Source organism: Oncorhynchus masou, chromosome 18 (assembly GCF_036934945.1).
Source record: "Oncorhynchus masou masou isolate Uvic2021 chromosome 18, UVic_Omas_1.1, whole genome shotgun sequence".
Classification (NCBI taxonomy): domain Eukaryota; kingdom Metazoa; phylum Chordata; class Actinopteri; order Salmoniformes; family Salmonidae; genus Oncorhynchus; species Oncorhynchus masou.
In genome coordinates, this window is record NC_088229.1 from 57,310,337 (window position 1) to 57,431,449 (window position 121,113).

Consider the following 121,113-nt stretch of genomic DNA (forward strand, 5'->3'; position numbering starts at 1 on the left):
CTCATCTGTCAACTGCCACGCTCTCCCCTTACCAGCAACAGCACCTCAACACATGAGCTTGGATATTTGGCAGGTTTGTGTGGTCCTGTATGGCTGTTAGTAGAGCATGGCACTTGTACCGCCAGGATTGTGGGTTTGATTCCCGGGGCACCCACATGTCAAATGTATGCATGCATGACTGTTAGTTGCTTAAGATAAAAGAGTCTGCTAAACGGCATATATTTTCCCCTTCCCTCTCTCCATATCCTTCGCATAATTCACGCCTTGTTTAAAGTGGGCTAGGCCTCTGTGGACAGAAAAGAGGATTCTGAAGCAGGAATGTAAAGAGTGGACACAGACTATCTTATAGCGTCTGCTGTGCTACAATGTGTGTGTGGTGGATTTAGCCTGTTTGTTATGGACAATTTGTTTGTCGCTAAAACCTTTTGGGACAAAATTGCCTCCAACCAAGCCAATTTGGATTGGTGCCTCCCCCAGTATACTCACAGCTCCATCATCACTCTCAACATTATGATCAAAAACACATTTGTCTTCACATGAGATGTAATGTTATTGTGTTACAGACCAATAGACTTGAAAATGTCACAAATATTGTGTTCATTAAATCTGCACACCCACTGGGTGGTAAATGGTGAGAGGTAAAGGGAAGGGACCACTTTGCATGTTGTGCAAAGGAACTGCTGTGACAAACGTGTCGTAGTCGTACGCTTGGCGGTTTTCCAAAGGTCTCACTGACCGTAGACTGCAGGGACTCAAGATAGGATCTGCAACATGACCGTACATGTTCAATACACTCCTGACCCATTTCTTCAGCACACCAGCAGCAATAAATAGACGCTGGGCTAGGGACCTTTAAATGACATTTTCACATCTTCTGTCACCAGAGACATGTTGGCTTCCTCATTTCCACTTCCTGATGATTTATGCAAATGGAATGGGAGCAAGCGGAATTCTCAAACGGATGTTCTGAAAGAACGCCATGTGACTTAACAGAATGAGTTACAGAATTGGTGTTTCATAATGCATTTGAAATAATTGCGAAAAGGAAGATAACGGGTCAGTCTCAAATTCACCAAGAGCAGCATACTGACATTTCGGGTTCTATCTTTTTATGGTCAATGTGCTCTACTGAATGACAGGCTCCAATTATAAGTTGAATGTACTGTAGGTGAGTTCATGTAATGCATAATATTAAGTTCAGGCTCATCCTCGGTGTTGACATTTTGGCTAAATGTGTCCTTTCTTGGAGTCAAATTCTGCAAAACTAGAGTTAAGCACCTGCAGAAACATCATTAGATGGTTCCATTCAGACTTCACACAGTCAAATGCTAGGCCATTCACAGTGATGGCACAGACTGAATATTCCCCTAATTCCTTAACTGGCGGAAGCTCTCACCCAAACCAACCCGCAGGGTAACTTTTTAAAATGTTTTGGGCATTCACGGCACTAGTTATGAAACTTGTTTGGATTCTAAACTTACAATATGTCATACTCACAGAAAGCCATTACATCCAACATTATGACAAGCCACAGGTGATAGATGGACATTCTAATAGCTGTTTTGAATACGTAGGAAAACTAGGATTTAATTTCTCCCCATACAAGATACCACAATTATGAGGAAACAGGTAATGTTCAGTGGCGTGTATTCATGGATGCCAAGGCTTCCCCAAAATGTTTCCCTATGAAAATGTTTACATTGTAAAGTCATTTCTCTTTCGTCTCGCTCTGTGTTTTCATAATTGGCCTTCAATTCGTAAGTGGCTGAATCTCACCAGAGAAAGCAACCGAGTGAGGGAAACAGTTAGATCCAAATTGCTGTCTCAGTATGTGTAGCCCATGTATCTGATGCTGTCTGAACAAAAAGAGTATAAGACGTTGCCAGTGTAGCATTTGATTGATTGATGCCAGCAAGCATTTGGCCTCCCTTGATAAAAAATAATAATAACAATCAGCTCAACTCTGGGTTGCCCTGGTGCAGCAAAAGGCCGTCCAAGGGAGGCCAGTTTGGATATGGCTTCACACCAATCAAATGACTTCCTAAGCAAAACGTGTCTGTTTCTGTTGATGTCCTGCAGTAGCTAGCTTGCTAAATCGGCCCTTTCCTAAGCCATGGATGGAGATGGGCATTTGGACGTAATTCTCTGTACAGGCCAATGATTATGACAGCGATTTGGATCTAACCATAAAATAATATGTTGTGCCACCGGCCTGAGACGATTGAAGTTCAATATGTAGCCTAGTAGGCTCACATTAATGATCTAACTAGCTAACTAGCAAACTTAGCTGGTTCATTGTTGCCATGCAAGGATGCTTTCTAGCCTATGGCAACAAAACTAAAAGTGTACCGTTTGACAGAGCCATAGGCCATTTTGCCAACATGAAAGAGAGATGGCATTGGCGTTCAACTAGTCTACAAGTAGGGTGACTCAAATTTGTTGTTTTACTTGTGCATGCACACACACACAGATAGAAATCAATACCATGGACAGCCACATGATTTTAGAAACATTGATTGGACTAAATTGTTTTTGATATCTTTTAAGTTTATTTTCAGTGTATTAAACTAAGCATACAGTGCATTCAGAAAGTATTCAGACCCCTTGACCTTTTCCACATTTTGTTACCTTACAACCTTATTATAAAATGTATTAAATATGTGTTTTCCCTCATCAATCTACACACAATATCCCATATTGACAAAGAGAAACCCGTTTTTATTTTTTATTTTGTGGAAATACACAATTTACATAAATATTCAGACTCTGCTATGAGACTCGATATTGAGCTCAGGTGCATCCTGTTTCCACTGATCATCCTTGAGATGTTTCTACAATTTGATTGGAGTCCACCTGTGGTAAATTCAATTGAGTGGACATGATTTGGAAAGGCACACACCTGTCTATATAAGGTCCAACAGTTGACAGTGCATGTCAGAGCAAAAACTAAGCTATGAGGTCGAAGGAATTGTCCGTAGCGCTACGAGACAGGATTGTGTCGAGGCACAGATCTGGGGAAGGGTACCAAAACATTTCTACAGCATTGAAGAATGGCACACCTATATAGAGGAAGACACAAATCAATTAGTTGGCCCAGCTGTGTCCTAAATGTCTTTACACTGAGTAACTATCCTCTGAGGAGGGTGCTGTCATGGGGTCTTCCTCCGGATGGTCACTGAACTCTCGCATGCCTCCCACCCCAAGATCGACCCAGAGGGGCGTGCGCGGGATAGCATGTCTGCATTGCCGTGTGCTCTCCCCGATCAGTGAACCCCCTGGAAATTAAAGGGTTGGAGCAACAGGAACCATCTTGTTATTTGGCTGTTCGTGTCTTGCTTACCCACCATCCACTGGAGGGGGCGCATGATCCGTGACCAGCCGGAATCTCCTCCCCAGGAGATAGTACCTCAGGTATTCCAGGGCCCACTTAAATTGCCAGTGCCTCCCTCTCTGTCGTTGCGCACTTCCGCTCCCTGTCGGACAGCTTGCGGCTTCTGCCCTCTGCCCTCTGCCCCGTCCCCTTGGGACAGAACAACCCCCAAGCCGGTGCTGGATGCGTCGGTGTATACAGTGAAGGGATTCTGGAAATCTGGTACTCTCAACATTGGCTCCAAGCACAGCGTGTCTTTGAGGTGGAGGAACGCTCCCTCGGCTTTCAATGCCCATACCACCCTCACCGGGATCCTCTCTTCTTTGTCATGTTGGTCAGTGGGGTGGCGATGGTGGCATAGCCTGGGATGAACTGCCTGTAGTAACCCATTAGGCTCAGGAACGAGCGGACCCCCTTCTTGTCCCTGGGTCGTGGCCACTCCCGTATGACCCAGGTCTTCTCCACCTGAGCTTTGATCAGACCGCTGTCGGTGGTGTAGCTGAGGTATTCAGCCTCGTTCAGTCCCAGGCGGCACTTCTTCGGGTTGGCTGTCAGGCCGGCAACCTCCAGGCTGGCCAGCACAGAGCGCAGCTGGCGGAGGTGGTCCTCCCAAGTCCTCAGTGTATTACCACATCATCAATATAGGGAGCGGCAAAGGCCTGGTGAGGACGTAACAGCATGTCCATAAGCCTCTGGAAGGTGGCGGCCGCTCCGTGCAAGCCGAAGGGGAGGCGAACGTACTGAAATAGCCCATCCGGGGTGGCAAAGGCGGTTTTGTGGCGGTCTTCAGGGGCCAGAGGCACCTGCTAGTACCCCTTTGTGAGGTTGAGGGTTGATATATAGTGGGCTTTCCCAGCTCATCAAGCCTCGGCATGGGGTAGGCGTTTAAGCTGGAGATGGCGTTGAGGGCTCTGAAATCATTGCAGAAGCATTTACATTTACATTTAAGTCATTTAGCAGACGCTCTTATCCAGAGCGACTTACAAATTGGTGAATTCACCTTCTGACATCAGTGGAACAGCCACTTTACAATAGTGCATCTAAATCATTTAAGGGGGGGGGGGGGGTGAGAAGGATTGCTTTATCCTATCCTAGGTATTTCAGAAGCAAATAGACCCATCGGGTTTTGGTACCAGCATGATAGGGCTAAACCATTTGCTGGTGGACGGCTCAATGACCCCCATCCCCTCTTTCCGTACCATCTGGTACCCTGTAGGGTTGGAGATGGACCTTCTTCCCCGGATCAGTGGCTATGTGATGATGGTTCAAGGAAGTCTGTCCCGGGAAGGGAGGAGAAGACCCATTGGTTCTGGTGGATAACCTTATCAAGGTCTCGCATCTGCTGAGCCGTAAGAGTGGTGCCAAAAGGCACCTTTTCTGGAAGACCTTCCTCTCCGTCTGCCTTAAGTCCCGTCAGCACCTGAGCCTCTCGTTCCACATATACCACATGAACCTGTTGAAAGCCTATCTCCTGAGGGTGCCGTCATCCAGACTGACTCACCCTGTAGTTGACTGGGGCGACTTCCTCGGTCACCATATATGGGCCCTGCCACTGAGCCAGGAGCCTGTGTTCCAGCGTAGGGATGAGAAACAGTAGCTTATCTCCTGGGTGGAACTGTTCTAACTGTGCCATTCTATTGTACGCCCGGGCTTGGGTTTCCTGCGGTTGGCCATGTGTTCCCACACCACCGGCCATATCGCTGTCATTTGGTTCTTCGTTAAGGTGACGTGTTCAATGAAGGAACAGTGCTGGCAGGGTTGGTTCCCCCAGGTCAAGTCAAGGTTGCTGCGACAGGGCCTCCAAAAGAGCAGCTCAAAAGGCGTTAAGCCAGTGGATGCCTGAGGGACCTCCCATCCCAGTCCACCACCCGGTGTAGCATGCTTTTGATGGTTTAATTCAGCCGTTCACACAGCCCATCCGTCTGGGGATGGTACACACTGGTCCTTATTGGTTTGACCCGTATAACTGACAGAGTTCCTTCATCAGTCTGCACATGACAGGCGTGCCCTGGTCGGTCAGGATGGTGGCCGGGAGGCCCACTCGGGTTCCTTTGCCATAGCTTTCGTTGCCATTGACCTCATGGGAATAGCTTCTGGGTACTTCGTTGCATAGTCCACCACCACCAAGATGTACTCATGTCTGTGCACCGAACAAGGAAGGGGTCCCACCAGGTTTATGGCTATGCACTCCAATGGCCCTCTATAATTGGGAGAGGGATAAGAGGGTTACGGTATGTTCGCATGGGAGCAGTGCATTAGCAAGTGTCACAAGATTTGAATGCTTAGCAACATCTTGGGCAATCCTCAGCCAATGGAAACACCCCAGCAACCATTCTGTTGTCTTCTCCCTGGTGAGGTGGTCCCCTAGTACATGTTTATGGGCCATGTGTAACACCACATCTCTGTATGAACAGGGCACCATTAGCAGTTCCTGTTTTACCCCTCTATTTTTGGCCACCCAGTACAAGAGACCCCACTTGATGGTTAACTCACCTTCCAAGTCGATACTCCTCCCATCTATCCTCTTCGACCTTCCACATCGCCTGGCGAAGGTCGGGGTCCCGGTGTTGGGCGGTTCCGAATTGGGCCATTAGCTCTTCTGACAGGGTTAAGTTGTGTGTGTTGGAGCGAGGGAGGGGGCGTTCCTGGTTGGGGTGCTCTCCCTCGATGACTCCTGAAACACCTGGCATATCTGCTCCCTCTGGAGCTCGTTGACTTGACTCAGGATGGGGGTCTGATTAGATCTGGCTCCCACGGGTCGCTCTCTAACCCCCTCCAGGTGTTTTCCTCCGTGGTGTCCTGGAACAAGTGCCTCAGACGGTCATCGGGGGAGTCTTCTGTCTCTCCCTGGACTGACAAGGAATCCCAGTTGCCCTGCCACGCCTCCTTAGCTTCATCTTGTTCCGTTCCCTACAGTGTGCGCCATCGAGTGCGTCTCCAGGTGGGCTCTGAGTGTGCCAGTGCTTGGCGATTAGAGTTGTTCGGACTCCGTGCTCTATCGGCGCCACTCCCTCGCCCCCGACGATCAGGGTGGTCTTCACGACAGGGGTAGGGAATCGAGGCAGGGCGCGTTAACCAGGACCTCCTCCCGTACCAGAGACACCATGCTTCCCGAATCCAGGAAGGCTTCCAAGTCCATCACTCTTACGTGCACTGGCATACTCCGAGCCAGGGCCAGCTCCACATGCCAACATACCTGTGGCGCGGGACATTCCACCTGGTCACGGGGGGTGGCTGATGATTCAGTGGGCATAGGGACGTCTACATTGGGCCAGTGTCTAGCCATATGACCATATGTGTTGCACTTGAAACACTGCATAGGGCTCTGAGCCGTGGCCTTACTTAAAGTCTTGAATATGGGGATAGGTGCTGGCCTTGTCTACCCTCCTGCTAGCCATGGGGCGTACCACTGGAGTTGTCTTCTCGCCCCTACTAATGGCAGCAAAGCTTTTAGTAGACAAGTATAACTCAATGCACTGGACTTTGTGATCAACTGTAAATGGATTTGCCTGACTGACTGTCCTCTGCATGGTGACGGGTAATTCCCTCAAACACTTGTCTATGACCAGGGTTTCTAACATTTTGGTCATAGCCACCCCTTACCAGACGGATAAGTTGATAGAGTTGGCCCGTCTGTGACTCCTCTTCGGCGTACTTCTAGTCATGAAACCTTTGAAACCTTAAAGAAGTACATCACAGCCACCGGAAAGGTTGTGGTTTTCCCTCAAAGTGCTAGCATTCTCCACCAGTTGAGGACGGCTCAGCTTTTCCCGAAGCACCCTTACACAGGTGGGAGGCATAAAATGAACAAATCAGAGGCAGTGGTTGTGGTTCCTTTTCTTTTTTTTTTTGTTAACTTAAACGGGTCTTCTTTTGCCTGATGGAATAACTCCAGCACAGGGAACGTCCAATGCTGAAAAACCAGCGTAACAAAACAAATCAACATATACTAAGCCATTGACCAAAAGGCTGTGGCCAAAAAGGGAAAGCAAAACAAATGGCTACTCCCCATCCTCCCCTAGCTCCTTTCCTGGCACACCTTTATAGAGGAAGGCACAAAGCAATTAGTGGGCACAGCTGTGTACTAATTGGCATTACACTGAGTAACTATTCCCTGAAGACGGTGCTGTCGTGTCGTCTTCCTCCGGTTGGTCACTGAACTCTCACATTATTTACAAACATTTCTAAAAACCTGTTTTTGCTTTGTCCTTATGGGGTATTGTGTGTAGATTGAGGGGGATTTTTTTTCATCCATTTTGAGAATAAGGCTGTATTGTAGCAAAATGTAGAAAAAGTCAAGGAATCTGTAATACTTTCCAAATGCACTGTATGTAGACTTGATTTAATGATGTTTAAATGTTTAAATTGAAATGGTGCTGGATTATCTGAGACAGTGCTCCTGTTGTCTTTGTGCTGACTTGCGGTAACTCTGTGATTCTAAATCAGTAGTTTAGTAAACTGTCAAACAATAACTTGCTTGGTCATGCAGCAGGTGATATAGCTGTTCATGCAATATTTGCTTTGTGGACTTCACCGGATGAAACATCCAGTGGCAAGAAAAGGTATGTGAACCCTTTGGAATTACCTGGATCTCTGCATAAATTGGTAATAAAATGTGAACAGATCTTCATCTAAGTCACACCAATAGACAAACAGTCTGCTTAAACTAATAACACACAAACAATTATACTTTTTCATGTCTTTATTGAACACACAGTATAAACATTCACAGTGTAGGGTGGAAAAGTATGTGAACCCTTGGATTTAATAACTGGTTGACCCTCCTTTGGCAGCAATAACCTCAACCAAACATTTTCTGTAGTTACGGATCAGACCTGCACAACGGTCAGGTGGAATTTTTGGATCATTCATCTTTACAAAACTGTTTCAGTTCAGACACATTCTTGGGATGTCTGGTGTGAATCATTCTCTTGAGGTCATGCCACAGCATCTCAATCGAGTTGAGGTCAGGACTCTGACTGGGCCACTCCAGAAGGCACATTTTCTTCTGTCGAAGCCATTCTGTTGTTGATTTACTTCTGTGTTTTAGGTCGTTGTCCTGTTGCATCACCCAACTTCTATTGAGCTTCAATTGGCAGACAGATAGCCTTAGATTCTCCTGCAAAATGTCTTGATAATCTTGGGAATTCATTTTTCTGTCGATGATAGCAAGCTGTCCAGGCCCTGAGGCAGCAAAGCAGTACCAAACCATGATGCTCCCTCCACCATACTTTACAGTTGGGATAAAGTTTTGATGTTTGTGTGCTGTGCCTTATTTGCCTTCACACATTGTGTTGTGTGTTCCTTCCAAACAACTCAACTATAGTTAAATCTGTCCACCAAATATTTTGCCAGTATCACTGTGGAACATCCAGATGCTCTTTTGTGAACTTCAGACGTGCAGCAATGTTTTTTTTGGACTGCAATGGGTTCTTCCGTGGTGTCCTCCCATGAACATCATTCTTGTTTAGTGTTTTACATATTGTAGACTTGTCATGTTCCAGAGATTTCCGTAAGTCTTTAGCTGACACTCTAGGATTCTTCTTAACCTCATTGAGCATTCTGCTCTGTGCTCTTGCAGTCATCCTTGCAGGACGGCCACTCATAGGGAGAGTAGCAACAGTGCTGAACTTTCTCCATTTACAGACAATTTGTCTTACCGTGGACTGATGAACATCAAGGCTTTTAGAGATATTTTTGTAAACCTTTCCAGCTTTATGTAAGTCAACAATTCTTAATCTTCCTAGTCTTCTGGGATCTCTTTTGTTCTAGGCATGGTTCACATCAGGCAATGCTCCTTGCGAATAGCAAACTCACATTTTGTGTGTGTTTTTTATAGCGCAGGGCATCTAACCAACATCTCCAATCTTGTCTCATTGATTGGACTCCAGGTTAGCTGACTCCTGACTCCAATTAACTTTTGGAGAAGTCATTAGACTAGGGGTTCACATACTTTTTCCAGTCTACACTGTGAATGTTTAAATTATGTAGTCAATATAGACAAGAAAAATACAATAAGTTATTAGTTTAAGCACACTGTGTTTGTCCATTGTTGTGACTTAGATCCAGATCAGATCAAATGTTATGACAAATGTATGAAGAAATCCAGGTCATTCTAAGGGGTTCACATACTTTTTCTTGCCCCTGTATGTTTAGTTGAATTCATTCCGCCACTGTGTGACTGTTGTCTTTTTGTTATTACAGCCTTATTGTGTATCACTGTGGCGTATGAACGAATGGGTTACAGAGCAAACATTGCAATTATCACAACATAGGTTGTAATGGGACTTTTTTTACTGGCTTGGCTTCCTCAGTGATTTTACCCACGCACCACTACTGGTTATGTTAAGGGTGGGCAAACTTCTTGACATCGAGCCAAAAGTATTTTGTTTAACAAGAGATCCAAGCCCTCACTTGAGAGCTTTCCAACAATGTGCAGATAATCTTTTCTGCTGCTTTTCCCATGTGAGTGACGCTGCTAACTCTAACAGCTGATTGCTTTACAAGAAGCAAACTTCACACATCCCTTAAGGACGCATAATCCTCTGTATCTGTCAGCCAAATGACAACAACAATGTTTATAAATACTAATCGCTCTAGCCCCAAAAAAGTTACACTTGTTGACAGAGTCCTAATTGGGATATGACTTTTTGGCAAGCAGACTTGGCAAGTGATCCAGGTCTATAGCCCTTTTATGGCCCACTTTCCACCATATTGTGGATATATTTGTCTGAGTGAAAGTGGGCCAGGCCCTTCCCATGAGCCTCCACACGCAGACAGGAATTAGATTTATTACCCAGCATACCCCCTGGGAGTCCACTGTCCCCTTCCCTGTCATGGCAGAATCGATGAGACAAAGGGGGTGAAAAGAGAAGATGGCGGCTATTTTTGAATGCAGGACACCAAGATAAGAGAGAAAGAGGATGGAGGGGTGAGATCATGTAAAAGTGGTTACAGCTTCTCTTAACACTTGACCTTTGGTCAAGTTTGACTATGCCGTAATGACGCTAGTGAGTGACTTTTCTCTGTGTGTCGATGTGGAGAAGGCACGTATGTTGACACATGAGTTCATGCATCGGTGCTCTTTGACTCCTTTCCTTGTGCCAGTGTATGCATTAGCATGCAAAGTATGTTTCTATAAATTACTCACGGGCCTAGTGCATGCATAGCTTTGTCACATAACTCACACAATAATCATTGCACACAGACTAAGGATGGAGGTCTCACTATTTTGTTTTTTAACTCAAGAGACCCACATTTAGCACAGAGCAGAATTCTTCATGCATGTGATGTTTGTTATACTGTAGCTAAAAGCCATGAAATGGAAAAGCCACTACATCACAATGAAAGAAGTACAATAAAGTCCTAATGGCAATAAATCACAACACCTTAACTTCTGCACTTAGCACCAATCCAAAGCCTCCACTCTCATTCATCAAGGATTGATAATATATCATAAAAACATGCTCTAAGCCTTAATGTGTGTTTATCATGAAATCATTTCAAATGAGAACAGGTTGAGGGAATGGTTAGTCTCTAGTAAACAGTTTACATTATACATGGGGTCTGTCGTTTGTCTTCAAATTGCTCGCAGTCGTCTTGGCAATGCTTCTTCTCTGCAGGTTTCCACCAACCTGCACAGATCTAAAGACGACAACAGAGCCGGTGTGTTTGCACTTGAAGCTCTGATGGCTTTTCAAACGACAGACAGTGAGACTCCCTGCGAGCCCGTGTTGAGCAGCGCTAACAGATGGTTTGCATGTGTTTGTGTACATACGCCACATATGTAGGTCAGGTGCACCATGGTAGCTGGTTACCATGGGAACTGGGTATCAAATATGTCTGAATGCAATCTCCTGTCAAAATCATCTTTCTCTCTCGCTGGCTGAGGCTCTGGATGCACTCGTTCAACCCCACTCTTAGGATTTAACCCTTTCGGATCATGCCATCAGATGTTGGGATTCCAATCCGATATGAAAATAAACACTGGTACCATTAGTTTGTGATGGTATTGCTTTCTACTCTGTTGAGGAAAAGCAATTGGCATTTTGCATTTATTGGATAATATATCAGCAATCCAACAATAAATGTGTATGTGTCAATTCTATGTGCTTACTGACCTTAAATGCCATCTATCCCTTGAATTGAATGCATTGACTGACTTGTAGCTGATCACATTTCCTACAGATGACCTTGGGAATACAGAGGGAGGAACACAAAGGGATTCTCCCTCAGTCTCTCCCTTACACATACACGCACAAGTGTGTGCAAACAATCACCAGTACACATATGCCCACACACACACACACACACACACACACACACACACACACACACACACACAGGGGAAATCTCACGTGATTGGATGGATGGATGAGCTAATGATGCATGTTGAATGCTGATGAGGTGTGCTTGCTGAGATGTGCTGTAAGGGTAGAGTACAGTCTCTCCCTCATTTATCAATGTCAAATACCAGCGTCATCCCTATGCCTCCCCTGGGTAGACCCTAAACACACACGCACACACACACTTGGAAAAGGCATGCAAAATGCACTTATGTATGAGTCTTAGTTTGTCTGTGTGAGGCTTCACTGCGTTATCCTATCACATATCTGTTGTGGTGCAAACCCTTTGTGGTTCCCATCCACTTCACAACACACTCACTACACACTACTCTAGCAAGTTTAATCCATGTTCTCCTCTGGTGGGTACTCAAGCTGCTCTCCTCTGTCCTCAAAATTGAAAATTTCTCCAGTAAGAGCTAATGAGGAGGAAAATTAGGTTGAGGGACACTCGGGGGAAGTCATTGGGGTCATTTGAATGAAAGGGCATACAAACATGCTGGGGGGGGGATTTACAGTATGCACTGACTGACAGACTTCAGTCAAAATCAATGTTTTCCCCCTTGATAGCTATTCCTGGGTGGAGTTAATGGGGGGCTGAGTAGGGTTCTAGTCTCGCGTCTGTTGTTTGATAAATGTTTTCTTGTGGTTGGCTAAATACTCCAGGCTGGCGCATATGCTCTACCCACAGGCCAGACTGGTGCAGCTGAAATCTATCTGATGATTCAGGGATGGCAATCTTTGTCTTTCTGCCACTAGAGTGAGCCAACGCTCTGTTCAGATCCAAAACGCAGTCACACTCACTGTGATCAATTGAGCGACCTGATATCCATCCACCAGACAGAGACCAACAACATTCCCTGTTTGAGTGGCGATAGGTTGAATGCTGTTCTACTGCAATGCAGATTTGAAGGAGACAGAGGACTTTGAGGCTTTTGTGTTCTCTTGCTTTATGGTTTGACAATACTACAAAACCACAGGAAGCCTCTGAGTTAGGATGATAGAACCCTGTGAGTGCAGTCTGAAGGACAAACAACACTGAAAGACTGAATGGAGGGAGGGAGGGAGGGAGGGAAAGGGAGGGAGGGAGGGAGGGAAAGGGAGGAAGGGAAGAAGGAAGGAGAGAGTTATCAGGAAACATACCTTGCAAGTTTGTCTTCGCTTGGACGTTTTGAGGAGTGGAAGTTGTTTTGACAGGAATGAAATTGAGATGCACATGAACCCACATGAACCTCACATGAAAGTCCTAGACTAGAGGAGTTGCATTGCAGTTTGCTGTATTACTCTGATGCCCAAACAAATTTATACAACAAACATTTCTATTGACCTTTTTCCTGTCAACATCAGAGGCTTTCCTACAGATGAGGCACAGAACCTCCTCAAAAACTGGTTGAATCAACATTGTTACCATGCCATTTCCACACAAAAATTAAAATTGGTGATGTTCAGTCTACACTGAACAAAAATATAAATGCAACATGTAACGTGTTGGTCCCATGTTTCATGAGCTGAAATAAAATATTCCAAATTTTTTCTAAAACTTATTTCTCTCAAATGTATTTCTCTGCACACATTTATTTACATCTTTGTTAGTGAGCATTTCTCCTTTGTCAAGATGATCCATCCAACTGACAGGTGTGGCATATCAAAAAGCTGATTAAACAGCATGATCATTACACAGGTGCATCTGGTGCTGGGGACAATAAAAGGCCACTCTAAAATGTTCAGTTTTATCACACAGCACAATGCCACAGATGTTTCAAGTTTTGAGGGAGCATGCAATTCGTATGCTGACTGCAGGAATGTCCCTCAGAGCTGTTGCCAGAGAATGTAATGTTCATTTCTCTGCCGACGTCGTTTCAGAGAATTTGGCATAACTTCCAACCGGCCTTACACCTGCAGACCACGTGTAACCACATGTGGACCTCCACATCCGACTTCTTCACCTGCGGGATCGTCTGAGACCAGCGACCCCGGACAGCTGATGAAACTGAGGTGTATTTCTGTCTGTAATAAAGCCCTTGTGTGAGGAAAAACCCATTCTGATTGGCTAGTCCTGGCTTCCAAGTGGGTGGGCCTGGCCTATGCCCACCCATGGCTGCACTCCTGCCCAGTTATGTGAAATCCATAGATTAGGGCCTAATGAATTTATTTCAATTGACTGGTCAGAGACATGGCCGTGTTGTGCAAGGATGACAACCTCTCCCTCAACATGATCAAGACAAAGGAGATGATTGTGGACTACAGGAAAAGGAGGACCGAGCATGTCCCCATTCTCATCGACGGGGCTGTAGTGGAGCAGGTTGAGAGCTTCAAGTTCCTTGGTGTCCACATCACAAACCAACTGTCATGGTCCAAACACACCAAGACAGTCGTGAAGAGGGCACGACAATGCTTATTCCCCCTCAGGAGACTGAAAAGATTTGGCATGGGTTCTCAGATCCTCAAAAAGTTATACAGCTGTAACATTGAGAGCATCGCATCACTGACTGGTATGGCAACTGCTCGGGCCTCCGACCGCAAGGCACTACAGAGGGTAGTACGTACGGCCCAGTACATCACTGGGGCCAAGTTTCCTGCCATCCAGGACCTCTATACCATGCAGTGTAAGCAACCCTAAAATTGTCAAAAACTCCAGCCAACATGGTCATATACGGTTATCTCTGCTACCACACAGAAAGTTGTACCGGAGTACCAAGTCTAGGTCCAAAAGGCTTCTTAACATCTTCTACCCCCAAGACATAAGACTCCTGAACAGCTAATCAAAAGGCTACCCGGACTAATTGCATTGTCCCCCCCTCGCTACTGTTATTTTACTGCTGCTCTTTAAATATTTGTTATTGTTCTAAGATTTTTTACATTTTTATATATCATTTTTAACTTATCTATTTTTTTTTTACTTAACACTTATTTTTCTAAAAACTGCATTTTTGGTTAAGGGCTTGTAAGCATTTCACTGTTGTATTCAGCCCATGTGACAAATAACATTTGATTTGATTTGATGTTGCATTTATATTTTTGCTCAGTACACATGGGAATCTGACCAGATTTACAAAAAGTCATCAGGGTAAGGGAAATGTCTTTTTTTTCACCCAACTGTTGACCTAAATCCAACGACATGGTGACATTTAATTATTTATTTATTATTTTGTGTTGAATTCACTTCAGTTGACAACTGAACCAAATATAAATCAACTAGACGTTGAAATGACGTCTGAGCCCAGTGGGAAGTGTCATCATCAACAGAGGATATGAATCACTTCCCTCCCAGGAATCTGTCTGCCCACCACAGGAGACAAGTCTTGCTCATTTTCCTTGCTTGACAGTTTAATTTACCTCTTGGCAGGCCCACAATGGAGTCCCAGTCAATGGGTTTGAGACTTCGGCATTTCCATGTAAAGGACCCACGACGACCAACATGTGAAGTTGATAGGAGCATTGAAAAATGGGTGTCAAATGAAAGCTAAGTCTATATTCTATATTCTATATTCTACAGTCTATATTTTTAGGAAATGAAAGCATTTTTTTTTTTCAAATAATTTCCATCTTAAATTTTTTAAATAATTGAAGGCTTTGATTTCTGGTCAAACGGATGGAAAAGGAGTCTAAGAAAACATATCAGAAAAAGTCTTAAGGCATTATAAATACCACACCAGATACTGACTGGTTCTGATCCACACCCTACCTTTTTAAAAATGTATCTGTGACCAACAGATGCATATATATATATATATATATATCACAGATACATTTTTAAAAAGGTAGGGTGTGGATCAGAACCAGTCAGTATCTGGTGTGACCAACATTTGTCTCATGCAGAGCGACACATCTCTTTCGCATAGAGTTGATCAGGCTGTTGATTTTGGCCTGTGGAATGTTGACCCACTCATCTTCAATGGCTGTGCGAAGTTGCTGAATATTGGAGGGGACTGTGAAAATGCTGTCATACACATTGATACAGAGCATCCCAAACATGCTCAACGGGTAACATGCCTCAGTATGCAGGCCATGGAAGAATTGAGACATTTTCAGCATCCAGGAATCATGTACAGATCCTTGTGACATGGGGCTGTGTATTATCATGCTGAAACATGAGGTGATGGCGGCGATGAATGGCAAGACAATGGGCCTCACGATCTCTTCACGGTATCTCTGTGTATTAAAATTGCCATCGATAACATGCAATTGTGTTTGTTGTGAAGAAGCCGGGTGTGGAGGTCCTAGGCTGGTGTGGTTACACGTGGTCTGTGTTTGTGAGGCTGGTTGTACGTACTGCCAAATTCTCTAAAATGACTTTGGAGGTGGCTTATGGTTGAAAAATGAACATTCAAGTATCTCGCAACAGCTCTGGTGGACATTCCTGCAGTCAGCATGCCAATTGGACGCTCCCTCAAAACTTGATACATCTGTGGCATTGTGTTTTGTGACAAAACTGCACATTTTAGTGGCCTTTCATTTTCCCAGCACAAGGTGCACCTGTAGAATGATCATGCTGTTTAGTCAGATTCTTGATATGCCACACCTGTCAGGTGGATTATCTTGGCAAAGCAGAAATGCTCACTAACATGGATGTAAACAAATTAGTGCACAACATTTGAGAGAAATAAGCTTTTTGTGCATAAGGAACATTTCTGGGAAATTTTATTCAGCTCATGAAACACGGTACTGCCACTTTATATTTTTGTTCAGTGTAATATCAACACTTATACTTAGTTTTGGAAAAATAATATGCCTTCTAAACATTGCCTAGTGTCTTGTCATTCCGTTACCAAAAACCCACATATCTTTAAGATCTTTTCTAATTTCTCTCCCCAATGAGGAGGGAGGATAATGAAAGTTCACAGAAGTATCTAGTAAAGGTAGACCTAACAATTAGGTGTAGTGCTTGTACTAATATCAATTTCATTTAAATTAAGTGATAAACAAATGTTGTTACCAAATCGGTAACAGAATTACCTACAAATCAGTAACAGAGTTACTGCAATTAAATGTGCTATAATAGTAAATCATAGTAGCTACAAACCAGGGTTGGGTCACCTGCTACTGTCCTCCCTTGCACTGGCATACTGTTTTTCAGCTCATAATTGTTCTCTTTCTCTTTCTGTCTTCTGGTGGTCAAGGCAAGAGTGTGAAAACAATCTGGACAACCTTTTGCTCTCCCTCTCTCTCTCTGCCTTTCTCCCTCCAATTATTGTCACCCTCTTACTGACACCTACCCATGAGCCCCCTCTTTTGATTTACTGTAACCAGCATCCGCATCTTCTGCTCCAAAAAGTGGAGACTTCACTGTTGTTGAGTGTATTGGGGAAAGCAAAGCCAACAAATCACTCAAATGTAACACATGTAAATACCATTGAGAGTGATGACATAGATGTTGCACAATTCTGCAGAAAGTGATTTGTCTCCATAATTATTATTTTTAAAAGTAGCCTTTATTTAACCAGGCAAGTCAGTTAAGAACACATTCTTATTTACAATGACGTTCTACGCAGGACAAACTCAGACAAAGCTGGGCCAATTGTGCACCGCCCTATGTGACCAATCACAGCCTGGTTGTGATACAGGCTGGATCATTAACAAGCCCACTGATGCTTACAGCTTCCAACACTGGTAGCAGACAATAAATAACATTTTCATTTTGCAGAGGCTATCCCTGAGGTAAACTACGACCAGAATGAGTGTCTGTGTGTCTGGCCTACATGTTTTTTCGTCTGGAAAATGACTCTGAAAACCTTTTCTTTCTTTTTTTTACACCAAAGGGGAAGACTTTGAAATGAACCTTGATATATCAGGCTACAACAGATAATGTTTAAAACCTACCAGGGTTAAGGGGAACACTTATGCCTACAAATGCATATTTAAATGTATGCATAAGATACGTGTAATAAGCCACAAAGAGAACATAAGGAATTAACTGGTAATAAAGTATTATAATCCTGTATAAGGAAATACATTTTTCAGTTGCAATGTTTGAACCCAAAGGCTTTCAAAAATAATTGGTATTTCTTTAACACATTACACATGTCCTGAAAGCCTTGAAACCATGGGGTCTGTGCTACTGCATCAGGACTGTGCATATAGGGCCATCTTGAGGTTTTAAAATGAAATACAATGTAATGACGTGACAAAAACACTGTCATGCACTCCGTTTTCGGTTATTTTATTCTAAACTGCATTAATTGTTCCAGTGAGCTGATTGGTTGTTCCAATTAGAGTAGCTCAGGGGATTCAGGTGATAGTAATCAAAGGCTTAGCCCAAAAACACAAGTGAATGGAGTATGGGCTCATACTGTGTAAATTGAACAACGTGTTAGAAAGTATTTTGTTTTATTCTTGTTTTGAACATAGATTCATACCAAATTTGTTTTAACCCTTTCACATACCAAAGCAGGTTAATTACCCGATCCTTATAGGTGTACACACAACATATTGCAGATCTATATGTTTGAAGTGAATTTAACATGTGGTACATATCTTTACACATCTTGGTATTATGGGAGGGCAACAAACTCTTCTGGTTGTGTTACAGATGTGTTTATTTGAGAAAAGGGCTATACCACAGTCCAGTCCAAAATCATTAACCAAGACCCAGGATGAAGAGACCCAGCTTTGTAGGGAACAGCAAGTACTTAACAGTTGATATACCCTTTGTAAATGGACATCTTGCAACCAAATATCCTAGCTCATATTGGAGAAAGGGTACCTTTATAAAATTGGAAATGTGAATGAATCATTTTTGGGTTTGATGTGTACTAAAGGGTGAGATCATTTAAAACCTCAAAGAAGACGCAATTTGACCACAGGTTCCTCATTTCTCTGGAAACTAGATCATATTTCAACAGCAAATGAAGGCAAACAACTTCTCTTAGAAAATGGCCTATGTGGGATCGATATTAGTCAAACGTTTATTCTAGTGTCAAAATGTACTACAAAGTGTAAATAGGATCATGTTGGTCATAAAGTCAGTCTCATCCAAAATTGAGATTTGCAAGATAATTAGGAAAAAAATATGTATTTTGCTGAATGAAGGGTACCGTAACAGTTTTGATTTTATCTCAAAACCTGTAAAAAAATAAATCAAACCTAGCAAAAACCTAAAACTGACCTTGACCTTCACCAAACCCTTAACCTAACTTTAATCTCCCAAAATTATTCTGAAATTAAATATTGGTTTGGGTGTGAGGCATGCCCTTATAACCTTTTCCCATTCCCTAATGAGAAGTTGAAACCAAGGCTAAATCAGGAATTTCAGTTCCCTTTAAAGGATGACTGCAGTTCCTGATTTGGCTTTGTTTGAGATTTGGTTTATTAAGGAATGCTAGCAGCCATAGTGCCCCACAGCGGAGGTGACATAATACCCATAAAAAAGTTGGTCAAACAGCGAAATGGTTCCAATCATTTTTTCACCATTAATTTTTAAATTAGCATTTCAAAAACCGCTCTGTGCTCACAGGGGGGGGGGGGTGGCTCCATCTATTTGTGTCACTACCTGGATCTACCATTTGGTTTTGAAGTATTGAAACCAAACCATATGATTTGAATGAAAAGTATTTTAATAAACATGAAAAGGTGAATGTAAGCATTGCTCATCATTTCAAATAGACGAAATGTCATATTAAACAGCATATAAACACTGGAGAGCAGTGGAAAATATCCTCTATACACTTGCAGAACCACTGGGGACGCTATACACCCTTTTAGCCACTCTTGCCAGGGTTTTATGAAAAATAACCCATTCAATAAATTACACAATGAAAATGGGACAATATTTTCATGTTGCACGTTTTTTAGTTGTCTCAATATATAGTTGGTTTGAGGTTTTGAGGTCATTGAAATTTGGAGCTATTGACCTTTTAAAAAGTATCCCATGTATATTGTGTAATTTACTGACGGTCCCTAACGAGCCCATAGGGATATCAAATGTCACACCAAATTGACCATGGGTATTATGATCAGAATGGTCATTTGCATCTGTGCACAGAATATATGATTACTTGGGTGCTGCCAGCTGTGGGCATGAGGGAAGAATTCCATAAATCCAAACCACGGGAAAACGTACAATACCCTTCATTCTGTGACACCATGTTTTCGTATTATTTTGCAAATATCCGTTTTGGACGAGAACGACTTTATGACCAAAATTATCATATTTACACTGTAGTCAATTTTGACAGTAGAATACATTCTTACTCATATCAATGCCACATATTACATTTTCAAAACGAGAAGTTGCTTTAATTAAGGTGCATTCACTCTTGAAGACAGCCGTTTTCAAAACCTCAATAGGAAAAATTATTCAGCGCAGATATACGACTAGACGTTGTTGTTTAGACAATATTATACACCTGTTGTATTCAGTGCATGTAACAAATACAACTGATTTGATTTGAATAAAATAAAGTAACTTTAATGTTCAAACTACAATGAAAAATGGCAGATGTGGAAAGTCAGGGGTAGACATGCCCTACATTTAGAGACACTTGTGAATCGTAAAAATATGTGATTCATATTTTTCTTCATGCTCGTTAACCAAGAACATATTAGATGAGGTCACCCAGCTAGGAATAGCCAACTTGTTGGTGCTCCGTGGCCAAGGTGTTTTGCAGTCCTTGTGGATTCTCAGGGGCCTGCAGGCCATATAAATCAAGGTGTAGGTCAACATTCCCCTAAAATATTTGAAAATATTTGAAAATTTAAATATTTGAAAATGTAAAAAGTCCCACCTTGCCTCCTCTTTAATAGAAATGTAAACACGCCAAAATCGAATAAAATCACTTTTCTAAACATAAGGCCAATATATCCTTTTTGTGTAAAACACAGGCAGACCACAGAGCTGAATTTGAATGGCATGGAATGTTACGCAGCACGAGAAGGATACCCGAGGATCATCCCCCCCCCCCCCCCTGAACGCCCACGCACGGGAGAGGGGGGAGAAAGTGCTTTGTCAATGTGGACAGACGACGCTGGGAGCGGCAGAGATTGAAACAAAGTTTACTATTATATCTCTCGGAATAAGAAAGCAGATTTGTTTGGATTGGAAACATTGTTTCAATACTCCCTTCGTCGTGGACGGGTACACTGAAATACAGTAAGTCACGTCGCTACTTTGTAACCCTAACCCTGTGTGGCACTGATGAACTCGAATGACAACCGTTCCGTCGCTGAGATAGCGATAGCCGTGACTTGAATATCGTCTTCTATGCAACAAGTAGTGGTCTTGAATGGGGTTTTAACTGAAGATATTCCGTTCCAGTATTTACACTCTATAGCTACAGAGCACGTATAATAGCAGCCTAGTTAAGCATTTAAAAAATAAATAATTAGCAGGCAACTTTCTTCGTTTTTTATGCGCTATGATGCTCGAGCCAACATTCACTGTCGTTGTGATTCCCTGGTCTACCGTTTGGTAAGAAACGATCGAAAATTTAATTACGCACATTTTTATTTTAACATTGTCTACCGAAGATTACAGCTACTATTTGGTTAAGTCAAGGTCCAGGAAGCTATAAAACATGTTTTTGTCCTAGTACTAGTGAGAAAAAATAAAATACAAATCACAGTTTAACAATTTTTGCATTAATCCGCAGCCACGGCCTAAATTAATTTGGATGAAATAAATGTATCCTAGTCTACGTGTGCTTTCCAAGAAATGCAGGATTTACCCACACTGTAACTCTTAAGAGACATACATTCCCGATCATCTTCCTGTTTTGGGCGACTCAATCATCAGATACTACTAGCCTAGAATGCAACATGCATTTTGTCTATTTTTGTAAAAACCGATAAACAGTAATGTAGTTTTGAGTTTGCCCCTTGTCTGGGTGGTGAAGACCGTTATGATATCATCACATTTCACCTTCTGTGATTTCTAGTCAATATTTGTTGTTTTTGTGCTTCAAAATTTTTTCTTAATTTTCTTCATCTTTCAGACTTTCAACCCTTAATGCATTTTAGCACTGACATTTTTGGGGAAGTAGTTAACCATGATGGTAAGACTGACCCTTTGCCTGGTCGCAACATACGCTGTCTGCCTGTCCGTATGTCTGGTTGCCTCAGTCCGGGGAGATCCCTGCCTCATCATCAGTGAAGTCAACGCAGACAACCCCAAACTGGACACCACTGAGTTTGTTGAGCTCTACCACACCAGTGGCCAGAGGGCCTCACTGGAAGGCTACACCCTGGTGTTCTACAATGGAAACGGAAACATAGCCTACAAAGTATTGGACCTGAAGGGCCACACCACAGACGACCGGGGCTTCTTCCTGGTTGGCTCGGTGGACATGCAGCCAAAACCGGCCATCCCCCTCCCACCCAACACCGTCCAGAATGGCCCGGACGCCATCGCGCTCTACCACACGTCTGCGGCACGCTACGGGGAGAAGATGAACGCCACAGCCGTGGGGCTGGTGGATGCCATCGTGTACATGACGCGGCGGTCCGGGGGCGCAGAGGTCCTGGCTGAGACGTTGACACCTGGGGAGTCGGCCTTCGTGGAGGACGAGGGGGCGCATGAGGGGGACGAGTCCATCGAAAGGTGCCTGATCTCTGGGGAAAGCTGGGGCTTCCAGGTGGACCTGCCATCACCTGGCCAACGCAACCGCTGCATCCCCCCTGATCCCAGCACTGCCACCACGCGTATCAGCGAGCTGAAGCTGGGAGGGGGGCAGGTGGACGGGTTTGTGGAGCTAAGCGAGTCCCAGGCTGCAGGGCCTCTGGTGCTGCTGGTGCTGGACGGGCGGACGGACATGGTCAGCGAGAGTGTCGACGTGCACACCTCCAGGGAAGGCCTGATCTCCATCACCATCGACAAGAACAACATGAAAGGTCAGTGAACCTGTACCTGGAGGAGCTCCTACTGGTCTTCAGGGCTGAGAAAAGCTTCATATCTCTTCATTGGGAGGTCTTGCAGAGATTTCTATGAGTCAAGGAGCTGGACCTGTGTATTTTGTGTGTGAAATTATATCTACGCAAATTGTTTCACGTCCTGTGTATGAAAAGTGCCGTGTTTGTTGGTGTGGAAGCTATGTTGAGTGATTAAGTTCTACTATGTTATACATCAGGAGATGAGTCGGGGGCAGTGGCGTTGTACAGTGGCAAGGCCTCGGACTTCCCTGTAGGCAGCCCCCTGAGCCAGACGCAGCCCCTAGACGCCTTTGTGTTCGCTGGACCAGGAAACCAACCCAGCGCCAACCTCACAGAGACCCTTATACCAGGCAGACAGCCCTATCAGCTCAGCGCCAGGTAATCCACCCACCCATACTCATCCAGCCAGCCACCCATCCATCTATTTATCTTTCTTAGGCTGAAGTACTAACCTTGCTGGTCTTTCTCAGGTTTGGGGAAGGAGGCCTCTACCTCAGTCGCTGTGGTGTGGCCAGTTGGACCAGAGACCCTGGTGTATTCTGGGAAGCGCCACAAACCCCCGGACAGCCCAACCAGTGCCCATGGCCAAAGATCTGCCCTCACGCCACTGGTGAGTGTTACATATTTCGCTATCACACTGACACCTTTACATTGGGGATGCTTTCGATTGGTGATACACATTAGTGCTTATAGGCAAATCGATTAGCTTCTAATCAATCATAGCCAATTAAATTCAATAAATATTTAGGATAATGAACATACATTGAATAGAGTATAATTGCTATCTAACAATATGTGTTTATAAACATGTGTATAAGAGCAATTTAATGTAAATAGTTACCAAATTGAGGAGACAATATAATGTATCCCAATAGTAGTGAGTTTTGACCTGTTGCTATTTGGTAAATCTAATTTTTCCGCTCTTCAGTGGTCCCTGGAGGTACGGAAGTGCCCCCTCACCTCCCTCCCTGGGGTCGGGGAGACTTTCTAATCAGCGAGGTAAATGCTGACAACCCGGGCTCAGCCGAGGATGGCGAGTTCATCGAACTGTGGCACCCGTCGGGCCGCCGCGTCTCTCTGCAGGCCGTGTGGCTCCTCCTGTTCAGCGGACACAACAGCAAGCCCTACCGCGAGATCAGCCTCACAGGCCACTTCACCACTGCCCAGGGCTACTTCCTGGTGGGCAGTGATAGGCTTGTCCCAGCCCCCTCGATCCGCCTGCCACCCAACACCATCCAGAACGGACCGGACGCAGTGGCCCTGTACCGCAGCCCCTTTGGCCCGCCCTCTGCCTTTCAGACAGGGATCCCCACCCAGGGGTTGCTAGACGCGGTGGTGTACCGGCTGAGGGGCTCGGACAAGGACACCCAGGAGCTGAGCGATGCGTTGACCCCAGGACAGCTCCCCCTGCTGGAGGACTCGGACGTGCAGCCCGGAGACGAGGCCTTGAGCCGGTGTAACGGCCTCCTGCCCGCCGACCAGTCTGCTTTCGTGGTGAGGACCCCTTTCTGTATTACATCAGCAGAGGCTATTTTCCAGAGCAGCTTAGCAATGGTACACTGAACAAAAAGATAAACACAACATGTAAAGTGTTGGGCCCATGTTTCATGAGCTGAAAAAGATCCCAAACATTTTCCAAACGCACAAAAAATGTATTCTATCAAATTGTGTGTGCAAATTTGTTTACATCCCTGTTAGTGAGAATTTCTCCTTTGCCAAGATAATCCATCCAGCTGACAGGTGTGGCATATAAAGAAGCTGATTAAACAATATGATCATTACTAGGGTTGCACATTTTGGGGAATATTCAGAGGTGGAAACTTTCTGTGGGAGTACATGGGAATGAATGGGAATATATGCAAATTAATATTAATACCATTTAAATGTAGATGTCAAATGGAGACAGAAACATAAACCTTTTACCATATTTTTTTATTTTTAATTTCACCTTTATTTAACCAGGTAGGCTAGTTGAGAACAAGTTCCCATTTACAACTGCGACCTGGCTAAGATAAAGCATAGCAGTGTGAACAGACAACAACACAGAGTTACACATGGAGTAAACAATAAACAAGTCAATAACACCGTAGAAAGAAAAAAAAGATAGTCTATATACATTGTGTGCCATAGGCATGAGGAGGTAGACGAATAATTACAATTTTGCAGATTAACACTGGAGTGATAAATGAACAGATGGTCATGGGCAAGTAGAGATACTGGTCATAAGTAGACCTAATTGCAAATTATTATATAATTCCAATAGAAATAAAACTATTTAGTTACGAATTGAACTTTTATTAAATTAGTTGACTCTTCACATGGGATGATTTTACTGAACAACAAAAGAAAGGGAATATTGAATGATCCCCAATGATCCATCGCATCTCCCAAAAACATTTTCAACGTAAAATGATAGTCTAGAAACTAAAGCTTTGGTTGTCTTCCTCTCAGGCTTCCATGTCTTCTCCCTGGACCTCCTCAATGTCCACCTCTTGAACATCAGACTCTGAGGTCTCATCTTCACTATCATTTTCCAACCTTGTTGAGGTTAGCTTGTTGTCTAGCTCAATAAGCCTCAAATTTGTCCGGATGGCAACCAGTTGTTCAACCCTTGTATTGGTCAGCCTGTTGCGTGCTTTGGTGTTCGTGTTCCCAAACAAGGACCAGTTGCGCTCTGAGGCGGCTGATGTTTGTGGGATTTGGAGGATGATAGAGGCAACAGAGGAAAGAGTCTCAGATCCACAAAGTCCCTTCCACCAGCTGGCTGATGAGATATCGCCATTCCAAAGCCCTTACTTGGAAGTGTACTTTGCCAGACTGCCAAGAACCTTGCCTTCATTCAGGCCAAGGTGGCGAGACATAGTTGTGATGATACCATAGGCCTTGTTGATCTCTGCACCAGATAGGATGCTCTTGCCAGCATACATGTATATTTATTTTCTTACATTACAAGCCGAGTCTGAACATCAGACAGGATGGCATTGTCTCCCTCAATCCGTGCAATGGCTACTGCTATAGGTTTCAGCAGTTTCAGGCTGCTTACCACTCTCCCCCAAAATACATCATCCGGGAGGATCCTCTTGATTGGGCTGGCCGTATCGGCAGACTGTGATATGGCCATTTCTTGGCGAGATTCCTTCCCCTCCAGGAGGCTGTCAAACATGATGAAAACACCACCCCAACGGTGTTGCTGGGCAGCTTCAATGTTGGTGCTCTTATTCTTTGCTTGGTGAGGTAGATTGCAGCTATAACTTGATGACCCTTCACATACCTAACCATTTCCTTGGCTCTCTAGTAGGGTGTATCCATTGTTTTCAGTGCCATGATGTTCTTGAGCAGATTCAATGCATGAGCAGCACAGCTAATGGGTGTGATGTGAGGGAAGGACTCCTCCACTTTAGACCAAGCAGCCTTCATGTTCGCAGCATTGTCTGTCACCAGTGCAAATACCTTCTGTTGTCAAAGGTCATTTTTGACTGCCTTCAGCTCATCTTCAGTGTAGAGACCGGTGTGTCTGTTGTCCCTTGTGTCTGTGCTCTTGTAGAATACTGATTGAGGGGTGGAGATGATGTAGTTAATTGTTCGTTGCCTACGAACATTCACCACCCATCAATCTACTTTCTCTATGATTTTCTTGATTTTCACTTGAACTCTGCATCCAGCAAATGAGTAGATAAAGCAGGTCTGGTTGGAGGAGTGTATGCTGGGCGAAGAACATTCAGAAATCTCTTCCAATTAGAGGCCGACCGATTATGATTTTTCGATACTGATTATTGGAGGACCAAAAGAAAAAGCCGATACCGATTTATCGGCCAATATAAAATAAAATAACATATTTGTAATAATGACAATTACAACAATACTGAATGAACACCTATTTTAACTTAATATAATACATCAATAAAAATCAATTTAGCCTCAAATAAATAATGAAACATGTTCAATTTGGTTTAAATAATGCAAAAACAAAGTGTTGGAGAAGAAAGTAAAAGTGCAATATGTGTCATGTAAAAAAAGCTAATGTTTAAGTTCCTTGCTCAGAACATGAGAACATATGAAAGCTGGTGGTTCCTTTTAACACGAGTCTTCAATATTCCCAGGTAAGAAGTTTTAGGTTGTAGTTATTATAAGAATTATAGGACTATTTCTCTCTATACCATTTGTATTTCATATACAGTGCCTTGCGAAAGTATTCGGCCCCCTTGAACTTTGCGACCTTTTGCCACATTTCATGCTTCAAACATAAAGATATAAAACTGTATGTTTTTGTGAAGAATCAACCACAAGTGGGACACAATCATGAAGTGGAACGACATTTATTGGATATTTCAAACTTTTTTAACAAATCAAAAACTGAAAAATTGGGCGTGCAAAATTATTCAGCCCCTTTACTTTCAGTGCAGCAAACTCTCTCCAGAAGTTCAGTGAGGATCTCTGAATGATCCAATGTTGACCTAAATGACTAATGATGATGAATACGATCCACCTGTGTGTAATCAACTCTCCGTATAAATGCCCCTGCACTGTGATAGTCTCAGAGGTCCGTTAAAAGCGCAGAGACCATCATGAAGAACAAGGAACACACCAGGCAGGTCCGAGATACTGTTGTGAAGAAGTTTAAAGCCGGATTTGGATACAAAAAGATTTCCCAAGGTTTAAACATCCCAAGGAGCACCGTGCAAGCGATAATATTGAAATGGAAGGAGTATCAGACCACTGCAAATCTACCAAGACCTGGCCGTCCCTCTAAACTTTCAGCTCATACAAGGAGAAGACTGATCAGAGATGCAGCCAAGAGGCCCATGATCACTCTGGATGAACTGCAGAGATCTACAGCTGAGGTGGGAGACTCTGTCCATAGGACAACAATCAGTCGTATATTGCACAAATCTGGCCTTTATGGAAGAGTGGCAAGAAGAAAGCCATTTCTTAAAGATATCCATAGAAAGTGTTGTTTAAAGTTTGCCACAAGCCACCTGGGAGACACACCAAACATGTGGAAGAAGGTGCTCTGGTCAGATGAAACCAAAATTGAACTTTTTGGCAACAATGCAAAACGTTATGTTTGGCGTAAAAGCAACACAGCTCATCACAATGAACACACCATCCCCACTGTCAAACATGGTGGTGGCAGCATCATGGTTTGGGCCTGCTTTTCTTCAGCAGGGACAGGGAAGATGGTTAAAATTGATGGGAAGATGGATGGAGCCAAATACAGGACCATTCTGGAAGAAAACCTGATGGAGTCTGCAAAAGACCTGAGACTGGGACGGAGATTTGTCTTCCAACAAGACAATGATCCAAAACATAAAGCAAAATCTACAATGGAATGGTTCAAAAATAAACATATCCAGGTGTTAGAATGGCCAAGTCAAAGTCCAGACCTGAATCCAATCGAGAATCTGTGGAAAGAACTGAAAACTGCTGTTCACAAATGCTCTCCATCCAACCTCACTGAGCTCGAGCTGTTTTGCAAGGAGGAATGGGAAAAAAATGTCAGTCTCTCGATGTGCAAAACTGATAAAGACATACCCCAAGTGACTTACAGCTGTAATCGCAGCAAAAGGTGGCGCTACAAAGTATTAACTTAAGGGGGCTGAATAATTTTGCACGCCCAATTTTTCAGTTTTTGATTTGTTAAAAAAGTTTGAAATATCCAATAAATGTCGTTCCACTTCATGATTGTGTCCCACTTGTTGTTGATTCTTCACAAAGAAATACAGTTTTATATCTTTATGTTTGAAGCCTGAAATGTGTCAAAAGGTCGCAAAGTTCAAGGGGGCCGAATACTTTCGCAAGGCACTGTACCTTTGGATGTTCTTATAGGCACTTTAGTATTGCCAGTGTAACAGTATAGCTTCCATCCCTCTCCTCGCCCCTACCTGGGCTCGAACCAGGAACACATCGACAACAGCCACCCTCGAATTATCGTTACCCATTGCTCCACAAAATCCGCGGCCCTTGCAGAGCAAGGCGAACAATTACTCCAAGTCTCAGAGCGAGTGACGTTTGAAATGCTATTAGCGCGCACCCCGCTAATTAGCTAGCCATTTCACATCGGTTACACCAGCCTAATCTCGGGAGTTCAAAGGCTTGACGTCATAAACAGCTCATTGCTTGAAGCATTGCGAAGAGCTGCTGGCAAAACGCACAAAAGTGCTGTTTGAATGAATGCTTACGAGCCTGCTGCTGCCTACCATCGTTCAGTCAGACTGCTCTATCAAATATCAAATCATGGACTTAATTATAACATAATAACACACAGAAATACGAGCCTTTGTTCATTAACATGGTCGAATCCGGAAACCCATTTCAAAAACAAAACGTTTATTATTTCAGTGAAATACGGAACCGTTCCGTATTTTATCTAATGGGTGGCATCCCTAAGTCTAAATATTGCTGTTACATTGTACAACCTTCAATGTTATGTCATAATTACGTAAAATTCTGGCAAATTAGTTCGCAACGAGCCAGGCGGCCCAAACTGTTGCATATACCCTGACTCTGCGTGCAATAAACGCAAGAGAAGTGACACCATTTTTACCTGGTTAATATTGCCTGCTAACCTGGATTTCTTTTAGCTAAATATGCAGGTTTAAAAATATATACTTCTGTGTATTGATTTTAAGAAAGACATTGATGTTTATGGTTAGGTACAGTCGTGCAACGATTGTGCTTTTTTCGCAAATGCGCTTTTGTTAAATCATCCCCCGTTTGGCGAAGTTGGCTGTCTTTGTTAGGAAGAAATAGTCTTCACACAGTTCGCAACGAGCCCGGCGACCCAAACTGCTGCATATAAGTGACACAATTTACCTTGTTAAATGAAATGCATGTTAGCAGGCAATATTAACTAAATATGCAGGTTTAAAAAAATATATACTTGTGTATTGATTTTAATGTGTTTATGGTTAGGTACACGGAGTAACGACAGTCCTTTTTCGCGAATGCGCACCGCATCGATTATATGCAACGCAGGACAGGCTAGATAAACTAGTAATATCATCAACCATGTGTAGTTAACTAGTGATTATGATTGATTGTTTTTTATAATATAAGTTTAATGCTAGCTTGCAACTTACTTTTGCTTTTTACTGCATACACGTAACGGGCAGGCTCCTTGTGGAGTGCAATGTAAGGCAGGTGGTTAGAGCGTTGAACTCGTTAACCGGAAGGTTGCAAGATTGAATCCCCGATCTGACAAGGTAAAAATATGTCGTTCTGCCCCTGAACAAGGCAGTTAACCCACCATTCCTAGGCCGTCATTGAAAATAAGAATGTGTTCTTCACTGACTTGCCTAGTTAAATAAAGGTGTAAAAAAATACATGTATATATTGTCCAAATCGGTGTCCAAAAATACACATTTTCAATTGTTATGAAACCTTGAAATCGGCCCTAATTAATCGGCCATTCCGATTAATCGGTTGACCTCTACTTCCAATACACATTGCCTGTGAGCATCAGAGGTGAACCAGTTGAATACACAGCTCGAGCAAGACATTCATCAGCATTTCTCTGACTACGTTTCTCCATTGAGTCAAAAAACTTTGATTCAGGAGGACCATGAGCTTTTGCTATTGGTAAGGTGTCTGATTCATAATTTTCACCTCAAATAGAGGTAGAAGGACTTTTGTCAGAGGTTGCTTGTTGTGAGCGCTGAGGGAACTTTATGCACTTGGCCAGATGATTCTGCATCTTTGTTGCATTCTTCACATATGATTTGGCACAGTATTTGCAAACGTAAACAGCTTTTCCTTCTACATTAGCTGCAGGTCTCCACACATCAGATAGTGCCCGTGGCATTTTTTTTTTAAATACAATGTACATATAAATAGTTAAACAGTTAGATTAAACAACTCCTTTATAAGAAATGTTTTTAAATGAAACATGTATGGAAACAGGTGAATGAACACTCCTTAGTTAGCAGGCTTAAGCAAGCTAAAACCCACATGGTAACAAAAACTAACTAGCTGAAATTGATAACAAGTTAGAAATGATTTAAACACACAATGCTGTAGGCTACTATTTACTAGTTAACAAAAAATCATGTATGTCGTATAAAATATATTCACCCCACCCAGTATTATAATCCAAACTTACCAGAAAGCATGTAGTCCTTGGCTCAGACAGTGTAGTAGTGTGGGCTCAATAATATCTCATTAGTGTGCAAGATCTTGAGAATCAGCTGTACATGTGATGGAAGAGTGCACTGTGCATGCAGAGGGTTGCAATTCCATTGAATTGGGGATAGTTTAACCAAAATATGCCACAAGACCTAGAATTGCCTTGTGTGTATCCCACAAAAAAGGGTCACTGTTATAAGCTACATTTTTTGTTATGCAACATTTCCGGGCTTATCTTCCCATGGAAAACTCCAGGAAATGTATTGAAATTTACCGGAAAGTTTCCGACCCTTTGCAACCCTAATCATTACACAGGTGCACCTTGTGCTAGGGACAATAAAAGGCCACTCTAAATTGTGCAGTTTTGTCTCACGACACAATGCCACAGATGTCTCAACTTTTGAGGGAGAGTGCAATTTGCATGCTGACTGCAGTAATGTCCACCAGAACTGTTGCCAGAGAATAGAATTGGTAAATTTCTCTACAATATGTCGTTTCGGAGAACTTGGCTGTACTTCCAACCGCAGGCCACGTACGTGTATGGCGTAGTAGGGGCGAGTGGTTTGCGGATGTCAACGTTGTGAACAGAGTGCCCCATGGTGGCAGTGGGGTTATGGTATGGGCAGGCATAAGCTATGGACAACCAAGACATTTGCATTTTATCGATGGCAATTTGAATGCAGAGAGATACCGTGACGAGATCCTGAGGCCCATTGTCGGGCCTTTCATTTGACGCCATCACCTCATCTTTCAGCATGATCATGCACAACCCCTTGATGCAAGGATCTCTGCACAATTCATGGAATCTTAAAATGTCCCTGTTCTTCCATGGCCTGCATATTCACCAGACATATCACCCATTGAGCATGTTTGGGATTTTCTGGATCGACGTGTACGACTGTGTGTTCCAGTTCCCGCTAATATCCAGCAACTTTGCACAGCCATTGAAGAGGAGTGGGACAACATTCCACAGACCACAATAAACATGCAAAGGAGATGTGTTGCGCTGCGTGAGGCAAACTGTGGTCACACCAGATAGGGGTGTGGCTCACCAGCTTACCAACCTATGCATATCTGTATTCCCAGTCGTGAAATCAATAGGTTAGGGCCTAAAGAATTCATTTCAATTGTCTGATTTCCTTATATGAACCTTAACTCAGTAAAATATTTGAATTTTATATTTTTGTTCAGTATAATTACATAAATAAGGATGCTAAAACAACCATAATATGCCATTCCCTTTGCCCTGAATGATACTTGCAGTCTTTTCACTATAAAATCTATCTCTCTTCCAATTTTGTTAACTTATTGGAATGGAACCACTCTAAATCAAATGTATTGTTCATATACACATGGTTAGCAGATGTTATTGCGAGTGCAGCAAAATGCTTGTGTCAAGTACTCAGAAAAAAACAAGTTTTGTAACGGATATGGAGAATTTCCCAAATACGAATATGACACGGGTATTTTTGTAATTATCTGTGATTGGGGGAAAACATTTTTTTTGACTTGCCAGCACGCATCTCTCTCTCCCTCAAACAGTGTGAAGTGCTGTGTGCTCCAAACAACTATTGGCTAGTTCTTCTGTCTGTAAAGAAACCGGGCGGTTTCAAGCCACTCTCATTTTCCCCGAACAGACACTCACACAGTCAGTCGTCTTAGGACACAAGTCTCCCCTTCTCCAAACATTGTGTATAAATCAGAATCCGTAGCTAGTCGTTGTTGTTCAATCTAGTTATTTCCTGTTGACTTTGCTCAGGCTATATGGTGGTTTTAGTCTGTCTACTTGGGGTTGTTTAGTAGGTCTACTTTGACTGTCCATTGCTGACGTCGTCTGTCGTGATCCAAGCCACTGCATGCATGCTTGCTTGCTATTATTATTTCTTCTCACCCAGGCATGTTTACCGAGCGTCAGATCATTAGAAAGTAAAATTACAAATGTAGGTTGTTTTTATTGTAATTGATCAAATGTTGTGGCATAAGAAGTGAAAACAATATATGGGTGAAAAGGTGAAACAATATATGGGGCAAGCAAATTAGCCTAGCTTCATCTCTAAATCCTGGAATAAATGCAGGCAGTAGAAGCCAGCCATGCATTAGGCTATTTCTTAGCCGCCTGTTGATAATTGGACTGAGTAAGTAAATCATGTGCATTTTCATATGTCGGGTCGTTTAACAATGTGTGTGAAGGAACATAACGATGTGCTCTGAGATGCACTCTGAGTGATAGTGCAGTAATGTGCACTTGAGGTATCTGCTTTACCGGCATTTAAACCACACTTCTGGGTTTTCCCATCACGAGTAAATCTGATTACGAGTATCAGGTGTGATTTTAAAAATGGATACAATCACGAATACAAGTATGACAACATCGGCACAACCCTGCTCTAACCAGTTGTATTTTGCTCATTGTTTGGCCATTGCTTAACTAGAAAGAAAACATTTACTTATCTGGCATCTTCCCGTGTACTAGAAAGAAGATATTTCAGACGTGGCCCCAGTCTGTCTATTAGATAGCCAGGGCACCTGTTCAATTGGCAAGCTATTGTACCATTGAACGCCTATCAATTATATTGTTCTTCAGGTGGCCCCACCCACACCTCTGAGGGAGAACTCTTGTCCCCGTCCACCCCCTCCCCCTGAGGGTGTGGTCATCAGTGAGGTGGGCGGCGCTCGCTGGACCAACCACAGCCGCCAGAGGGGGTTTGTGGAGCTGCTAGGACCGCCCCTGACCTCCCTACAGGGCCTGGTCCTGACAGTGTTTGAAGAGAATCGAACCGGTACGACCATGGCCCTACCCCTGACCAGTTTCACCGACCACAACGGCTTCTACCTCATTGGGAACGTCACCGGAGCAGGTGAGAGCAGGGTGATGTTCACTAGGCATGAGTCAAAAAGAAACGGGGAGCGACTATTTGCACAACATTTTGAAACGTTTTGTTGCCCTAATAAACAGTAACCTGGAAAGAAATAAATGGAACAAATAGAACAAAAAATGTATATTTCTCTCACACGTTCCCTCCCTCACCTGGTCTATAATCTCTCCGCTATCTCTCTCACAGACCAGGTGTTTCCCGAGGGGGCCACAATTCCGGCCAATGGAGCCGTAGTGCTGTGTTCTGACACAGTCACTGTGTGTAGAGCTGGTACCACCCTAACCAACAGCACTCTCCGAGACACCCTAGTGTTCAGTAATGACCTGAGACTTCTCATTAAACTCTCAGCCACTAGAGGGCAGCAGGTGATGCCTGTACTCAGGTAGGAATGAAATCCACTTGTTTTTACTACTGAGAATAAAACTCTTCATCAAGGTATATAGGTCAAGTGAAGCTAGACAGTCTTTTCTTCGGGCCCGGTTCAGTCCGATCCGCTTTAGCTGACATCCGCATAGCTGATGTTTTTAAAGTGTCAGAGGTGGAAATGCGTTAGAAAGCTGTCAAATCCACAAGCGGCTGCCACAATTATATCTAAACCAGACATTGCCATTGACTGCACCGAGTTGGATTAAGAGAAATAGCATGCAGCCTTGTTTACAAGTTCGAACAATGGAATGTAAGATGTAATCTACACCACAATTAGGCTGATAGAAATTCTCATTATTTTTTTGTTGTTGAATGATTTTCAATTTAAGCATCATTATTTCTATTGGGGCCAAGACAATACCAGTATCGCAATATTCTTTCCATGGCAAAAATGAAAACACAAAGTAGACAACTCTTTGGTCCTTTAGAAACCTGCTGTATGTAAAATATTGTGTGCTATAGTGTGGAAAATAAATTAAAGGTGACTCTGGATGACAACATAATGATGTTTGTTTCCAACGTTAAAGCTGGTTTCCAGTGATACTGGTATCGTCCCGGCCCTATTTCTAAATAGGCTACGGTTTCTCGTTTTGAACTTCTAACACGAGTGGGACAGGTATGGCTTCGTGGAAATGATCACAAGAACAGCTGCTCACCGATTTGACAGCTCAAATGCAGCTCCTCCGACATCTCGAACATCAGCTATGTGGGTGTCTACTATCGCCAGTTAACATCAATCTGATTGAATCTAGGACTTAGTGTCAATAAATATACCTTGCATGTGTGTGCACGCGCATCTCTGTGTACGCTACAGGTCAGTGGAGGAAGGTCCTGTATCTCTCTGCCGTTGCTCCTGCTGTGAGGCGAGAAGCCCTTCCTCCTGGACCAGCTCCTCCCCCACCCCACGCTTGACCAATATCTGCCCCAGCCCCGCCTTCTCCAGCGACATCGACCTATGCTTGGCACCCCTCTCCGGTGATTGGCAGGAGCACCCAGGAAGTAAGCCATGTCATCCATAGTTCTTGGGAAATTGGGCTTTTTATGAGTATTTTAAGAAAAGGGAAGTGTAAATGGAAATTGACGCTAGTAGCACACATTTCCGGAATGATTTGAGGAATAATTCTGCTGCATGACTAGACAGTTTGTCTGATATAGCGTATTCGAGATGTTGCATTTTTAAGTGCGTAATACATAGTATAATGTTCAATCAAGTGGTGTCAACTCATTAGTATCTCTAATGGCTTATGTACTGTCCTTAACCATACTAAAACTCACTCTTTTCTTCTTTCTCTCTATCTGTTGCTTTCTTTCTGTGTCAGACTGCAGTGGGCTGGTGCAGAGTCACAGTGAGATGGATGTGGCTGGCTACCTGGAAGAAAGATGTCACTGTGGTATCTCTGCCCTCTACCTGCAGGGTGAGACACAACACTCTTGCATTACAGAGACAACAAACACACAGGGTTGCAAACAAGGGCACACCAGTGGAGGCTGGTGACTTGAACATGGCAGACCCACGGTATAGGTGCAGAATGCACAGAGAGGACAAAGTGTGTTTTAAAAAAAACATTGTTTTATTTTAACCTAAAACATTTAATAGACATATTATGGGGAATGAGAGGGCTACTTAGTGTGGGGATGGGATCACAGCAGTGATTGAATGAGGCATGAGTTGAGGTGTTCAGCAGCTTCTGTGGAGGACAGGCTCATCATGGATGGATGGTGTTGGAAAAGAGTTCCAACACTTCCACTGAGGGCAGGACAGGATTTGACTGGGAAGACTCTACATACATTAATGAGAGAAAATGGACAGGGCTACTCGGTGCTTGGAGAGACGCCACTGGATGAGACGACAAATGAGACATGGCTTCAGTTCATATCAGGAGGAAATTGACACTGGCAACAGGAGGGGACTTTTTAGGGGGTGGATCACCTTTAATATTGCAGGCAGATTGTAGCTTCTAATGTAATTGTCTGCATCATTTCCAATCCCCTATATATACATACATACATACATACATACATACATACATACATACATACATACATACATACATACATACATACATACATACATACATACATACATACATACATACATACATACATACATACAGTGGGGCAAAAAAGTATTTAGTCTGCCACCAATTGTGCAAGTTCTCCCACTTAAAAAGATGAGAGGCCTGTAATTTTCATCATAGGTACACTTCAACTATGACAGACAAAATGAGAAAAAAAATCACATTGTAGGATTTTTAATGAATTTATTTGCAAATTATGATTGAAAATAAGTATTTGGTCATCTCCTGCGAAAAGTGCAAATCCATCCCAGAACAACAGCAAAGGACCTTGTGAAGATGCTGGAGGACACAGGTAACAAAGAGTCTATATCCAAAGAGTCTATATCTATATCCACAGTAAAACGAGTCCTATATTGATGTAACCTGAAAGTCCGCTCAGCAAGGAAGAAGCCACTGCTCCAAAACCGCCATAAAAAAGCCTGACTACGGTTTGCAACTGCACATGGGGACAAAGATTGTGCTTTTTGGAGAAATGCCCTCTGGTCTGATTAAACAAAAATGTAACTGTTTGGCCATAATGACCATTGTCATATTTGGAGTAAAAAGGGGGAGGCTTGCAAGCCAAAGAACACCATCCCAACCGTGAAACATGGGGGTGGCAGTATCGTGTTGTGGGGGTACTTTGCTGCAGGAGGGACTGGTGCACTTCACAAAATAGATGGCATCATGAGGATGGAGAATTATGTGGATATATTGAAGCAACATCTCAAGACGTTAGTCAGGAAGATGAAGCTTGGTCGCAAATGGGTCTTCCAAATGGACAATGTCCCCAAGCATACTTCCAAAGTTGTGGCAAAATTGGCTTAAGGACAACAAAGTCAAGGTATTGAAGTGGCCATCACAAAGCCCTGACCTCAATCCCATAGAACATTTGTGGGCAGAACTGAAAAAGTGTGTGCGAGCAAGGAGGCCTACAAAACCTGGTTCAGTTACACCAGCTCTGTCAGGAGGAATGGGCCAAAATTCACCCAACTTATTGTGGGAAGCTTGTGGAAGGCTACCTGAAACGTTTGACCCAAGTAAAACAATTTAAAGGCAATCCTACCAAATACGAATTGAGTGTATGCAAACCACTGACTCACTGGGAATGTGATGGAAGAAATAAAAGCTGAGAGAAATATTTCTCTCTACTATTATTCTGACAATTTCACATTCTTAAAATAAAGTGGTGATCCTAACTGACCTAACACAAGGATTTATTTCCTAGGATTAAATGTCAGGAACTGAGTCTAAATGTACTTGGCTAAAGTGTATGTCAACTTCCGACTTCAACTGTATTTTCCTTTCCATGGTAGCAAGATCTTGTCTATTTTTGTTGACTTTCTATTCAAATGTAATGTTGTGAGAGAATGTCTTTCTTTCGGGATATCTATACCAAGTATGTCCACATACCCATCTGACCATTTTATTGGTAATCTAGACGGTAATGTAAAAGTTTTTTTTTGTGATCCATTACTTAATATAGTACACTGATAGTATAGTACACTCGGGGCGGCAGGGTAGCCTAGTGGTTAGAGCGTTGGACTAGTAATCAAAAGGTTGCAAGTTCGAATCCCCGAGTTAACAAGGTACAAATCTGTCGTTCTGCTCCTGAACAGGCAGTTAACCCACTGTTCCTAGGCCGTCATTGAAAATAAGAATTTGTTCTTAACTGACTTGCCTAGTAAAATAAAGGTAAAATTAAATTATCATAATTTGGTTTTAATCCAGAGATGTTAGAAAAAGTATCTAGATCATATATCAAGCTGTGCAGGGATTCTATTTGTGGATTTAAAAGAAAACGACATTAATCATCAGTTTACAATGAAACCTGTGTTTTTAAACCCTGGATTTCTTAATGTTATTGCTGGCTCTGATTTTAACAGCAAACATTTCATTTCGATGGCAATGATGAATAGATATGCCAATGGTGGACAACCTTGTTTTACTCCTCTTTACAGTTTAAATCTTTCTGAAGTGTGGCCATTATTTACTATTTTACACCTACAATATATAACTTTAACCCATTTTATAAGAGATTCTCCAAAATTTTATTGCAGGCATTTGTATATAAACTCCAGTCGTACTTTATCAAAGGCCTTTTCATATTCAGCTATAAATACCAGGCCTGGTATCCCAGATATTTCCTAGTGTTCTATTGTATCCAGTACTTGTCTTATATTATCTCCAATGTATCGTCCATGTAAAAACCAGTCTGATTAATAAGGATAATGTAAAAAAATATATATATTTTTAAAAAAAAAAAGATTTACTGAGTAGGATGGTCCTCCCCTTCCTCCTCTCATGAGCGTCCACTGGGGCACACTCATAATACATTTCCTAATTGATATACCCACACATAACATTGTGCAATAGGATGTGGGATTTGGTTTTATGTTTTCTATAATAGTAGAGTAATTTTTGTGTGTGTATGTGTGTGTCAGTGGCCAACTTCTCCTGTGCTGCCGGGTGGCTGCGTGTGCAGGGAAACATCCAGGCCCTGTCAGACCACCAGAGGGCCCTCATCCTCCAGACCTCCCCCACCCAGGGGGACACCTGTAACGGCCCAGCTACTGACCGACGCATGAGCACTGGTGAGCCCCCGCTTGAACAACATTCACTAAACTGGGTTGTGTTAACGAGGCACAAAGCGAAAGAAAACTATCCGAAATGGGGAGGTTCTCTTTCAATTATTTTATTTGATATTTTGCATGTGGGGATTCGTTAGGTTCTTTCGAAAGTAGGTGATCCTATCAAAAGTGACTGTTGGAGAGTAGAGTGGTAAATGAGGTGAGCCACTCCTTCCCATCCTCTGGTTATTCTTGCTTCTCTTCCTTACTATGTCAGCCCCCCTTACTATGTCAGCCCCCCTGACATAGCTCACAATTTTAGCTTTTCTGAAATCTCTGCTGAGCGAGGAGGAATGGAGCCGACCTGATCCTTGCCTCCCACTTTTACATTGCAACCCCATTGGACATCATTCCACCTGCCAATCAACATGGTCTATCTCTGACTGTAGGCTACATACCTTGTTGCATTGTGTGATTTTTATCATTTTGACAAAATGTGTCTACTAAAATGAAAGGGAAAGACGAGTGAGTGTTAGACTTGGGCGGTATACCAGGTGTTTGTCAATACCATTTGAAACTTTCTTTTGAAGTGTTTTAATACACTTTGTATAATTGTAGCTACTTTTTAAGTAAATGACCTGCAGTCAACTTGTGCAATACGTTAGGTGATGAAGAAGATAGCGTTCTTCATTTCACCTGAATGGAGTTGTGTGAGCGAGCGGTTTGCTGATGTCAACATTGTGAACAGAGTGCCCCATGTGAGGTTATGGTATGGGCAGGCATAAGCTATGGACAATGAACACATTTGCATTTTATCAATGTCAATTTGAATGCACATAGATACCATGACGAGATCCTGAGGCCAACTATTGTGCCATTCATCTGCCGCCATCACCTCATGTATCAGCACAATAATGCACAACCCCATATTCCAAGGATCTGTACATATTTCCTGGAAGTCGAATGTGTCCCAGTTCTTACATGGCCTGCATACTGACCAGACATGTCACCCATTGAGCATGTTTAGTATGCTCTGGGTTGACGTGTACGTCCGCGTGTTCCAGTTACTGACAATATCCAGCAACTTCGCACAGCCATTGAAGAGGAGTGGGACAACATTCCACAGGCCACAATCAACAGCTTGATCAATTCTATGCAAAGGAGATGTGTCGTGCTACATGAGGCAAATGGTCACACCAGATACTGACTGTTTTTCCGATCCACGCCACTACCTTTTTTTAGGTATTTGTCACCAACAGATGCATATCTGTATTCCCAGTCACGTGAAATCCATAGACTAGTCTCCCAGTCCCTGCCGCTGAAAAACATCCCCACAGCATGATGCTTCCACCAACATGCTTCACCGTAGGGATGGTGCCAGGTTTCCTCCAGACGTGATGCTTGTCATTCAGAACAAAGAGTTCAATCTTCGTTTAATTTTAGTCTCCCGAGTGGTGCAGCAGTCTAAGGCACTGTATCTCGGTGTTAGAGGCGTCACTACAGACCCTCGTTCGATTCCAGGCTGTATCACAACTGGCTGCGATTGGTAGTTCCATAGGGCGGCGCACAATTGTCCCAGCGTCGTCCAAGTTATGGTTTGGCCGTCATTGTTAATAAGAATTTGTTGTTAACTGACTTGCCTAGTTAAATCACAGACGACAAAAGGAAAACCAGCCACGTCGTGGACACCGACGTCTTGCTTCCGGATAAGCTAAACACCTTCACTTGCTTTGAGGATAACACAGTGCCACTGACGTGGCTCGCTACCAAAGACTGTGGGTTCTCCGTGGGCGACGTAAGACGTTTAAGCATGTTAACCCTCGAAAGGCTGCCGGCTCAGACGGCATCCCTAGCGCGTCCATGGAGCATGCTCAGACCAGCTAGCTGGTGTGTTTACAGACATATTCAATCTATCCCAGTCTGCTGTCCCCACATGCTTCAAGATGGCCACCATTTATCCTGTACCCAAGAAAGCAAAGGTAACTGAATTACATGACTATAGCCCCGTAGTGCTCCCTTCTGTCATCATTAAGTGCTTTGAGAGACTAGTCAAGGATCATTTCACCTCCAACTTAACTGTCACCCACTTCAATTTGCTTAATGCCCCAATAGATCCACACCTATTTAAGAATGCTGTTCATTGACTAAAGCTCAGCATTCAACACCATAGTACGGTCTGAACCCCGCCCTGTGCAACTGGGTCCTGGACTTCCTGACGGGCCACCCACCGGTGGTGAAGGTAGGAAACAACACCCCCACTTCACTGATCCTCAATGCTGGGACCCCAAAAGGGTGCATGCTCAGGCCCCTCCTGTACTCCCTGTTCACCCATGACTGAGTGGCCAAGCACACCTCCATCTCAATCATCAAGTTTGCAGACAACACAACAGTAGTTGGCTTGATTACCAACATTGATGAGACAGCCTACAGGGAGGAGGTGAGGGCTCTGGGAGTGTGGTGCCAGGAGAATAACCTCTCATTCAACGTCAACAAAACAAAGGAGATGATTGTTGACTTCAGGAAACAGCAGAGGGAGCACGACCCTATTTACATTGACGGAACCGCAGTGGAGAAGGTGGAAAGCTTCAAGTTCCTCGGCTTACTCATCACAGACAAACTGAAATGGCTCACCGACACAGACAGTGTGGTGAAGAAGGCGCAACAGCGCCTCTTCAACCTCAGGAGGCTAAAGAAATGTGGGTTGGCACCTAAAACCCTCACAAACTTTTACAGGTGCACAATTGAGAGCATCCTGTAGTGCTGTATCACCACTTGGTATGGCAACTGCACCACCCGCAACCGCAGGGCTCTCCAGAAGGTAGTGCAGTCTGTCCAACACATCACTGGGGGCAAACCATCTGCCCCCCAGGACACCTACAGCACCTGATGTCACAAGAAGGCCGAAAAGATCATCAAGGACAACAGCCACCCAAGTCACTGCTTGTTCACCCTGCTATCATCCAGAAGGCGAGGTCAGTACAGGTGTATCAAAGCTGGGACCGAGAGACTGAAAAACAGCTTCTATCTCAAGGCCATCAGACTGCTAAATAGTCATCACTAGAACATAGAGGCCGCTGCCTATATACAGTTGAAGTCGGAAGTAAACTTCTTATTTTTTTTAAATAGGGCTATCTTCTGTATAGGATGGCTACTTTGAAGAATCTCATATTAAATAAATGTTCATTTGTTTAACACATTTTCTGGTTACTACATGAGTCCATATGTGTTATTTCATAGTGTTTTCACTATTCTACAATGTAGAAAATAGTGAAAATAAAGAAAAACCCTTAAATGATTAGGTGTGTCGTAACTTTTGAAGTCGGAAGTTCACATACAATTAGGATGGAGTTTTTCAACCACTCCACAAATTTCTTGCTAAAAAGCTATAGTTTTGGGAAGTCGGTTAGGTAATGAGAGAAAATGGACAGGGCTACTCGGTGCTTGGAGAGGTAACATTCATTGCGCCACTGGATTAGACGACAAATGAGACATGGCTTCAGTTCATATCAGGAAGGAATTGACACTGGGAACAGGATGGGACTTTTAGGGTGTGGATCAGTTAGGACATCTATTTTGTGCATGACAAGTGTAATTTGTTTACAGACAGATTATTTAACTTATATTTCACTTATAATTCACTATCACAATTCCAGTGGATCAGAAGTTTACATACACTAAATTGACTGTGCATTTAAACAGCTTGGAAAATTAGAGAAAATGATGGCATGGCTTTAGAAGCTTCTGATAGACTTATTGACATCATTTGAGTCAATTGGAGGTGTACCTGTGGATGTATTTCAAGGCCTACCTTCAATCTCAGTGCCTCTTTGCTTGACATCATGGGAAAATTAAAATAAATCAGCTAAAACCTCAGAAACAAATGGTTAAAAATCCTACAATGTGATTTTCTGGATTTAAAAAAAAATGTGTCTGTCATAGTTGAAGTGTACCTATGATGAAAATTACAGGCCTCATCTTTTTAAGTGGGAGAACTTGCACATATACATATATATATATATATATATACACTGCTCAAAAAAATAAAGGGAACACTAAAATAACACATCCTAGATCTGAATGAATGAAATATTCTTATTAAATACTTTTTTCTTTACATAGTTGAATGTGCTGACAACAAAATCACACAAAAATGATCAATGGAAATCAAATGTATCAACCCATGGAGGTCTGGATTTGGAGTCACACTCGAAATTAAAGTGGAAAACCAGACTACAGGCTGATCCAGCTTTGATATAATGTCAAAATGATGTCAAAATGAGGCTCAGTAGTGTGTGTGGCCTCCACGTGCCTGTATGACCTCCCTACAACGCCTGGGCATGCCCCTGATGAGGTGGCGGATGGTCTCCTGAGGGATCTCCTCCCAGACCTGGACTAAAGCATCCGCCAACTCCTGGACAGTCTGTGGTGCAGCGTGGCGTTGGTGGATGGAGCAAGACATGATGTCCCAGATGTGCTCAATTGGATTCAGGTCTGGGGAACGGGCGGGCCAGTCCATAGCATCAATGCCTTCCTCTTGCAGGAGCTGCTGACACACTCCAGCCACATGAGGTCCAGCATTGTCTTGCATGAGGAGGAACCCAGGGCCAACCGCACCAGCATATGGTCTCACAAGGGGTCTGAGGATAGCATCTCGGTACCTAATGGCAGTCAGGCTACCTCTGGCGAGCACATGGAGGGCTGTGCGGCCCCCCCCAAAGAAATGCCACCCCACACCATGACTGACCCACCGCCAAACCGGTCATGCTGGAGGATGTTGCAGGCAGCAGAACGTTCTCCACTGCGTCTCCTGACTGTCACGTCTGTCACACGTGCTCAGTGTGAACCTGCTTTCATCTGTGAAGAGCACAGGGCGCCAGTGACGAATTTGCCAATCTTGGTGTTCTCTGGCAAATGCCAAACGTCCTGCACGGTGTTGGGCTGTAAAGCACAACCCCCACCTGTGGACGTCAGGCCCTCATACCACCTTCATGGAGTCTGTTTCTGACCATTTGAGCAGACACATACACATTTGTGGCCTGCTGGAGGTAATTTTGCAGGGCTCTGGCAGTGCTCCTCCTGCTCCTCCTTGCACAAAGGCGGAGGTAGCACTCCTGCTGCTGGGTTGTTGGCCTCCTCCACGTCTCCTGATGTACTGGCCTGTCTCCTGGTAGCGCCTCCATGCTCTGGACACTATGCTGACAGACACAGCAAACCTTCTTGCCACAGCTCGCATTGATGTGCCATCCTGGATGAGCTGCACTACCTGAGCCACTTGTGTGGGTTGTAGACTCCGTCTCATGCTACCACTAGAGTGAAAGCACCGCCAACATTCAAAAGTGACCAAAACATCAGCCAGGAAGCATAGGAACTGAGAAGTGCAGAACCACTCCTTTATTGGGGGTGTCTTGCTAATTGCCTATAATTTCCACCTGTTGTCTATTCCATTTGCACAACAGCATGTGAAATTTATTGTCAATCGGTGTTGCTTCCTAAGTGGACAGTTTGATTTCACAGAAGTGTGATTGACTTGGAGTTACATTGTGTTGTTTAAGTGTTCCCTTTATTTGTTTGAGCAGGGTATATATATATGAAACACTACTATACCTTGATTATATAAGTATTCACACCCTGAGTCAATACATGTTAGAAACACCTTTGGCAGCGATTACAGCTGTGAATCTTCTTGGGCAAGTCTAAGAGCTTTGCACACCTGTATTGTGTTATATTTGCCCATTATTATTTTCAAAATTTTCAGGCACTGTCAAGGTGTTGGGGACAACAATTTTCAAGTCTTACCATAGATTTTCATGCAGGTTTAAGTCAAAACTTTAACTTGGCCACTACTGGTAAGCAACTCCAGTGTAGATTTTACTTTGTGTTTTAGGTTATTGTCCTGCTGAAAAGTTAATTTCTCTCCCAGTGTCTGGTGTAAAGCAGACTGATTTTTCCTGTTTAACTCCATTTAGTTTTTTTTCATCCTGAAAAACTCCCGTCTTGCAGATGTCAGGCATACCCATACCATGAAGCAGCAATCACCATGCTTGAAAATAAGCAGGCAGTTACTCAATGTTTTTGGATTTGCCCCCAAACATAAGGCTTTGCATTTAGGCCAAAAAGTGTATTCCTTTGCTGTTTCTTTGCAATATTACTTTAGTGCCTTGTTGCATGTTCTGGAATATTTGTATTATTTTCACTCTGTCATTTAGGTCATTATTGTGGAGTAACTACAATGTTGTTGATCATCCTCAGTTTTCTCCCATCACAGCCATTGAACCAGGGGTGAAAGTAGATTACATTTCTTCCCAGTACAGGACCACCTATGTGTGCACGCACATGCACTCAAAAAATGTATCTGCCTAACCGGCCCGGCCCTGGAATTTCTGCCACCCTAGGCGAGACACAAAATGTCCACCACCTCCTATCCCTGCTAATCTAAAATAGTGTACAGTGGGGTTTGGCAATGGGTTTGGCCTCAGGCCAATTTGTTTCTCAGCTAATAGTCGGCAGAACATAATAGCAGCCCAATTCAAAGGCCTATGATATGTTAAAAATTGTATCTGGTTACTAGGCTATATAATTAGTTTAACGTCAATAACATATCCTAATATTTTCATTCTGATTACACTGACAAAATCATCAATGTCTCTTTTGAAATTAGTTTTCTATATTTCTTTGAGCATAGATTGGGGAAGAACTGCTTGCAATCAAGAAAATGTCGCTCTGAAAGTCTCAAAAGAAAGGTGGATAATCAAAATAGATGTTTCAGGGAAGACTGGACAGAGAAATAGGCACTGTATTTCTCCAATGTCAAACCAGAGTGTCTTGTTTGCAATGAAACGGTTGCTGTTTGCAAATAATGAAATATTAGACATCATTATGAATCTAAGCATTGCACTTTCAAAATATACCTTTCCACACAGACAGAGGCTCGACCGGTGCAGAAAACTGCTGGCTACTCGGCCGTCGCTTAACCCAACAACAGAACTGCATCCTTTAAAAGCTGCCTTGGTTTTTAACATTTTCAGAAAGTGAAAAGCTCAATTAATAGGGACAAAATAGGAAAGTCCATTTTTTTTTTGTCTCCAATTTTGAAGGCCTCTGCTCAGTTTTGGAATGTCATCGAGACTAATCAATATATCACCATGTGAATCAGTCACGTCTTTTGTGGGCATTGTAAAAGCTTGTTTCTAGCATAAGGTATCATGGACTTCAGCATGGTCATAGAACGCTTTTATATTATCTGGTACCACACCAAAACCCAGACACGGAGGCATTTAAAGAGTGCATGGTGACCGATATTCAAGGATTCGGTTATACCGACAAATCTATGGATAGCATAATTGCATTCGTCAAACAGGTAGGCCTACCTCTTTTTTTATGCTCCAACAAAGCCCTCCTTGTTTTTAGTTAAGTTTAATTCAAATTAAGATGTTTGTTGAAATGAATTGCTTTCTGAACTGCTGCACTGTAAGCCATATACTGAATTGCTTTCTGGTCTCCGATCTATGGGTTACAGAAAAACCACAGGGTACAACTCTTTCTACCGTAGGATACATAATTTATGTTAAATACATTTGGTGGAGTGCTGCTTCTCTCTGGCAACAGCTCTGGTGGACATTCCTGCAGTCAGCATGCCAATTGTACACTCCCTCAAAACTTGAGACATCTGTGGCATTGTGTTGACAAAACTGCACATTTTAGTGTGGCCTTTTGTCCCCAGCTCAAGGTGAACCTGTGTAATGATAATGTTGTTTAATCAGCATATTGATATGCCACACTTGTCAGTTGGATGGATTATCTTGGCAAAGGAGAAATGCTTAACAACTTTGTGCTTAACATTTGAGAGAAATAAGCTTCTTTTGCGTATGGAGAATTTCTGGGATCTTTTATTTCAGCTCATAAAACATGGGACCAACCCTTTACCTGTTGCGTTTTAATATTTTTGTTAAGTATATTTCCTGCCCCTGCCTTTGGCAAAGTGGGCACTGCTTATGGGGCGGCATTAGCGTTCACCTAAATAGCCCTCATGCCACTGGGCGGGAGAAGTTATCATTTTTTTGAGGCAGACAAATGTGAGGTGTTATGTGTTGTTGGAGGTGCATCTTGGTAAGTTCAGCTCAGAAAATGTTGCATTCGTTTAGGCGGCTGCCAGCTGCTATATGGGCAGGCTGTTGGGCCGGATCATATAATTATATTTAGAATCCCTATAAATTCAAAAGCATCTCTGTGAGCCTAGTCATAAAGATGTATCATTTAACTTTTAAAATGTATTTATTACCTTTTTGTTGTGGCATAAACACAACCAGTCATGATGTTTTCATCTAATTGTCAAAATCACTTCAAAGGGATCCTTAACTAGGCTACCTGCGCACGTTCATCCACTCGCAGCATATTTCCAGCCTCCAAACAGTGGTAAATGGAAAGAGACATCTGTTACACAAAACACCCAAAAGTATAATGACATTTGGCGATTGTCAATTTGGCCCGAATTTATGCATCCACTGCTGTCTGTGTCGGCCACTCATATCTGCCTTGGCAAAATGTAAGTGTTCTCATCAAACCACATCACATTTTATAGCATAGGCTATATGCCATTTGCTAATATTTAATGCCTCTGACAAATGGTAATGATAAATCCTGGTGTAATAGCCTACAGTTTTCTTGACACATTGTTTTCACTATTGTGATGGGCTCATGTTTTACCGGTACGGTGTACCCCCACTATTTATTTTGCCAGGACACCGTACTAGACCATACTGGCCTCATGGTGACCTCCCTAAGCAGTTTCCTTCCCCTCCAGCAGCTCAGAAGGACGACTTTATCTTTCTAGTGTCTGGGTGGTTTAATACATCATCCACAGAATAATTATTAACTTGACCATGCTTAAATATGTAAATATGACTTTTAACCAAATCTCATGACCAATAATTGGTGGCGTAATAATCTGGTATTGACATTAGAAGGCCGCTGGTCTCTAATCCCATGTTTGCCTACTATCTCCTGGCGTAGTGCCCTTGATCAAGGCACCAAACCCACCAAAAAGTAGAATAACTGCACTGTTAGGCTACTGTATAAAACACATGGTCAACCATCCATCTGGAAGCTACTGGGTGTGCAGGCTTTAGATCTAGCCCTAACACACACCCGAGTCTGCTTATCAAGGCCCTGCTGAGCAGCTGATGTTTAGGCTACAATGAGGTGTGTTAGAGCGGGGATTGAACAAAAGCCTGCACATCCAGTAGCTCTCCTGGAGGATGTTTGACCACCCTTGATATAAAATATTACAAAATTGCAACCAAATAATTGTCTTTATACAATTAGAAATGATTACATTTGTGTTAATTTGTAGAATTTTCTTTTCACTTTGACATTATGGAGTATTTTAGATCAATGACAAAATTACACTAACATCTATTTCAATCCCACGTTGGAGCGCAACTCTATAGGCACTGTACTAGCCGCTGAAAAGACTGGAGATGTAATATTCGTCCATCTTTGGTTTTACTACTGCCCTTAACCTCCCTATGTGACTGCCCTTAACCTCCCTATGTGACTGCCCTTAACCTCCCTATGTGACTGCCCTTAACCTCCCTATGTGACTGCCCTTAACCTCCCTATGTGACTGCCCTTAACCTCCCTATGTGACTGCCCTTAACCTCCCTATGTGACTGCCCTTAACCTCCCTATGTGACTGCCCTTAACCTCCCTATGTGACTGCCCTTAACCTCCCTATGTGACTGCCCTTAACCTCCCTATGTGACTGCTCTACCAGCCGCTGTTTGCACCCACAGTCTGCCCAGGGTCTTTTTATTTATTTTCTTCAGGTTAATGTACCTAAGTTTTAATTTTTGGCTGCACAGCTTCCTGAAATATTTTGCTACAGTTTTCCCTATTGAACACAACCCTGGTCTTAACCCGGCATACGCAAACGGCCTGAACACACCACACTTATAATGCTTTATTGAATACCTGGACGTAGCTCTCTTGATATGTGTGAGCAAACATTGGTTGGAGGAAATATCTCATTGCCTTAACATGGGTATATTCACTAGTAAGCAAACATTAACTAAACGGACAGAAACAGGGAGGGACCTTCCTGAATTTGTCCAATAGATAATGTAGTTTTCGGAGCAAAATTGTTTCCATTTGGAGTAAAGCTTTTTGCTACACTCATCGACTAAGGAAAATACCCCCGGAGAACACACCACACACTGACCACTAGTGTTGAGTTGTAGAAGACCTAAGTACAAATGAACTAACAACAAATTAAGACTAAGGATATTGGTGAAGAGCCAATCAAAGACAAGGATATTGGATGGAATGAAAACAAACCAACGCACAGGACAGCGCTGGAGGCATTTAGTTTAGTCCTCCTGCATTGTACTGTATTTTTACAGATCATCTGTACCCTTTACTTAGCCCAGTGGGATAGATTATCTGTAGTTGCTATGTCAAGATTGAGTATTTCAGCAATATATGCAAAGGTTTTCCCATGAAGGACAGATTCTTAACTCACATTTGACCATTATTGTCCAGAAGGTGGCGATCTTTGTACAGATTTAGACATAGCCAATGGTCATACCAGATATTGGAGACTTCAGATATGAGTTCATGGACCCGAGCATGCACAGAGCTCTCCTGGTGTTTTTTTTTTATTTTTAAGATAAGCATGGCTGACAATGTGAGTCAAATATGCTCATTTTGGGAGCATAGTTCAGTGCGCAGGTTTATTTCCTATGGGCTGGTTTCCTAGGCACAGACTAAGCCTTCTCTGTAAGCTTAGAGAATCTCCAGTTAAATGGCTTTTTAGGCTTAGCTGACTGATGGTTTTGGTTCTTTTCAGAGTCTGCCCTGGGCCTTCATATTGGCCTGGTGCTTGGAGCTCTACTGCTACTGGGACTGGGGGCAGCCCTCTTTACCTACCTCTACAAAAAGAGGTGAGACCATACACAAACACATTCAAGCCACACACGCACAGTCTCGAATGTGCATACATACTCAGACGTGCTTATATACGCACACATCCTGCCTCAGTGGTTAAGTGAAGAGGCCTCATTTCACTGTATGCAGCTGTACATAATAGTTACACAGATGGCCCTTTTACGCCAATGTGAATAGAAACATGATTCGCTATCATTATCTTGCCTCAACCCTTCTGAGAAAACAATATATTTCAGTTTATTCACTTAATAATTGTGCCGTTGTAGCAGTTGTCAAACGCTGTGTATGCATTTTGTCCTTAGGCGACCACTGGACTATTACTCCATGGAGTTGAATGAGCATGGAGAGGGACTTTCTGAACTTTAAGTGTGTGTGTGTGTGTGTGTGTGTGTGTGTGTGTGTGTGTGTGTGTGTGTGTGTGTGTGTGTGTGTGTGTGTGTGTGTGTGTGTGTGTGTGTGTGTGTGTGTGTGTGTGTGTGTGTGTGCATGTGAAGGAGCATTCTTTAACGCTGGTGAGTGAAGGGAAGTTGTCCTGCCTGTCTTTTTTCAGACATTGTGTTCTTTTGTCTGTGTTTTTGAATGGGGATCTCCCACTAGATAAGGGACCAGCACCATTTTTGTAAATGTGTACGAATTGCCATGCTTTTACATTCCCTACATCATAATTCCCAGTAAATGTTGCACTAGTTTTACTACTATGTCATAATCATGGTTTCACTGTCTCGTGCCTACATTTTTTTCTCCTTCATATTCTCCTTTTATTAAATCTATCTGAAAGTGTATGAAGTAACAAGACTACAAATCTAAAAAGCAATCATGAGTTACCAGTACTGAAAGTTCTGTTGATTTGTTTGGTTAAAATGTGAATGCTTGTGATGAACCAGTGATTACAGTAACCATCTTTTTTATTTTTTTATTTTTTTTTACATTTGGCAGAATATATGTTATTTACATTCTATTAGTTGAGGAATAGAAAAGGAATATGAAAGACCATATGGAGTCTCTCCTCTCCTGGAGCTATGGAGTCCTTTATAAGCACAAAGCTATTTTATGATACCACCCCCCACAAAACTGTTAGAAATGAGGATTTAATAAGAATAGTATTTTCATTATTGGAAAAATTGGTCTGTATTAATTTGAAACCGTTTGTATTCTAGCTGGCTTGCAAACTGCTATTGTGCCTTTTTACTTTTATATGAGGTCAAAAAGGCCTGATCTGATGAGTATTTTGTAGAGAAGAACTATAGCAATGTCTGTGAGAGCCTTGTGTGTAAATTTGTTTTAAATGTTCTCAGGGGGAACTGAACTGTAGAAGCAACCATAAATACAACCAATCACATTAAAAAGGGTATTTACTGTTAAAGACACAAATGGAAGTAAATATAGGTTTGCCGAAATGTTCATGATCAAATTCAGAGCAAAAACCAGGCTGTCCCTTTTTGTATTCAATTCTATTATTTTCAATCTGCTGGAAGCGCATTAACTTTGATCAGCTCCTTGCCATGGAATAGCGTAAGACGGTGGTTTTCAACGATTTTCAAGGACTGCCCTATACAACACAATCACTCCAGTTCTTTAAAGTTTAGTGGTCGTAGCACAGCCTTGTTTTTGCCCTGGATTTGCTCTTTATAAAATAATAGAACCGTTTGTGGCTTTGCTATCAAAATAATTGTGAAACTGCTTTGAAATGTCTCATTGTTTTGTTTTTATGGCCAAATGTATCTAGATCAATACTTAATGTAAAGGGAATTTGAAGAATGTGTCATTTTTTGTCATTTTATTGCTCTTTTTAAACCTCTTAATCGTGTTAGTACATTTCAATTGAATGCACTTTGGTAGATATATTTTTTCATGCCATGTAGCTAAGTTTGTATTCAAATAAATTGATATTTCTTTAGATGTATGAACATCTTGTCTGTATTTCCTTTTCTATTCGTATTCTACTATCGGTCAACAAACCCATCTCCCCGCTTTCCTCTCCCTCTGCTTCCCTCCTTTCATGTTCCTGTTAAAGGGGTTGGAGTGGACTTTTACTGTTGAAAAGCGAAACCCCAAGTGTAAACAGTGAAGTACACACCCGAAAGGGTAAACAAATGTCTTTAGCAAGATAGTGTCTTTTAGACACAAGTGCAAACTCCAAGGAGAAGGGCAATCGAGGACTGATTGCTTGAGGAGCAATGGAGAACAAAAGAGGAAAGGCCACCCTGCTATGTCATGACATACATGGACCACTGAGATGTGCCTTTTTATTAAGTAAATCAGGTGTTAAATTAGGTGAAAAGGAGACTGGAGTGGTGCCTCACCTTCTGCACTCATACCTGCAGCTGTAATTTCTCCTAAATGGACCTCCTACTGTTTCTTAGCCCTCAAAGAGCCCCCTGCCCAGTATGGGTGCACTTAACAAGACCTGACAATTATGTGATTGATATAATGTTGAAAGCCAGTGTGAGGGTCTGCATTCAGGCTTGGATGGATTGTAGCCGGTGCCACCATAAAGAATAACAAAAAATAATAGTGCAAAGTGCTAAACCCACTAGCATTTTGTAGCACATTGCACTCGTACCTTTTGTTATTCATTCAAGCATGAATTAAAGGTGTGTGTGGTTTTATATACATATAATTACATACACTACCGTTCAAAAGTTTGGGATCACTTAGAAATGCCCTTGTTTTTGAAAGAAAATCACACTTTTTGTCCAATAAAAGAACATAAAATTGAGCATAAATACAGTGTAGACATTAATGTTGTAAATGACTATTGTAGCTGGAAACGTCTTATTTTTATTGGAATATCTACATAGGTGTACAGAGGCCCATTATCAGCAACCATCATTCCTGTGTTCCAATGGCACGTTGTTTTAGCTAATCCAAGTTTCTCAGCAGAGTTGCAAAGAAAAAGCCATATCTCAGACTGGCCAATAAAAAGAAAAGATTAAGATGGGCAAAAGAACAGACACTGGACAGAGGAACTCTGCTTAGAAGGCCAGCATCCCGGAATCACCTCTTCACTGTTGACATTGAGACTTGTGTTTTGCGGGTACTATTTAATGAAGCTGCCAGTTGAGGACTTGTGAGGCGTCTGTTTCTCAAAGTAGACACTAATGTTCTTGTCCTCTTGTTCAGTTGTGCACCGGGGCCTCCCACTCCTCTTTCTATTCTGGTTAAAGCCAGTTTACGCTGTTCTGTGAAGGGAGTAGTATACAGCATCGTACAGGATCTTCAGTTTCTCGCATGGAATAGCCTTCATTTCTCAGAACAAGAATAGACTGACGAGTTTCAGAACAAAGGTATTTGTTTCTGGCCTTTTTGATCCTGTAATCGAACCCACAAATGCTGATGCTCAACTAGTCTAAAAAAGGCCAGTTTTGTTTTTTATTTCACCTTTATTTAACCAGGTAGGCCAGTTGAGAACAAGTTCTCATTTACAACTGCGACCTGGCCAAGATAAAGCAAAGCAGTGCAACCAAAAACAAGAGTTACACAAACAAATGTACAGTCAATAACACAATAGAAAAATCTTTAGTGTGTGTGCAAATGTAGAAGAGTAGGGAGGTAAGGCAATAAATAGGTCATAGAGGCAAAATAATTACAATTTAGCATTAACACGAGTGATAGATGTGCAGATGATGATGTGCAAGTAGAGATACTGGGGTGCAAAAAAGCAAGAGAATAAGTAACAATATGGGGATGAGGTAGTTGGGTGTGCTATTTAGAGATGCTTAATGTGAGTCTGGAGGGAGAGTTTACAGTCTATCCAGACACCTAGGTATTTGTAGTTGTCCACATATTCTAAGTCAGAACTGTACAGAGTAGTGATACTAGTCGGGTGGGAGGGTGTAGGCAACAATTGGTTGAAGAGCATGCACTTAGTTTTACTTGCATTTAAAAACAGTTGGAGGCCACGGAAGGAGTGTTGGCATTGAAGCTCGTTTAGAGGTTATTGCTTCTTTAATAAGAACAACAGTTTTCAGCTGTGCTAACATAATTGCAAAAGGGTTTTCTAATGATCAATTAGCCTTTTAAAATGATACACTTAGATTAGCTAACACAACATGCCATTGGAACGCAGATGTGATGGTTGCTAACAATGGTTGCTAACAGTAGATATTCCATAGAAAATCAGCTGTTTCCAGATAAAATAGTCATTTACAACATTAACGATGTCTACACTATTTCTGATCAATTTAATGTAATTTTAATTGACAAAAAATGTTGCTTTTCTTTCAAAAGCAAGGACATTTCTAAGCGACCCCAAACTTTTAAATGGGTGTGTGTGTCTATATGCATGTATGTACAAAGTACCAGTCAAAAGTTTGGACACATCTACTCATTCAAGGGTTTTTTCTTTAGTTTTACTACTTTCTACATTGTAGAATAAGAACTATGAAATAAAAGTGTTAAACAAATCAAAATATATTTTATATGAGATTCTTCAAAGTAGCCACCCTTAGCCTTGACAGCTTTGCACACTCTTGGATTTCTCTTAACCAGCTTCACCTGGAATGCTTTTCCAACAGTCTTGATGGAGTTCCCACATATGATGAGCACTTGTTGGCTGCTTTTCCTTCACTCTATGGTCCAACTCATCCCAAACCATATCAATTGGGTTGATGTCAGTGATTGTAGAGGCCAGGTCATCTGATGTGGTACTCCATCACCCTGCTTCTTGGTCAAATAGCTCAAACATAGCCTAGAGGCTGAGTTGGCCCGAATACAACCCCAGCTTCATCCCTGCAACTCAGGACAGTAGGTTTAAACAATGGACGCAGAAAGGTATCACATCATTCAGTACAATTATAAGGAATGGGAAACTAGATAACTTCCAGGACCTAAGTAAAAAACATGGCTGGTTAAACAAGATTTTTACAGATACATACAAGTTCGACACTATTTCTTAAGGGAGATAAAAGTGACTGACCCTTGAGCACCTCCAAAATTAATCCAAGTATTCACTAACGCATACAACTTGGGGAGTAACAAAAAAACTATTTCAAATCTCTACTCAGGTTTTCAATCCTCAAAGAAACATTCTACAAACTATATTTAGAAGAAATGGGAGGAGGAACTTAACATTGAAATAACTGATGAAACATGGTTGAACATATTAGAGAGTCAACAAAGCTCCACCAACTCAAGGTCATGGAGAGAATTCTGTTGGAAGAATGTTATACGTTTCTTCATAACACCTAAACTGAAATCAAAACAGACTGGCTCACTACACCCTTGATGGAGAGAATGCGGTCTATTGAGGGCGGACCACTCTCATATCTTTTGGACTTGCCCCGCAATCGAAACTTACTGAGGAGAAATAAGATTTAACAGTATAGTATAAAGTATTTATTTTTAAATTCAAGTACATACAGTGGGGCAAAAAAGTATTTAGTCAGCCACCAATTGTACAAGTTCTCCCACTTAAAAATCCAGAAAATCACATTGTAGGATTTTTAATGAATTTATTTGCAAATTATGGTGGAAAATAAATAACAGTCTATATGATTTTAGAATGAGATGTTCGACGAGCAGGTGTCTACTTACTTTTGGTCATGTAGTGTAGATAGTTTATGTGTGATGGATATCAAACAAAGTTGTTCAAGTGGTAAATTCATTGGACTCTGGAGCAGTGAAAACGCGTTCTCTGGAGTGATGAATCACGCTTCACCATCTCGCAGTCCGAGGGACGGATCTGGGTTTGGCGGATGCCAGGAAAACGCTACCTTCCCAAATGCATAGTGCCAACTGTAAAGTTTGGTGGAAGAGGATTAATGGTCTGGGGCTGTTTTTTATGGTTCAGGCTAGGCCCCTTAGATCCAGTGAAGGGAAATCTAAACGCTACAACATACAATGACATACAATGACAATTCTGTGCCTCCAAGTTTGTGGCAACAGTTTGGGGAAGGCCTTTTCTTGTTTCAGCATGACAATGCCCTGTGCACAAAGCGAGATCCATACAGAAATTGTTTGTCGAGATCAGTGTGGAAGAACTTGACTGGCCTGCATGGAGCCCTGACCTCAACCCCATCAACCCCACCTTTGGGATTAATTGGAACTCCGACTGCGAGCCAGGCCTAATCGTCCAACATCAGTGCCCAACCTCACTAATGGTCTTAGTAAGCAAACACCCAGCAGAAATGTTCCAACATCTAGTGGAAAGCCTTCCCACTCCAGGTGTCTATATGATTTTGGAATGAGATGTTCGACAAGCAGATGTCTACTTACTTTTGGTCATGTAGTGTAGATAGTTTATGTGTGATGGATATAAGTGTTAAATCCATTGCAGTTTATTTTTTATTTATTATTTTTTATTTTTCTCAACAACAAAGAATGAAAAAATGGGAAAAAAAGTACAATAATTACAAAACATTAAAAAAGAAGAAAAAAAGTTGACACATATTTGCCCAACTTTCTGCTCAGATAAACACCACATTCTACCATGCAATAAGCTTACATATTGGCATAAACAGTACTATATCCCCTTACTCTGAGTGAAGGTTGCTCTTTCCAGAGCCAAGCGTCTGCATCTCTTCCCTATTAACTGGTCAACTAAATGTCCAGGCAATTGGTCCAGCATCGTGTCAATATTTTAATTTTCATTTCATCCTCGCACTGTCTTTCCAAAGGCAAAACCTTAATCTCCTGATACCACTGTGTAATCGTTGGTGGCTTGCCCTTAATCCAATTAAATAGGATGCATTTTCTTGCTAATAAGAGTAACAATCTAGAAAGGTTCAAAACCTTGTTTCTCACTGATAAGCTTAATAGAAACAGACCTAGATCTACTTTTATCTTACAATGAAAGACTGAATATATTTATTTGAGATTAGTGACCTGAATCTGGTGATAGAGGGGCAAATTACTAGTACTTTTAACAAAGCCATAAGTGCACAGCCTCACAGCCTCTTTGACCATTAAAAATGCATTTAAGAGGTCCTTCTCAACACCTGACACATTTTCAAGTGAGCCACAGTGGCATCATTTGCATTGGGAAGAGCAAACTAGGGAGGATATTCATCGTAATAAGGCTCACCCTGACAATCCATGAGATGGGAAACCACCTTTTGAGATCAATTCTGACTTTCTTGAGCACTGCAACGATGTTGAGTTTGAACAAGATCTTTAAGGTTAGGTGAGACAAATATACCCAGAAAATGTGGTATAGCGGTCAGGTCTCCAAACTGCCCAGCCACTGACTTTTCAAAATTCACTTTATATCTGGAGACATGGCCAAAGGATTCAATAACTGATGCTATATTCATTATAGTTTTATATCTTGGCCTCCTTGGTTTTGCCTTTTCATTGTTTGAGTGCAAGTACCTACGTAATTCTACATTGATGTAGTGTTTACATAGTGTGTGTCTCCCTTTCACAACCTCTCCATCTCTCCCTTTCAATAACTTGTTTTTTCTTCTCTCGTTTGTTTTCTCTACACAGTATGAGATGACTCTGTTCCATCCTTCTTTCTGTCAGCCACTCTATGCCTGCCCTGACACCTTCATGCCCTTTTTTATTTAACCTTTATTTAACCTTTATTTAACCTTTATTTAACTAGTTAAGAACAAATTCTTATTTACAATGACGGTCTAGGAACAGTGGGTTGACAATCATCCTGAAATCTAATCTAATGCCAAAATCAAATGTAAAACTTACATTGATATGATTAGGATCATTTAGAATTGACAATAATCAAAAGACAGGCAGGTAGCCTCGTGGTTAGAGTGTTGGGCCAGTAACTGAAAGGTTGCTAGGTCGAATCCCTATGCTGACAAGGTAAACATCTGTCACTCTGACCCTGAACAAGGCAGTTAATATCGTCTTCTAGCTTAAATCATTTTTAGGGAGATGTTTTGGTGTGTGTATGTGCACAAGGAGTAATTCAAAAATAGAGTTCATGCAACGCAAAGCATCATATGCCTAACTGAAATCTCCTTGCCTCGATACAGGAAGTCAGATAGTGACACAGGAAGAGGTGCAACGTCAAACAGCTCAGGGAGAGCAGAGTCCCCCCTTTACTGAGCGACAAGATACTTTTTACGATTATTTACTTTGTTAGTAAAATTTCTTGTCACAAGTAGCACCTTCAGTGCTGACGCAGAATTAAGCCGTCTAGTCAGAAAAAGTGGATAGCTATTTTTGGGGGGTTTGTCTGAGAGTTCCTTTCAGGCCAGCTGCAGACAGCGAGAGCAAGATCCACTAAACCAAAGCAGCTGTTCCATTTCTATCCCAACACTCAATATGAGGTAGAGGACTTGGGTTCAGGGTAATTAATGCTCACACCTGTTGAAACCAGACCCACAGCTGCACCAGTCGCCCAAGGTGAGTTATCTTCGTACCTGATCATACATTTATTTATCTTATACTCGCTTCAATTTCAGTTGTTTTTTCCACCCCATGTGGAGGTCCACATGGGTTAAGATATTGCATTTGTGGCTACTTGAGCTTTTGACACCCCTTCCAACTTCTTTACTCTCGCTCTCATTTCCTATCAACATTGGCACCAGCCACTCTGACTTCAGACTTCAAAACCATTGTTTAAACTCAGCTGCAACTACCAGACGTGTGAGAGCAGTCAAGCGAGGCCCAACAGGCCACCTAGACAGGAAGTTTTACAATAAACTACATTGACTGCAAATTATTGACACTAAGTTTCACTCTAGCTCACTTAATGCTCACTTAATGCTCATTTTTTTTGATGAGACTGGATGTCAATGCTGGTGCTCTTGAATGTTTAGAAGAATGACGGTTACTATAGTTACTCAAGGATCTCCAACTATAGTTACTAAAGTATCTCCAAAGAATTGCTCGGTCCTGTCCTCCTGTTACTATAGTCACGTCAGTTTGTCTCACTGTTGGTGTCTGAGGTGTAATGTGAAGATTGCAGCCAGGCCGTGGTAGGTTATGTGGTTTTTAGCTTCGTGACTCTGTCCGGAAGCTGACAACCTGCCTGCAACACCTCAAGAGCTACTTTTATGGTGTTTGGTTTGGGCGATGAGTTGAGTCAACTTCCACCATAGCTGGTATGGTAAAGACAGAATGACTTTACAGGAAAGCTTGCTTTGCTCTGTCTGTCTTGTTACAATGAAAACCCTGTATAAGCCTGTTGTATACTATGCTACTGTAGCACATCAAGATCTTGGCGGTAAGGTGACCTTATGTTCTTCTGTTGATTTGATATTTGATGTCAATTAGGGTGACTGGGAAGGGAGATTTTATAATGGATGTTTTTGAAAGAATTTGTATTTTTGTCAGTTGCACGACATATACAAACGTATGTGGACACTCCTTCAAATTAGTGGATTTGGCTATTTCAGCCACACTCGTTGCTGACAGATGTATAAGATCGAGCACACCGCCGTGCAATCTCCATAGACAAACATTGGCAGTAGAAGGGCTTACTGAAGACCTCTGTGACTTTCAACGTGTCACCGCCATAGGATGTCACCTTTCCAACAAGTCAGCTCGTAAAATGTATGCCCTGCTAGAGGTGCCACCGGTCAACTGTAAGGGCTGTTATTGTGAAGTGAAAACATCTAGGAGCAACAACGGCACAGCCGTGAAGTGGTAGGCCACACAAGCTCACAGAACGGGGCTGCCAAGTGCTGCAAAAATTTATGTTGTAATCATTTTGATTACTTAATAACATCTGTTTCTTTCATCGTGTCTGTTATGATTCACTACCTTGACTTTGGCCTCTAATTATATCCTTTTAATGGAAAAATAAAGAAACCACTTAATGCTGACTACTGAAAAGGTGTATGCCCTGTGAATTATCATGGCCATGCATTTGATTTAAAAAGAAAAAGAACAGCACTTATTTTGTACAAAAATAATAATAATTACAAACAGCACATTGGGCTGCAGTGCACAGTTTATTTTCAACTGACTTGGAAAAATGAGAACACTAATGAGAGGGAAATTGCTTGTTTACTTGAGGATCTCACACAGATGCACCATTCATAACTGCACAAAAGGGGGTTTTTCAAGACCCCCCAGTGAAAAAATGCAGTTTAGAGCATGATTTCCTTTTACACAAATGTTATTATCATGCTTCAAAGAAGCTCAACACAGATTGGCTTATAAGACACTATATTTCGCTGTAGCAAAAAACAATTATCATATAATTTTATTAAAATAGGTTACTCTTATGTAATCATATCAAGTACAGTGAAATAAAGTGCTGTTTTTCTTGACCTCTCTTAAATCAAATACAGTACAGTACAGTACTCTAACAATAGTCACTCTTATTCATCTATGGCATTTAATCTACCTACTTTAATTGCCAAAGGCAGTATCCTGGTTCTCAAATCTGCACACAAGGACATTTGATTTTCTTGTATCCCTCTGACCCCAAATGGAATGGGAAACAATCTGGTCTTCAGCTCATTGACCTGTACACAGGCAATTGGAGCACTAGGGAAAGGGGATACCTAGTCAGTTGTACAACTGAATGCATCTTCTGCATTTAACCCAAAGGGCTTAAAGGGCTGCCTTAATCGACACCCGCGTCTTCGGCGCCCTGTGGGTTAGCTGCCTTGCTCAGAACAACCTATTTTTTACCTTGTCAGCTCGGGGATTCGATCATACAACCTTTCAGTTACTGGCCCAAAACTCCTACCCGCTAGGCTACCTACCGCCCCCTATGTAGGGCTTTCATTGTATCATACATCCCAGCTAATATAGGTTTGAAAGCAAGTTGATAAATATTTACCCAATCAAAGGCCTTTTTGAAATCAACATAACATGCATATGTAGGTTTGCATTCTTGTAGTCTGGCTCTAATCACAGTGGATACTGTGTAAATGTGATTTACAAGCAAACCTGACGTTTCCAAAGTCAGACTGTTTAAGATCCCAGAATATAACTTGTAGGCTGTGCTTATAAGGCTGATGCCTCTGTAATTTAGTGGGACCCGTGGATCATTTGTTGATGACTTTGGGATTGGTTTGATGAGAAATGTGTACTAAGTTGATGGGATGATGACATTTTCAAAACACATTTGGGAATAGACACATTTTATGTCCAAATTTGGAAGCTCCGCTATTCATGTTGCCTTTTTCCCCCGGTTGCTTTTTAGCTTTCCTCAACAGCCTTCCAAACTTCCTCCACAGACAATTTTGCATCCAGGAATTGATTTGAGGTGAACCCAGCCCTATTAATTTAAGAAGTCATCAAACACAGATGGGATATTGCCACCTGGAAATAGTTTAGCAAAGTCATTCTCCCAGTTCTATAACACACAATTCATCTTATGCTCAACTTCCCCATTTTCCAGTATGATTTCCATAGGGATTTTCATAAATGTTTTTTTATCTTTTTCCAGAACCATCTTATTGATTTCATTCCAAACCTGCTGATGGATGTTTCTTTGCAGTTGTTCCTGCTTCAGTGGCCCCTTCTGAATCTCCTCTTTATAGAGCCTTAGCTTGTTGCCTTATGTTGACAGACACTCTTTAAACTCTTCTTTTAAACCTCTTCTCATTTATTGGTCTTTACATTTTTAGCAACGTCATTTCTGCAACCATCACTACTGACCATACATTATGTAACTCCTGATTGCAACACGGGCGAATTGAATTCACCCCGTTGCAATTTTGGAATTCAACACATTGAACGGTCACTACCTAGTGCCTTATTTATAAACCACGTGGGCACACAAAACATACTCCCAAAAAAGTTGGCATTTATAAAAGTATACCTTGTCATGAGAATGTGCTCATCTTCCCACAAACTTCAGACCGAGTGATTGAAATATTGTATTGCAACCTGGTAATTGTTTTGTGCAAATGAGGGTTATGATAAAAGCTTACTCATAAAAACGTATTAACAGAAATGCAGCCGTTAGTATGTTTTAGTATCTAAAAACAGGAATCTTTTTCGTATCGATTTTATTTTCAGAACCATTGCAGAAAAAATTCATCACTTTCTCTGGCCGTGGTGGGTTCATGTTTCCGAAGTAGCCGTACATCAAATTACCATGCATCTCTCATTTAATTGGAACTAGTAGTAGTAAATAGATAGGCTATATGTACTTCAAGTTTTGCAATGCCATAAGCAACACGGTTTATAATATACGGTCAAATTTAACAGGTGAATGAACAGTTGATATTGTCCATTGAAGTAGGCTTACAGTGTGTATACATGCTACTGTAAGTGCTAGTGATGGGGGGGGGTGCTCTCCTCGTCTTTCTGCTGCAGATACATGGTGAGCAATATGTTTGGAACATCGAATTGCAATAAAATCACAGTATTGAATCGCAATACATACAGAATCTTGAGAATCGTAATGCATATCTTATTGCAACGTGGTCTCAGAGCATATCTATTGTTTTTATTTTTGTTGTTGTTGTGTGATTTGGATTGGTCCCCTCTACCACACGGAACCCCACTAATCTACTGACGGAGCGCAAGAGGTGGCTGATAACAGACTTCCATCCTATGCTAGCTTGCTACCGATGGCCTGGCTGGCTGTCTGGATCACCGTGACCCCCAACCAACCTCTCCACTCTCTGGACGCTTTTGATCACTCGACTAAGCATGCCTCTCCTTAATGTCAATATGCCTTGTCCATTGCTGTTCTGGTTAGTGTTTATTGGCTTATTTCACTGTAGAGCCTCTAGTCCTGCTCACCATACCTTATCCAACCTATTAGTTCCACCACCCACACATGCAATGACATCTCCTGGTTTCAATGATGTTTCTAGAGACAATATCTCTCTCTTCATCACTCAATACCTCGGTTTACCTCCACTGTATTCACATCCTACCATACCTTTGTCTGTACATTATACCTTGATGCTATTTTATCGCCCCCAGAAACCTTCTTTTACTCTCTGTTCCAGACGTTCTAGACGACCAATTCTTATTGCTTTCAGCCGCACCCTTATTCTACTCCTCCTCTGTTCCTCTGGCGATGTAGAGGTGAATCCAGGCCCTACAGTGCCTTGCTCCACTCCTATTCCCCAGGCACTCTCTTTTGACGACTTCTGTAACCGTAATAGCCTTGGTTTCATGCATGTAACATTAGAAGCCTCCTCCCTAAGTTTGTTCTATTCACTGCTTTAGCACACACTGCCAACCCGGATGTTCTAGCTGTGTCTGAATCCTTGCTTAGGAAGACTACCAAAAATTCTGAAATTTTAATTCCAAACTACAAGCTTTTCAGACAAGATAGAACTGCCAAAGGGGGCGGTGTTGCAATCTACTGCAAAGATAGCCTGCAGAGTTCTGTCCTACTATCCAGGTCTGTACCCAAACAATTTGAACTTCTACTTTTAAAAATCCACCTCTCTAAAAACAAGTCTCTCACCGTTGCAGTCTGCTATAGACCACCCTCTGCCCCCAGTTGTGCTCTGGACACCATATGTGAACTGATTGCCCCCCATCTATCTTCAGAGCTCGTGCTGCTAGGCGACCTAAACTGGAACATGCTTAACACCCCAGCCATCCTACAATCTAAACTTGATGCCCTCAATCTCACACAAAATATCAATGAACCTACCAGGTACCTCCCCAAAGCCTTAAACACGGGCACCCTCATAGATATCATCCTAACCAACTTGCCCTCTAAATACACCTCTGCTGTCTTCAACCAAGATCTCAGCGATCACTGCCTCATTGCCTGCATCCGTAATGGGTCAGCGGTCAAACGACCCCCACTCATCACTGTAAAACGCTCCCTGAAACACTTCAGCGAGCAGGCCTTTCTAATCGACCTGGCCCGGGGTATCCTGGAAGGATATTGATCTCATCCCGTCAGTAGAGGATGCCTGGATCTTTTTTTAAATGCCTTCCTAACCATCTTAAATAAACATGCCCCATTCAAGAAATTTAGAACCACGAACAGATATAGCCCTTGGTTCTCCCCAGACCTGACTGCCCTTAACCAACACAAAAACATCCTATGGCATTCTGCATTAGCATCGAACAGCCCCCGTGATATGCAGCTGTTCAGGGAAGCTAGAAACCATTATACACAGGCAGTTAGAAAAGCCAAGGCTAGCTTTTTCAAGCAGAAATTTGCTTCCTGAAACACTAACTCAAAAAAGTTCTGGGACACTGTAAAGTCCATGGAGAATAAGAACACCTCCTCCCAGCTGCCCACTGCCCTGAAGATAGGAAACACTGTCACTACCGATAAATAAACTATAATTGAGAATTTCAATAAGCATTTTTCTACGGTTGGCCATGCTTTCCACCTGGCTACTCCTACCCCAGTCAACAGCACTGCACCCCCCACAGTAACTCGCCCAAGCCTTCCCCATTTCTCCTTCTCCCAAATCCGTTCAGCTGATGTTCTGAAAGAGCTGCAAATCTGCACCCCTACAAATCAGCCGGGCTAGACAATCTGGACCCTTTCTTTCTAAAATTATCTGCCGAAATTGTTGCCACCCCTATTACGAGCCTGTTCAACCTCTCTTTCGTGTCGTCTGAGATCCCCAAAGATTGGAAAGCAGCTGCGGTCATCCCCCTCTTCAAAGGGGGGGACACTCTTGACCCAAACTGCTACAGACCTATATCTATCCTACCATGCCTTTCTAAGGTCTTTGAAAGTCAAGTCAACAAACAGATTACCGACCATTTCGAATCTCACCGTACCTTCTCTGCTATGCAATCTGGTTTCAGAGCCGGTCATGGGTGCACCTCAGCCACGCTCAAGGTCCTAAACGATATCTTAACCGCCATCGATAAGAAACATTACTGTACAGCCATGTTCATTGATCTGGCCAAGGCTTTCGACTCTGTCAATCACCATATCCTCATCGGCAGACTCGACAGCCTTGGTTTCTCAAATGATTGCCTCGCCTGGTTCACCAACTACTTCTCTGATAGAGTTCAGTGTGTCAAATCGGAGGGTCTGCTGTCCGGACCTCTGGCAGTCTCTATGGGGGTGCCACAGGGTTCAATTCTGGACCGACTCTTTTCTCTGTATACATCATTGAGGTCGCTCTTGCTGCTGGTGAGTCTCTGATCCACCTCTACGCAGACGACACCATTCTGTATACTTCTGGCCCTTCTTTGGACACTGTGTTAACAACCCTCCAGGCAAGCTTCAATGCCATACAACTCTCCTTCTGTGGCCTCCAATTGCTCTTAAATACAAGTAAAACTAAATGCATGCTCTTCAACCGATCGCTACCCGCACCTATCCGCCTGTCCAACATCACTACTCTGGACGGCTCTGATTTAGAATACGTGGACAACTACAAATACTTAGGTGTCTGGTCAGACTGTAAACTCTCCCTCCAGACCCATATCAAATATCTCCAATCCAAAGTTAAATCTAGAATTGGCTTCCTATTTCGCAACAAAGCATCCTTCACTCATGCTGCCAAACATACCCTTGTAAAACTGACCTTCCTACCAATCCTCGACTTTGGCGATGTCATTTACAAAATAGCCTCCAATAACCTACTCAACAAATTGGATGCAGTCTATCACAGTGCAATCCGTTTTGTCACCAAAGCCCCATATACTACCCACCATTGCGACCTGTACGCTCTCGTTGGCTGGCCCTCGCTTCATACTCGTCGCCAAACCCACTGGCTCCATGTCATCTACAAGACCCTGCTAGGTAAAGTCCCCCTTATCTCAGCTCGCTGGTCACCTTAGCATCTCCCACCTGTAGCACACGCTCCATCAGGTATATCTCTCTAGTCACCCCCAAAACCAATTCTTTCTTTGGCTGCCTCTCCTTCCAGTTCTCTGCTGCCAATGACTGGAACGAACTACAAAAAGCACTGAAACTGGAAACACTTATCTCCCTCACTAGCTTTAAGCACCAACTGTCAGAGCAGCTCACAGATTACTGCACCTGTACATAGCCCACCTATATTTTAGCCCAAACAACTACCTCTTTCCCTACTGTATTTAATTTATTTATTTTGCTCCTTTGCACCCCATTATTTTATTTCTACTTTGCACATTCTTCCATTGCAAATCTACCATTCCAGTGTTTTACTTGCTATATTGTATTTACTTTGCCACCATGGCCTTTTTTTGCCTTTACCTCCCTCACCTCATTTGCTCACATCGTATATAGACTTGTTTATACTGTATTATTGACTGTATGTTTGTTTTGCTCCATGTGTAACTCTGTGTCGTTGTATGTGTCGAACTGCTTTGCTTTATCTTGGCCAGGTCGCAATTGTAAATGAGAACTTGTTCTCAACTTGCCTACCTGGTTAAATAAAGGTGAAATAAATAAAAATAAACAAGGTGAATGGAGGGGGTTTCCAGCCGGAGTTTTAATGCTCGTTCACATGCACATGGTTTTACGACAGATTTGATTTATAACTAGAAACATGCGTGTATATGGCGTGTGCCAAGTTGATACATTTCAATATTTTCGTGCAGACTTTTCAGAAATGGTGCACACAGAAATGTTGTGAAATTTACACAACTGTTATAAAGGATGCCCCTGATGATTGGCACAATTATCATACACTGTTCGTATGAGCCCTTGGACACTCCAATCAGGTGAGGGCAAAGTCAGTGATAGGCAAGGGTGTTACTGTACTGACAATGAAGAAGGCTTATATCAAAACATGTCACATTTCTGTGCCCTGAGGTGAGACATGCTTTTTCTTTTTGTGTTCAAGAGTAATCGGAGATGGAGAAAGGTGGACAGGCATATCTTTAGGCAGGAACAAGCAACAGCTCCATGGAAAGAAACACCCATTACAATTCTATTCTGGACAGAAACAAGCGTATCGCATGGCAAGAGGACTGCTATGTTGACCTCCAGTCTACCCCCACCTCAACTTCCACCAAGGGAGAGATGGAAGGTAAAAGCTATTGCTGTTGTTGTCATTTTGAGCTGCACTTAATTTCCTTCATTGATCATTTCCTCAAATCGATGAAAGAGCTGTACATGAAAGCAGGTTTGGACAAGTTGCCAACAACTGGATGCATCCGGTTTTCAGGGATACAACTAATTCAACCTAGCTTCCTTTACTACTGAAAACCCAATGTAGGAACTCTGTTCTGGAGTCTGTTTACGCATGCTACGTTAGGTTAAGTTGTATCAGACACCTGACATAAAAAAAATGTTTTTGTTGCCTGTCAGCAACGCTAGACCAAATTCTAACTGACGATACAGTGCCTTGCGAAAGTATTCGGCCCCCTTGAACTTTGCGACCTTTTGCCACATTTCAGGCTTCAAACATAAAGATATAAAACTGTATTTTTTTGTGAAGAATCAACAACAAGTGGGACACAATCATGAAGTGGAACGACATTTATTGGATATTTCAAACTTTTTTAACAAATCAAAAACTGAAAAATTGGGCGTGCCAAATTATTCAGCCCCCTTAAGTTAATACTTTGTAGCGCCACCTTTTGCTGCGATTACAGCTGTAAGTCGATTGGGGTATGTCTCTATCAGTTTTGCACATTGAGAGACTGAAATTTTTTCCCATTCCTCCTTGCAAACAGCTCGAGCTCAGTGTGGTTGGATGGAGAGCATTTGTGAACAGCAGTTTTCAGTTCTTTCCACAGATTCTCGATTGGATTCAGGTCTGGACTTTGACTTGGCCATTCTAAAGATGGTGCTACAAAGTATTAACTTAAGGGGGCTGAATAATTTTGCACGCCCAATTTTTCAGTTTTTGAATTGTCAAAAAAGTTTGAAATATCCAATAAATGGTGTTCCACTTTATGATTGTGTCCCACTTCTTGTTGATTCTTCACAAAAAAATACAGTTTTATATTTTTATGTTTGAAGCCTGAAATGTGGCAAAAGGTCGCAAAGTTCAAGGGGGCCGAATACATTCGCAAGGCACTGTATGTACACATAACTTAAAAAGAGTTCACACCAATCAACATTAACTTAAATCCATGATTTACTCAAAAGTCAAAAGTGCACATTGCACATAGAGAGTTCTAAGCAGAGTTCAGAGCTCTGAATATGTTGGTCTCTGTCTCTTGTGGCCTAGATGTGGGCTGGATCCAGAAACATCAGGGGCATCTGCAGCGCTTCATTACCACTCCCCTCCTGGAGGGGGCGCTGTCCCACATGAGGAAGCTGGAACTGCTGAGCCAGGGTGAGGAGGCCCAGGTACAAGCTGGGGGGCCGCTGCAGGAGCGGGTGGGCACCCTTACCTCCATCTTGGCCAGCATGGACCCCCAGGGCTCCAACGCTCTCCAGGCCTTCCTTGAGAACTCTGACTCCCAGATGTACAGGCTCATCACGATGCACGGTGAGGAGGAGGAGCCTATTGGTTGGCATCTAGTTTATAGGCTAGAGTGTGTTGTGTGTAGGATTGTCATCTGCAAGTTGTTCAGATCCAGATAGTGATAAAGCTATCTATTGTTGGTAATTGTATTGGTATACACCCCTCTCTGAAACTACTATAAGCTATCATTGTCTGTGATTTGATTCTCCTCTCACTGCAGACCACATGGTTCAGGAGCACAAGGAGGCTCTTCTGTTGCAGTATCCCACACCAAGTGACAGCCTCTCCCCTGGCCCCTGTAGCCCAGAATTCTCCTCCTCCAGAATCTTGCTCCTGGTCGACGGCCTATCGGACCTCCAGCAGAAGGAGCATGACCTCATGCAGGTGGAGGCCACCCGTGGGGTGCGGAGACACCACGTCAGACAGCTGGCCCTGGCCAAACTCCTGGAGCCCCTCACACGGGTCAGCCTGCCCCCCAGGGTCTCACTCACTGTGGGAGTGGCCGGCATCGGCAAGAGCACCCTTGTGGGACATTTTGTACGCCTTTGGAGCAGAGGTGAGATCTGCACAGACGTGAGTTTTGTCTTGCCCTTTGCCTTCTGGGAGCTGAACACTGGGGAGAAGCTGTCGGCCGAAAGACTGGTGAAGCTGGCCTTCCCTCACATGACGGACCCCAGCCTGGTGCTGAGTGGTACATGTCGGACATTGCTGATCTTCGACGGTCTGGATGAGTTCCGTTGTCCACTGGACTTCTCGGAGACTGTGCCTTGCACAGACCCCAAGAAGGAGGTGTCAGTGGACGACTTGGTCACCAACATCATCCGGGGCAACCTGCTCCCTGAAGCAGCGGTGTGGGTGACCTCCAGGCCGGCGGTGGCCTCGTTGATTCCTGGGGGACTAGTGGACAGGTTGACCGAGATCCCCGGATTCAGCCCGAAGGAAATTCGGCTGTTCCTGAGCCACAACTTCCCTAAGGGAGATACTGCCAGTCAGATATGGACCCACTTGGAGTCCAACAAGATCTTCATGGTGATGTCTTACATGCCTTGCATTTGCTGGATAGTGGCGGTTACCTTTGGGTACCTGTTGGAGAGTGGCTGGCAGGAGGGCCTTCCCAGGACCTGCACTGAGCTCTACTCCCACTTCTGTGCTATGAGAGCCGAAGCAGGTGAGCCCAGAGGCAGAGAGCCTATCAAGATGGACCAGCTTAACGGGAACAATCGCAAGCTGCTGGGAAGTCTGGGCCGACTGGCCTTCTACGGACTTCTGAAGCACAAATACACCTTCAGTGAGCAGGACATGAGGGCCTATGGAGTAGACCTTCCATCCACTCAGGGTGGCCTCGGAACTGGAGTGCTGATCCGCGAGGAATCCCCGAGTTGTGTGGCCTACCGCTTCACCCACCTGACTGTGCAGGAGTTCTTAGCAGCCACGTACTACCACATCTGCTCCAAACGTGCCATCTTTGACCTGTTCAGCGAGAGCGCCATGTCCTGGCCCAAGATCGGCTTCCAGAACCACTTCAGGAGCGCCCTGCAGCGATCCCAGCAGGCAGAGGATGGTCACCTGGATGTGTTTGTGCGATTCCTGGTGGGGTTGCTGTGTCCAGCGGCAGTGCGGCCGCTGGCAGGCCTGCTGGCCCAGGGGAAGGACGATGGGGGCCAAAGGGTTTGGGCGGCTGGGCTGCTGCAGGACCTCCTGGGCAGCGGTGGTGCTGTGGTGTCACTACGCTCAGTGAACGTGGCCTACTGCCTGCAGGAGCTGCAGCACACAGAGGTGCTACGCAGCGTGGAGGAGGACCTGCGCTGTGGCGGCCTGGGATGGAAGCTGACACGGACACACTGCACAGCGCTGGCCTACCTGCTACAGGTGTCTCCAGAGTGCAGCGAGGAGACCAACCTGTCGGCATGTCTGGACTACTCCACTGTTAAAAGCCTGCTGCCTCAGCTGCTCTACTGCAGCCATCTCAGGTTAGTTAGAGCAGACACTATCTCAGCTCCATGTGTAATGGTGTCGCCTCGCCATCTCAAACAAACCCTTCCACATTTTAGGTAAACTCCTCTACATCTCATATAAGCTCCTTCCCATCTCAGATAGCCACCCTCCTCAGCTCAACAAAGCCCCTCCCATCCCTGAAAGTATCCTCCTTTACTCCAAAGTGCCAACCAGTTCAGATAAGGGGAATAAAAGGGGGGGGGGGTAAGATGTGGGGACATAGGAAAATAATTCAGGTCAGAGGCAGAACCTGCCATATGTTGTGACATTTATGGCCAAACTTGAAATATCATTTCCAATTCCCTATGACAGTGTTTTGACGTTCATACTAAGGATGCTGTATCTTAACATTTTGCAGATTGGAAAATAACAATTTTAAAGATGATGTCATGGAACTGCTGGGAAGCTTACTGAGTGCAAAGGACTGCCACCTTCAGAAGATAAGGTCAGGAGCCATTCATTTCTTTGCGACAGGGATTCTATAAAATTACTAGAACCCCCTCACTCTGTGTGGGGGGAAAAATAGCCAAAAACTAAACAGCCTACATCCTATAAGTAGCCTCTCTTAACCAGTTTAGACCCTGGGCCCTCAGGTCCTTCACATATTCTGGTAATGCTTAATTTCAAGGAGATGACCATGTTTACACAACCATTAAATCATGTCGTCAGACATTTAGCATTGAGGATATTTCAGCACTCATGCAGATTCATTGCTATCCTTTTATTGCGAATGAAAATGTTCTTTACAGTTACATAACTGTTCATGATATTCACTGAGGTCATACATGCAAATTGGTATGCCCAGTATTGTATAACAATGTATTATGATGGTCTTCTTATGTAACTTCTCTTATATTCAGTCTGGCAGAGAACGCTATCAGCAACAAAGGGGCCAAGGCCCTGAGTCGAGCACTACTGGTTAACCGGACGCTAATTACACTTGAGTGAGTGAGACCAATGTGTCCGATTACATCCAAATGAATGGCAGATGTTTGTTTGTTCATGACAATATCATTTAACAGTAATCTGAGAACATCTTCTAATGAGTGAGAAAAAAAACACCTGTTGCTTATTTAATAAGTATGAAAGTGGTAACTAAAGATTGGGAAATTAAACTAAGTTCTCCTTTGGTTAAGCATAAGTTGTTTGTGGCTTAGTCTCCGTAGCAACAACATTGGATCTAAAGGCGCCAAGTTTCTAGCAGAAGCCCTCAAAATGAATCAGGTGCTGGTGTCCATCAAGTGAGTAACTTCAATTTTATTTTACCTTTATTTAACTAGGCAAGTCAGTTAAGAACAAATTCTTATTTTCGATGACGGCCTAGGAACAGTGGGTTAACTGCCTTGTTCAGGGGCAAAACGACATTTTTACCTTGTCAGCTCGGGGATTCGAACTTGCAACGTTTCGGTTACCAATCCAACACTCTAACCACGAGGCTACTTGCTGCCCCACAATGCCTAGTGAAAGTCTTTTCACCCCTTGCACAGTTGGTGCCTTAAATTTAAATCTAAAAAGGATTAAATTAAAAATAAATTCCTACAGATCTACATAAACTACTTCAGAGTTTACAAAATGTAAGACAAATTACAGAAATTTGCAGGAAATAATCAAAAAAACAAATAAGGATTCTTCACACCACTTGCTGTGGCACATCTTAACAATGAGTTAAGAACAACTTCACAGCTCTGTAAGGTCCCTCAGTTGGATAGTGAATTTCAAACAATGATTCAACCTCAGAGCTGAAAAACATGTTCGTGATACATTTTCAGACAGGCACATATCAGGGGAGGTTACAAAATCATTCCAATACACTGAATACCCTTTTGAGTCAGGTCAAGTAGGTTATACATTGTGGATGGTGTATCACATCACCCTGGTACTGTGAGGATCTGGCTGTCCTTCCTAAGAGAATTGAAACTGCTCATGGATATCACTAAAAAAGCCAAAGATTTTTTAAAAAGCCACAAGTTCATTGGCTAAGCAGAGAGAAAACTGTGCATAGATCAACAGCACTGAATTCACTCCACATTCCTGGCCTATATGACAGAGTAAAAAGAAGGAAACGTGTGCTAAAAAAAAATCCATTCCAAATCATCTCTCTTGTTTGCAACAAGGCTTTTAAGTAATACTTAAAGAAAACATGGATAAGAATTGGATGTAAGTTTTGGGGCAAATCCAACACATCATAGAGTAAACCCTCTACATTTTAAAGAATTGTGGTGTCAATGCCGTGGTATGTGTATGCTTGTCCTGGCAGGTACTGCAGAGTTTGGTTAGGACCAAAATAAATACAAAACTGGCAAATGCCCAGGTAAAAACATGGAGGAAAACATGCCTCAGTCTTTTAAAGACCCAACACTGGGATTGTTTTATTTTTCAGTGGGAAAATTAAACACATTTTAAGACTAAAGACACACCAGAATGGGTTTCCAAGAGGTGTTGAGTGGCCTAGTCTTGGTGCTGACATGAATCTGTCAAATAAAATCTGAGCTCATTAAGTCTTGAATATTGCTGGCCATCAATGATCCCCAACTAAATTGGCTGAGCTTGAGCAGTTTTTCCAAAACAATGGATATATGTTCTTATTCAACATGATTCCCAGCTGTAATTGCGGCCAAAATGTGCTTCAAATATGTATTAAACTGTTAGACATCTTTGTTTTTAGAACATTTCTATATTTTTTTCTTGCACTTTGGAAAATGTGTAGTAGGTTGTGTAGATCAGTGGGAAAGAAATAAAATGTCATCCCTTTTTAGATTTAAATATACGGAGGCAAAATGTGCAACAGGTGTGAAGACTTTCATTAGACACTGAATATGATTTTCGACTCTGACATTGGCTCTCAGTAGTTATTGCCATTCAATGATTTTTTTTACCAATGCCAGTGAAATATGAAATATCATTTTGGTTTGCGTTTTCATTTTCTCCCGGTTCTGCAGTTTCCAAAATAATCTCATTGAGGAGGAGGGCGCTCGGGCCCTGGCTGAGGTGCTGCTGTCCAACCGCAAACTTGTCTCGCTGAAGTGAGTCCTACAGACCATCCATGTGTGTGTGTGTGTGTGTGTGTGTGTGTTTCTAAGTGACCAGTCAACTTATCGAGGTCAGCAAGTGAGCATGTGTCTTGTGTGTGTGTGTGCGTGTGTGTACGCTGAAACATGTCAACATTGTGCTCCCAGTGTACAGAAGAATTGTATTGGAGCAGATGGAGCCAAGAGGATTGCAGAAGCGCTAAAGACAAACCGGACACTTACAGAACTGATGTAAGAATTTGATCATTATCAGTGGTTCATACTACAAGATGTCCATCTCAACATTCAATGAAATATATGTCACCCAAACGTGTTGACAAATTCATTGCCTGACCGTCTAGGAGCACAAGGCAATCAATGTCATGTTCCATCAAACAGTAGACTATTGACTGCTATAGAACTGTTGTATATGTCAGAAATCGACTGATAAATGCACATTTGACGTACTCTCAATGGTGCAAGAATACACATTTGAGTTTTATTTTTTAAATATTTTTTTAGCTTAGTTACCTGGTTGCCACTGGCTTCCAGTATTGACAGTATAAGGCCCGGAATAGTGCACCCTTGCGGCTTTCTGAAATATGTTTTCTGTTTCTTTATGGGTCTGCAGTCTGAGCAGTAACCAGCTGGGGGACAAAGGCACTGCAGCCCTGGCCCAGGCCCTGACCGTCAACCACAGCCTCCACTCGCTGCAGTCAGTGTCCTGCCCTCACTACATGACATTACCTGACATGCAATGAGGCTCCTCCACTTGACATAAACTTTCAAAATGTTTCCTATTCCCCTTACACTCGAATACAAATACACTCACGAGCACTCATTTGACCTCGATGACATAAGCCATCTGTTTATCTGACATGGTTAGAAACAGTGGCAGTTGTCATAGCGACATTGTTTTCTGACACATTTTCCTTATGCTTGTTATATCGTGATTACTTTACTGCAGGCCCGGCGCCAGGTTAAAGTGACTAAGGGGGCATTTGAAATAGATTTGTTTTAATGATGATATAGGCAACAAGATAGGCTGCTTATAATAGGTGAATTACCTATGTGCCATGCACAGCTGTCATGACAAATAGATTGACCTATAGGCCCGATTCAAACATGGAAAATCAATAGGCTCATGAGTTCAGCAACACATTGTGATATGGCACAATACACTTCTGTGGATCAAATTCGACCCACGTAAATCAGTTAAGAAATGCCAGCCTGCCATAAAAACGTTTCCAATACGTACAGTTCCATTTACAACCACAAAAAGCAATAGGCTACCAAGAACACCATAGAAATAGAACAAAATAGAAGAACCGATCGGTAGGTTCTAAAGGGTCAATTAATTATTCTATGTCCATTTTCAGCCTGCAGAGTAACTCCATCAGTAACAAAGGGATGACTGCGTTAACCAAGGCTCTGCGGTTGAACCGTGGACTCATCTGTCTGAAGTGAGTACTGGAGCGAATGGAAATTCTGCTCACTTCAATTAAGTCATAATGAGTATAATGACTGAGGAAACATTCATCAGTTCCATTGTATGTCATTTTGGCTTACTTCAACTATGATTGCTCAGGTTATCATGTCTCTCCCGAAACACCAGTGTTGCTGCTGTACATCTGTCTCCCAGGGACTTTGCAATGGGTCAATTTTCATCACTGATTGCCCAGAGGATGCACTGCACACATTTAGCCAAATTTGAATCAGTCGCTGATTAAAATGGTTATGTTCATTTAAACCCGAAATCCGTAAAGGGGGAAATGTCGCCACTGTTTGCCCCCCCCAAAGCACCTTTATTTTTTGTGGTTTTGTTGATTAAACAGAGTAGAGCAGCATTGTGGTAAAAAACAAAACAAGTTGCAGTACATCATCTGCTGTTCTACTGCGTGTGCAATGATGTCAAAGAAAAAAAACCTGTTCATTGTTTGAAGTGACTTTTTGTTGCTGTAATATCACAAACGTACGTGGCAGTTTCACCAACTACAGATTTCAGCTTTTACAACCCGTCTAGTTTGGTTTGTGACTCAATCTCAGCCTGTCTGAGTGTTGTAAAAAAGAAACCTAGTTTTCCCCCTTAGTGTTCAATGTTTTATACCATCGCTCTGAACAAAAGCTATGCAGAGACTGCCATAACATCTTCAGGACGACACTAGCTGTTCCAGGGCTCTGTCTTTGTAATAACTCTTGCTTCATTCCCCTCTCCCTGCTAGCCTGCGCGAGAACTCAATCGGGGTGGAGGGGGCGAAGGATATGGCCAGGGCACTGCAGGAGAACAGCTCTCTCCGGCACCTGGAGTGAGTCGCACCACCACCTGTCAGTAAAGGCCACTCTCCTTTGCCATACGGTGGCACAGAAATAGCTAGCTGTCGGGAAATGTCTCTAACCCAGGGCGTGCTGCAGTGAGGCATCTGGGTTCAGTATTGACAGTAGGAACACTGACAAGTTGGCTATTTAGAGCTGGGTCATTTAGAATTGTTAAAGGTTTCTCTGGCTTCCTTCCTCTGTTTTTAGTTTCTTTCTCACCGATGCTCTTGCATTGAATACCTGTGTGTGTGTCTTAGTCTTACAGCCAACCTGCTGCACGATGAGGGGGTGAAAGCCATAGCTGGAGCTGTGAAGGTCAACCGAGCACTTACTACTTTACGGTAAGGCAGTCAGATCTGCGCACACACACACACACACACACTGTTGCAAAGTGAAGGGAATGCCTGCTGAGATGGAACAACCCTAATTGCCGGCTGCAGCAGCAACCCACACCAAGCCACATTTGTTGGAGAATGCGGGCAACACACACACGCTTACACACATTTCAATTCACCTAAATATCCCTCTCTGTCTACCAGTCTCCAGTGGAATTTCATCAAGTGCACAGCCACTAAATCCTTGGCCCACGCCCTACTCACCAACTCCACCATGCAGCTACTAGAGTAAGCACTGAAGCCCTCCACACTTCATTCTACCCATGGCTCTTTATTTAGACGAAACTGTACCATTCCCAAGTCTAGAAATCAAAGAAGAGTTAAATGTCATTGATTGACTGTGGAGACTGATTTTGCTCTGGCTCTGTGTGTGTGTGTGTGTGTGTGTGTGTGTGTGTGTGTGTGTGTGTGTGTGTGTGTGTGTGTGTGTGTGTGTGTGTGTGTGTGTGTGTGTGTGTGTGTGTGTGTGTGTGTGTGTGTGTGTGTGTGTGTGTGTATATGTGTGTGTGTGTAGTCTACAGGAAAATGCCATTGGGGATGAAGGAGTGGTAGCTCTGGCAGGAGCCCTGAAGACCAATACGTCTCTCTGTACATTGTGGTTAGTGCCCCATATCGCTATTTAATACTGAGCTAATAGCTTTGTTGCCTTTATTTCTGTCACATTGTAAATGCTACTGATGGAGGAGAATGAGTGTGTGTGTGTTCGCACGTGTGTGTAAGGTCACGTGTGTGTTCTCTCTACAGTCTCCAGGGTGTATCAGCAGGCAGGAGTGGAGCCATCTCAATGGCCGAGGCTCTAATGGTCAACAAAACCCTGCACACTCTGGAGTGAGTTTTATTTCCTTGAATCGCTCTCATTCCCTCTTTATTTCTGTGTCCTTGCGGCATAATACCGACAAATTGACTCTCATTCTCGCGACCCGCTGCGTTTGCTAGAAATTGTTCACTCGGTCACACCTTCCCTCCCACTTTCTCATGCTTTGTGGCCTGTTCTTGACAGCCACTGTTGGCACATTTATCTAGATCTCTTCTTCACAGATTTTTGTCCCAACACAGTCCACCATAAGCTCATAGTGATGGTTGAAATGGAATGAATGAAGTGGTATTAAAACACATTTAAACCCTACATTTACCATTCCGTGTATTCCATTCCAGCCTGCCCTCTGATTTCACCAGCCTCCCTATGGTCCATTCAGAGACGTAATGTTCTTTGTATCCTGTTCTGTCACATTCTCATTTGTGTTCCAGCCTACGAGGGAACTCTATAGGAATGGAGGGAGCCAAGGCTTTGGCTAATGCACTGAAGACAAACAGAACACTCAAATCATTGAAGTGAGTCCTTTTGATCCAGTGAGCCCTTGTAATGTATAAAACATTAGCAATTATGTTCCCACTTGCCCATTTCTACAATAACATTTATCTTTCCACAAAATATTACGTTATTAACTACGTGACAAGCCAAATTATTTTCTTTAGGACTGTAACCAAGGCATTTCTGTTTTGCGTTATTTTTCCATCAGACGTTTGGCCACAAGCACAGAGGAAACCACAGGGGTTAACGACTCCACTCCTCCCCAGGGGCTGTATTGTCATTAGCAACCATAGATCTGGCACAAAACATTAGTGGCTTTAAACATGAACTACAGTGGGCTAATGTTACCATGGCAATCTGTTTTGCAAAGTAACATATATTGCACAATGGATACAACAGCAATTTCCTACCTCAGTGCCTTCAGGAAGTATTCATACCCCTTGAAATATTCAACATTCAAATGGATTAAAATGGATTTCTCGCTCATCCATCGACACACAATACCCCATAATGACAAAGTGAAAACATGCTTTTATACATTTTTCCTAATTTATTGAAAATCAAATACAGAAATATCATTTACATAAGTATTCAGCTATTACAGAGTCTTTCTGGGTAAGTCTCTAAGAGCTTTGCACACTTGGATTGTACAATATTTACATTTTATTTATTTAATGTTTCAAGCTGTCAAGTTGGTTGGTGATCATTGCTAGACAGCCATTTGAGTCTTCCCATAGATTTTCAAGACGATTTAATTCAAAACTAACTCGGCCGCCAGGAACATTTAATATCGTCTTGGTAAGCAACTCCAGTGTATATTTGGCCTTGTGTTTTAGGTTATTGCCCTGAAAGGTCAATGTGTCTCCCAATGTCTGGTAGAAAGCAGACTGAACCAGGTTTTGCTCTATGGTTTTGCATGTGCTTACCTCTATTCCGTTAAATCATCATCTTTGTCTTTGCCGATGACAAGCATACCAATAACATGATGAAGCCACCATGAAAATATGAAGAGTGGTACTCAGTGATGTGTTTGATTCCCCCCCCCAAAATAACACTTTGTATTCAGGAAATAAAGTTTTTATTTTGTATATTTAATCAGGCAGGTCAGTTAAGAATAAATTCTTATTTACAATGACGGCCTACTGGGGAACAGTGGGTTAACTGCCTTGTTCAGGGCAGAATGGCCGATTTTTACTTTGTCAGCTTGGAGATTCGATCCAGCAACCTTTCAGCTACTGGCCCTACCCTCTAACCACTAGGCTACCTGCCGCCCCAAAACTGCAAACAGGATGCATGTTTTGGAATATCTGTATTATTTTTATTCTGTACAGTCATGTAGGTCAGTATTGTGGAGTAACTGCAATGTTGTTTATCCACCCTCAGCTTTCTCCTATCGCAGCCAGTAAACTCTAACTGTTTTAAAGTCGCCATTGGCCTCATGGTGAAACCCCGGAGCGGTTTGCCTCCTCTCCATCAACTGAGTTAGGAAGGGTGCCTGGATCTTTGTAGTGACTGGGGGACTTTGTAGTGAATACACCATCCAATGTGTAATCAATAACTTCACCATGCTCAAAGGGATATTCAATGTCTGCTTTTTTTACCCATCTACCAATAGGTGCACTTCTTTGCGAGGCATTGGAAAACCTCCCTGGTCTTTGTGGTTGAATCTGTGTTTGAAATTCACTGCTCGACTGAGGGACCTTACAGATAATTGTATGTGTGGGCTACAGAGATGAGGTATTCATTAAAACATCATGTTAAACACTATTATTGCAACTTATGTGACTTGTGAAGCACATTTTTCCTCCCGAACTTATTTAGGCTTGCCTTAATGGGCGGCAGGTACCCTAGTGGTTAGAGCGTTGGACTATTAACCGGAAGGTTGCTAGATTGAATCCCCGAGCTGACAAAGTAAAAATCTGTTGTTCTGCCTCAAGTCAGTTAACCAACTGTTCCTAGGCCGTCATTGTAAATAAGAATTTGTTCTTAACCTTTATTTAACAAGGCAAGTCGGTTAAATAAGATAAATAACCAAAGGGTTAAATACTTATTGACTCAAGACATTTCAGCTTTTCATTTGTAATACATTTCAAAGCATTTCGTTAGAATTCACCTTTGACATTATGGGGTATTGTGTGTATGCCAGTGACAAAATCTCAATTGAATCCATTTTAAATTCAGGCTGAAATGCAGGCTGTAACACAACAAAATGTGAATACTGTCTGAAGGCACTGTATTTATGTACCCGTCTTTGATTGTGCTGGTTGTAATTCCACACATTTATCGAGCTTTAATCATCTGAACTGTTTCAGTAAGGGATATTTGTCATACTTCCTCTCTCTGGCTTCCAGTGGACTCCATAATTATGTTTCATGCTGATATGCACTCTCATATGTATTTATTTGGAAAGTGAAGCTAAAACATTCCATTTGGCTCCAAGCTTGATGTTGTCATTGCTTGTTAAGAATATGGGACCAAATACTAAATGTTTGACAAATAAAAAGGTGAGTTTCTGTACTGTCGCCTCATACTAAACAAATTAATCCATTAATCCAAATTGCTGGAGGATAGAGTCAAAATTAAACGTTTTATCTCGACTGTCCAGATAAATACGTAGGGGAGTGTATATAGTAATTATGCGTGGTATATTTTCGTTGTGCTTAGCTCATCCGAGCACTGAGTCAGAGAGAGAGAAACATCACATGAAAGGCTTGAGTCGAAAGCATTTGATACAGACACTTTAAAGACAGACAACCACACACATGTACATTCAGTTCCCTCAGTGATAGCAATTTCAGAGTGCTGCCACAATACATTACTTCCAAATGGACTTGCGGTCTTGTTTTTGAGTGTTTTTGTCTGGTTGTGCCTTAGACCTCATGTTGGATTCTACATGAGCCTTTTGATGCATGTAATGTGTGTGCAGTCTGCAGGAGAACTCTCTGGGAATGGATGGAGCCATATTCATCGCCACAGCCCTGAAAGGAAACCACCAGCTAACTTATATAAAGTGAGTGTATCCTGCTGACTTTTCATACACGGTTTGGTGTGCACTGTATATTGTATATAAAAAGGTATGTGTAAGACTGTGTGTGTGTGTGCGTGCTTGAGTGTATACTCACTTGGGCTTTAATTCATGTTCCTCCACTCCTCCAGCTTGCAGGGGAACGGCATCGGAGAGTCGGGAGCAAAGGTAATCTCTGATGCCATCAGAACCAACTCTCCAGACTGTGTGGTGGAGATCTGACCTCAAGGGACGCCAGAGGTCAAAGGCCATCGGTCCCCAGGGGCTTATTCAGGAGGGTTAAACATTACAGTACATTGATATATATCATGTGTTGTATAGAACCATCATTCTTGTGCCCGCTCTATACTTTGCAATGTTCTGAACACATCCATTGCCCATGGAGAAGTCTTTGCAATGGACATGCAGAGGAAGAATTGCAGAGGCTACGAATCAGCCTGGCTCATTGGACCTAGCTTCTGACGGAGAGCCACAAAGACAAACCGCAGGGATATCTGTTGTAGGTCTTATTTTAAGATCTATTACATTGGTACTGTCGTTGGAATTGTGTATATTAATACCGACTGACATTTAAATATTATTTATGTACATTTATTTTCCTAATAAACATGTCTTAAAGCAGCTACATATACATGGCCTTTATATGAATTGAAAATGTGTGTGACATGACATATACAGTTTATAGAGGATGTACGATGTGTGCACCATACATACTGGAAGATACAGTACTGTAGTGTGCAGTGACCCAGCTGGTAAAGACCTCACGAGATACAGGAAGTCACATATATTTAGCCTCCGGTATATAGTACTGTACTTGAATTGATATTGAGAGAAAGCTCAGAGTGCTGATCACAACCCCCAGAAGATAGGTTCTATTGCAGGCACAATGGGATATATGAACATCTATATTTTATACTACAGCAAGCTTTAGTATTTCATGAAAAGATGAAGGCCCGGATTCAATTAGATTGAGCGTTAAGCTGCATAGCAGATGTTTTGATGGCGTTGGAGGTGTAACTGCGTTATGAGCTGACACGTCGGCGAGCGGTAGCCCACGTGTCACAAACCCACTCCCTTGTGATCCCTTCTATGTTTGAAGTTCAAAACAGCACTAGAAAGTGTATCTTCTATCCATGTTAGAAATAATGACTCAAATGTCAAACCATTGATGTTGGGCTGATATAAATGTCCATGTTAATTTGGATGGGGAGGGGATTTAAGCCGATCAGTCTAATTCTGTGTTTGAAGTTGTATGGGTGCATGGGATTTGTCGATTTATAGTCAGGTGTAGACGTGTGTTTTCGTTGCATCTAATGGCAGTGTCTGTGATAAGGTAACGCAATGAGCCTCTTGTGGATTTGATAGCTCGCAGTTCCCGACCCCGCCAAAACAATACTATGCGGATTTCAATCTGAATCGTAAGGCCGGAATTCAATCCAATCTTGCTTTGTCAGCTATGGACCTTTTAAAGGCAATGTTTCCACGTTCATAGAGACCAACAATGGAAATACCTGCCCTCAAAGATGGAAATGGAAGCACTGTACTGTCTTTGATAGAAGGCAGGTGGGAGGAGGCTTTGACCAGGTGGGACCATTCTAGCCAATGAGAGTGCAGATACGCGTGTCCACCGGGCACCACTCTGATATAAAGTTTTTTTGTTTGTTGCCAAAATGCCACATGCATCCACTCATGTCAGTGCAGTCGTAATAACCTAACCATTATGACACGTCAATTCAAATACAAATAAGCCTCATGTATCAAAATGATAAACAAACACTTTTGTTGACCAAATTGACCTGGTCTTCTTTTCACTGATCGGATTGAATCCAGGCTTTAATATTCAACAGGACTGTAATTTGTGCTAGTATATGCTGGAAACGTGGCACGTCAGGCTCTAGGTCAGGGCTGTCCAACCCTATTCCACCCACATGGGGCAGAGGACAGAGTGAAAAGGGCCGAATCAGCAGAGTGAAGGTGATTTGTCAAAATGAGTGGCTGTGGCTCCGGCTGCTGGCCAGCAGGAAGTCTCCAACGTTACGGCCCCGTGTGAGGAGAACTGAGGAGTGCTACTGTAGCTAGCTCTCCTCCTACCTGGCTCTACTGGCACTCATGCTGTTAAGATGATTCAGTCATTTACTACTGAGTGGTGGACCGCGGAGCTAGATAACACTCACAATCAGGAAGCTCAGATGGGACAGAGTGTTTATTATATGATTACATTATTAGGTTATATGGAATAAAGTGTTTTGTTTGTCCTCAGTGCTCACGAGCTGTGATACAGTGTGGGTGGATGTGTGTGTGTGTGTGTGTCAGCTTAAAAGTCGTTATCGCTTTCCTCTAATAGCTGGGGCCTCAAGGGTCCCCTGGAGGGACGGGATGGCTTGGGCGCCGGGACATCTAGACTGTCGTTGTCGTCCTCCAGGTCCTCATTCTCCTCCTCACCTTCCTCATCGTCATCATCATCCTCGTCCACGTCTATTTCGCTGTCCTCTGTCTGAAAGAGCAGACAGAGTTAGCTAACAAGGTTCGTACCTTAGCATGATAGTGCCTTAACACAACTACAAGCCAAAGTCTAATGGGTTCTAGGAGGTTTGGGAAATTCTACACACATACAGGGTACATGGGGTAACGCTCAGCTCGTGCTAATATGACCACCTAGGGAAACATTTCCCTGTGCAGTGCAACCAAACTCTAAACTACTACCAATCAGATGTTGCCATCTAATGAGCTAGCCAATCGGATCTACTCATGTGATCTGCTCAGTTCACATCCATCATGGCTAGGGGCAGATGCCACAGACTAGATCCCATGGTCCCACACCAACCTTTCCTGTCCTCCGTGTGGGGGCGCGAGGAAGTGAGTTGAACGCAACCGCTTTGGGCTTTTGAAATACGAATGGTGGAGAGAAAAGGAGGGAAATTAAGTGAAAAGGGGATAAAACAACAGAAATATGAGATGATGAGGAACAGGATAAATAGAAAGAACAGACGAGAGAGAGTGATGGAGAAAGAAGAGGGCTCTGTGCATCTAGCCAGAGAAGTCTCCATACACAAAGTCATGGGAGACAAACCGATCTCTAGACACTGGAGACAGATTACAAAGCGCTTTTGCCTCCCAGTCTCATTTCTATTGGACGTGCTTTGGGCTGGCGTTACCTGGGAAGTGCTCTCTTGTCCTACTCTTCGTTTGCCAGCGGTAAAGCGGTCTCAGGCTGGCATTATCCTCTATTGACTGTAGTCATACCTCACTGGTAGGTATCACTTAATATGGAGTGAATGAGTTGAGTTTCTAAAAAGGAGTGAATATATATATATATTTTTTTTTTTTTTGGGGGTGCTCGTCATCATCATGGTTACCCCTTTACTGACCTCCTCGCTGTCTCCACCCTGCATGTTGCCGACGAGCCGCGCTCCGCCTCTCCCTGTTAGGATAGAGGTTTAAAGGTCAAGTGTGATGAGGCAGCTGGGTCCCTGTGGGGACACGGGTGGGCCGACTCTGGAACCTGGAGGGTTTTCTCTCCAGCCGAACTGCAGTCTAACACACCTGATTCAAACGCTGTAGTTTAAATCAGGTGTGTTGGAGCAGGGCTGGAACGAAAGCCGCCATAGCACACGGTGGCCCTCCTGGCTGGACATTGCCTCAGGAAGAGGGGTAACGCTAGAGTAGAGAGTTAGTACCTGTCATAGGGCCATTTCTGGTCGGACGGGGTTTAGAGGGTCTGCGATCCTCGATATCACTGTCTGAACCCTCGTCCTCAGGGATGTCCATATCGGAGTCCTCGTCTTTGGCTATTGAGATAGACAACTAGAGTATTACGGCAAAGGGCAGTATTTATTGATTAAAGCATGGCATTCATAGAATATTACACGTGCAATGCAAGCAGAATGAGTTTTACCGCTGAATAGGAACTGATTACTTTTCAAATTATGCGCGAGACTGTGTTCGAGCATCAATTCGTGTGTGTATCATCAAGCTGCGTGATGTTGATTGTGGTTTATTGAGTGTGTCATACAAGTGTGTGTTACTGAGCGCGTGTCACCTCCACTCCTCATCAGCCTCCTCTCCTCCTCCCTCAGTTTGTGCTGCATCATCCTAAGGGTGTTCTCAGTCTCCTGAGATAGAACAAAGAAAAAGTAGTCGATATAGCCTTTTGTACATCTGTCAATCACAATATATCAGCCAAGACCATGTTTTGAGGTAACAGCCAGTAGAATTCAGTCCAGGGATGTGTTCAGTGAGGTGAAATGTTCAATGTTGCAGATAGAAGCTTAATAAAAATAAAGTTTCTACACAGCTGTGGTTCCTGAGTTAATTCAGTAATTAACATCCCATCATGCTTAGGGTCATGTATAAAAATGCTGGGCAGGCCATTATTTTAACTACCATGGCTAATACACCCATTGGATGACAATGCCCCCATCCACAGGGCACGAGTGGTCACTGAATGGTTTGATGAGCATGAAAACGATGTAAACCATATGCCATGGCCGTCTCAGTCACCAGATCTCAACCCACTTGAACACTTTTGGGAGATTCTGGAGCAACGCCCGAGACAGCGTTTTCCACCACCATCAAAAACCAAATGATGTAATTTCATGTGGAAGAATGGTTTCGCATCCCTCCAATAGAGTTTCAGACACTTGTTGAATCTATTTCAAGATGTATTGAAACTGTTCTGGCGGCTCGTGGTGGACCAACATGATATTAAAACTCTTTATGTTGGCGTTTCCTTTATTCTGGCAGTTACCTGTATGTTTGTGAACATTCCCGTAACATCGCACTCTCTTGAACAGGCCCCCTGACATCTATGGTACCAACCAAATACAACCCTATGACTGAGGAGGACGCTCGCTCACCTCAAACCTATCCTGCTCCAGTCTATGGTAGTCCTCCAGCTGCTGCTCCAGGAAGCTCAGGTTACGGAACTTCTCCACGTAGGTCTCGTACTGCTTCTGCAGGTCCTCCTCAATCTTTTCATACTCATCCATGAATGCTGGCCTGGGAGAGGAACAGGTGTGTGAGTGTGAGTGAGAGAAACTAGTATTAAGCTGAAATGTTTGTGAGCTATTAATAAAGACATTGTCTTAGAAAAATAAATGTCATAAAAAAAAATATTTAAAAAATCTGCAACTATTTCAAAAGTGTTGGGACTCTCACTTCTATATTATGGGATTTTTGTTTCTTGGCTTCTAGACTAGCACCCTGCTAGAATGTATTGATGTGCAAGAGAAAAGAGTTAGGCATGTAGATAAAAACATGCTTACTGCTTAACTTATGAGCAAAGTTGATTCAATAATCTTTAAAGCATTGTACACGGTGTTCATTTCTAATAAAAATGGAAAAAAATAATTTTATACCGCTTCCCAGGTATTTATGAACAAATATTGAGATACAGCAACAGGACAGTCTTGGGGCAAAAGTTAGCCTCCAGATGATAATAACTTTTGTGCTGTAAGAAAAATCATGGGTATTCAAATTGCAGGCAGCTCTGAGCATTTTGTCTGACTTCTCTTTCCAGGTAGTACGGAAATGGATGGAAAGTTTGTTATTCTGGACAGGAAAGGTGGCCAACCTGCACTCTGCTGAGCATGACTTACTCTATGGCGCAGAGGCAGAGAATCCATGTCAGATGAGAATCCTCCATCACCTATTGGGGGGTGGTTCTTTCTCTCCCGATCATCCAGCTCCCCACTGTTCCAGGTGCCTCACTAACTGAGCTTCTAATAGACCTACAACAGAGGCAAGGAGGAATGCCAGTACCCGAGGAATCCTGATGGCACTTCCCCACTACCCTCAAGACATTCAAATCCTGGGTAGTTTTCTAAACAAGCTGGGTCTGAGTGGAACTGGGTTGTTGTGGAGAGCCGGTGTGGAGGCTGGCGGGTTGCTTCTCAGGTTTTCAACCAATGAGGGGAGAAGGTGGAGGATGGAGGCCAGTGCACAGACCAATGGAGGTTCTCGGACTATGACTTCAAAGATGACCTCCGACGGTTGGTGCTGTACACAGTCCCAGTCTAGAAAAAGGAGGACGAGGAGGGGGCAGAGAGGGCCCAGCAGAGGAAGAGAAAAGCTTCCAAGGGCAGCTTTGAGGTCTCCGGCCTCCTCCAGGAAGCACCCAATGTGATTGTAAAGAGCAACGTGGGTGTGGTCAAATAGGCAAGCAAGCACTTGGCCTACCTGTTTAAAGATATTCTCCGGTACTTGTATATTCCGGTACTTGTATATTTTTTTTGCCTGTAGTTCTGAAATTAGCACCAACGAGCCAAAAGTGGTCCCCAAAAAGTGTGTAGTACGTCACAAATGTGCAGATATGTGCACCACGTCATTTCTCTCTCTTGCTAGCTGCCACTCAAATGGTGAGGGGCTTAAGCTCATTGGCTGAAACTGAAATTGCTAGGTGGCTGGCCTACATGGGGGTAAATCTAGGGAAAATGGCGTCGCTCAGTCTCCAGAAAACAGTCACTTTCAAACTAAGGATTTCATGGCTAATTGAGGTAAAGCAGTAATTTGCTCATGGATTAAGCATGCATGAACTACACATTGACACATCCAGCCCAAACCGGGAGGTTTAAAAAATACTTCCTGGTCGCCAAAGTACCGGAGCATGTCTTTAAGATGCACTACAACAGCATTCAGGGATTCTCCAGTTAAACCACTCCTCTGTTGTATATTACTTTACATAAAACAACTGAAATGTATTTGTTGCAACTTTGCCAAGTGTGTGCTGTCCTTCTTTACTCAATTATTAGATTGTTTCTTGGGTTCTACAACCCTGCTATAATTGTTTTGTTTTTGATTGTGAGAACAGAGTTGAGCACATTCCATCTATATCTATGATGTTTTGGTCACATCAAATGTCAGAGCATAGAAAAACAAACCCACCTTAATCAATGTGCTATCATACTTCTTGCTGTCTGGATTTGCCTCCTACAATGTCTTTAAAAACACCCACAACAGTAGAAATCAACTTTTTCGAGTTGAAAGATGATGGCAAGAGCTTCCCCATGATTTTGCACAATGATTTGAGTCAATAAGTAATCGTTTTAGCCCAAGTATGATATATTTGGCCTTTGAAGTGACAAATCCGAACTGCCCACTTCATGCAAATCCGTGTGAATGATATGACACACACATACTTTTCGGGCTTACGTTTTTGCTGGGTTTTATTTGAATGTTACCACCCACCAGTATGGCATTGTTATTAAATCAGAAACAGCTGCAAATGAGATGAGACAATTAGCCTTGTGGCCACCTGAGCCGTGGGGCAAATTAAAATATTATTTTGCACCTCCACAAGTGTCTATCCAGATAATGAAAAGGCACCTGCGAAATACAATTTAAGGAATTTACAGTTAGTTACATGTCATTTGTGGTGTGCATGATCATGAACAAAGTCAATGTAGCCTATCATTTCACTTCCCCTGCGAGAACCATGAGCACTGGCTGACTTGGCTTTGCTGTACTGCAACCTGCCAGCAGCCTATCTACCAACAGTTGCATCGTGTTTATTATAAAATGTAGGGGGGAAAAACGTATAGCAGCTATCTTTCAATAGTTATCCATGTTACCGGAGCGTCATCTTATTTGTTCTATTTTAAAAAAAACTTTGGAGATAACCAGGGATTTTTCTGGATCAAAATGGGACGTAAGTGGTGCGAGGCCAATGGTGCGGTCGCCGACTGAAATTTTAGAGGCCTTCCTGTTGGCCGCAGTGGCAAAATGTTGCTGCAATTCTACACATCTTGCCATGGAGCTGAGAGAAAAATGTGCAGTTTTAAAGCAAATGTCCTGCAATTCTACACATTTGCCATGGCTTATGCGATCTTAGCAGTGTTTCCGCTGCAGTCATTTATCTGTGGCGCGGCGCAACAGCAAAGATAGTCGCCATTCCCCAAAAATATCGAACATTAAAAAATTATTCTGCCGAGGAGCACTTTGAAGATGCTCGAACAGTCCACATTTAATTTCCCGCTGCAAACAAAATGTAATGGATAGAAAAATCTGACAACCCCATAGTAGAATGGTTGGTCTATTTACCTATTTGGCTTGTTGTGTGTTCTATGCAAGATAAATATTTCTATCAATACGCATTCAAGTTACAATTGCCGTAGGGAGGGAAACATGCATTCGTATAAGCAGTCAAAGCACAACAATTCTTGCAATCGCGAAAACAGCAGTTTTAATGATCTTTGTTTTAAAAAGGGGGTGGGGTCCCAGTTTTCAATTCCTACTTGATTCATTTTAATTTTATTTAAACCCGGAGTCTTTAGCAGCAGCATGGTTAAGCACATTGCCTTAGCTGCAATTTGTTGTGAGTGCATAGGGGAGAGTGAGGCTAAATGGACGACATTTTTGGGGACATAACATTTATCAAATAGATGCTAACTAGTTAAAATATCATATTTGGGATCTCGCTAATGATTAGCCCAATAGGGACGCATGCTTGGGATGTAACGATTCAACGATACTCATCGGTACCCGACTCAAATGTTTACGTGAATCAGTCCGCGGACCCAAACTGATACAAATGTAGCATGCGTCGGTCAGAAAATCGATTCAAAACATCACAGTGACAACTGATGCGCCTTTTCCTTTGGTGTCAAACTGCATGTAACGGTGTTGATTCATTGATCTACAAGTCATTTTGCTTGCCGAACCACCCCAGGCATTATCAGTAGCCTAGTCAAACCGCGCACTATTCTCAGCTTCACGAGGTAGGCAAACTGTTCCTGATCTTGCGCGGCACCTTCAGCATTCAAACGCTAAAATGGCTTGCGTGATATTAGGCTTCATTGGTTGAGTGACAACCTATGTAATGTCTAGGTTATTGTTATCTATGCGCAGTTGAAAATGGTGTTTTACAAGAATGAAAGTAAACTACCGGAGACATCTGGCTATACATTATTTTAATTGTTCAGGTTCACCATCCGCAATAGTTTTGGTAGTTCTGCTTTAAATAATCAGTGTACTGTATATGGTCATTTTTAGATATACAGGGTAAAGTTGATCATCTTATAATGAGGACATAAATCACTTTGCAAGGTGCAATACAAGGCCGAAGATAGTAAAAACCTCAAAACGGTGAAAACCATTTGATTTTGAGATGGGGGTGAAATTCAAAATTGTGCTATATATTCATTGCCCATGTCATAGCTAATTTGTAAACAATAAATATTGATACATTACTAGCGCAAACACTTAATCTGCAAAAAGTTAATTAGTGGGTGATGGTGATTTCAGAACTAAATGGGTGGGACAAAAAAAAGATGGTAGTGGGGGTGGTAGATGACTAGTTTCCCTTATGGCTCTGCTTAAGTGCCTACATAGGGCTCCCAAGTGGCGCAGCGGTCTAAGGCACTGGTGTCACTACAGAGACCCTGGTTCGAATCCAGGCTGTATCACACCCGGCCGTGATTGGGGTCCCATTGGGGTCCGCACAATTGGCCCAGCATCGTCCGGGTTTGGCCGGTCTAGGCCGCCATTGCGGAAAATAATATGTTCTTCACTGACTTGCCTCGTTAAATAAAAGGTCAAATAAATAAAATAGTACATACACCATAAACACACACATCATCTCAGATCCAGCTCATGAGCTCCATCATCAGCAGATTTTTTATTTAGAGTAGAAAATTCATGTTTATGCAACAAATGTTAGTGCATCGAATCATATCAAACTTTTCTCGAATCAAACCGAATCATTTCAAACTAAAACGTATCCTTCCTGTATCGTATCGGAGCCCATGTATCTAGATACGTATCAAATCATCTTGAAAGGGAAAGATGCCTATGTTCATTTACTAGGGATGTGCAACACAATGCTTCAGCCTATTTATTTATAGCCACTATGCTGCGTCAGTTGGGCTACAGGTTATAATGCTCAGTGCTAATAGCATACCTGATCATAGGGACCATGCAATATAGCCTATGATAAAATATGTTAAATTAATTTCATGGTCCAATATGTTAAAATAATTTGACCAATATGTTATTGGGCTCATTTCTCGAGGTGGAAATTATATTTTAGATGGTGTCAGCATAATTGTAATTTCATTCATTTTGAGGTACAATGTCCTTTTAAAAAGTAATCAGAACAGAAGTTTCTCCTAACTCACCGTACACTCTGTAGAGTCTGGAGTCTCTTCTGATTCCTCTCCAGCTCCTGTTTCTTCTTCTCCATTTTGGATTCCAGGCTGGTCTCATCTGAGGACACGTTGTTCAGCATGTCTTTGGTTTTATCCACGCTTTCCTGGACCACAGAGCAAGACATTAGCTAGAGTGGTTGCTATTGAGAGTGAATGCTGGTGGAACAGACATATGAGCCGTGTCTGTATCTCAAGACAATACACACCAAAACTTCCTTGATGGCTGCTCTGAGGGCCTTCTCTGTCTCATTGATCTCCAAGGGTCTGGAGATGGCAGCAGTTCTCATCTCCTATAATGAAAAAAGAGACAGAATTAACATAAGGTTCAACTCTCAAAGACAACATGTCATTATAATCTCTCACATAGATTCTGGTGAGGAATTGCATAGACATTCTTCCCCAAGGTTTGTGGGGTTCATACTTCTAAGTAACCAGTGTGTGCCTGTCTGCAGCGCTCCAATGTCTTCTCAAATCAAGTGCCGTGTAAAATATTTTAAATGATACAGATGTCTTTGGTAACATCTCCACATATTAGGGGGGCTATCAAACCGTCACCCACAGTCCCAGACATGCAGTCAAAATGTCTGATTGCTTTTCCCAGCCGTGGTGTGTTTCTGAGCCTGTGTGTGTGTGTGTGTGTGTGTGTGTGTGTGTGTGTGTGTGTGTGTGTGTGTGTTTGTTTCCTTCACCCTCAGGTCCACCTCCTTCCCCAGCAGGTCGTAAAGCGACGCTCCTTTAGACGTGATCTCCGAGGCCAGCTGTCTCGCTGCCTTCAGGTCTGCAATCTGGATCACAGACAAGAGAAGGAGAATTCAGAGGGAAAAGCCTGGAAAAGTACATTTGAAAACACTAACACGTAATACAGAAAATAACATTGCTTGACGATAAGAGTTGTTTTCCTTTCCTTTTTTGTGTGCAATTTTCATGGTGGTGTCACCAGCCACATCATCAATAACTAAATATATTGTAATAGTGGGGAAAAACACCAGGGCCCAAATTCACAAAACACTTCTTTATGCAAAAAACATAAGTTAAAGGAAAAAAAGTTCATAAGATAGTTTGTAAGTGTAATTCATCAACAATATCTTAAGATTTAATGATTTTCTTATGAACTTTTCAAACATCTTCTTATGAATGTTTGTTGCAAGGCAACCATTTTAGCTATCTAGCTAACAATCATGTCAGCATATTTCATACTGAAATTACTGTTCTAAAACATGTTCTTGGGTTTAAAATAATCAATAATGAAACTTTCAGATGAAGTCTGTGAGTGAATTAAACATGTTCAATTGCTTTCATGCGCTTTTTCTCTCACTGCCCTGAGTTTAAGACACGGGTTCAGCTATCTTACAACTAACAACATTTCCATTAACTTTATTTTCAATAATCAAATTTCTTCTTAACTTTTTGCTTCAGGAGAACATAAGTAGCGCAATAACATTTCCAATAATCTTTTTGAGGAATAGCAACCTAGCTTAATATTCTTCTTAAGTCTATAGTTTAGGGAGAAAATGGCAGTTAAGACATTTTTTCTCAAGAAGGTTTTGTGAATCTGGGCCCAGTACTTAAGGGCTGTTGACTGTGACTGATAGTTTTGAGTTGTCACCAGTAGTTATAGATTTGTTCAAGTACTGATTACAGCCTGAATGTTATGGAGGACTGCATCTCTGTGCCTCATGCAATGTATCGTTCTGCAACATAAGCATAAAGCGCCAAGTTTGTGTGGGGATATCCAACCCTTGTCATATGATGAAGCTGTAGTCTCAAAGTAACACTTTGCTTGTTTGCAATGTATGCTGTTTAAACATAGTGCCAAAAATTGGGATGCTGGACACAAGCAGGGATGATGAGTGCAATCTAGATGAGATAGTTGATGTGTCAGCAGTGGGCACAGAAAATTACATGTTTGACTGTTGCAATCGGAGAGGACTTCACTTTATTCATGTCAACACATGGAACCTGCTGCCGAAATTAGAGGAATTAAAGCTCCTCGCTTCTAACACCTGGGCTGCAGTAGTTGCTGTGACTGAGACATGGCTCGACGGGTCAATTGAGGACAATGAGGTTGAGCTACCTGGTTATAGCATTCATAGAATTGACGGAAATGGTGGCGGCATGTGCGTTTTAATGATGTGCATTTTAATCCTCATTCAGATCTGAAAATGGATGGATTGAGGTTGCACCAGTAGATATACTTCTTCCTAAATGTCGTAATATAGTCGTTGGTGTGTGCTATTGGACTCCTAAGCAGAATCATTTCTATGATTACTTGAATCAAATTGCTATGATCACAATGTATTTGCTGATAGAGAATATATTCTGCTTGGTGATTGTAATACAAATGTGCAGTTATCACCCAAGAAATGTACACTAGTAAATGCCCTGTATAACTGAAACAACTGATTGTTGAGCCAACCCAGGTGTGTAGAAAGTAAGTCAACTTTGGATTTGATTATTGTATCATCAGACCAAGAGAATGTCTGTCAGTCAGGAGTCTTAAATATTGTTTTTAGTGATCATATGGTAACCTACTGTACCCGTAAGAAATCCAAAATACTACTTGAGCCAGGTAATAACTACATGAAGGTACGGTCTATGAAACAATACTCAAAGGAACGTTTGTAGAAGTACTTGGAAAGTTGAATTGGTCTCATGTACAAAACTGTGATGTTGGATAAGGTCAAATCCAAACATAACATAGACACTATTAATTACAACTTACTCGTAAACTGTGGAAATGTTTAAAGCACATTGTCTCAAAAACTCTCCATAAGGTCAAATCCTGTAGTGTTGGCCTGGATATTGATGATGTTTTATGTGATGACCAGACAAAGGCTGCAAATATATATATTTTTTACCACTGTAGCCTCATCTCTGGTTAAGGTGTTACCGACCTGCTCTGGACACGATGGCCAGTCTTTCATTAACAACCTGAACCATAGCAAAGGTATCACAAATTATTTGTTTGAGCTGTGCATGGTAACAGAGGACAAAGTACCCACAAAAACACCAGTCAACAGTGAAGAGTGAAGAGGCAAGTCCGGGATGCTGGCTTCTAGTGTCTGTGTTATTTTGCCAATCTTAATCTTTCCTTTTTATTGGCCAGTCTGAGATATGGCTTGCTTTTTGCAACTCTGCCTAGAAGGCCAGCATCCCGGAGTCACCTCTTCACTGTTGACTTTGAGACTGGTGTTTTGCGGGTACTATTTAATGAAGCTGCCAGTTGAGGACTTGTGAGGTGTCCATTTTTCAAACTAGACACAAATGTTCTTGTGCAGTTGTGCACCGGGGCCTCCCACTCCTCTTTCTATTCTGGTTAAAGCCAGTTTGCACTGTGCTGTGAAAGGATTAGTACACAGCATTGTACGAGATCTTCAGTTTCTTGGCAATTTCTTACATGGAATAACCTTCATTTCTCAGAACAAGAATAGACTGATGAGTTTCAGAAGAAAGGTCTTTGTTTATTGCCATTTTGAGCCTGTAATCAAACCCACAAATGCTGATGCTCCAGATATTCAATTGCTTCTTTAATAAGCACAACAGTTTTCAGCTGTGCTAACATAATTGTAAAAGGGTTTTCTAATGATCAACAAGCCTTTTAAAATGATAAACTTGGATCAGCTAACACAACATGCCATTGAAACACAGGAGTGATGGTTGCTGATAAATGGGCCTCTGTACGCCTATGGAGACATTCCATCAAAAAATCTGCCATTTCCAGCTACAATAGTCATTAACAATATTAACAATAGCTACACTGTATTTCTGATCAATTTGATGTTATTTTAAATGGACAAAAACATTTGCTTTTCTTTCAAAAACAAGGACATTTATAAGTGACCCTAAACTTTGAACGGTAGTGTATATATTCTTATTCCTTTACTTTTGTGTGTATTAGATAGTTGTTGTGGCAGGAAAGTGAGAAGGGGAGCTATACAGGTATGATCATGTTAGACCTGCTGAAAGATTTTGACACTGTGGACCATGATATTCTCCTGATGAAACTGAAATGCATGGGTCTAAATGATGTAGCAGTGAATTGAAGCTTATCTGACCAACATAACCCAAGTACGTAATGTTGGTGATGTTCTGTCAGAGGCCAAAGAAATATCCTGTGGAGCACTGCAGGGATCAATTTTAGGGCCTCTCTTATTTCTTATACATGTTAAGGATATGCCAGATACAGTAAAGTGCAAACTCCTGCTTTATGCTGATGATTCAGCCATACAGATATCAGTCAAGGATAGTTTACATTGAGGAATTGCATTTTGCTAGAGATTGGTTGACTGAACAAAATGTCGCTACATTTGGGAAAAACTGAATATGTTTTTTTTGGAACAAAACAGATTGTTTTGGGCTGACAAAATAAAAGTTAAACTGTGCAGGCAAGGAGAATGAATCTAAAACAAGTGTAACTTATTTTGGTGTGTCCCTAGATCAATCCCTTTCTGGAGACCGGATTGCTGCTAAAACTATTTCTAAAATGGCAAACAAATTGAAATGGTTTATATCGTAACACTAGATATTTTAACAGCAAAGTTAAGAAACTGCTTGTCTCAACCTTGATTTAGTGTACTTTTGATTTTGCCTGTTCTGCATGGTATAGTGGGCTATGAAAAAAGCTGAAAAAGAGAATACAGGTCATGCAAAATCATGTTATCAGGTATATGCTTAAAATGTCCCCCTAGGACCTATATAGGGGTACGGGAGTTTCTGGAGATGGGCTTGTTGCTTTTTGAGTCCAGAATGATGACAGAAGTGAGCGCTATGGGGCGATAGTCATTTAGTTCAGTTACCTTTGCTTTCTTCGGTACAGGAACAAATGGTGACCATCTCTGGGATAGATTGAATATGTCCGTAAAATACACCAGCTTGCTGGTCTGCGCATGCTCCGAGGACACGCTAGGGATGCCGTCTGGGCCGGCAACCTTGCGAGGGTGAACACGATTAAATGTCTTACATCGGCCAAGGAGAACCCACAATCTTTGGTCAGTGGCACTGTGTTATCCTCAAAGCGAGCGAAGGTGTTTAGCTTACCCGGAAGCAAGACGTCGGTGTCTACGATGTGGCTGGTTTTCCTAACCTGGACAATGCTGGGACAATTGTGAGCTGCCCTATGGGACTCCCAATCACGGGCGGTTGTGATACAGCCTGGATTCGAACCAGGGTGTCTGTAGTGACGCCTCTAGCACTGAGATGCAGTGCCTTAGACCACTGCGCCACTAATATCAACAAAATTGTTATGGCATACTTTGTCATAATTAACTGTGATAATTTGTCATTTCTTCTAAGATTCTGATCTACAACAGTGTGTACAGAGATGCCCAAAGTGGTCAAACTGCAAATCCCAAACAATTTAGGAGGGTCGAACCTAGAGGTGTGAACGTTTAAACGAAATTGGGATCTTTAACGTTAAGAAAAATCCGTAATGGAAAAACAACGGTTCTCCCCCCCCCTCCACAAAACTCAAATCACTGGCTCGCCAGCTCTTTTTCTTTGCTAATGATGCGAGTGTGTGTTCAGTCTTTGTTCTGTTGCATGTAAAATATCCTAGCCTATTAATTGATGATAAAGCCCTGCATTACTCAAGTTGCGAGACATTGAAAGATAAGAAATTGCAAAATACAACATTCCAGCACGCCCCTCCTGTCTCTCTCCGTCCCTTGCTAGCTCCCTATGAAAGATCAGAGTGTTTGTGTTCTCTGAAGCACGGCAACTAAAATCGGTCTCCTCCATTCCAAAAATACTGAATCTTAGGAATCGATTCCTAGCGGACAATTCCTACCACAAAAAAAGCAATGTCCTTCCCTGACTTTTCCTAAATAGTTGTATTTTACATTGCTCATGTCAGAATTTTTCAACTCACAAACAGAAAAGTATTTAGAGCCTTTTTACCCCACAACTATTCACAACTTAACCCGCAAGACAATGAGCTGTAGGATGTTTGTACCCAGCCAGGCACTAGGCATGTGTCTCTGTCTGTCTGTCTCTCTCTCCGCACTGAAGCATACCACACTGCATCCTTGCCTCTGAAGCTAAGCAGGGTTGGTCCTGGATGAGAGACCAAAAGGATGAGGAGGCACTTTCCTCTGGTCTAAAAAAATATTAGCCCGATGCCCCAGGGCAGTGATTTGGAACATTACCCTGTATAGGGTGCCGTCTTTCGGATGGGAAGTTAAACGGGTGTCCTGATTCGCTGTGGTCACTAAAGATCCCATGGCACTTATCGGTAAAGTAGGAGTGTTAACACCCCTAATCATGCCACCTAATCATCCCGAGCTTCCAATTGGCTTATTCATCCCCCCTCCTCTCCCCTGTAACTATTCCCCTGGTTGTTGCTGTAAATGACAATGTGTTGTTTGTGAACTAGTAAAATAAGGTTATAGATAAGAATGAATGGGTGATAATTGTGCACGTTACATCACAATTAAACTAGGCCTAACTAAATGATAAGGATGGTGAAGAGGTTGATTTAATTTATAAAAACAATAGTGTGATGACGAGTTCGGGTTATGCCTACCCATCAGCATTGGCGCTCATGATTTTAATTTGAAGGCGCGGCTTGCGGGTTAATACTGTATCATTCTCTTTTACTTTGTCAAAAGAAGCTGTTACAGGACTGTTTCATTTGCTATAACTATTACTAAATGTATTGTAAGGGGAAATTAAAACATTCTACGTGTTGCACTAGACTTTTAGAATACTGAGAAACATATCCTTGACGCTATCCGAGTTGATGAGCGAGGGGAAGCAAACGATGCTAGTCAGCCTGCGCATCAAAACGACACCTAAACTAATTTCACAAACAATAAGAGCTGGCCTAAAGACAAGATTCAATTGACAATAGTTGATGAGTGACAATATTATGGGTCATAAAATTATACATGAAGAGATGGGCACAAAATGGAATTGACAGATGCAGGGAAGGGAGCATCACTTTATCAAATCCTCCAAGTAAAACATTTTACAAAGAGCATTTTCTGCAGTTTCTATGATACCTACCTTTGTCAAATAACTAAAAATTCAAGAGGTGCAGCTCCATTTCCAAATATCACTTTACCAAGAATAACCGCAAGGCCATGCGTTCAGAACATTACCACTCACGCGGCAACATTGCTCTAGCGACTAAGGCGAGTAACATAAAACTTGAAATATGCTATTCTGTTTTTTTAAATACCTTTTCTTATTTCCACAATGTTTCTTTAGACCTGTCCAAATGAAATAATAGATTTCTGTGTGATGGATTTAACTCTTTAACTAGTGGTTTTTCATTTTTACTTTTAGCTAGAAGTAACAAACTAATGAAAATGGTATTATGTTCTTTGAATTAATATTTTTTTTTTTTAAATTCGGTATTTATTCTAAGACCTTCATAAACAACCAAATTATTATTCTTCCGATAGAATATATAAAATGTATTTATTAGACTGTTACGGATGTTGATGTGTCATTGGCTGTGTTGAAAATAGGAAAACAAATATACACTACCGTTCAAAAGTTTGGGGCCACTTAGAAATGTCCTTGTTTTGAAAGAAAAGCAAATGTTTTGTCCTTTAAAATATCAAATTGATCAGAAATACAGTGTAGACATTATTAATGTTGTAAATGACTATTGTAGCTGGAAATATCTGATTTTGAATGGAATATCTACATGGGCGTACAGAGGCCCATTATCAGCAACCATCACTACAGAGTTCCAATGACACGTTGTGCCAATTTAAGTTTATCATTTTAAAAAGGCTAATTGATCATTAGAAAACCCTTTTGCAATTATGTCAGCACAGCTGAAAACGGTTGTGCTGATTTAAATAACCAATAAAACTGGCCTTCTTTAGACTAGTTGAGTATCTGGAGCATCAGCATTTGTGGGTTTGATTACAGGCTCAAACTGGCCAGAGATAAAGCACTTTCTTCTGAAACTCGTCAGTCTATTCTTGTTCTGTGAAATGAAGGCTATTCCATGCGAGAAATTGCCAAGAAACTGAAGATCTCGTACAACGCTGTGTACTACTCCCTTTACAGAAAAGCGCAAACTGGCTCTAACCAAAAAAGAAAGGGAAGTGGGAGGCCCCGGTGCACAACTGAGCAAGAGGACAAGTACATTCGAGTGTCTAGTTTGAGAAACAGACACCTCACAAGTCCTCAACTGTCAGCTTCATTAAATAGTACCCACAAAACACCAGTCTCAACGTCAACAGTGAAGAGGCAACACTGGGATGCTGGCCTTTTGAATGGTAGTGTATATTTGTTTTCATATTTTCAACACTTATAGCCAATGACATTCATATTCTAACAGTCTAATAAATACATTTCATATGTGCTATTGGGAAGAATAATATTTTGGTAGGTAACATTAGAATACTAAAATAACAATCAATTCAAAGAACAATTGAACAGTAGTATACAAGTACCAACTCTTGTTAAATAGTGCATAAACAATTGTAAAGGATGAATTGCATGAAGAAATATTATTGGAAATAAATCCATGTAGAAATTTATCCACAATAGTGTAATTCTACAAAGTCCAGGCCAATGTTTTTCACTAGGACTTTGTAGATGTACACTATTGTGGCTAAATTTCTACATGGATTTATTTCCAATAATATTTCTTCATGCAATTCATCCTTTACACACTATTTAACAAGAGTTGGTGCTTATGTTTGTACACATTGTGGGTGGATATGCATCTGATGCATATGCTAAAGGTGACGCCCGGCAACGTTCTCTAGCGGGTACTTATAGGCTGAAAGCCAGGCGGTTTAGTGTTAAAAAGCCATAGTGTACCCTTACAGACAAACAAAAACACCGTCACCGAGGCACTTTCAAGGGTATATGACTGAGGTAGATATACTTTAACTTCAATGCCCGGCCCTAGCGGTCATAATAAGACCATTATTTTGCATTATGAATTGACGTGGAATTTTATGACTTTATCTTACCGTTTTAAACAAAAAATCTGTTTAAACCTTAAGCAAAATTGTCCATTTGTCACATCTGTGGTCGAACCCCCAACAGGTCTGAACTGTCTTCACAGACAGGGCTGGGATTATCTCCTTGTTTGTGGGGCTGAATATATTACAATACCAAAAATCCTGTAACACCAACAGAGAAACCCCATGCAGTCTTTGCTATGTCAGGGGTCCCCTGCTAATATTAACCTAGTCATATCTATGGGCTAAACAGAATCTTTCAGCAGAACCTTAGAAACCTACAGTACCGGTCAACCATTTTGGACCTCCTCGCCATTTCTTCCTAAAAATAACAATTTCTTGCAGATCTTTTCTCATTTGGAAGATTTGTTTTGTTACATAGAAGGTACATGGAGCTAGCATATTTGGAGGTAGGCCTACATGGAGTTGGCAACATGTACATGTTACAGTGTCATTCTCACCTTGGAACCCAAGTCAAACTTGAATTTGCTATTGTCCTCCTCCAATCTGTCCCCTGAGGCCATCTCCTTGGTCTTCATGGCACTGTACAGTACTGAGGTGATCTTCAACATCTCTTTCACAGCGTAGCCATCAGCCTGGTACAGACGCTTTGTGTTCACCTTGATGTGAGCCTTTGTTGCCTGGAATCAGGTGAAAACACATTTTGAGTTCCCCTCTTAAAAAAACTTGTTCGCCTCAAACTACACATTCCCTTATTTTCTAAAGACGATAGCGCTTAAAATTAAAGTGGCCTTGTAGAACAGTTACTACAAAATAATAAGATATACAATAGACATATGGGAGGTCTCAAAATAAGCAAAATATTGACAAACAGACAAATAAATTAAACAAACGGAGTGGCTGTGAATCCAACTTCTCTGGACCCCTCTTCCCGACAGCTAAAGGTCCCTAAGCTCCGGTGCATATACTGGCTCTACTCTACCCTGGCGAATGGTGCCCAATTAACAAAGTAAGACCAAGGCTGATGGGACTTTAGCTCTGGGGAAAAGGGATCCAGGGAGGCGAGATGCGGGCGCAGCCTCTGCCTTAAACAAATGACATTGCAGCTTTACCATAAATTGGGCCACTGCCTTTATGAAGAAAATCCTGTCTGTCTCCGTGTCCACGTCACTCGGTATGTCCATTTGCGGTTCATATCTGTTGGAACGACAGAAACGTACGACACAATAACAATCATTGCTGCAGTGTGCTGTATCGTGTGCATTTGTCAGAAGACTAGCTACTGCATTTGTCAGACTTCGCCTATTTATCACCTTTTCACAAGCCAAATGAGAATTTCTGCCACCAGGGTAAAGTTGGGGGTCCTGAAGTTCTCCATGGATATCAATCGAGGATAGCCCAGAGCCCGCATCATTTCTGTGAAATCTGTCAAGAGATGGTTATTTGCATTATAATGAGATCCACAAACTACTTTCTGCAACACTTCTTTGGAAAGCCATTCTGGTGTGTCTTTGGCATTCAAATTTGTGTAATTCTTGTGTGAAAAATAAAACTATCCCAGGGCTAGGTTTTCAGAAGACTTAGAGGAAACCCCACCTCACTTTTTACCTGGGCTTTGCTCCTTTCATATTTATTTTGATCCTGACAAACTCCCCAGTCCCTACTGATGACAAGCATACCCATAACATGATTCTGCTAACACAATACTTGAAAAAATAGAAGGTTTCACTGTGATGTATTGGATTTGACCCCAACCCTGTAGTTTTTAAATTTAGGCCAGAAAGTACATTTATTTGCTGTGTTGTCTTGCAGTATTCCTTAACAGCCTTGTTGCAAACAGAATGAATGATTTGGGGTGGATTTTCTAAAAACAGCCTTCTTTTCACTTTGTGGAAAAAAAAAGTTAAAGGGGTGCAGACTTTATGCACACTTGTGTTCAGATTACTTGTATTTTGCTAAATTTGTACCTTCTAAACTGTACACACGCCAACGTTTGCCAAGCGTCCACTCAAAGCTTGTTCCACTGTAATCAATAGTGAGCGCAAATTCAAATCACTCACATCGATAATGTATGGAAATCGATGGAGCTGGGACAATTCGCTGTCGCTACATGTGCCTTTTGTGCTCTTCTAAAAGACAAAACTCAAAAGAACTAAGGTATGATATAAATACGGTGCATTCAAAAAGTATTCAGACCCCTTGACTTCTTCCACATTTTGCAAAATGTATTAAATTTCATGTGCTCCTCATCAATCTACACACAATACTCCACAGTGACAAAGTGAAAATTGTTTTCTAATTTCTTTTGCAAATGTATTACATTTAAAACAGAACTTACTAAATAAGTTAAGTATTCAGAGCCTGTGCTATGAGACTCAAAATTGAGCTCAGGTGAACCGTGTTTCCATTGATCATGCCTAAGATGTATATCCAACTTGATTGGAATACACCTGTAATAAATTCAATTGATTGGACATGATTTGGAAAGACACATAATAGTCTATATAAAAGATCCAACCGTTGACAGTGCATGTCCGAGAAAGAAAAAGGTTCAAGAAATTGTCCGTAGAGCACCGAGACAGGATTGTGTCGAGGCACAGATCTGGGGAAGGGTACCAAAAAAAGGTCTCCAAGATCACAGTGGCCTCCAACATTCTTAAATGAAAGAAGTTTGGAACCACCAAGACTTTTCCTAGAGCTGGCCACCCAGCCAAACTGAGTCAATGGGGAGAAGGGCCTTGGTCAGGGAGGTGACCAAGAACCTGATGGTCACTCTGACAGAGCTCCAGAGTTCCTCTGAAGATGGAAAACCTTCCAGAAGGACAACCATCTCTGCAGCACTCCACTAATCAGGTCTGTATGGTAGAGTGGCCAGACGGAAGCCACTCCTCAGTAAGAGACATGACAGCTAGCTTGGAGCTTGCCAAAAGGCACCTAAAGGACTCAGACCATGAAAAAACAATATTCTCTGGTCTGATGAAACTAAAATTGAACTCTTTCGCATAAATGCCAAGTGTCACATCTGGAAGAAACCTGGCACCATCCCTACGGTCTAGAATGGTGGTGGCAGCACAATGCTGTGGGGATGTTTTGCAGCAGCACGGACTGGGAGACTAGTCAGGATTGAGGGAAAGACGAACAGAGCAAAGTACAGAGAGATACTTGTTGAAAACCTGCTCCAGAGCGCTAAGGACCTCAGATTGGGACGAAGGTTCACATTCCAACAGGACAACAACCCTAAGCACACAGCCAAGAAAACACAGGAGTAGCTTCTGGAAAAGTCGCAAAAACCATCAAGCACTTTGATGAAACTGGCTCTCGTGAGGACCGCCACAGGAAAGGAAGACCCAGAGTTAACTCTGTTGTAGAGGATAAATTCATTAGAGTTAAATAAACTTCAGATTGCAACCCAAATAAACTCTGCAAAAAAAGAAATGCCCCTTTTTCAGGACCCTGTCTTTGAAAGACAATTCAAAAAATCCAAATAACTTCACACATCTTCATTGTAAAGGATTTGAACACTGTTTCCCATGCTTGTTCAATGAACCATAAACAATGAATGAACATGCATCTATGGTACGGTCACAGACGGTAGGCAATTAAGGTCACAGTTATGAAAACTTAGGACACTTTCTACTGACTCTGAAAAACACCAAAAGAAAGATGCCCAGGGTCCCTGCTAATCTGCGTAACCGTGCCTTAGGTATGCTGCAAGGAGGCATGAGGACTGCAGATGTGGCCAGGGCAAAATATTGCAATGTCCATACTGTGAGACGCCTAAGACAGCGCTACAGGGAGACAGGACGGACAGCTGATCGTCCTCGCAGTGGCAGACCACGTGTAACAACATCTGCACAGGATCGGTACATCCAAACATCACACCTGTGGGACAGGTACTGTATGGCAACAACAACTGCCCAAATTACACCAGGAATGCACAATCCCTCCATCAGTGCTCAGACTGTCCGCAATAGGCTGGACTGAGGGTTTGTAGGCAGGCCCTCACCTGACATCACCGGCAACAACGTCACCTATGGGCAGAAACCCACCGTCACTGGACCAGACAGGACTGGCAAAAAGTGCTCTTCACTGACAAGTCGCGGTTTTGTTTCACCAGGGGTAATGGTCGGATTCGCGTTTATTGTCGAAGGAATGAGCGTTACACCGAGGCCTGTACTCTGGAGCGGGATGGATTTGGAGGTGGAGGATCCATCATAGTCTGGGGCGGTGTGTCACAGCATCATCGGACTGAGCTTGTTGTCATTGCAGGCAATCTCAAAGCTGTGCGTTACAGGGAAGACATCCTCCTCCCTCATGTGGTACCCTTCCTGCAGGCTCATCCTGACATGACCCTCCAGCATGACAATGCCACCAACCATACTGCGCGTTCTGTGCGTGATTTCCTGCGAGACAGGAATGTCAGTGTTCTGCAATGCAAAACGAAGAGCCCGGAACTCAATCCCATTGAGCACATCTGGGACCTGTTGGATCGGAGGATGAGGGCTAGTGCCAATCCCCCAAGAAATGTCTGGGAACTTGCAGATGCCTTGGTGGAAGAGTGGGGTAACATCTCTCAGCAAGAACTGGCAAATCTGGTGCAGTCCATGAGGAGGAGATGCACTGCAGTAGTTAATGTACCTAGTGGCCACACCAGATACTGACTTACTTTTGATTTTGACCACCCTTTGTTCAGGGACACATTATTCCATGTCTGTTAGTCACATGTCTGTGGAATTTGTTCAGTTTCTGCCTCAGTTGTTGAGTCTTGATATGTTCATACAAATATTTACACATGTTAAGTTTGCAGAAAATAAACGCAGTTGACAGTGAGAGGACGTTTCTTTTTTTGCTGAGTTTACATGATTGCATATCTGTTATTTCATAGTATTGATGTATTCACTATTATTCTATAATGTAGAAAAGAGTCAAAATAAAGAAAAACCCTTGAATGAGTAGGTGTGTCCAAACTTTCGACTGGTACTGTCTATATATATATATATATATATATATTTTTTTTTTTTTTAAGAAACTCAGTTTGGCTTTCAACTTACTCTTGAAAGTTGTAATAGTACAATGCACAAGGTGCACTTTTGAAATCAGATAATGCATATTCAGTTTCTCTTGTCATGTCAGTCATTGCATACCCTAGTGTTATTTATAACACTCTAATGAATACACATTAGACCTGGCAAAATGCAGAGAATTTCAAGAAAATGTGCTTTAAAATAGGAACATTTTCTCTGCCCCCCATAGCAAAATGTGTAGAATTGTAGGAAACAAACTTTGAACCTGAAGAATGTTCTCTCAGCCAACAAGAGGGGTGTGAACAGTTTGTGTCATGAACAGTGCTTGTGCCAATAGAAATAGACATGGTGCGAGCGCAAGATGTTCCCCAATGTGGGAAGGGGGCCTGAATGAAAAAGTTTAGGAACCCCTGTTCTATAGAGCTCGCCAGCTTGTCGTCTTAAGAAACAGAAATGAGCAGTGGTGTAAAGTACTTAAGTAAAAATACTTTAAAGTAGTACTTAAATAGTTTTTTGGAATCTCTTTACTATGAACATTTTTGACAACTTTTACTTTTCTTTAGGAATTAAGTGAAAGTATGTACTTTTTATTCCATACATTTTCCCTGACACCCAAATGTACTCGTTACCTTTTGAATTTGTTTATTTAAAAAAATAAAAAAAATGTATTTCACCTTTATTTAACCAGGCTAACCAGTTGAGAACAAGTTCTCATTTACAACTGCAACCTGGCCAAGATGAAGCAAAGCAGTGCGACAAAAACAATAACACAGAGTTATACATAAACAAACGTACAGTCAATAACACAATAGAAACATCTATGTACAGTGTGGGCAAATGTAGAAGAGTAGGGAGGTAGGCAAAAAAGAGGCCGTGGAGGCGAAATAATTACAATATAGCATTAACACTGGAGTGATAAATGTGCAGATGATGATGTGCAAGTAGAGATACTGGGGTGCAAAAGAGCCAGAGGATAAGTAACAATATGAATGCTTAGCAGGACAGGAAAATTATCTAATTCACACACTTATCAAGAGATCATCCCAGGTCATCCCTACGGCCTCTGATCTAGTGGACTCACTAAACCAGTGATGGGCAAACTTTTTGGCTCAGGGGCCAAATCGAGATTTTGAAATTCAATTGAGGGCCGCATTTTTTGGATGACCAATTGTTAGTTAGTTAGTTAAAATCAATTTGCTGGGGCCTTCCGAGTGGCGCAGCGGTCTAAGGTCACTACAGACCCGAGTTCGATCCCAGGCTGTGTCACAGCTGGCTGTGACTGGGAGAGCCATGAGACGGCGCACCATTGGCCCAGCGTCATCTGGGGTAAGAGAGGGTTTGGCAGGCTGAGATTTCCTTGTCCCATCGCGCTCTAGCGACTCCTGTGGCGGGCCGGGTGCATGCACTCTGACAAGGCCACCAGGTGTACGGTGTTTCCTCTGACACATTGGTGCGACTGGCTTCCGGGTTAAGCGTGCATTGTGTCAAGAAGCAGTGCAGCTTGGCTGGGCCGTGTTTTGGAGGACGCAAGGCTCTCAACTAGATGTTGACCGATTAATTAGGGCCGATTTCAAGTTTTCATAACAATCACAAATCGGTATTTTTGGGTGCCAATTTTGACGATTTTTTTATACATTTTATTTAATTTTTTACACCTTTATTTAATATTTATTTAACTAGGCAAGTCAGTAAAGAACACATTCTTGTTTTCAATGACGGCCTAGGAACGAGGCAGAACGACAGATTTTTTTTACCTTGTCAGCTCTGGTTATCCAATCTTGCAACCGTACAGTTAACTAGTCTAACGCTCTAACCACCTGCCTCACGAGGAGCCTGCCTGTTACGCGAATGCAGTAAGCCAAGGTAAGTTGCAAACTAGCATTAAACTTAGCTTATAAAAAACAATCAATCAACGACAGTCGTTGCTCCAATGTGTACTTAACCATAAACATCAATGCCTTTCTTAAAATCAATACACGAGTATATGTTTTTAAACCTGCATATTTAGCTTAAAAGAAATCCAGTTGAGCAGGCAATATTAACCAGGTGAAATTGTGTCACTTCTCTTGCGTTCATTGCACACAGAGTCAGGGTATATGCAACAGTTTGGGTCGCCTTGCTCTTTGCGAACTAATGTGCCAGAATTTTATGTAATTATGACATAACATTGAAGGTTGTGCAATGTAACAGCAATATTTAGACTCATGGATGCCACCTGTTAGATAAAATACGGAACGGAATAAACGTTTAGTTTTCGAGGTGATAGTTTCCGGATTTGACCTAAGGCTCATATTTCTGTGTGTTTAATATAGTTGAGCCTATGATTTGATATTTGATAGAGCAGTCTGACTGAGGGGTGGTAGACAGCAGCAGGCTCGTAATAGTTAAAGATATATGGTTTAGAGAGAAATAGTCGACGCGTTATAATTCCTGTAATAACTTGCGGCTGAACTTGAAAGGGGTTCCTTCGTTATTTTACCGTTCATGTCTTCCATAGAGAATGTCTTGATCTACTTCAAATAAGGTCTGTGTTTCGTGCAGGTTAGGGTGCAGGCTTAAACCACCTCTGCATTTTGATACCCGTGTAAATCTCACTAGGATAAGGTAACGTTTGTCAAAATATTTTAATAAATCCACTCTACAAAAAAAATGATCTTCACTTATATTTAGCCAATATTGATCAGAGTTAACTTGTCCTATGGATATCTACACAGTTATAAAATTGGCAAGGTGGTGTAAGCCTACACGAAACAGACATTATTTTAAGTGAATCTAAAAATATCCTATGGAATAAATGAATGAAGGAACCGCTTTTCAGATTTTGCTAGGTGTCATGGGAATTATGACTCGCACTTTGGTAGTCAATTCTTATCATGTCCATTATTAAAATAGGATTTCCTGCATATAGAAATTACAGTTTTTGTTTTCAACATTCATCACAGGCAACTTCAACTATTTTGATTCAAACAGTTGAGAGTATTTGTCTCCTAAGCAGACTCTTCAGTATCATTGTCACTTCAGAGCTGTGTGTGTTTTACAGATGGCAGAGAAAAGCAGAGCACCAGTGTGGGACTATTACATGGAATTGGCACCAGGGAAAGCAAGGTGTCTTATTTGTGATAAAGATGTAAGCATGGGGTCAGCAACGGCTAAATCAAAAAATACCACCAACCTGTGGAATCACCTTAAGAACACCTATCCAAAAGCCCATAATATGTATTATATTAAGTTAAAATAAAAGTGTTCATTGTTCATTCAGCATTGTTGCAATTGTCATTATTATAAAAATGTGTACACATACATACATACATATACACACACACATACATATATACACATATATATATATATACACACACACATTTTAAAAATCGGCTGATTAATCGGTATCGGCTTTTTTTGGTCCTCCAATAATCGGTATCGGCGTTGAAAAATCATAATCGGTCGACCTCTACTCTCAACCTTCACCTCTCCAGAGTATGTACGGGAGTTGCAGCGATGGTACAATTGTAACTACCAATTGGATACCAAGAAACTGGGGAGAAGAAAATGTGTAAAAAAAAATTAAAAAACGAAGTAAAACATTTTTATGTCATGCGGCCCGGATTGAAGTGCCCAGCGGGCCAGATACGGCTCGCGGGCCTTACTTTGCCTCCCCCTTGCATTAAATACATGCTTAGTGTGTGTCCAAACACAAATTATCAATGAACCTACCAGGTACAACCCCAAATCTGTAAACACAGGCACCCTCATAGATATCATACTGACCAACCTGCCCTCTAAATACACCTCTGCTGTCTTCAACCAGGATCTCAGCAATAGACTGCTTCATTGCCTGCGTCCGTAATGGGTCTGCGGTCAAACGACCACCACCCCCCTAAAACACTTCAGCGTGCAGGGCTTTCTAATCGACCTGGCCCGGGTATCCTGGGAGGATACTGACCTCATTCCGTCAGTAGAGGAAGCCTGGTTATTCTTTAAAAAAGTTACTTCCTCACCATCTTAAATAAGCATGGCCCATTCCAAAAATGTAGAACCAGGAACAGATTTAACCTTTGGTTCACTCCAGACCTGACAACCCTTGGCCAGCACAAAAATAACCTGTGGCGTACTGTATTAGCATCGAATAGCCCCCGCGATATGCAACTTTTCAGGGAAGTTAGAAATCAATATACACAGGCAGTTAGGAAAACAAAGGCTAACTTTCCCAAACAGACATTTGCATCCAGTAGCACAAACTCCAAAAAGTTATAGGACACTGTAAAGTCCGTGGAGAATAAGAGCACCTCCTCCCAGCTGCCCACTGCACTGAGGCTAGGAAACACTGTCCCCACCGATAAATCCACGATAATTGAGAATTTCAATAAGCATTTTTCTACGGCTTTCCACCTGGCTACACATACCCCGATCAAATCGGAAGGCCTGTTGTCCTGACCTCTGGCAGTCTCTATGGGGTTGCCCACAGGGTTCAATTCTCGGGCCGACTCTCTTCTCTGTATACATCAATGATGTCGCTCTTGCTGCTGGTGATTCTCTGATCCACCTCTACGCAGACAACACCATGCTGTATACATCTGGCCCTTCTTTGGACACTGTTAACTAACCTCCAGATGGGCTTCAATTCCATACAACTCTCCTTCTGTGGCCTCCAACTGCTCTTAAATGCAAGTAAAACTAAATGCATGATCTTCAACTGATCGCTGCCCGCACCTGACCAACTGTCCAGCATCACTACTCAGGACGGTTCTGACTTAGAATATGTGGACAATTACAAATACCTAGGTGTCTGGTTAGACTCTAAACTCTCCTTCCAGACTCACATTAAACATCTCCAATCCAAAATTAAATCTAGAATCGGCTTACTATTTCACAACAAAGCATCCTTCACTCATGCTCCCAAACATACCCTCGTAAAACTGACTATCCTACCGATCCTTGACTTTGGCAATGTCATTTACAAAATAGCCTCCAACACTCTACTCAGCAAATTGGATGCAGTCTATCACAGTGGCATTCGTTTTGTCTCCAAAGCCCCATATACTACCCACCACTGCGACCTGTATGCTCTCATTGGCTGGGCCTCGCTTCATGTTCGTCGCCAAACCCACTGGCTCCAAGTCTTTGCTAGGTAAAGCCCCACCTTATCTCAGCTCACTGGTCACCATAGCACAACCCACCCGTAGCAAACGCTCCAGCAGGTATATTTCACTGGTCACCCCAAAGCCTATTCCTCCTTTGGCCACCCTTCCTTACAGTTCTCTGCTGCCAATGACTGGTACGAATTTCAAAAATCACTGAAGCTGGAGACTCATATCTCCCTCAATAACTTTAAGAATCAGCTTTCAAAGCAGCTCACAGATCACTGCACCTATACATAGCCCATCTGTAAATAGCCCATCCAACTACTTTTTTTGCTCCTTTGCACCCCAGTTTCTCTACTTGCACATTCATCTTCTGCACATCTATCACTCCAGTGTTTAATTGCTCAATTGTAATTACATCGCCACTACGGCCTATTTATTGCCTTACCTCCCTAATCTTACCTCATTTGCACACACTGTATATAGATTTTTTCCTATTGTGTTATTGACTGTACGTTTGTTTATTCCATGTGTAACTCTGTGTTGTTTGTGTCGTACTGCTTTGCTTTATCTTGGCCAGTTCGCAGTTGTAAATGAGAACTTGTTCTCAACTGGCCTACCTGGTTAAATAAAAGGTGAATGTATATATACACACACACACACACACACACACACACAAATAAAAATATATTTTTAAAGTTTGTAAATTATGTCTGAGAGTTGGAGCGTGCCTGGCACAAAAAACTGCTTTGCCTAATATAAGTGTATGTTAGCGAGTACATTTACTTTTGATACTTAAGTTTATTTAAAACCAAATACTTTTAGACTTTTACTCAAGTAGTTATCTTCTTCAGGCTAGGGTCATTTTTTTCTCAATTTCCACCCGACTGACGTGCCCAAAGTAAACTGCCTGTCACTCACGCCCAGAAGCCAGGATGTGCATATAATTGGTACCAATGGATAAAATAAGGTCTGAGGTTAACACAGGTTTAAGGCTCACGCATTCTTCGGTTCGGCTGACAGCTAGCCGAACGAGTGCACATGCATACTTCCTTATTAAAGACCTTCACCTGGAAAACGAAGGGGGGAAAAGCAACAATAGTACTGTTTGTCCATCTTGATACACCGTTCCTCAAAATAGTCAGACTTAATCAAAGATAATTTATGAAATCTGTAATTCAATTTGACGTTTTTGCCTTCGAGATCTTAGTCGCGCAATTTTACATCTAATTAAGATGTTTGATGCAGGTTTTGTTTCATAGTATTTCTCAAGTGGAAAAAAATACATGAAAACAACTCGAAGTTGTCATAATTGAATGACAAACATTCAATTGAAGAATCCCTAATGTTGACCAATGACCGACAAAAAGGGGCGTAGACTTCGACTTGCTTCTAGAAAAGATGTGCTTTGTTTTCATTAACGTAGCTACACAAAAGCTTCAAAATTCACAAAAAGTGACTTTAGGTGATGACGATTATCTATTAGGACTAAACGTATACGATTTCTTAAGCCTTTGTTTACCAGACCTTATTTTCGGCTTTAATCTCATAGCCCCATTAAATTCCCTATGGCATTAACTAACGAGCCACGGCGGGCATCCGCGTTATTAGTGCCTACAAAAAGACGCCCTTACTATTACTCTCTATTACAGACATTAATAGCGAAGATATGTATAACTCGTCTTCTGCATGTGGTAATAGCTAGATAACGTTACTTACTTCGTAAGTCTCTAAAGGACATCGTTTGTTCGTGTTGTGGCACTCAATCACACAAGGAAGTCTTCTGGATCCTGAGAGATTTAAGAAAAATCAGATACGGCATTATGCTACCAAAGTCAACGATTCAACTGTGGTGGCATCATCACTAACGTTACTTTAGCTAGCCAACTACGTTAACATGAGCCAAATCAGAAACACGACAGCCCGTAATGTAACTATTTACATTAACTATACACTTCGAGCAATACACCTAGTCGATATCATATTTGCTGCATAATGCTCTTAAAAGTTGCACACTATAACACAATACCTTAGCAAGGAAGTTTAAACACGATTTACCTTATCTTGGGTGTTAGATTGGTTAGCTTCTTCTATGAGGTGTAGCTTGTTAGCTATCTGTCAACAACAAAAAATATGCTTGCCCGTCTCTATGGAATCCAATACTACGGAATCATAGAGGAGACAAACCTGGCGGTTTTAATGGAACGCATTCTCATAATTTAGCTAAAATAAATTTGTAGCTGGAGAAAATGATAATTTCGTTATCATTATAATAATAAAGTTTATAGTCGATATAGTTTAATTGTCATCACGTCAGTTTTGTATAGCCAAATAGCCTACATAGGTTAATTATATAGTTGAAATAAAGTCAATTCTATACTTAGATTATAGGGGTTTTGAATTTACATTGCATGCATTATAATAATTGGCCTCAATCCATAGAATATTATATTTCAACCGGGAATCAACTGTCGGTATTGGTGCACTCATGGTACGTACGCAGTTTTCTGTATGTATAATGCTGCCACTGGACTGCTACAGGTGCACTGCATCTCAGCGCCAGTCTTTCGACAAGAGGCAGCATCTCTACTTGAAGGTACAGTATCTTTATCTACTCTATTTATTGTACTCTATTTTATGTACCATGTTTGTTTAGCTATGTATTAAACTGTTCTTACTTTATAGTTGATGTTGTAAAGGTAGGTTACTGAGGGCAAACTTTAATGTGACGTGCATATAATCAATGTTCTTCAATATAAGAACATTGTGGGCACTTGTAAAAAATATATATATATATTAATGGATGGTGGACCACAGCAATTAAGAATGGATCTGTTGTTGATTAAATTATATACCGGCATAAATACCCTTCATTGCAATGAAAATATGATAATTCCTTTTTATTTGCGAGGGCAGAAATATACCTATTTGCTTGTGAAAATGTAATGTATTTGCGAGGGCAGAAATATAATAAATTCTACTGTATATAGAATAAATTGTATTTCTGTGCATTTTCTCTATTCTGTTTACCTTTTGTTGGTATCCCACTTGATGGTATGTACAATTTCACAAAGTTTATGGTATAGTTGCAATCACAATTTGTTTGATTTACTGAAACCTACTGAAATGTAAGACTACTGAACTACAGCAGCACCTGCTTTTTATCAACAAATTATCTCATTGTAAATGTGAACCTGTGCGGACTCCATAGGTGTTCTTTTGCTTTACCTGTTGTAATGCCATTATTAAGGGTTTGAAGTTGTGATTACCGCTTATTATAATCTTTTGAGTTGAAAAACAATATCTTAAAGAAATTACAGTCATGTGAAATACAGTAGAATAGACCTGAATACAATGTAACTTTATTGTTCATTGGTACTTTTTTTTCTCAGAGTAGGTGTAAAAATGATTGACACCCCTGTTTTCAATACCTTTTCCATACCTCACCTTGCAAGTATAATGGCAATACGCCTTTATCTAAAATGTTTTAAGAGTTGGAGACATTTCTTCTGTATAAGAATCTTTCCAGATCCTTGATATGTGCTTGGAGTTATTGTCTTGCTAGAATATCCAATGTTTTGGGCCAAAATATCCTGGTACTGGGTAAAGTTCAGGATGTCGTTGACCTTAACAGGGACCCTAGGACCAGTGGAAGCAAAATAGCATCATACTATATTTTCTGCATTCTCATTTCAACATCAAACCCACCACTGGCGTGCGTAGCCAAAGATATCTATTTTCACTACCCTCAACAAGGTAGGTAGAAACAGCAAGCATCCAGTTTTCAGGGGCAGAGAAGAGGAAAAGCCTGAAAACCAGATGCTTCCAGTTTATTGCGTCCCCACTCAGGTGTTTCTATATTATACTGAACAGCAATATAAACGCAACATGTAAAGTGTTGGTCCCGTGTTTCATGAGCTGAAATAAAAGAGCCCAGAAATTGTCCATATGCTCAAAAAGCTTATTTCTTTCAAATGTTGCACAAATTTGTTTACTCCCTGTTAGTGAGCATTTTTTCATTGCCAAGATAATCCATCCACCTGACAGGTGTTGCAAATCAAGAAGCTGAATAAACAACATGATCATTACACAGGTGCACATCTGGCACTTTAAAATGTGCATTTTTGTCACACAACACAATGCCACAGATGTTTTGAGACTGCAGAAAGGTGTGGCTCAGTGTGGCTCAGTTGGTAAAACATGGCACTTGCAACACCAGGGTTGTGGTTTTGATTCCCACGGGGGACCAGTATTGGAAAAAAGTATGAAAATGCATGCACTCACTACTGTAAGTCGCTCTGGATAATAGTGTCTGCAAGATAATTTCTCTGCCATAAGCCACCTCCAACGTCATTTTAGATCATTTGGCAGTACATCCAGCCGGCCTCACAACCGCAGACCACATGTAACCACACCAGCCCAGGACTTCCACATTCGGCTTCTTGACTTGCAGGATCGTCTGAGACCAGCCACCCGGACAGCTGATGAAACTGTGGAACAGAATCATTTCTGCACAAACTGTCAGAAACAGTCTCAGGGAAGCTTATCTGCGTGCTCATCATCCTCACCAGGGTCTTGACCTGACTACAGTTCGCGGTTGTAAGACTTCAGTGGGCAAATGCTCACCTTTGATGGTCATTGGCATGCTGGAGAAGTGTGCTCTTCACCGATGAATCCTGATTTCAACTGTACCCGGCAGATGGCAGACAATGGCGTGTATGGCGACGTGTGGGCAAGTGATTGGCTGATGTCACAGTTGTGAACAAGAGTGCCCCATGACGGCGGTGGGGTTATGTTATGGGCAGGCAGAAGCTACGGACAACAAACACGATTGTATTTTATCAATGTTAATTTGAATGCACAGAGATACCGTGTCGAGATCCTGAGGCCCATTGTTGTGCCATTCATCCGCCGGCATCACCTCATGTTTCAGAATGATCAAATCTAATTTTATTGGCCATATACACATATTTAACAGATGTTATTGTGGGTGTAGCGAAATGCTTGTGTTCTTAGCTCCAACAGTGCAGTAGTATCTAACAATTCACAACAATACACGCATCTAAAAGTAAAATAATGGAATTAAGAAATATATAAATATTAGGATGAGCAATGTTGGAGTGGCATTGACTTAAATACAATAGAATAGAGTACAGTATATACATACGAAATGAGTAAAACAGAATGTAAACATTACTAAAGTGACTAGTGTTCCATTATTAAAGTTACCAGTGATTCCATGTCTATGTATATGCGGCAGCAGCCTCTAAGGTGCAGGGTTGAGTAACCGGGTGGAAGCCGGGCTAGTGATGGCTATTTAACAGTCTGATGGCCTTGAGATAGAAGCTGTTTTTCAATCTCTCGATTCCAGCTTTGATGCATGTGTACTGACCTTGCCTTCTGGATGATAGTGGGGTGAACAGGCCGTGGCTCGAGTGGTTGATGTCCTTGATGATTTTCTTTGGCTTTCCTGTGACATTGGGTGCTGTAGGTGTCCTGCAGGGCAGGCAGTGCCTTCTTCACCACATTGCCACCACACCACACTGTTGCGCCTTCTTCACCACACCGTCTGTTTGGGTGGACCATTTCAGATAGTCAGTGATGTGTACGCCCGAGGAACTTAAAGTTTTTCAACTTCTCCACTGTGGCCCCGTCGATTTGGATAGGGGCGTGCTCCCTCTGCTGTTTCCTGAAATCCACGATCAGCTCCTTCGTTTTGTTGACATTGAGTGAGAGGTTATTTTCCTGACAACCACTCTGCCAGGGCCCTCACCTCCTCCCTGTAGGCTGTCTCGTCATTGTTCGTAATCAGGCCTACTACTGTTGTGTCGTCTGCAAACTTGATGATTGAGTTGGAGGTGTGCGTGGCCACGCTGTCATTGGTGAACAGGGAGTACAGGAGGGGGCTGAGCACACACCCTTGTGGGGCCCCTGTGTTGAGGATCAGCGAATTGTAGGTGTTGTTTCCTACCTTCACCACCTGGGGGCAGCCCATTAGGAAGTCCAGGACCCAGTTGCACAGGGCGGGGTTCAGACCCAGGGCCATCAAGGTTAATGATGAGCTTGGAGTGTACTATGATGTTGAAGGCTGAACTTTAGTCAATGAACAGCATTCTTACATCGTCCTCTTGTCCAGATGGGTTAGGGCAGTGTGCAGTGCGATGGTGATTGCATCATCTGTGGATCTATTGGGGCGGTATACAAATTGAAGTGGGTCTAGGGTGTCAGGTAAGGTAGAGGTCATATGATCCTCAAAGCACTTCATGAAGACAGAAGTGAGTGCTACGGGATGATACTCATTTAGTTCAGTTACCTTTGCTTTCTTGGGTGCAGGAACGATGGTAGACATCTTGAAGCAAATGGGGACAGCAGACTGGCATAGGAAGAGATTGAATATGTCAGTAAACACTCCAGCCAGCTGGTCTGCCCATGCGCTGAGGACGCGACAAGGGATGCTGTCTGGGCGGTAGCCTTGCGAGGGTTAACACACTTAAATGCCTTACTCACGTCAGCCACGGAGAATGGGACCCACAGTCCTTGGGAGCAGGCCGCTTCAATGGCACTGTGTAATCATCAAAGCAGGCGAATAAGGTATTTAGGCCTCCAGAGTGGCGCAGCAGTCTAGAGGCGTCACTACAGATCCGGGTTCGAATCCAGGCTGTGTCGCAGCCGGCCGCTACTGGGAGACCCATGAGACTGCGCACAATTGGCCCAGCGTTGTCCGGGTTAGGGGAGGGTTTGGCCAGCCGGGATGTTGCGCTTTCAATTTTGCGCAAATGCTGCCATCTATCCACGTTTTTTGGTTTGGGTATATTTTAATAGTCACACTGGGAACAACATCCTCTACACACTTCCTGATTAACTCAGTCACCGTGTCAATGTTATTCTCAGAGGCTGCCCAGAACATATCCCAGTATGCGTGATTAAAACTATTTTGAAGCATCGATTTCCGATTGGTCAGAACAGTGTTAAATAGACCTTAGCACAGGCACTTTAAAAAAAATCTGCCTATAGGAAGGGAGGAGCAAAATGGAGTAGTAATCTGATTTGCCGAAAGGAGGTCTGGGGAGGGCCTTGTAGCCATCCTGGAAGGGGGAGTAACATTGGTCAAGTGTTTTTGCCCAGCAAGTACTAGAGGCAATGTGTTGATAGAACTTCGGCAGCGTTTTTCCTCAAATTTGCTTTGTTAAAATGCAGGCAAGGATCTGTACACAATTCCTGGATTCTGAAAATGTCCTTGTTCTTCCTTGGCCTGCATATTCAACAGACAGTCATTGAGCATGTTTGCGATGCTCTGGATCGAATGTACGACAGCGTGTTCCAGTTCCCACCAATATCCAGCAACTTCGCACAGCCATTGAAGAGGAGTGGGACAACATTCCACAGGCCACAATCCAAAGCCTGATCAACTCTATGCAAAGGAGATGTGTTGGGCTGCATGTGGCAAATGGTGGTCACACCAGATACTGACTGATTTTCTGATCTACACCGATACTTTTTTTTAAGGTATCTGTGACAAACCGATGCATATCTGTGTTCCCAGTCATGTGAAATCCATAGATTAGGGCCTAATGAATTTATTTACATTTACTAATTTCCTTATATGAACTGGAACTCAGTAAAATCTTTGAAATTGTTGCATGTTGTGTTTATAATTTTGTTCTATGTAGGTTACTCTAACACAATAATATAGTGGCAAGAAAAAGTATGTGAACCCTTTGGAACTACCTGGATTTCTGCATAAATTAGTCATAACATTTTATCTGATCTTCATCTTAGTCAAAGCAATAGACAAACACAGTGTGCATAAACTAATAACACACAAATTATTGTATTTTTCTTGTCGATATTGAATACATCATGTAAACATTCACAGTGTAGGTTGGGAAAAGTATGTGAACCCCTATGCTAATGACTTCTCCAATAGCTAATTGGAGTCAGGAGTCAGCTAACCAGGAGTCCAATCAATGAAGATTGGAGATGTTGGTTAGAGCTGCCCTGCCCTATAAAAAATACTCACAAAATGTGAGTTTGCTGTTCACAAGAAACATTGCCTGATGTGAACCATGCCTCGAACAAAAGAGATCTCAGAAGAACTAAGATTAATAATTGTTGACTTGCATAAAGCTGGAAAGGGTTACAAAAGTATCTCTGAAAGCATTGATGTTCATCAGTCCATGTTAAGATAAATTGTCTATAAATGGAGAAAGTTCAGCACTGTTGTTACTCTCTCTAGGAGTGGCCGTCCTGCAAAGATGACTGCAAGAGCACAGTGCAGAATTCTCTATGCGGTTAAGAAGAATCCTAGAGTGTCAGCTAAAGACCTACAGAAATCTCTGGAACATGTTAACATCTCTGTTGATGAGTCTACAATATGTAAAACACTAAACAAGAATGGTGTTCATGGGAGGACACCTCGGAAAAACATTGCTGCACGTCTGAAGTTCGCAAAATAGCACCTGGATGTTCCACAGCGCTTCTGGCCAAATATTCTGTGGACAGATTAAACTAAAGTTGAGTTGTTTGGAAGGAACACACAACACTATGTGTGGAGGTAAATAAGGCACAGCACACAAACATCAAAACTTTATCCCAACTGTAAAGTATGGTGGAGGGAGCATCATGGTTTGGTACTGCTTTGCTGCCTCAGGGCCTGGACAGCTTGCTATCATCCACAGAAAAATGAATTCCCAAGTTTATCAAGACATTTTGCAGGAGAATGTAAGGCTATCTGTCTGCCAATTGAAGCTCAACAGAATTTGGGTGATGCAACAGGACAACAACCCAAAACACAGAAGTAAAGCATAAACAGAATGGCTTCAACAGATGAAAATATGCCTTCTGGAGTGACCCAGTCAGAGTCCTGACCTCAACCTGATTTTAAAATGCTGTTGCATGACCTGGAGAGCGGTTCACACCAGACATCCTAAGAATATTGCTGAACTGAAACAGTTTTGTAAAGATGAATGGTCCAAAATTCCTCCTGGCCATTATGCAGGTCTGATCCGAAATACAGAAAATGTTTGGTTGAGGTTATTGCTGCCAAAGGAGGGTCAACCAGTTATTAAATCCAAGGGTTCACATACTTTTTCCAACCTACACTGTGTATGTAAATACATGAAAACATGTAATTGTTTGTGCGTTATTAGTTTAAGCAGACTGTGTTTGTCCATTGTTGTGACTTAGATGAATATCAGATCAAATTTTATTACCAATTTATGCAGAAATCCAGGTATTCCAAAGGGTTCACATACTTTTTCCTGCCACTTGTAAGTGGCCCACGTCCTCCCCTCAGCAGCCTCCACTGCTGTAACATTACCAGGAAATGAGCTCAAAGTTATGTTCATTTAGGAAATCTGTTCCCAAGTATTCACACGCATAAATATAGAGACATATGTGATCATATCCCAAACGGAATCAAGGTTTGAATTATTTATTTTTTGTCAAATACTATATTTGTTTCGGATTCTTGCGTCGAATTTGCAGTGTACAAATTATTTATAACTATGTTCCGGCCCCTGGACCGTCCGCTCAAGGAAAAATCGTGTGACTGCTGAATGTAATTGGGGACCCCTGCTCGAACACATACTGCTCAGGGAGCACACAGACATCCACTGTCTTTTGCTATTGTGTCACTCAACAGACCCAAGAGTCTTTCTCTCCATAGGGAACCATTGTTTGAGCTGCCACTGGCAATGACTGTGAAATTGGTCCTGCCAAGAAAGTAAAATCACTAAATGTGATCTGCCAATCTCAGCCCACCATGGGGGCTAGTCTGGAGCCCGAAGAGGGTTACTGGTGAGGGTAGGTTCCAGGGTCTGCAGGTGTTTGTCTGGCACAGTGATGAGCATTGTTCCACACAGACTGACTGACTGCAGGGGAGGTCCACTGAGGATACTCTTACCAGCAGGAGTGGATATTATGTCTCCACCCACACAAGTTATGTTGCCACATTCAATTTATCAACAAACTAGCAAACAAATAAGCAAGCAAAACAGTAACCCCCCCCCATCACATCACCACTGTGGTTATGCACACTCTTGTGTTTTGATTGACTAAGAAATACATTAGCTTTTAGACCTCTTGAGGATTACCTGGGTTTTCTCCGACTGACTCCTAATAGGACCGAAAGGCTCTGCTGGAGCTGGTCTTGGAGCGGGTCTTTTTTTCTTTATTTTTCTTTCATGTTGTTGTCTTCACAAGTGCACCATTCCTTATCTACTGTAGCCTTATCCTGTCGTTGCAGGGATTGAGTTTGCGATGGTGGCAATTGAACATTATTGGAGGTATACAAAGCAATCAACGCAATGCAGGTAAAGAGACGCCGCGAGAGAGGCCAACGTGCGGGCACCCTGACGGCACTACGTTGGCGAGTAAATAAACTGCCTTTACCCTCCGCTCTATTGGCTAACGTACAATCACTGGAGAACAAACTGGACGAGCTCCATTCGAGACTATCCTATCAACGGGGCCTGAAGAACTGTAATAGCCTATATTTCAGTCGTTGCTGATCATGGATAATATACACCAAGTGTGCAAAACGTTAGGGACAGCTGCTCTTTCCATGAAATAGACTGACCAGGTGAAAGCTACGATCCCTTATTGATATCATTTTAATCAGTGTAGATGAAGTGGAGGAGACATGTTAAAGAAGGATTTTTAGGCCTCGAGACAACTGAGACATGGATTGTTTATGTGTGCCAATCAGGGGGTGAATGGGCAAGACAAAATATCTAAGTGCCTTTTGAATGGGGTATAGTAGAACTGCAACGCTGCTGCATTATTTTACAGTCAAAAGTTTCCCATGTGTATCAAAAATGGTCCCCTACCCAATGGACTTCCAGCCAACTTGACACAAATTTGGGAAGCATTTGAGTCAACATGGGCCAGCATCCCTGTGGAATGCTTTCGACACCTTGTAGAGTCCGTGCCCCGACGAATTGAGGCTGTTCTGAGGGCAAAGGGGGTGCAACTCAATATTAGGAAGGTGTTTCTAATGTTTTGTACACTCATTTTGTACACTCAGTGTACATCAAGATGTTTTTTCTATGCATTGGCAGGACAGAACAGCAGCTTAGGGTAAACTCAAGGGGGGAGGTGTGTGTCTCTTTGTTCAGTATGTCTCAAGGTTCTGCTAGCCTGAGTTAGAATAACTCATGATAAGCTGTAGAGCATACTATTTACCAAGAGATTTTTCATCTATATTTTTCATAGCTGTCTATTATAGCTGTCTGTATAGGGATATAAGCAAACAAAAAAATGCTCATCTAGAGGTTGCGTTCCTAGTAGCTGGTGATTTTAATGCAGGGAAACTGAAATCCGTCTTAACTCATTTCTACCAGCATGTCACCTGAGCAACTAGTGGCAAAAAATCTCTAAATCCCTTTTACTCCACACATAAAAATGCATACAAAGCTCTCCCTCACCCTCCATTTAGCAAATCTGACCATAACTCTGTCCTCCTGATTCCTGCTTGCAAGCCAAAACTCAAACAGGAAGTACCAGTGATGCGCCCAATATGGAAGTGGTCCGGTGAAGCAGATGCTAAGCTGCAGGACTGTTTCACTAGCACAGACTGGAATGTGTAACAATACCCACTGCTGCTGTTCTCTCTGTTTCTTCCCCTCTTACTCCCTCCCAGAATGATGCGCTTTAGTGTGAAAAATACCCAGAATCATATGGTACATCAGTTTGAGATTAAACAAGTGTTTCAAAGGTGTGCAGGGGTAATTATAGCCCTAGGATATAATGTTCTCCTAATGTTCTCCTAAGTGGGGTAAGTGGATATCTTGCTCTGTTTGTTTAGAGATTCCCCTCTTTGAATGATAGAATGATGAATGGCCATATTTTCAGAGCATATGAAGGAGGATGACTCATTCCTATTTATAATAAAGTATAATAAGGCTTCTCAAAGTGTGCTAAAAACCATCTGTGATGATTGAAGGCTGACACTGATCTGTTTATGTGTCAGAATATATGCTATAGCCTAATTTAGGCAACATTTTGTTGGGGGGGGGGGGCTATCATGCCAAATAATGACCCCCTGCCCAAGGTGTCACCCTCCATTACAATGGTATGTGTTAGTTGAACATTATTAATTGTTGTATCCTAGGACCAACAATAGGTACATACAGTACAAGTCAAAAGTTTAGACACACCTACTCATTCAAGGGCTTTTCTTTATTTTTACT

General features: G+C 42.3%; 3 protein-coding genes across 4 annotated transcripts; 2 read left to right on the forward strand and 1 right to left on the reverse strand.

The window, feature by feature from the left end:
* The first annotated feature begins 20,610 nt into the window (after window positions 1-20,610).
* Window positions 20,611-51,469, forward strand: si:ch211-183d21.1 (uncharacterized). Its single transcript, XM_064923836.1, has 12 exons — window positions 20,611-20,800; window positions 21,642-22,536; window positions 22,773-22,953; window positions 23,046-23,185; window positions 23,504-24,069; window positions 33,281-33,554; window positions 33,759-33,954; window positions 34,813-34,997; window positions 35,318-35,413; window positions 38,500-38,649; window positions 49,469-49,562; window positions 49,869-51,469. Exons 2-12 carry the CDS (start codon window positions 21,696-21,698, stop codon window positions 49,930-49,932), a joined length of 2,787 nt encoding a protein of 928 aa, XP_064779908.1. The 5' UTR covers window positions 20,611-20,800; window positions 21,642-21,695; the 3' UTR covers window positions 49,933-51,469.
* Window positions 51,470-57,521: 6,052 nt separating this feature from the next.
* nlrc3 (NLR family, CARD domain containing 3) lies at window positions 57,522-80,406 on the forward strand. 2 transcript variants are annotated; one of them, XM_064923837.1, is made up of 19 exons: window positions 57,522-57,876; window positions 66,159-66,344; window positions 67,494-67,757; window positions 67,954-69,703; window positions 70,087-70,173; window positions 70,589-70,672; window positions 70,886-70,969; window positions 72,668-72,751; window positions 72,905-72,988; window positions 73,368-73,451; window positions 74,116-74,199; window positions 74,959-75,042; window positions 75,310-75,393; window positions 75,592-75,675; window positions 75,962-76,045; window positions 76,192-76,275; window positions 76,696-76,779; window positions 79,686-79,769; window positions 79,916-80,406. In XM_064923837.1, the coding sequence occupies exons 2-19, from the start codon at window positions 66,221-66,223 to the stop codon at window positions 80,004-80,006; spliced, it is 3,408 nt and encodes a 1,135-aa protein (XP_064779909.1). In that variant the 5' UTR covers window positions 57,522-57,876; window positions 66,159-66,220; the 3' UTR covers window positions 80,007-80,406. The 2 variants fall into 2 exon arrangements, with proteins under 2 accessions (XP_064779909.1, XP_064779910.1); XM_064923838.1 differs by lacking the exon at window positions 57,522-57,876 and adding an exon at window positions 58,592-58,699.
* Window positions 80,363-111,080, reverse strand: cluap1 (clusterin associated protein 1). The gene is made up of 13 exons (XM_064923839.1): window positions 110,981-111,080; window positions 110,642-110,712; window positions 100,131-100,242; window positions 99,930-100,014; window positions 99,318-99,497; window positions 90,616-90,711; window positions 90,133-90,216; window positions 89,897-90,030; window positions 84,641-84,782; window positions 83,824-83,896; window positions 83,462-83,572; window positions 83,153-83,205; window positions 80,363-82,278 (listed from the first exon to the last, which is right to left on the reverse strand). The coding sequence occupies exons 2-13, from the start codon at window positions 110,661-110,663 to the stop codon at window positions 82,099-82,101; spliced, it is 1,272 nt and encodes a 423-aa protein (XP_064779911.1). The 5' UTR covers window positions 110,664-110,712; window positions 110,981-111,080; the 3' UTR covers window positions 80,363-82,098.
* Between the last annotated feature and the right edge of the window lie 10,033 nt (window positions 111,081-121,113).

What these genes read in the sequence shown, in the direction of transcription:
- si:ch211-183d21.1 (XM_064923836.1), top strand. Translation starts at nt 21,696, where the DNA reads ATGATGGTAAGACTGACCCTTTGCCTGGTCGCAACATACGCTGTCTGC. An exon ending in TGGGAACGTCACCGGAGCAG is followed by an intron (nt 33,555 to 33,758) that starts GTGAGAGCAGGG and finishes TCTCTCTCACAG; the next exon opens with ACCAGGTGTTTCCCGAGGGG. An exon ending in TGACCGACGCATGAGCACTG is followed by an intron (nt 38,650 to 49,468) that starts GTGAGCCCCCGC and finishes GGTTCTTTTCAG; the next exon opens with AGTCTGCCCTGGGCCTTCAT.
- nlrc3 (XM_064923837.1), top strand. Translation starts at nt 66,221, where the DNA reads ATGGAAAGAAACACCCATTACAATTCTATTCTGGACAGAAACAAGCGT. An exon ending in CGGACGCTAATTACACTTGA is followed by an intron (nt 70,673 to 70,885) that starts GTGAGTGAGACC and finishes TTTGTGGCTTAG; the next exon opens with TCTCCGTAGCAACAACATTG. An exon ending in AGAACACTCAAATCATTGAA is followed by an intron (nt 76,780 to 79,685) that starts GTGAGTCCTTTT and finishes ATGTGTGTGCAG; the next exon opens with TCTGCAGGAGAACTCTCTGG.
- cluap1 (XM_064923839.1), bottom strand. Translation starts at nt 110,663, where the DNA reads ATGTCCTTTAGAGACTTACGAA. An exon ending in AGGCAGTGGCCCAATTTATG is followed by an intron (nt 99,498 to 99,929) that starts GTAAAGCTGCAA and finishes ACCTGATTCCAG; the next exon opens with GCAACAAAGGCTCACATCAA. An exon ending in TGGAGCAGGATAGGTTTGAG is followed by an intron (nt 83,897 to 84,640) that starts GTGAGCGAGCGT and finishes GTTCTATCTCAG; the next exon opens with GAGACTGAGAACACCCTTAG.